Source organism: Paramormyrops kingsleyae, chromosome 17 (genome assembly GCF_048594095.1).
Source record: "Paramormyrops kingsleyae isolate MSU_618 chromosome 17, PKINGS_0.4, whole genome shotgun sequence".
Lineage (NCBI taxonomy): Eukaryota > Metazoa > Chordata > Actinopteri > Osteoglossiformes > Mormyridae > Paramormyrops > Paramormyrops kingsleyae.
Genome location: NC_132813.1, coordinates 7,519,833 through 7,648,727, shown reverse-complemented (window position 1 = coordinate 7,648,727; position 128,895 = coordinate 7,519,833). Strand labels below are relative to the sequence as shown.

Genomic DNA, 128,895 nt, shown 5'->3' with positions numbered 1-128,895 from the left:
TAATTAAAATACAAACGTCATGTGACGAAAACATACCGAAAGAATATGGACAGTTGGTTATTTTAATGTGTAATTCAGGATAACTATTTGTAAAATAGCCTACGACTCAAAAATGTGTATTATTTAAACTAGCTAAAAATATACTCTAGTATAATAAAGATATTATCAGTATGAACAATTAATATTCGTTAGTAGCTTCAATTGTATTACAAAGGTGCAGTACAGTTATAAATACCAGCAGATACATGTTCTTCACTTGAGAAATAACCTGTATGCCTAATATCCTCATTATCACACCAAGTAATACATAACATTAATGTATTAAATAATGAAAAGTCCTTTTTGACTCATAGAAAAACAAGTTATGGGGGAGCACGAATCAAAATTCCAGAAACAGAAAATACCGTTCTCTTTATATATATATATATAAAAAGTGTTTTCTGTTTCTTTTTAAAGTGGAATCATATAAATTTTAAATCATGTTAAGTTGTTAATCATTGGTCTAGGAATGAAGAGCTTGACTGATGGATGATATTTAGTGTGAATGCGTTGTTCAGTGATGAGATACTCTTGCCAAATGGCTATTGCAGTTTTGGAGTCGTTATTGCAATCACCAAACGTAAAGATAACTCTATGCTGAAAGTTTCCAATTACTGACTTTATATTGTGCTTGGTAATCCCTGGTTAACCTGCATATTATTACTGGTGATAACTTCACTCGTCACTTTGCAGAGGACAGAAAAGTATATAGCCTATTCTAATGCATGTGAAAACTACTGCATGCAACAAATAACAACATTTGTGTCTCTGTAAATAACACATGACATTTCTGTTCTGTGGTTGTGGAACACTTGTTGCTTTTTTGTATGCAACCTAAAAAGTACTTAAGTCCTAATCACCAAAACACCACCACTTAACATATATTATAACTATATAATAGATAGCATTGCAGTGAGGGAGCTCTATATAAAAACGGGACTACAACATGGATCAAGGATCACCCCAAGAAAACCTTGGAAAAGTAGCTCTGAAAAATGGAAGGATGGTTGGATGAGTGGATGGATGGATGACATTTTAAGATTACAGAGTATAATTTGATTAATTGCACCATACAGCTTTTGGCTGTGCAGGCTGATTAACATATTCTCAAATCAGACAGAAGGCGGATGAAAAAATAAATTTATTTGTGTTATGGAGGAACCTCTAGTCTTTCGTTACAAGGGGGAGGGGGGAGACGAGAGAGACACAGAAGAGAAAGACAACTTTCTGGGGGAAAGCTTTATTCTTAGGGCTGGGGCTGTAAAGGTGCGCCAGTGTCCCCTCAGGGTAAAGGGGACGGGGAGGGGGGGGGGGGGGTAATTTGGAGACTCTTGAATCTTGCTGGACCACAGAGATTCATTTCAGGGCTTCATTCCATCCCAGAATCCCCTCCACTGTCTTACAGACACATACTGTCATGCAATAATTAATACATATAATCACAATTAATTATTCGATTGCAGCATGAAAAGAATATCATTTGGCGTAATTGCTATCAGCTGTTGCTACATTGTTCCCTGCCTTGCGCCCGTTGCCACTGGGATAGGGTCCGGACCCCCTACGACCCTGAATGGGAAAAGCAGCTACAAAAGTTGGATGGATGGATAGGAATTGTAAATGAATGTGGGCCTATATACTCATCATTTTTAAAAAGAAAATTGTTTATGTATGCGATGCGGCATGGTTACTCAGCACTGGGACTTCTAAAATGCTAATGATTTAACAGCAAAGAAGAGTTAGAAATCCTACAGAAACTCCAGGGGCACAAATTTCAATGTTTTCACTGAAGTTGCGAATCCATAAGAAAGTTATTTCACGGCCATGTGGACTCGGCGAAAATGTGAATCTTGCAGGAAAAATGGTTAGACTTGGCAGGTCGGAGTTCTGCAGCAGTGAGAAGTGCATATTTTTCCTGGCACCGCCTGCGTCAAATCGTTCCAATTTCAGGTCAGGCTAAATGCACAGTGGTGCCGTGTTGGTCCAGGCAGCCATTTGTATCCCAAAATGCAGTGTCTCCTCCCTGCCAGGGGTGGTGCTGTCTAGGACAGAAATGTTCCAGTCCACAGGAGGGTCATTGCCAATGAGCAGTTCAGGAAACACAAGGTCTGCTCAGGCCACAGACCTCATTCCTAGAATCTAGGGATCTAGATTCTGGGAATATCTCTAGAAGAGCCCAGGATTAATGGATTCTGCTTCCATCAAATCATCAAAGGAAGCTAAATGCCATAATAGTGCTTATGCTTCCAATCCTACAAAATTCCAATAAAGAGAATAACTACAATGGCCATGCACAACAGCAAGAGTTATGGCATCAGGTCATAAAAAAATATAAATTAAATAGGGACGGGTTGGTTTAAAACTCATAAACAAGATCACTAATCTGTGACCCAGAGAAATATGCTTTCTCAGATGAGTAAGTCTTTAATAAGAAATGAAAATTTTCTTGGCAGCTGACTGTGTTACGTTACACTGTTAGTTATGCCGTATTACTGTTCTTTTCACTAGTAATATGGATAGGTAATAGTAATTTCTTACTCTAAAACAGCAGAAACAAATGAGGGAGTATGATGGAGAATTGTTAGGCAAAGTGAATTAACTTGATTTTACGTCTTTTACAAGATCATGCAACCCCAGTATTCGACTAATTGAAAAAAAAATGTTAAACCGAATTTTTTTTTATTGACATTATGCTTATTTGTATTCAATTTAGTTGACAATATTTAATATTTAAGTTTTTTTCTGAAATTAGGTGAGGAGCTTATGGTTCTCTTTTTAAAACATTTAACATATGTAACTAGACGCGTTTTTTTAAATCAATTTCTAAGCTGCAGGTGTACATTTCGCCGCTAGATGGAGACGTAAAGATTTAAATAACAATTTTTTATTATATGCGATAGGTATCGTGACACCTACGCTGCTTGTAGCAATAGCGGAGCCAAAAATCATAGCCGAGATCATAAAGTCAGGCGGGCCAGTCCTATAACAATTCACTTAGAGACAAAAATTACACTAGAGACTCAACTACATAGGCTATATTTTATCTATATTTAAATGACCCGTGGCTTTACTAAGACCAAATGAACAAAGAAAGAAAAATCTATTTGCCTCCCAGAAGCACGTTTCCTCCGATCTAACCGATTGAATTCCCCAGTAATGTGAAATGGTCATTGCTTATCCATAATTACTTATGAAGTTATCATTAACTATTATTCATGTATATAAAATCTTTATAGCCCTAAATGTGTGATCCAAAGTGATTGATATCTTTGATGTATTGCCACAGCCTGTATTTCCATGATAATTTATGGTTAATTATACAACATTTTACACGTTTTAACCGCTTACGTAGTAAATTCGTATTAAACCTATTCATTCGTGTAGTGTGGATATTCACTATCTCTGTAATTCCAAAATTGACTATGGAGGATGACGGTTTGGCATCCTGGTCCAGCGCTCACCATGAGACACCGCAGCGCTGCGTATCGGCCGCCGGCCGTGTCCAGGATCAACTGCGTCTTCCAATGCTTTGTGTGTTTGTCTGCTGAGGCCGCAATTTTGTCCTCTATTTCTGGCGCCAGTTCAAAGGTATCAAGGTGTAACGTTTAAGGAGCTCAACGGCTTAAAGGATATGGGTCAGCAGGAGATCTGAACCACGCATGAGCAATGCCCAGCGCTAATAATAATAATAATAATAATAATAATAAAACACCTGATGTATTGCGTTTCATGCTCACTGATTCAATAAAGGTACCTGCCCCTTAAAGTGGTCGGGCGATCAATAATCCGGAGCTATAGAAAAACGTTTCTCTTTTACTATGCAAAAACCAACTTTTTGATACCAATCAAAATAGCCTTACTGAAATTAAACGATCTATTTGTAATTATTTGCTGTTGTATACTGTTTTGTAGTCTTTTGAATGTTACCTGTTAACTTATTAAATGCTATAAAGAAGTAGCTGCGCATAGCAAGATGCATAACTCTCAAATAAATATATAGTTTTATATGTTTAATTTTCCAGTTGCATTTCCAAGTCGTGTCTTTTGAGGTTCATAACTAGGCCTCCTATTAGACCAAACGGTGGTCCTGTTACTGCACTAGCACCTAAGGCCATGTAACTTTAACACGTTTGTTTATCCTTAATATTCCTTGTTTATGGGCAATGAAAGACCTCTGCTTGAACCGCCTATGTAATTGCCTGAAATTGTTTTCTCATAACAAGGGAAAAAAACTGACGCGTGCAATTGTAGATGAACTCCAGGGACGTATCGGGGGGTAGCCGTTTAATTATTCCCACGCCGATTACCGTGCAATTCAATTAAACTCAGAGGCCCGTCACAATGATACAAACACATTAGTCCAATTACAGCCTCTTGCTTAGATGTGTTAATGTGCAGAGCTGTCGCCATGGTAAAAGTGCAGTTGTGCTCACTCTGTACATTTAGGTTGTGTAATTTTTAAATACGCCTGCATCCCATGCAGAAGCCAAACCCGTTTATAAAAATAGTCCTTACATAGCTTAATAATTAGTAGTACTTATAGTAGAATCTAGGTGATATTATTTCTGTGCATAATAACAGTCGACAAGTTAATTTTACATTATAAAGGGCATCTCTGAAAACCTAAAAGGTTAAATATGAATATAACATTGTAACCCGGGTTAGTATATTGTTGCATGTTTTAATTGATCTAGTTCCACGATCTTAATTAAATTCAGGATTCACTCAGCTTCCTGAACAAACGCATAAAAATACAATCACAACAGCAAAACCGGCATTTATTTTGAACAATTGAAATAAAACAACTAGCTTTAATTTTAAACATCAAAGTGTTTCTGAAACTCCGATGTCGAGTTGCAATCCTCTTAGAACAAGCACAGCAAACTGACAATGGATTATGTCTATGTGTAACTCTTACATGGTAGCTACAGGTTAGTTTGTAAAATCTTCGCTTCAAAAAATGTTACTTGTTCTGCCCCGAACATTTATTTCCGTCTGTTTATTGTGTGATTTATAAACAGACCTGGTTCTTACTTTATTATAATAGGTTAATGCGTTTATGCTAATATTGATTAAAATTCTGAGCTGACGTTTAAATATCGTACAGGTTTCAAAGGTAAAATCTAAAGAAAATATTTTTCTAACTTACTATTTCAAAATTAGTTCATCGTCATACAGGCGAAGGTACACAACCGTGCCCAGCGTGAACAGGAATAAGCAGCTCTCCAGAGTGCTGAAGGTGTCTGTCATCGCGGCATTAGGCACGCGACGCACATTTGCGTCCCTTTGGAAGGACCGATAAGAAGATGGATCGCTGTGTCCCGAAATGCAGCACTGAAGTTAAAATTTCTTTCATCCTGCTCGTTTTATTTTTTCTTTCACTTTGCACAGTTTAACTTAACTCTGTAGGCGACATACTGTACATGTATGTGTCTGTGGAAATGGACAGGTGAAAGTTTAACGTAAAAGCAGGAAAAGGGACAAAGGAGAGAGAAACGATCCGGCTTTTTGAGAAGATGAATTACACTAACCAATAAGAGCTACAAAGGGATGGTGAGTACCATATTTCTTCTTAAATATTTTTAAAACTAATACATTGTAGGCCTATACTTTTGTGAGAGTAACTTAAATATTATACCCCAGACTCAAATCAAAGTAGTTTTTGGTGAGAGAGTTGTGTCTGTATTTTAATTCTGACTCATTATATTTGTCCCGAATTACAAGGCTTTGTAGTTAACGTCAAATTCACGGCTTCCTTGGACCCAAGAAGGACAATGCAACAGACCCCCCTCAATTTCGGAGCCTTTCTATGGGATTTCTCCAATCATCCCTTTTGTCCCTATATCAGCGGAAGACACAGTTTAGTAACACTTCCATTCTGGAACTTTCTATGGCTGATGTTCGCTGTAATGATGTTTCCCTGCTGTGTCCAGTGTCAAGTCTTTAAAGTGGGCATCGTCGGGCCCTGGAACTGTGACCCCATCTATGCAAAAGCCCTACCGGGACTAGCAGCTCAGCTTGCAGTAAGCAGGGTAAAGAAAGACCTAAGCCTAGATTTAGGGTATGACCTTGACTCTGTGATTCTCCATGAGCCGTGCGAGACCGCAAAAGCGCTGACTGCGTTTGTACAGTACAACAGCGTCGTCCATGCGATCGCAGGGCCCACCAGCCCCGGCTATTGTGATGCGGCCGCACTTTTGGGTAAACACTGGAACAAGGCCATATTTTCTTGGGCTTGCATTAATTATGAGCTGGACCGGCTCCAAGTTTACCCGACGTTTGCTCGGACTTTACCGTCACCTACCCGGGTCCTTTTCGCCGTCCTGAAGCACTTCGGATGGGCCAACGTCGGAATCGTCTCAGCTGTGGACGACATGTGGGTGGACACCGCCAGTAAACTGGCCAGCTCTCTTAGAAGCCGGGGGCTTCCTGTTGGGATAGTGTCTGCAGTCGGAGACAACTCCACCGAGACCGAAATGGCCCTGAGGAAAATTCAAGCGGCCGGAGCGATCAAAGGTAAACTGCATGCGTTTCGTTCGCATTAACGTTAACTGCAGAACACTCAATAACTTAGTTTTGCTTTATGTTATGGAAATATTGTTTGCAAATAGGAATACATGTTCTGCAAAGTCATTTAAAAAACAACTTTCTTTGTTACTGGATAAACTTCTTGGTGTTTTGCGACACATTTTTACAGCACGCTCTACATTCCTTTCGATTTTTTTATGCTATAATAATAGAACGACAGTCAAGTAGCTTGTGATTAAGTGACAATATTACCAATTGCAGTAAATCCATCCACTTACTCAGTCCAGGGTCATTGAGACCAATTGTAATGTAGTGGTAAACAAATCCCACCTGTATCAAAATCTCTTGTGGTTTCTTGCATAGGTTTGTCTCCACTCCAGGGATCATAATAGTCAGCATGCAAGGGGGGGATTTTTAGTATCTCATGCTAAGCTAACAGGAGAGGCCTACTTCAAAGATGCTTTAGCAAATTAAAGCAGTAATAAAGGACAGATCTAACGTGGTGTATTAATTTTATTTCACTTTATGTGTCAGTACAGGGACACATTCTCCATTCAGTGCCACAATCACCCAATAAATACATTCCTTAATGCAGATTTGAGACTAGCATATATTCTGTATATTTCTGCTTATTGTCAATTTATTTGATATTTGTTTATATTCAGGTTTTAATGTTTTAGTGTTCATAGTCCTGCATTGTTCTCCTCAGTCCATTTAATAACACCCCCCCCCCCCCCAGATTATGTTTTTTCTCAACTGCTCTTTTACCTTTTTAGAGTTAATTGTTTTAAATAAAATTTCTGCCTTGTATAACTGTTTCTCCATTGCTCTTTTGAAAATGAACGCATTACATTACACAAACTTTGTAATTTTCTGTTAAATATTCAGCACTGAAGAGTTAATTAAGATTGTTTAGACAGCCTTGTTTATGTCAACGTGTGTATAAATTATTAGACATAAACGTCTCCATTCATCATCACCATGTAAGTTAAGCTCTCAGGGCCATTTGTGACTTTTGAAATATCAGTGTTATTACAGCATCAATGTCAAGTTTTAACTGTATATGTTTCTGTCTTCTCAAAGCTTAATATTTACATTTATTGACTTAGTGCCAAAGGTAAGAAGACAATAACAAACAGTCACAGCCTGCGTCTGCATTGCAGTTATTGTCATGCGCATCTGTGTCTGCATTGCAGTTATTGTCATGTGCATCTGCGTCTGCATTGCAGTCATTGTCATGCACATATGCGTCTGCATTGCAGTTATTGTCATGCGCATCTGCGTCTGCATTGCAGTTGTCATGTGCATCTGCATTGCAGTTGTTGTCATGTGCATCTGCGTCTGCATTGCAGTTGTTGTCATGTGCATGCACTCGGTGTTGATTGGCGGGGAGCTGCAGGCCTCGTTCTTGCTGAAGGCCCAGGAGATGGGTCTCACGAGGGGGAGGTACGTCTTTGTGCCGTACGACACCTTGCTGTACAGCCTCCCCTACAGCAACACCTCGTATGCGCCGCTGCAGAACAACACCAAGCTGCGTGAAGCCTACGACGCAGTGCTAACGGTCACTGTAGCGTCGGAGCTAATGTCCTTCAACGAGGCACTCCTGGTGGCCGGCCGCTTGGGCCAGGTCACCCTACCACAGCAGCCGCAGCAGGTGAGGGTGGCTTGTTCTTGAAATAATGTCCAACCACACCAGTAGAAAGATTTATCCATAAACATAAGTCTGACTCACCTTTGTCTTTGTCAATGCATCCAGATCCTGAAATTTGACCCTTCCATTATTTGTAGTTGTACCCTTATTCAGTGCCTGTTTCAGTGCTTGTTCCTCATCACTGCTTTTGTTACGCTCTACCATAAAAAAAAATCCCTGTTGCTTCCTACCATCCTCATGTCACAATGCTCTGATCACTATCCCACTAGAAGAAACCTTACACATACGTCATCCTAACAGATTACAGCCAGTTTACAAATGTCTGGCTTTTACGATCCGTGAGTCCTCTGTGACCTCCTGCCCACTCCTCTCCCAGCTCAGCCTTCTACTACAAAAATCATTTTTAAGACACAGTCAACAACTGAATGAATCCCCACGCATATTCTACCCTGCATTCATAAAGCAGCAATAAATCATTTTCCTAAAAGTTTTTATATGATCAGTTGATATCAAGTGTGTGTATAGTTCTTCTGTTTGGTTCTAGTAAATGGTTTCCAATGGTTCTAATTCAATTCAAACTGCATCTGTACAACATAAGATCAAGAAATAGTAGTTCAGTATGTGAAGAGTGTTGTCTCTGTCGACACACTCTTGACTATGGAGCTGCAAAGTGCAAAAGATACAGGAAATCACTCTTCTGGTTCCGTCCAGCCTGGTTGAATCACCTACGTTTACATTCCAGGTTTCCCCATTTTTCGGAACAATCTACAACAGTATTTACCTCATTGCCAAAGTCCTGCACAATGTCCGGAAAGCAGGGGAGTGGCTGTCCGGGACGAGCCTGGCCTTCTTCACTAGGAATATTACATTCATGGGCTTCAACCAGTACATTCAGATAGACAGCGATGGAGATGGGGTCACCGGCTACGTGGTCCTGGACACGGATGGGCAGAGCACTGAGCTCTACTCCACCTACCTGGTGGACCTGCGGGGAAACATGCTGACCTTTACTGGCAGAGCCATCAACTTCCCAGGAGGCTCCCCACCGTCTAAGGACTCCAGCTGCTGGTTTAACCCAGACACCATCTGCACAGCAGGTGAGAGCTTCAACCTCACTCTGAGCTCATGGGAGTTTCACTTACACAAAAATGTTCTGAGGGCAGAAGGAGAAATGATTGGTTCCGAGAGATAGCCAATCGGACTGTAGAGGAGATGGGTCCCAGAAAGTAGAGGAGGCGGGGCCAATGCATATGATTGGTTAGTCCCGCCTCCTCTAATTGCTTGGACCCACCTCCTTTACAAACTCTAACTCCACATAACACCTCATGGACATGCTTCTCATGTGCTAATCGTTAAATAGGCTACAGGAAGGGAAGGTGAGGATGTGAATGCGCATTTACAGAAAGGTGTCTTGTGGTCAGAAGAACGACATCGGTGTTGACTGTAATGTCCGAACAGCAGCATGATGGTATGATTGTAGTTACTTTACTCCACGGCCAAACCCACCCAAGTTACTTTACTTACACAGAGAAGAACATTACTCAATCACAATAGTTAAAAGATCTGCTTTGTAATTTCTAAATATATATGTTCAGGATTTAAACATTATCCATTTACTATTATAACCTCTTCATTATTGATTGCTGTATCACATGGGCCCTGTGACCCTGCAAAAGACAAGCAGGCATAGAGGATGGATGGATGGATGGATGGATGGAGTAATGCTTTTTCTCAGTCAAAATCATTGATGATCATGAGGGGATCAGATGGTAAATATTGTATTCCCATTGTCTTTATTGTCTCCTATTGTGTTCATCTACATGTGTTTCTGTCCCCTTTCCTGTCCCCAAGGTGTGGATATGACTTATGCCATTGTGGTCTCTGTGGCTGTCTTCATTCTCGCCATCGGCGGCATGGGCTTATCTTTATTTATAAGGTACTGTTACTTATTTGTGTTATATTTTGCAGTTTTCAAAACAATAGCCTTGCATTGGGGCAAAAAAAATAGAGAAGCGTATATTTAAACTACCGATATTACAAGTGAAAAATGACAAAAGAGCATGGATTCAAATGGAATTTCAAAAATTATATTTCCACTGTTCACTGTTGTGTAAAAGGTCAACAACCCCATTCCGATAGGCCAGAAGTGGCTGCTTGTGGCTGTAGTCGTTTTATTTTAATCCTGACATCTGTTGGATTGCATTATGACAGGAAACGAATACAGCAGATTCAGCTGGTGAAAGGGCCCAATCGAATCCTCCTGACAATAGAGGACCTTACCTTCATCAACCCCCAGCTCAGCAGCAAGGCAAGTGCTTCCATACGCCATAGACAGCAAGAAAACTCTTTGTCAGTCTCTAGTTTGCTATCAGATCTGTATGTTGATGATGTCAGATGTAAAATGGAGGTTAACTCCGCATGTCAACATTGTGAAATGCACTTTGTGTTTTATAGAAAGTAACACTAGAGGACCTGAGTGACTCAAAAAGTGTCATGGAGAGTATGAAGTCCGGGGACAGGTCTCATTCTGTACACAGCACGACAGCAGCAACTCACGAAACGACCAATGTCGCTGTGTATGAGGTATGTAGACCGTTCGTATAATTTGGTCACTAATATGTGTCAGGATATTAACTTTTTGTAATTTCAAATCCCCAGGGTGACTGGGTCTGGCTGAAAAAGTTTGAGGAGGGACAGTTCAAGGAAGTCAAGACAAGCACAACAAAGATCTTCAGAAAGGTATGTTCATATCAGCGTGCCGACATGTGGACAAGATAAAAGAAATTATATTGTAAAAGGACTGCGAAGGCATGCAGCTGCGATGATGGGATCTAGGTTAAACAGAAGATCCATTAGCCGTATCTGTCATGGTTCCGCTTGATGTTCTCATATGCCGAGATGATACTGGCCGCTTACACACTGCTAGAGACGTTCAGGAATGGTTTCATGAATGTCAGGAAGAATATCATAGAACCTTTATGAAAGACGCTAACACCAGATTGTCACATAGATTTCCACCTCATTTATTCTTCAAAGATCGGAAGGCTTTTCATTTTGAAGACTAAATCGCATTACATACAGTTCAGGACAATATTGCAAGGCAAAGGGTTGTCCTGCTCCAAATAGTACCTTTACTTTAATCCATCTATCCATTCATCTTCTAACCATGTGTCCAGGACAGGGGCACGGGGTCATATTACATTACTAGCTCATTGGAGTTTTATTTACACAAAGGAGGCGGGACCAGCCAATCATATGTCTTGGTCCTGCCTAATCTAGTTGCTTGGATCCACCTCCTCTACAATCTGATTGGTTATCTCTCTGAATCAATCATTTCTCCTTCTGCCCTCAGAACATTTTTGTATTAGTAAAACTCCCATGAGCCTCATGCTATATTGTTAGGGTTTTTCATAATTTTGCCCAACCCCTGTTATTCACATTCACACCTAATGTGTGCAAAATGTAAAGCTACAAAATATTGTCGATTCAGGTGGTTGACCAGCTAATGTTACTACCTAATATACCTTATTCTTCCAGATGAAGGATCTCCGCAATGAGAACGTTAACCCATTTCTGGGCTTCTTCGCGGACTGCAGCATGTTTGCCGTAGTGACAGAGCACTGTTCCCGCGGCAGTCTGCAGGACCTCCTTCGTAATGATGATGTCAAGCTGGACTGGATGTTCAAATCCTCTCTCCTCTTGGATCTCATTAAGGTTTGTTTCTTCCCTTTCCATTGAGTCTTTGATATCGACTGCATTCCATTCTTCAAAATAGACCCTGGACTGTACTTCTAAACTGATGGTCGGCCTTCTAATTCTAAATCAGTGTTTCCCAATCTGGTCCCGGACCCACAGACAGTTCATGGTGCCGGCTGGGAGGGAGCAAAAATGTGGACTGATTGTCAGGGAGCTGGGAGGGAGCAAAAACATGGTCCTTGAGGACTGGATTGGGAAAAACTCTTCTAAGTGATAGATATTGTTTTCTGATCATTAGGGCATGAAGTACCTGCACCACAGAGAGTTGGTCCATGGGAGGCTGAAATCGCGAAACTGTGTGGTGGACGGTCGTTTCGTGCTGAAAATTACAGACTATGGATATAATGAGCTCCTGGAGTCCCCAAAGGCCCCAAAGAAGGAGCCTGCAGCTGAAGGTACTAAAATCAAAGACAAGGTCACAAGCACCATGCCAACCAAACATTGACTTTGTTCCTTAATAATTATGTGCCATATTTTTACCATTGGGATTACATTTCAATTGGACAGATTTGTCATAGTTCCCTGAAGTTTTGGGACTTTAATAGCAAAGAAAAATATGCTACCCTGAGGAGTTATATCATTATTCAATATCTTGATCCTTTTTAAATACCGTGTATACCAAAGTGTCCAGATCTCATGCTTTAAACGCCGCCTTTGTAACAACGTAATACAACAAGTCATATGATGACAAGGGAATTTGTTCTTCAGATCTATTTTGGACCGCGCCGGAGCTCCTTAGAGACCTGGAAATGTCTCGGAAGGGGACGTACAAAGGGGACGTATATGCCTTTTCCATAATACTCCAGGAAGTTGTTGTTCGAGGAGCTCCTTACTGCATGTTGGGTCTGAGCCCCGAAGGTAAACCCTAAGGGTATATTTATTATTCTCTACAGACCTTTTGTGTTGCATCAGCGTGGTTACTGGTAGACACTATACTGTATATACTTAAATATATACATTACTCTAAAGGGATACAACAAAAACAGCTAACAAAATGTGGTGTGAAAAAGCTGGTAAAAAGGCTCATCAGTAAAAATGTATGCTATAGATTGGATTGAGGCAAAGTGTTCTTCAGAGTGTTCTTCGGAGTGTTCTTCGGAGTGTTCTTCGGAGTGTTCTTCAAAGTGTTTTTCAGAGTGTTTTTCAGAGTGTTCTTCCGAGTGTTCTTCAGAGTGTTCTTCAGAGTGTTCTTCCGAGTGTTCTTCAGAGTGTTCTTCAGAGTGTTCTTGGTGTCCCAACCCCTGTCAGAGATCATTAGGAAGGTGAAGAAACCACCCCCAATGTGTCGGCCGACCGTGTCCCCTGACCAGGCACCCCTAGAGTGCATCCAGTTGATGAAGCAGTGCTGGAGCGAGCAGCCTGACCGGAGGCCAGCATTTGAAGAAATATTCAACCAGGTGAATACCCCCAACCTGGGCCACACATGAGGCCCCCTAGTGGGTGTGGATTCTCACAGCTGAATGGCTCATTTTCATCTGATTGTATGTCCCAGTTCAAGATAATTAATAAGGGCAAGAAGACCAACATCATTGACTCTATGCTGCGCATGCTGGAGCAGTACTCCAGCAACCTAGAAGACTTAATCAGGGAGAGGACCGAGGAACTGGAGGTGGAGAAACATAGGACTGAGAAGCTTCTTGCTGAGATGCTACCACCGTGAGTTTGTCTCACAACACCCAGAAAGACATATTCCTTACTCTTATAGGAACTTCTATTATCTGTTTTAAGAGAAGACATTTTCCTACTTGGAGATAAAGGTGCAACCTTGGTGCAAAGAACCTATACATTGCATCTAAAGCCTGGATTTTCTGTTGAAGATCTGTTGCAGAAGCTTTGAAGACAGGGGGCACTGTGGAGCCTGAGTACTTTGACCAGGTCACCATTTACTTCAGCGACATTGTGGGCTTTACCACCATTTCCTCCCTCAGCGACCCGATTGAGGTGGTTGACCTCCTCAATGACTTATACACTCTATTTGATGCTGTGCTGTCCAACCATGACGTCTACAAGGCAAGCTGACCCATAGCGATGAGTGACAAACACTGGATGCATGTCTTATGGGCAGGGATTAATGTGATAGGAGGAAGGGTCACATAGGCTTTTCTTCTTCCAGGTGGAGACCATTGGCGATGCCTACATGGTGGCCTCAGGTCTGCCGAAGAAGAACGGCAACAAGCACGCAGCAGAGATCGCTAACATGTCCCTGAACATCCTGAGCTCTGTGGGCTCCTTTAAGATGCGCCACATGCCTGAGGTGCCCGTCAGGATACGCATTGGCATCCACTCAGGTGAGGCCAGCCCAGCCATCTCCACAGCACTGGATGATTGGGGCCCCCCGACAGGTAGCACTGAGGCTTGAAAACCCTCCATGGTCGTGATTAATAAGACTGGCAGCATTTGGTTGAATCCAGTGGGAAACAGGATTTGGAACTGACCAATAAAATCTAAGAGATCTGTTTGAATGGAGTCAGGGAACGGCAGAGTTTGGCAGCTCCATCACCTTAGACTTCCAAACCTCTCCTTCTCATCACTACCTGGCAGGATTTTACTGCTTCTGAGCAGTAGAATCCTCTAAGCAGCACTGGACTGGGTTAAGAACTGGCCCTGGACTTCTGCCCAGACAGGCTCACCACAGATACATGAAAATGTCTGGTGTCCAGTATGCCACATGACCAGCTCAGGCCTGTCTCCAAGCTCAACAGCGCCTCCAGTTTCCTCAACTGTTAACTTTTGTTTCTTAGTGTTTACAAGGACACACATCTTTTGTGTGTTTATAAGAGGAAGCTTTTGCTGTAGCAAATTGTGGCAGAAATCTTTGTTGATATCTTATCATCAGGACCTTCCCGGGACTTTTGGTCCCAATCCTTAACCAGAAGCCCTGTAGGTCCCACATGGTCAGCGAACGAATAAGTGACAAGTGTCTGTCGTTGTTCAGGTCCCTGCGTAGCTGGTGTGGTGGGCTTAACCATGCCTCGGTACTGCCTTTTCGGGGACACCGTGAACACTGCCTCTCGTATGGAATCCACCAGCTTGCGTGAGTCTCTGCCTCCCTTGAGTCACTACCATTAATTTTGACCAAATTCATGAAATCAGATCCCTCCCGAACTTTCGAACGAACGTTGATCCGAACAAAGGAGATTGTACACATAAATAATTATATTGTTGCTTGCAGTATTGAAATGTACCGTTTTTGATCCACATTGGCTAGAGTATTACTGTATTTACTATATATGTGTATCAGATTTATTTTTTGAATGTAACAAACTCACCTAATTCCTTGGACTAATCTGTAAAATAATATCATGTTGAAACATTATACTTTCCTTGCCAAAGTTTGTTTATATTATTGTTTTACAATAACGCATTACTGTAATATGATATCATTTGATTTTATGGTGTTATTTCCTGGTCTAGCTTACAGAATTCACGTAAATATAAGCACAGTGAATATTCTGCAAACTCTGAATGAGGGCTACAAGATAGAGCTCAGGGGAAAAACAGAGCTGAAGGTGAAAAATTCACATTTATCCCTTTCTTATGCTCAAATTTTCTGGATGAAATCAAATAACGTTCAGTATCTGACTGAGATGTTGTCTTTTTTTGTCTAGGGCAAAGGCATTGAAGAGACATACTGGCTTGTGGGAAAATCCAGCTTCTCAAAGCCACTGCCAAAACCACCAGAAATAAAACCAGGGTAAGACCTCCAAGGACTGACTGTGCCATAAGTAATGACTGTCTGCTCGAGTTACAGATATCATGTGGGCATCTAGACTTGCACTTATATACAAATATAAAATACGATGACAGTGCCAATGAGAGGCGGATAATTCAGGTCCAGAAAGTAGAAATCTGACCAGGTGAGTATTCTGTGACTGTGAGTCTTTATACTCAACTGGTTGGTTGAAACAAAATCTTGGTCTGGATTTTGACTTTCTGGACCTGAACAATCCACCTCCTGATGCCAGTAAACAGTAAAACATCTAAACAAAGAATTTACTACAGTACCGCTGGATTATATCTCAAAACAAGAATTGCTGATTTAAATTCAGTGTATACTAGTGGCCAAAGTTGTGGAAATGCTTACGATTTTTAGAGATTTCAGAACTTTGTTCAATTGTTGCTTCATTTGCTTGTTTAATCGTTCAATGTATATTTGTAAACATTCTTTGATTGTTTATAAACATTACTGCCAATATTCTTCCATCTCCATAAATAGTGCAGTATCACATGTTACAAATGATTTCGACAACAAAGTGGCTTAATGACATCATTGTTAGTCAACATTGCTGGAGGACGGTGGGGACCGTGGTCCTCTTTGAGGAGAGAGGACCTTGATGTCGCCTGTGCGTTCTGTCCGCAGGGAAAACAATCACGGCCTGCTGCCAGAGGATATAGCTAAGTACAAAGAAAGGAAAGCAGACCAAAAGCAGTGATGCTATGAGTGGGCAAAGACAGTGAGTTAGCCTTAGCATGCTGTGTTGTGTTGTGTGGGTATGTAGCTTACAGGTGTCGTGACGTGTGGAGATGGTGGTTCCACGGCTGGCTTTCACGGTGCTCTGAGCGCTGCGTTTCCACCCACGGGGGGGGGGAGCTTGTTTAGGTGTGAGACGCCCACCCTGGGGGAAATGGCAGAGGGGAGAACCTTCACCGATGACATGTGTCTCGTTCTGCACGTTTGCTCTGCAGGGACAACTGGCAGGAAATGGTGACAGAGGAAATCAAATCCCTGTTCCGGAAGGCCAACCGGCAAGTAGACAAGCCCAAAATTTGAGAGGGAGGAGCAGGGGGAAGGTGGAAAGCAGGAGGGCAGGTGACCACAGCATGTGAGAAGAGGACAGCTTACACAGAGCGCTTTAATAGGATTGGCTATTGGATCTTCTGTCTAATCATGTTGTAGCCTGCACTGCTAATACGGCAGGGTAATTATTTAAAAAATAAAACAACTGGGTCCTTTTAAATGTGATATAGGCAGAAAGCAAACATTTGTCCTTTTTAAGTTTACAAACTTGAGAAGTTTGTATATGTTCTTGTACAAAATTAGGTTCATTCGGCCACCATGTGGCCCATATTTTTAGTAAAAAAAATCTGGTATAGTTTCTTAGTCTTCAATATACCTAGTAGTAAAGTACATTTTTATTATTATTTATAAAAGTTATAATGATATTCCTTTAATCCTAGGTTCCATTTCATGAATTACATGCTAATTTCAGGTAGTAAATTCGCATCCAGATGTAACTACCCTCTGAAAGCAAACAAGAAACTTTTTCGTTCAAAGTACAATGAACTATTTATTACTTTGAGAAACTAAACGTACAAACATAAATATATCCCAAAAAGTTTAGTCTAAAAAGCTAATTTCCTTTAAAAACAGCAACTTTTTAAAGTCCTTTAAACCAGTGGGCAGGAGGGTAGGAAGAGGTTGCACGAGGTCGGGGATAAAAATTGTCATCTGCTCCCTGGGATTGTTATCCTCCCTGGGGAGGGTACCATGCTAGATCAGCTTCAGGGGCTGCTTATTTCATTAGCCAATTAGGTTTATGTAAACAGAGAAATTGAAAGCATATTACACTTGTATTAATTTTTACATCCACCCCTCCTGGATTTTCACCTGAATTCAGGTGTTTTCAAATTTTTGCCACACTCAGTCTTTCTGTCTGTACAGGATACTGGTTAATTGGTGGCAATCAGTAAGACCTGCACCAAATATGAAAGGGCAACGCATGTCTTTCTGAGGCTGCGCTGCCTTTCAACGGCAACAGAAGTCTAGGTTGGTCACATGACCCACTGACACTGCAGTCTGACCCACTGTTTACTGCAGGGGTAGCCAATCTTATCCGCAAAGGGCCGGTGTGTATGCAGGTTTTTGGGATAACCTGCAGGTCAGCTGTTCAAACCCTGGTGTGAGAACTCTTCAGCCAATTGGTCCTCTAATTAGTAATCTAATTAGGGAGTTGCAGCGAAAACCCGCATACACACCGGCCCTTTGTGGATAAGATTGGCCACCCCTGGTTTACTGGCTGTACCACTCACGGTTCCTGGAAAACTGTCTCAGTTTCTGTGTAGCTTATTTTTCTTAATTAATTCATGGATACATATGCGGGGGAATGTTTTGTTTACTTTAGAGTGGCTTGGGCTTAGATGATGGTAATTCTAAGACTTTGTGATGAGTTTTTCCTGAAAATACTTTTGAGAATATTGATTAATTAATGTTAATACTACCTTTTTGTGTTTAATACTGAAAACACCTAATTATGCTGTAAACTGCAAAGACAACAGCTGATGACAGTGGTATTACAAAATCTGCCAGATTTAACATTAATGGATATGTTAAGCTTGTACAGATACTGAGCAAAGGAGTGCCTTATCAACAATTTTAGCACAAAAAAAATAGCATAATGAATTTGCTCTGGTGGATAATGTTTCTAAAATTAGTTCCTGACAGGAAAGGAAATATTTTTAAAAACTTAGATGTCACTAATCCAAGTAAAGAGCAAATAAACCTGGTTGTTTAATTGAATGAAAAACATTGTCTAAATGATATTGAAAAGTAATGATGCGTATATATGCTTGTGTCATTATCATCCTTTTGTGACTGTTTATTATTTCTTTGTTTAAAGGTTGGGATCTGTTTCATTGTTTATCTTACAAAATTTCTGGATAGTGAGGCTGGAAACTATTTAAAGCAGGGTTCCCCAATTCTGGTCCTTGAGGCGGAGTCCACAGCACAGTCTGCAGAATTCCCTGCTCAGACACACCTTATTCATCTCAGCAGCCAATTGGCAGGTTTAGTAGGTGTGTCTAAGCAGGGAAATCTGCAAACTGTGTTACAGACTAGCCCTCCAGGACCGGACTTTAGGGAACCCTGCTTTAAAACATACCTGTCCCAGTTGAGTACTGTACAGCTTCAAATGTAAATACTAAAGAACAGATGCTGAATTGTCCCTTCCTGTCGAGTACTGAAGGAACGGGAAGTGGAATTTTGAACTACCTCTTATTAACTTAATGATAATACAAAAATAAGCTAATAAAACAGGTCACCAAACCAAACTCAAACTGTATGCTTTTAAATGAGGCATAAAAATTGCCATAGAATCACTGTGTCATTGGCTATAAGGACATAAGGTTCGGTTTCTTAGTGCAATACAGTTGCTTACTCTAACGTGTAACCTGGTGTGATGATGTTACGTTAATGTCAATCTCAGTGCATTTGAGAAATATCGACCAGCCCATCAAGGCTGGAATAGAGTTTCACAGGAAGTTAAAGACAATTTTGTGAAACTTTCTTTCAGTTTGCAGCCTGTTTTGAACAATACCTTTTTCCTATACCGTCTCATAAACGCCAATACCTTTTCATAAAATCAGGTTTCATTGCATAAAGTAAAATTAAGACCAAATAAAATCTTCTATTTTTAATACAATACTCCCTGTTATTGCAACGATACGAAAAATTCACACCAGATCACCATTACTTTGCAGTTTAATTTCCTAAGCTGATAAATGCTGTGGAGTACGCTGTAACTCGTGTTTCAAATTTAATAAAATTAACTGGGGTGTAGAGAACAAATTGCTCGTCACTTTGTTTTATCTGAAAGCAAGATGCAATAAATAAATATTTTGCAGTACCTTTATCTCCAGCAGGTGGCGCTTGAAGGACACGCAGAACTCGCATATCAGTTTTAAAGACACATTTTCATATTTCCCTGCTACCATGTGCTAGATAAGATGAGAAAGAGGATTTCCATGTATTCTAGGTACAAAAACCTTGATTTCCTTATTATTGGTATTTATTATAAAATTATGTTGCGTTCTATATATTTATTTCTAAATTAGGCCTACATATGTCTAAGTCATTGGTGGTTAAAATATCTATTAAAGACGGAAATTGTGTAAAATCCGATTTAGTAATTTTGTGATTGGGAATATCAGTGTCAAGATGTTAATGTACTGGCGAAACCGGGACGGCGATTTCCCATACTTGAGATTCAGCAGATTCAATTCCTAAAATGGGAAATAAGAAGCATCTCTGCGTGTCATGCTCTAAAAGAGGCGAAAGCAACTGGAAGCAGACTAAAGGCTGCACGTGTCATTGTAGTGCAATGACCTTCTTTTGTTGGGGGGGAAGTAAGAAAAACGACGGCACAAAAATGACTGAGTTACTATATTTACTGTTTCTCTCCGCGTTAACCCTGCACTGCTGCACCTCCAGTTTACATGGCGCCTGCTCATCCGAGGAGATCCCATGTAACCCAGGCAAGATTTAAGACTTTGCAATCACAGATAACAGGCCTGGAGTGACTATTTTGCATACGTGGCATTTTTCCGGTGAGCCGACGTGTTAATGGGTCGGACCCCCAACCCCGATCGGCGGAAATCATCCGTGGGCGTGGATGTGCGGAGGACTTGTCTGGGTAAAAGAGTCGATTTTTAATCCCAGTCTAGTACTGCCTCATAATATATCGTATAATTTAATAATCAGTGAGATCAGTATCAGGGATAATGTCCGGGGCATTAAGAACACTATATAGGCTACGTGTTCAAATGCTTCAGAAGGGGGCTTTGTGCGGTAAAACGGCTAATCGTGGGCGGTTTTTCGCGACCATCACGATCTTGTGTATTTGTTCTGTTCTCTATACAAGTAGGATACTTCTGAGTTTCAGCTACAGAATATTGCTGTTGTATTATACAGTCATATTGCGTTAGTGTCTCGTCTTGTTTAGCTATGTTTTATTTTCTTACTTGCACAAGTTTATCACTGTTACTGTGGGATTTCGCACAAAATTCACTTGTGCTTTACAAATCTCACGTGATGTGATGAAGTTGTCTTAATTTAGTAAATGTTACGTTATATACGTTAACATGCATCCTGGGGAGAATGCAATTGCTGTTTCATACGCTTTAGATGAGCACTCCATTGTCGTAAATGAAACCATATATTAAAAACTTGTACAACTGCAAAAGATGCTTGAATGAAGTAATACAGTACAAATTTTGTTTTTATGAGTTTTATTCAAAAAACAAAGGTGACAGTTTTCCAACATAAGTCACGTGGCAAGAACCCTGGGTAACAACACACTGATGATGGTTTAAAACAAATTACTGGGTTTCTTTGGCATGGGGAGGACTAAACAGCACCACATAATCTTTTGACATCAATGCAAAACTTTCGTCTTTTTTTTTTTTACTTTAAACATTAAAGATATCCTCACAAAACCTGCATGTTTCTTTTGGGTGGATTTTTGGATTGATTGGACAACGATGGCAAAACTCAGAGAGATCACACTTAATATAAGCATGCCGGTCACATGACTTGCCGAAACAGGCACGTGGTTGTTAAGACTCATCAAGCTAGAGAACTGTTCTTCAGTGGTGTATTTTAATGTGTTGGTGGGATTCACCATGCAGTCATGTGACATTTTGTTTACCTTTGAGCCCAGCAGATATAAAAGTATATTAGCTAAACTGACTGTCAGTGTGGGTGTTTCTCACATATACCTCAGGAGGGGCAGACCCAGATACTGGTCCATACCTAATATAGTGGAATGTGCTTATGAGGTAACTGATCTACCAAAAACATTTCCATTGCCTTTTCATACTCAATTCATACACAGTAAAGGTTGACATCCCTGGGAATCACTACAGCTCATCTCGCATCTTGTCACCCTTGGGTCGAACCAGCCTGCCAATGAAGAGGATAGATTTGGTCTTGTTGTCCTTCACCATGAAGATGAACGGATGGTCTGCGTAGAACAGCTTAGGGTTCTGGAGCTTCTCCGTGCCGAAGATGCTTGCGTCAAAGGGGTTCCCTTCGATGTCCCACTCCAGGGCTGAGGCATGGAAGACGTTGGACAGGTACAGGTCTTTCTTCCCAGAGATGTTGGACAGGTCGGCCTTGTTTTTATCCACTGCCTCAGTAAGACCAAGCTGACCAAGGTGTTTCTGGGAAAACATGAAAATTTGTGTTAAAATCCAGTGGAGATTAAATGTTTTAAAAACCGTTGACTATATCCAAACCCAGCTTTCTTTTTATTATTATATTTTTAGTTTTATTAGTGATAACTAAGGTGTCAGGCAGTCATATTTTGCGATGCTTCATACAGCTAAAGACATCAACGGACAATAAAAATTGTAACTCAAAGTGAGACTTCAAAGGACAGTAAGAATGAACCAACGTCGACTGGGACTAAGTCCAAGTCCAAAACACGATTCAAGTCCAAGCTATTGAGATCGCCAAGTGGTTGCCATGAGGATAGTAATGAAGTCTTCATGATAAAAGTGCAGTGATCTGAGTTGAATTGGAAGCCTTCTATTGCAGCGAGATCTTCAGATCACTTACCTGCAGGTTATGACTGACTTCCAGGCTCACTTTGGGCAGAGATACTGCCACCGCCTTCTCCTCCAGCTTGCTGAGCCAAGCGTCCACCTGCTTGCGGGTCAGCAGCTTTTCCAGCCTCTCCAGGGGCTCCAGGTGGTATGGCATAATGAACACCATGCTGGACATCTTGTGGGCCAGAGGCATCTCCAGTACAAACAACTTGTTTTCCGTGTCTTCATGAAATTTGTATAACCCTAAGGAATAGAGAGCAAAAATGAGACCTAAGCCTCCCATCTCTTCATACCCTTCCAAGCTCTTTCTAACACAACTTAGTCCATTCTAGAATGCTGCCATTGCAGTATTACTATTTGTTTAATTCTAAAGGTCAGCTAGTGACATAATTAAGGTACTTACCCGTGCGATGCATCATTGGAACGGAGACAGTAAACGAGCGAGATACCATAAAACCACGGTTGTCAACCATTTTGTGGTGGAACTTCTCATCCCAATGAGCTGTAGATAAATGTTAAAATTACAAAGGTAAGCAGATGAAATTGCATCTTGAACCCTCAATTATTTGAATGCTCATCAGCCTTTCAAAGGGCTACTTACTTTTAAAGAACATAGCGTTGACAATCATGGCTCCATCTGTCTTCTCCATGTCTTTGGTGATCTCCGGCAGTTTTCCACCAGTGGATTTGGATGCCCACTCGTTGATTGAGTTTATGGCGCTTCGCTTGTCCCTGAAGTTGATCTTAGAGTGCTCAACTTTGTAATGCTTTTTGCTGTTCTTGACAAAGTCGTCGGCGAAGGTGACGGAACTGGGGCCGTACAGCCTGTTGCTGATCTTCCAGGTGACATTGCGGGCTGTAGAATTGCTGACTTCGGTCAAGAGCTCGGCCAGGCCAGCATGCAGATGTTCATCTTGCACCTTGCTGGCACTGAGCACTTCCTTGACTTGGGAAGCCGTGGAAGACTTGCCCCCGAGAGCTACCAGGCCCAGAGAGGAGGCGACAACCACCGGGGAGATGAGGATGTTCTCGAGGTTCTTCTCCTTGGCCATGTTTTGGTATAGGTTGAAGGCCAGGTTAGCGCTGTTGTCTGCTAAGGTAGCGGCATGTTTGCTAAGCTTCTTCTCGGCAGTGGCTGACGCAACCATCAGGCACAGAGCTGCCACCTTTGTCACCCACATTCTTTCAGAATCAGAATCTTCAGTGATTGAGAGCAGTAATGAAGACCTGAAAATGGGGAGGAAAATATGAAATTTAACACAGTGTTCCCCAGCTCTATTATGACAAAATAATAATAATAATGAGGGTTCTGTTTTAGAATTTGAGCTTTGAGCTGTGAAACACCTTTGCCAACGTTTAGCCGTTCAGCTAGGGAATAACATGTAATTATTCCGCAAGCCAGTCACTGTGCAGCCACCGTTGGTCTGGCAAATTCCAAGCAGACGTTTTACATAACAGCCACATCAGCAGCTAAACAACTGCTAAAGCTAAACAATCAGGACAGTAAGACACGAGCACTGCCTTGCGAAGCAGAACTATGATCCACACTTACCTGCTAACATAACGTTACAATTTAGGCAAGCCTTAATATAATAAGTTAATCTAAAAAGGATTTTTAATTCTAACTGCTGGAGCTGGTGTTTAGTTAGTGTACTTCCCACGTTATCAGATTCCTCCCACTGCCTACAGTGCAGTGTCTTTAAATCCGTCTCTCCACACAATGCATTCATTCAGGATTTTCAGCTGGATTCCAGTTCACAGATTCATGTAAATCAGCATGTTCTTATGCTATATGAGGGTGTGTCTCTGCCACAAGAGACATGCGTATCTGCTGCAATCTCAGCTGCAATCTCAGGCGGCCAGACAGAGGCACAGATTGTGTAGCCTGAGGCTATCAGAAAGTCTTATCTCTTTCAGATTCTTTTCCCCCCCTCATGCTACCATTTGGGTTGACGACCCCGTTCCTTTCAGCATTGGAAACAAAGTGGGGACATGAAATAGTTACAATTGTCTGTTTTTGTGTGGTTTGTTTCAGATTTTATTTCAACAACATTGGATACCTTCAAAGGTTTTCATACTGATGTCAACTTTTGCGATTTTCATTCTGAAAGACAAGAGGTGCATAATATAATGGCCACAGGGCAAGTAGAAATACTTCAGATGGGGAAATTAATGATAACTTTTTCCTCTTTCATTCTCTTTCTGTATTGCCTCTAGTTACTTTTAAAAATCATTTACAGTCCCTGAGAATGCCACACCAATGCAGTACACATGTAGCGTTATACAGTCAGACACAGAAAAGACTCTCATTGGCCAGAAGAAATCTAATGCGACTTTCTGTCCAATCAGAACTTCCACAGTGGGGAGTCAGATTTCCTGTGAGAAGAGTCATGTTTCAGCGACATCTTTTTAACCACTCCCTGCACTAAAATGTAACGATACAGTTCACTGAAATTTCTACAGAAAAAAAAGTAATTTGTTCCTTTAAAGTGTTGATTCTGAAGAGCAAAATCCCTTCCCCACTTCTAGCAGAGCTTGATAACTTGAACATGCTGTCGCTTGTTTGCCAGATTTAATTATATTACAAGGCAAAAATGGACAGGATGACAGTATTTTTAAAGACTTTCATGTCACGCCTTTCACCCCCACATAACAAAAGAACAAAAAGTTGAAATACATCAATCAGAAAGAACACATAGACCTACTTGCAATATTTGCTTGCAACTTGACAAAATTCTCATATTAGATGAAAGCTCATCCCTGACATCATGGAATCACAATGTCTATGTAGATCTTACTGAACAAAAGCACATAATGTATGACATCCATTTACTAATCTATTGAAAAAGCCCCTTCCCTCTTAGTCCTATGGCAATTTCTTACCTTGATAAACCCTTCAGTCGTCTTCTGTCCCTGCGTGCTGGAATCTTGCAGAGTAACCAGTGCTTCTGCAGGCCTATATACCGCGGGAAAGAAGTTTCTGGAAGCTGGGAAAGGAATATTCAAATGAGAAACTCTCCACCAAACTTAGGTTGAGACCTCCCCCCGAAATTTGGGCTCCTCTAAGTGGACCTCAAGGTCCTAATGCCTACACTCTATGCCCCTGCACTCATAAATCTGCTCATTATACTTTTCTTGAAAATCATGTTTATTTTTAATTAGTTTTGAGGTGCAGAGGTGTTGGGACATCAAGGGCTTGTCTTGTGTGCACTGGTGACAGATGGATTGTTTTCTTCTGATGAGATCATATCGGGAATCGTGCACCAGCAGTGTAGAAGGATGACATCTTGCATGTTTTCTTTGACCATCGGAGTTTTGCATTATAGACAGACTCCCTCACAATGTCATGATCATGAAGAAAAAAAATTGTTTTCTTTAAACAATTCCCTTATTCCACAGATCCCCCATCCCCCCCCCCCCTCCCCAACCCACTGCCACGTCCGCAACCCGAGCAGATCCCAGCAGGCTGATGCTAGATCCAAAATGGGGGTGTCAAAATGGAAGCTATCAGTGCAGATGCTGTGGCCAGTTAATGTTCTTCCTGGGTGTTTGACATCTAAAACTCTGTTTAATAGCCACTAACTCTACATTTTTATATTCATATCATTCATATTCATTTGGTCCATTTTTGGTATTAGAGCTCCTTATTTATGTATGTAATGTATTCTATAATGTAAGTTACAAGTAACATAATCTACAATTATTTTAAAATATGAACGTATGCCTAGCTATCGGAGTTCCCCAATAAAAAACACACATAACACTAGTCTTCATCATTTAAATTTCATATTAGCTGATATCTAGAGTGACTAACGCAGCCCAGAATTATTGCCTGATTTTTCCTTACTAATCGGTGGTATAAATCATTGTCTGCAGTAGATTTTTACCTTCAAACAATGAATCCAAGGATAATCTTTCTGTTGCGTTAGGAATCTTATTAGCCGTACACTTCATAGAAAAATTACTTTCTTTTATATTAAACCATGGTCAACATGCTGCCAAAAATGATTTCTGTTAATGCAAAAATAAAGAAGACAAGAGTATTATAGAAGCGTTTAAATGTGTAATCAGCTGCTTTGCTGCTCGTTGGGGAAGATCCGTCGCCTGGCTTTATATGGCAGTTGAGGAATGCGCACCATTTTCTCTTGTGGGTCCGTGTCCCCTGAGGCTTCTACAAACATGGGTGTTTGAGAAGATCCATTAGATGCTGCCACCCCCTTCCTCCACCCCCCACACTCGCACCCTCAGGCTTGGCCTGGTCAACATCAAAGCAGGGTCTGGTCTCATTGTCAAAACGCTGATATTCCACTCATCCACTTCACAGCTACTGCAGAAGGTAAAGTAGCACCTATGTCATTGTTTCTGGAATACTCCAGGTATAGTCTTGTATCAGCAGTATTTAATTAAAGTTATTTGTTTTACGTATTTGAATAAAAGTTGGATGTAGATTGTCTTAACGTTTTAGTTTTATATTTTAGTTTTGTTTTCAGTCAGTTAATTTAAACTGTAGTTTCCCCAGACAATGCAGCCTTAAATCTGGGTTAAATGAGCTCTGAGCTGATTTGCCTCCTTTGATAACCAGAGGGGCACAACAACACCTTCCATGCTATGAGTATTCAGAGAAACCCGGAAATAGCCCTTTGCAGCTGCGAACATTCTTATTGCTTCTACCTAAATGCACCCTTTGTGACGTGGATCCAACCCCCACCCCCAGTGAAGTTGTTTTCTTTGGGCAACATTCGGTGACCTCTTAACCAAGCACAAGTTCCTCAGAAAGTCTAAAAAAATATGTTAGATTCCGTGTATGTGTTACATAGCTTTTGCAAACAGGCCCACGTGGCAGAAGAGATCCTTTGTTATTGGAATATCAATCTTCAAAAACTTAACGTATTAGGCCTTAATACGTCTGACATGAAGACATATACTGGACGTCTGCATGGTATTTCGACAAAGATGTATTCCATTCATGGGTTACATTAGCAAGGAAGGTTTATGATAAGCATTTGTTCTGTTAGAAGTCACAAGTATTTAGCAGAGCAGGGTGGAGACTTGCTAAAGACAAAGTTAATAGTAACTGCCCATTATAACCATCTGTTTTCAATCACTCGATCTCAGAATAACTCAGCCATGTATGTGGCATTCTTCTGAAAAGGGGGTTTCTGGTAAGTCGAAGTTTTTTTCATAGTACGATAAAATCAAGGTGATTTAGGTCTAGGTAAATCCTAGAACTTCTAGCGTTCCACTGGCAAAATCTGTCTGATTTTGTCAGATTGTCTGTGGCTCATTTATTTTATTATTTCAATTTTTTTTATTGAGTTTTACAACCAGCAACATAGTATCGACAAAAATATATAGAACAGATTCAGGCTTCAGCTGCTGTATTCAAATTCACCCACACAGAACCCCCCCTCCCCCCCCAGATATGGCCACACGGGAAACACCAATGAGGGAAAAAAAAAGGGGGGGGGGGGACACATCAACAGACAAATGAGCAACCAAATAGTGTTATGAAGTGAGGTAGTGTATATTAAAACATGATAAAACAAAAGAAAATCATTTGTTTTTTTTTATCCCAGTGTAAATGTAAAAGACACAAAACCCATGTGCACACTGGTCAAACTGGTGCTTACTTTCAGCGCACCCAGTCACCCAAGACAGATTCTCCAACTTTGGAATTTATGTTGGAAATTTCTACTGCTAGGAACCTGGTAAAGACAAGAGCCTTCAGTAATGGAGATGGCAGCTGTAGGCTCTACCCAATATGTGTTTGATGCAGTGATCCAGCAGAACGCCACTGCTGGGAATGTAAACAGGCACTTTGTTGAGTCTTCTCTATTATCATTGTCACATCTCCATTGGAGAAACTTCTTTTCTATACTTTTAGCTGGCATTGGTAACTATTCTAAAAGAATCATTTTGTAGAAGTTATTTCTACAATTTAAATTTGCTCTGAAAATTCGTCAGTATACATCATATGGATGTTTTTCTTCGTTACTTTAAGTGGCCTGCACTTTTTTATGATGTAAGAATCTACCGAAGTTACCAGCACTGATGTAACTTTCCGGGGCTCTTGCAAGCATTAGAATGTTCCAGCAAATTTAGCGTCCTCTGCAGAAATCCTACTGCGTTTTCACCAAGAAGTGATAGGGAAGAAATTCTAAGGATTAAAAGAAAAGAAAAACTATAAAGATCTCTTCAGTATGCTGTATCATTGAAAGCTGATTTTTTTTTAATTATACAAATTAAGCATAATAGTATTTTTGATACTAATAAAGTCCATCAGATCATCAGATTTTTTTTCACTAATGTAAGTATGTGTGTATTGGTTTCATTTCAGTTATAGCGGAAGTTTCTATGATTGTCCAATTTAAAATAAACGTGCGCTTTATATACCAGTTATTACTTAACGGTAAAATTGAAATATGTGTCAAAGAAAGAGGGCTATTACTTTTTTAAAGGCAAGAATACATCAAATTCGCTAGCTAGTTTTGGTAGCTTTTCATATCAGTCCACTTATGGTACCATGTTACTCTACGACAATTTTAGTAAAATAGATTCCATTAAAAGTAGCCTACTGCAATTTATTTTACAAAATGCTCCTTCCGTTTTCCATGTTGGCTTGTCCTTGCAGGGGAGTCTGGGGAAAAAAACTTTCGGTCGACTTTTCAAATTATTTTCCCTAGTTTAGTCACCTAGACCGTTTTAAAATGCACTTAATTTAAAATATGGTGCTGTAAGATAACCCATCTACCTCTGCGACCGCATTTACTACGGATGTTGTCCTCTTACGAGGAAAGGGAAATGTCCCACAGCACACCCTGGTGGACATTTTCTTTAACGCTTTACTAAAACTTCAAAATTCTTTTGCTGTAATTGAATTGAAAATGACACGTATCGATGTTTTTTGCCGTTTGTACAAGTAGGAGTTCAGGTACATAGGAATTCTTTAGATATAATAATCCCATCTTGCTCTCCCCCTAAACATATATTTATATATGTATAATATATATAATATATTTGGTCAGATGAAAAAAAACAAAACACAATTTAACATGAGTTAAACATGCAAATTAACCGTGACACAATTTAAAAATAATAATTTCTTCTGTTCTCCAAAAAGTTACCGATATCTTCTTGGGTGGCTACATGCACCGCTTTGGTTCCCAATCCTCTCCTCAGGGGCACGTCAGCCATTCCGTGTATTTATTAAATTTCACTACCAGGAAGTAGGCTAAAAGGAAAGATTAGCAGCTTGTAAACAGTCCATAAGAAATCAGATATTTTGGAGCATTTGGTGAGATCTTGGCATAAACATGTACGGATGTAAAAGTCACCTCCTTGGTGACGTTTATGTTCTGAAGGGGGCTCTTTAGTACCAGGTTTTGGTGTGAATTTCTGGGCCGTATGTTCAGGGTTTAAAGGAGGCTCATGGACAGTCTGCTTCCTCAGGCCTGAGCAGGAGATACCCGTCAGGCAGGTGGCCAGAGACTATAACGCACCCAGCAGGTCTGTTATTCAAGGTTCTGCAGTGAAAGGAGTGTGATATTTATGGTAGTGAGTTCCAAGTCACTAAGCTGTCAAAATGAAATATTTTCTGAAAAGTCATCTGTTGCCAAAGGGACACAATGTGAGCATGGCAGTAATGTGGCTTAGCATGCTAAAGCACTGTGTCTGTGATTGGAAGGTTGCCCGTTTAAGCCTGGCTTTGGTAAAATATCCATGTGGTCTTGAGCCCACGAGCAAGGCCCTTAAGCCCCAACTCCATGGGTGCAACAAATGGGAGACCCTTTGCTGCAATCTCCAAGCTTACTCTCACCTGCATGTGTGTCCCACGGAGAGCAAGATGGGGTAGGTGAAAAGAGAATTTCCCCATGGGGATCAGGCAAATATTATTATTAAAATCGTCTGTCAATATACTCAGCTGCATTCAGGTCAGGGGTGTGGGAACCTAGGGAGATGTGTATAACTATATAACTAAGGGAGATGTGCAATAACCAAGCTGCCATAGTAGAACTATTACAGTGGCAGGTTGCAGTTTCAGAGATCTTATCTGTGGCAAGATTCCAGTAATTATAGTTTTTGCCTACATTTTCTAGATGTCCTCTTGTGAACATGATTAACATGGTAGATGTATGACAGGTTCGATGTATGTTTTTCCATCACATCTAGAGGTTGCTGCAAACAGCAGTCAGACTGAAAGTGAGTGGGATCACATCACTGAGCGATGCTAAGGACAAGGTCAATTGCGATATTTTTAAATCTACCACTTACAAGAGATCACATTTGTTATCATAAATGAAAATCTGAATCTGACCAGAAGGATGCCTTTGTGTTGAGACCTAATAAATCAACCCATATACAGTTTAGTCTGATTATTTTTATTTCTACTGTGCGACTGTGAAAAATATGAGGCATATTTAATCAGTTATGCATATGCAATATATGACCACTAGATGGAGCCAAACACAAGGGTAAGTGCCCCGGAAAAGTCATGGGGTGTTCTTCGGATGTATTGTATGGGCACGCTTTCATTCAGAAACAGTTTTGTGAACACTGCAGGGCGAGCCTCCTTATCATCAGCGCTTCCTCCGGCAAAGCCTCCCCACCCCGATAGTGCGCCGGTCCCACCGGCGTTTCCCGTCCCGAACGCGCCGCTTGACATTTTTGAAGGCTGGGAATTAACAGGCCAGCTGGAGCTTCCTTTGAACGGGGAGGGGGGTCCCGGCTTAATCCCACTCCAAGCCTAAATGTCAGGGGAAGTTGTCTGGGCGGGATGTTTTTGTTTCCCCCTCCCTACTCAATTATTTGATACTGTTTGAAATGCAGATAACCTCCAAGCAAATGTATTATTAATCGCGATTATTCTTCTTTTCTTAAGCAGAGAAGTGGCAGATTTGTCTGTTTACGAGCTCCTTATTATAACACCAATATCAATGCTAACAGAGACAGCGGGTGACATATTTGATTATTTTAATACGATTTAAGTCAGGAAACCAAAACAGAACCAATGTTTTGATTTAAAAAGCCCAGTGAATGAAATTGATGTCCAAAACTTTCTTATGAAAATATACAAATTTGTACAAGATGTTATATATTTTAAAAACGTATTAAATTTCCACTTATATCGAGGATTTTTTTAATGATGGCAATATAAATTAGTTGACAGGACTGATAGCAGGGCCCTGATAGATGCAAAAGAATGATATGTAGCAAAAAGAGCTTCGACACTAAAATAAGACGTCATTCCTCTTCTCATTCGCCTGCCCCCAAACTGACGTAAAGCTTACAGGACCTGCTGCTCTTAAATGACGACTTCAGACTAAGAGTGATTCATGCTTCCTCGTTTACTTTTGCTACTCAGTTCATCCGGAATTGGAGCACATAAATCCAGGTTAAATAAGAGACTAATTTTATGGGCACCAAAGCACTACTACTGCTTAATTGCACATTGCTTTAAAAAGGGCATCCGTCTGGATTATGTCCAGACATCCATTTTTGCAACCTCTGGATTGTGTCGCATCCAAGTTGAGACAAGTCTATGACCTGGAGAACAACGATTCATTAGATAGGCCTACCAATAGCTTGAGTGGGTTTAAAATTAAATAACAACGTGATTAAAAGCTTTGGCTGATACCTACCGTAATATGGGCTCATGCTGCAATCATTTAATATTTACGATTATGAAAACCATCTTACGATCTCCAAAAATATACTTCATAAAGCAGAAAGTGCTTTAATATTAGCAATAGAGGACTGCCTGACATCTCTAACATACCCCCTTTTAACTTTTATTAAGAAAAAGGAACCATCCACCCATCCATCCATCCATCCATCTATCCATTTTCTACATACCAGCTTGCATGAGGGTCGCAGGGGTCCAGTTGTGCATAACAAACTAAGCTTAAGGTATGAAAATCTCAATAACATTAATGACTTATTAATCATGAAAAAATTATTGAAACAAAATATTGATTTAAATTATTATTGCTTGTTAATAAAATCTGTTCATAAAAACAATTGCTTCACTTGATGTCACTTTGGGCAAAAGCATTTTAATCATTATGGAAATTGATTTTTAAATAAATGGATCAACATTCCGAACTCTTTGGAAGAACACAGGAAGAATGCCAGGAGAGTCCTTGTGGTGACATCCATATTTCACCATAGGCTTTCTATATCTCATGCTCTTTCTACTTAGAAATAAGCCTTATGTCCTATAGCCGCTGCTCTGTCTTGTCCATATACTTCTTGCATGCATTTGAACTGCAAACCACTTTTAGATCTGTAATTTAGAAAATGCTGTCCTTCTCAAAATTTTTATCCATGACCCTAAATTTTGACCATTACAGGATTATAGCCATAAATCAGGGGTCACTAATTAGAGGACTGATTGGCTGAAGAGTCCTTACACCTGGGTTTGAACAGCTGACTTAAAGGTTACTCCACAAACCTGCATACACACCGGCCCTTTGTGGATAAGATTGGCCACCGCTGCCATAAATGGATGGTTTGAACTGACATCTTTCATTGTTTCTGAGATTTGCCGAATCCACACAACGAAACCAGTTACAGACCTGTTAAGTTGGTGACAGGCTAAACCTAAAAAAACAACAGAAGGAATAGGTGAAGTACATCAGGACAAGCATTTCAATGACTATCATATTCATATCATTATTCTACACTGTAGGCGAAGATAAAAATACCAGATTATTGCCAGTGAATGAGATCAATTTGAAATAATTTTCCATGTGATGTCAGCTGGGAGAAGAGCAGTTAGACTGAATTTAATTAACTTCTTCATTAGCAGATTTCAACCTCAGAACCCCTTTATTTTCCCAAAATGAGAACCATGAAGTGCTTACAGCATTAATCAACATTTACTGCTCTACTCTAAAGGGACCTAAAGAAACTAATCTGTAAAAATAACCCTAAACGGGGTCAATGAGACCCACAGTTTTCTCCAAGTCAAGGCTATACTGAATGTTTATTCTATATTTTGGATTACAGGTGCACTAGAAATATAGATTCACAAATTATTGGGTAGGCCTGCTACAAAGGCCACCCATCCAGATGCATAGACAGTGTGATATGGTTGCTTAGTCAAAGCATACTCTTACATGATGCTTTCAGGGAAGTCTTTGAAGAAGCATAAGCATTGTTTTTACACTAGTGGCCAAAATTGTGTAAATATGTAGCATTTTTGGTATTACATAAAAGTTACTGCATATATGTAATGTTCTATAATGTTTATAAACAGTCAAAGAAAGCTTAGAAATATACATTGCACAATTAAATTAGTAACTGGAGTAACCGGAATAAAGTTCTGCGACCTCTAATAATTGGAAGTGTTTCCACAATGTCACTAGTATAACTTTTAAATGTAGGAAGATGGGAATAAAATGGAATAAATTGCATAGGCTTAAGCATACCAAAACATCAAGCTATTTTCATGATGTGGCATCACAGCATAGTGTGGGAGGCATTTTGTGCAAAGGGAAACACGTGTTTATTGGTGACTACATGAAACACATAAGCAACGCGGATATCAGACAGTGCGGTTCACGCGGTTTACACGGAATGGCAGGGCGTATTAAGTTTGTCATGTTTTTTTCGAACAGTTTAGGCAACAAATATTCATTACGACCATTTAATCAGAGGTGCAGCGACAGGACAGGCAGGGCAGGTGATGGCCTGGGGCCCCCGAGCTGGGAGGGGGCCCCCGAGGGCGGCTGATTACACAGTACATTGCAACGACAAATCTGCTTTTTTGTGTACTCTGTTTTTCACACAAATGAAAATAAAGGTCTTGTGTTTATTAAATTGTCTTTGTTGATATTATAAATATATATTTCACAATAAAACAAAAGTAATAAATTTTACCATGCTGGATGAAGGGGGTGTTTTGGAGGCCCAGTGGAGTTCTCATGCCTAGGGCCCCCATAGTCCCTAGAATCGCCTCACCGTTTAATCCCTAACAAACGAATGCGTTACCGGAAGTGACGAGTCCTGCAGCTTTTACATGTAGGTCTACATTAATTTCATGACAAAAATAATTGCATTTCAGTGTGAGTGCAGATACTGTATTATACACTTAGAACCACATTTGTAGTCCTACTTACATTCTGAAAAGTTTTTTTCTGAGATTCCTTTTAGGCTGTTACCTTTATTAATTTTTTGAGGTAAATCCGAATGCATAATTTGCATACCAAAAAGTGGTTCCTTTTAAAAGTCATATACGTTGTTGTTCTGACTTAATTTTTGTTTCATCGGCTATATAAACAATCTGTTGTTTAAGCAAAATTAAAACTAATAATTCAAGTTAATGACCGACTGGTGAGTGTTTCTTTCCACAAATTCCTTATGTGACCGTCATATATTGTGTTGAAAGCATTAATAAAGAAATATAATCAAAACAGTGGTTCAGTGTCTAGTCATTTCAAATGATAGGCATCTCTTATTCAAATGTGAGTCTTGTGACTGGTTTGCACATTGTTGTCAAAACAAATTCGAGCAGCCAACAAATGCCTCACTTTACGAAAATAAAAGCGACGCAGGAGGTAAGAAGCGAATCGCGACGGGGCGACTAAGTCACGGCAACAGCTCGTCTCCCTCTTCTTCGTTGTTCTTACGCAATCAGATTAAATGAACACAATTGCAGTTCACAGTATCCGCTGCTGGCGTGCAGGCATGACATGACTCTTTGGGATATATCGTTTTTTTTTCCAGGAACGTATGTGTAATCTGCGACAATTGAATTATGCTGATTTATCTGATTTAAGTGGCTGAAATAATAAAAGTTGTTGTATTGTAGTCTTACACGTGTAGCTTAAAATGTTTGAACTTTCACACAGACTATAAATGACCATAGCCTATACTTATTACAAGAAAATTATTATTGCAAAAGACAAACAACAATCCCAACATTATCATGAACAACAGCAACAACAATAATAATAATAATTATAATAATAGTAATAATAATAATAATAAATTTCCAGTAGGTAAAGGGTGTCTCTTTCGCTTTAAATGCCTGGTACAATGGGGAGGCTGACAGCTCCGCCTTTATCCATTCTGCTGAGCTCCCTCATGCTGTTACGCTTCTTACTTTAACCTCTGCGGAAGCAGGGCTGCTAGATCATTGACTCCAATCACACAGAAAGGTGAAACCTTGTGCCGGGACACACACCCTTTAGACGTTCAAAGAGGATTCTGCGAGGGGTTCGACTTGAGTGACCCGCCGGTGCCTTTGCTCCTGTGCGTCCTCTGTATAGTGTTCGCCTGGTTAGCTTATCCTATCCACCATCCTCGGTGTAATACATTTATAAGACAGAGAAAGCCGTACCTTACTGACGCCTGCGAGGCTAGAATCTCTCCAGGAAGAAACAGACAACTGAAAGATTTCAGTAACAGGGGGGATAAGAACCGTCTGCCAAAGGTAAGTGTTTCTGCCTTTTATTGTTTGGTAACATAGTTAACACGGGGTGAGTGTATCGCAATTCACAGGACATCAGATAGTTCCGCTTGCTCTGAAAGACTCCACTTGAAGCCTTAACAGTTCTGCTGATGGCGAGGAAACGTATTGAACACCTCATTACACGTGGTTCTTTCTTTGCAATTTTACATTATTTAGAAAAATGGGATTGTGTGGAAACTGGGTGTCAGTAGAGAATGAACGAAACTGTTTTCCCTTCTGGCTATTGTGAAACGGATCAGTGTGCCTAGAATTCACAGGTAAGTATTCCGCCTTTTTGTTGTTCCAGTTCAGACTCTTGCTTGACGTCTGGTAAATAAATCATTAATCGCTCTTCCACAGAAACGCCGATGTCTCGGAGGCTATTTATGGCACGGTAGTGATCACAAAGTAGAGAATTACAGCTCTCTAATAAGCCTTCTGTTTTTCTGTAGTAGCATTAACTTCTCCGTCGTTCCCACCGGTGTCCCCAAGCGTCGCCGAATGTGAAAAATACCCCCGCCCTCCGAAGCAGTGCGGATTTCATTTTATTTCTTTAAAGCAGAGGAGTAACAGTTTTCATAACCTCGTTCAAGTAGCTTCTCATATTTAAAATATGACTATAACAGAAAAACATTTCAGTATTATTGGAATAGTTAATAATAAAATGCATGACACTACTCAGGATGGTAACATAGCATTTGCCACGAGATTAAATATATTGAAGTGTGTGTGTGTGTGTCTGTCTGTCTGTCTTCAACAGTGATAAGCATATAGTGTACATTTTGTTTTAATACTCTTTCCTGGTTGTTTTTCTCGTATGCTTACAAGGGTTCTGGCATATAAGTAACTAATTCATATTGATGGATTTGAGCTAGCTAGCTTCTCACAGTCTGTCTGGATAGAATTTTATTGATTACCTCTAAATAGACTGATAGATATTATATATTATTACCGTTGTGGAGGAGTTGGTGTCAAAGTCCAATCTTGTGATCTCACTAATGAAACTTCAGAGGCAGCGTGGAGCTCTGTTTACAGTCTCCACAGGTTGTCTGATAACATGTGACGACGTCCAATTCAAAGTTTATTTACACATGCATCTCCACTGCCACTGACCTACAAATATACAAATGCCTAAGTTCAAATTATTTACAGTTGTTTGTGGTTTCTGTAGAAATGGAGAACAAAACTTAAAATAATATTGACATATGAAATGGAATACACACAATAACTAACGATATAGTACTTAACAGATGAACAAGAACATCTAACAGCCCTTGTCATCATAACAAATATAACTACTTTGACAGCAATGCTATTTACATGATGAGCTATTCAAGAAATTAACACGCAGTTAAATGATTTACATAAAAGTTATGGTTCTCATAACTTCAAAATATTAAATTGAAATTGTCTAAGTATATAAACTACTGACCATGAAATATTACGCTAATTTGTATGTTAACAGAATGTTGAAACCTAGTTGTCAGGAATAAGAGAACTATATTGAAAATGTATGCTCACTTCTTCATGGGTTCACAAACTTAGAATCTGCTTTTGATGGAATTTCACTGCAGGTTGTACTGTGTAAAATGATGCATGTGACAAATAATTGGAAGTTTGATACTACTGACTGAACACCAATTGATTGTAGGGGCTGTTAATTGGATCGGCCAACTTCCTGCAGGATAATATGGTTGATTGGCAGATGAATGGGAATGGCCATTGGATGTTCAGTAATGGTGATATTGATTAAAACTTGGAATTCGTCCAGGCGGTTATGAGTGTGTAGGGGCTGAAGGGTTGCAAAGTACTAGGAATTTTCAAAGTTGGAAACTTTCCAAGGCATTTAACAGGAAAATATGGGAATTAATGGGAGCAAACTGGAAATTTGCAAAATTGTGGGTTAGCCTGTAACAGGGAACTTAAATGTAGTTTGGGGGGGAAAACATTTTGACATCACTAATAGTGATATCATTGCCACCAAGTGCTTGTGAGTAATTGTGTGTATAATTGCGTGTGTAAAATCACCCCAAAATAAACATCAGCATCAAAAAGCTATGCTTTTAAGTCATCTTCTGTATTGTATTATTCATACAGTTTGCTTTCTTTGCCATATCTCACAGCTCATGTGGCATTCCACACAGAGTTCAATATTTCCAAAATTCCCCTGCTTCCATGGAAAATTTCTGGAAAGTGTTCTGATTTTCTACCCTTTTGCAACCCTACTTCCCATGGAAAGTTTCTGGGAGATTTACTATAAATATTCAACTCCTTTGCAACCCTATGGGGCTCCCAAAAATTCAGAAATTGTAGAGTATATAAGTTGCTGACCATTCTAACCACTGCCCCCAACTTTGCAGAGCTCGTGGTGTCCTGTGGTAGTGCTGGAAGTCTGATAAGCGAGGAAACTGGTCTCGTGCATTTCCTGTCCTTGATTTGCCCTTCCCCATCAGCCCCAAAGATGACTGCTATGACTTTGCCAACAGGCCAAAGGGCCCATAGGAATTCGTTAAGCGTTATAAAGATGGTATCAGGAATTCATTTTAATTTGCCACCACTTGAAATGGGATGGAATCATAGGTAGGGGTTGATGCGTCAAGCCGCCCCATTAGTCTTGTATTACAGGTGAGTAGCTCTGCATCTGCCACATCAGATGAGACACATCAAAGGGGTTTTGAATTGATTATGCCCTGCACTTAAGTTCTCCAAAGCTCCTCGGTGACAGTGTGAGCTCCTAGGATGATGTAAATGGCAGACTTGATGAAGCATCTCTCTTCCAAGAACTGCCATAATGTGGAGCACTAGAAGCATCGAAGCAGAAGGGCATGGTGTACCTTCAGAATCTGTTCAAGGATCTCATTTGAAGTTTATGCCCTGATCTGATCGCAGGTCGAAGGGTTAACCCTTTTAGGAAGTAAAGCACCATCTGTGTCCATACTGGTCAACAAATTAAGATGTATTGCAGCAGAAGTCTGCCTTAGTTTAATGATAATTAGTGCAAAGCAATCCATCCTGGGTGAATAGATGTTGGATGATGTAAACTGGAGAGTGGTAGCTCAGTTATCTTAGGGTTGACTGGATTTCCTCACCATCTGCATCATTGAGTACAACCACCATGATATTTATGGGCAGCTTCTCTTTCCCGGAGGTTCCAGAATCTTCCATGCAATTCTGAGAAGACTTTTTCAAGCTTGGGGTGGCACAGTCAACTGTCAGTCTTGGATGAATAATTCCATCACAGCGTGATGGGAATCAAGTATCAGTGGATGTAGGACTTCCTGATTTGAGATGGTTGCACTTGTGCAGCCTCCCTCCTCCGACAGATTCATCAAATTAGTTTGAACTCAGGTGCTACGGTATGTATTCTGCTGCTTGGAGGGGACAGGTTTGTCCTCAAGAATAGACAGAATTTATGGAACGTCCCTATTAATATCACTTCTAGCAGCAATGGGATATTCCTGAAAGCAGAGTAGCACCCCTAATAAAGTGGATCGTAATATGGGGCCTGGATGGAGATCATTCAGTTTTTGACATTAATATACAAAGGAGCAGTTGAAGGCAATTTAATTATTAGCATGATGATTGACCATGTTGATAGTCCTGAGTCAGCCCCAGTAGGTCGAATTCCCTTACAGCACTATGGAGGAGCTTTGTGTGTTCTGGCCCATCAACTAAAAACGCACGCATCTCTAATTCTCTTTCACTACTATGATTTAGAACTTTCACCACTTTCAATAACATACATGCATGGTCAAGTGATGTCACTGGTTGACTGTCTTTTTGAGCTGACTTTATTTTTTTTACTGTTTTTTCACTTCCATGTGTATCTTACACCTCTGATGTTTGACTTTCAAGTAGCACTGTGCCTCTTGTTGATCTTTGTCACATCTCCAGCACCTCTTACCTGATCTGATCCAGTTATCTTTCTGTTCTTTAGAATTTGAAATTGGCACATTTTATTGAAATAATGTTGAACACTGCTACAGAAAGTACAATACCTGCCTTGGGCTTTTGACTTTAGGTTAGCATAAGCGGGTTCACCTCTCTTAAAAGGTGGATCACACCCAAAAAGAACAGTAGTAGCTCAAGTGGATGTCTCTGATTGACCGGACTGCTTTACTTTAGACTGTCTCATGGTTTTGGGGTTCCTTGTTTTGCCAGCAACCAGGAAATGCGATCTGCATTCAAGTTCTGTACAACCTTGTCTTCAAAGATGGTTGAGGATACCAAACAGTGAACTGACTTTCATAGTAAACAAACAGAATCCTCTGACATTGGTCTTAAAGGCAGGCTCAGACAGGACTTCAGTGGTGTGCGACTGGGCCAGTTTTTGAAGTTGCCTATAATGATCTGTTAGTTAATTCTCTGCACATATAATGGTCTGACCAAGAGACTGCTGTGGCGGGAAGGAAGCTTTAGGATCAGCACAACTGAGAAGGAAGCTCTATCATCACCTCCAACTTGTCTTCTTGGAATTACTCTTGTGGCGTGAGGGGAACCATTCCAGGGTTTTGGGCAGATTGCATGCTGTGAATGCACTGCAAATCTTGGCTGAACTGGTTGTTGTCCTCCTTAATCTCTCTAAGGATCAATAGGACTATAAGGAGTGGGACCAGGCTCCAAACTGAGGAGTGTTTATAGGATAACCATCTGGCAGAAGTATACTGATCTTCTCCTTCGTTGGAGTAACTATGGATTTTGTATGATGGCATTATAGATTGTAAACTTGACTTGCCTTGATAAATCTCACTACATTGTCATCAAAATCACATGGTGGATGGACTTTGTGGTGAAGGCAAACTCTACTATGTGAATCTCCAAGATTGGATGTCCTTACTATGGAAATTGCAATTCGGTTTTAGAGAAACTGAAATCTAGGAGTTTGCTGACCTTTGTAAAAGGTTCAAACTGCTGCCTTCGTTATAATCTATATTACGTCATTTGGGCTGTCATCCTCTAAAGCAGTGTTTCCCAACCCAGTCCTCGGGGAACCCAGGGCAGTCCACGTTTTTGCTTCCTCTCAGCTCCCAGCACACCTGTACCAGGCATTCGTTGTTCCTGATTGGTTGGGAGGGAGCAAAAACATGTACTGTCCGGGATTCCCCAAGGACTGGGTTGGGAAACACTGCTCTAAAGGGGTGTCTCCACAACCATGGCCTCAGGTTATTTTAATTCTGGTGTTTGTCCCGTATCTAGCTTTGCATGGGTATTTACCTGATCGTTTTGGGTGGTGAAATTCTCTGGATATGGGTTGGCTGACCTTGTCTCTACCCCGATTTCATCTTGTTGCCAACTCGGACAACTCTGTGGATTTCAAAGAGCAGTGGAGCAGACAGGAAGCTAAGGGTGCGAGCGGAAGCCGGGATGCTCCATGTGCAATGTGCTCATATATATATATATATATATATATATATATATAAACAAAAATTATGGTATTCAAGTGCTCTACGAATGAGCCCTTTGCTTAATGCCATGAACAAGAAATCGTCATCACAGATTTCTGGCTGAACTCAACAGTTATCACTCGAATACTGCTGCGAAAGTGATGATGCAGAAACTTTAACACTTTTTTTTTTATTTTTTTTTTTTTACTTAATTCAAAGTTAGGTTACTATAATATAAATTTAATACAATAATGGAATATAAACTATAACTGTTTTTCATGTTATTGTGGAAAGCTATTGATGTTTTTAATAGAATTTGGATACTAATATAACCTTTTCATTTTCACATTCAGAACAATTAATTTTAAATTAACCTGTCAGAAATCAACATGATTCCAAAGGAGATTTTGAGTCAGGATTCACTTCTATGATTCAGGGCAGTGGTGGTGTAGTGTAATAGAATTCTTCAGTTTTGATTTAATTAATGAAGACTTGGTCAATTCCCTATACCAATTCCCTATACCACTTGCTTATACTCAAGGAATTTCTTAGATTATATGGAAGAAAAAAGGCTGAAGAAACGATTTAGAAATCTTCAGATGAATGTGTTCCTCGCATTTCATAAAAAAGATGGAACAATGTACTGAGAGTTTTGTGTGCAAAGAGAATAGTTGTTTTCAAATGTAGGTCCTGTTTCCCTATGAGTCTGAGAATTTCATCACTTTTACTGAATTAATTGATGTTATATTAATACTTTTTCTTCTCATCTTCCGCAATGTTTGATTAGTCACAGGATGTAAACATGCTAGTCAAATTATGTAAGAGCTGATTGTTAGATCTTGATATATATTTTAATATAGGTCATATTGGACTGTGTGTGTGTGTGTGTGTGTGTGTGTGTGTGTGTGTGTGTGTGTGTGTTTTACTGCTAGACCGGAGTGCAGCTCCTCTGTGGATTGTCTATTCACAGGTTTAATGTTCACTCACCTAAAGGATTATTAGGAACACCTGTTCAATTTCTCATTAATGCAATTATCTAATCAACCAATCACATGGCAGTTGCTTCAATGCATTTAGGGGTGTGGTCCTGGTCAAGACAATCTCCTGAACTCCAAACTGAATGTCAGAATGGGAAAGAAAGGTGATTTAAGCAATTTTGAGCGTGGCATGGTTGTTGGTGCCAGACGGGCCAGTCTGAGTATTTCACAATCTGCTCAGTTACTGGGATTTTCACGCACAACCATTTCTAGGGTTTACAAAGAATGGGGTGCAAAGGGAAAAACATCCAGTATGCGGCAGTCCTGTGGGCGAAAATGCCTTGTTGATGCTAGAGGTCAGAGGAGAATGGGCCGACTGATTCAAGCTGATAGAAGAGCAACTTTGACTGAAATAACCACTCGTTACAACCGAGGTATGCAGCAAAGCATTTGTGAAGCCACAACATGCACAACCTTGAGGCGGATGGGTTACAACAGCAGAAGACCCCACCGGGTACCACTCATCTCCACTACAAATAGGAAAAAGAGGCTATAATTTGCACGAGCTCACCAAAATTGGACAGTTGAAGACTGGAAAAATGTTGCCTGGTATGATGAGTTTCGATTTCTGTTGAGACATTCAAATGGTAGAGTCAGAATTTGGTGTAAACAGAATGAGAACATGGATCCATCATGCCTTGTTACCACTGTGCAGGCTGGTGGTGGTGGTGTAATGGTGTGGGGGATGTTTTCTTGGCACACTTTAGGCCCCTTAGTGCCAATTGGGCATCGTTTAAATGCCACGGCCTACCTGAGCATTGTTTCTGACCATGTCCATCCCTTTATGACCACCATGTACCCATCCTCTGATGGCTACTTCCAGCAGGATAATGCACCATGTCACAAAGCTCGAATCATTTCAAATTGGTTTCTTGAACATGACAATGAGTTCACTGTACTAAAATGGCCCCCACAGTCACCAGATCTCAACCCAATAGAGCATCTTTGGGATGTGGTGGAACGGGAGCTTCGTGCCCTGGATGTGCATCCCACAAATCTCCATCAACTGCAAGATGCTATCCTATCAATATGGGCCAACATTTCTAAAGAATGCTTTCAGCACCTTGTTGAATCAATGCCACATAGAATTAAGGCAGTTCTGAAGGCGAAAGGGGGTCAAACACCGTATTAGTATGGTGTTCCTAAAAATCCTTTAGGTGAGTGTATTTATCCCTCTTTTCAATACCGTTAGCCCAAAGCATGGCATGAAGTCTGTCAGAGAGGTCACACTAGTGGAATGAATGTTCACATCGCTGACTCCGAGCACTATCACACAGTTCAGAAGAAAACAGGAAGGAAGCAACATGAGGAGAAAGCGTGACCCCTGAAGACCCCTGTTTAGTATTGTGGTGACGCATATTAATAGAGCACCTCGAACCTCTGATCCTGAATCCTTCTAACTGGACTCTGGCTTCCATGCAAAAACCCATGGGAACTAGAATGTTTTTAAGACAGGAAATCCATGTAATGCAAGTTGAAATCGCTATCAAATTGAGTTTAGGGAGTTTGATTACAGAGAGTGGCTCAGAGTGTGGTTCCGGGGTGGGCTTTGGAGGGACCGCCAGTGTTTTTGATGAAAGATTCTGTGTGTTGCATCCTTGTCCCGGCGTCAGTCTGGCCGTCAAGCTGTGGAGTCTTTGGACACTCTCTAGAGCGCGATACCTGATCTTGTCAATATCACTCCCAAAGAGGTAAACGGCAAGTCACCAACACTAGGATCTGTTTTTAGTACCGTGCTGAAGGCCGCAGCTGAAATGCCACACTTGTATGCCCCTAATCTACAATCCCGCAGAATTGTCCACCTTTTCTCTTTGCTTTGACTAGCAGAAGCACTTCCGCTGAAATCTTTTCAGTAAGAACTATTGCTACAGCGACCATGTAGCTCCCATAAAGCATAAATATCGCAGCTTGATATTCTAATTAGCATGTGCGACAAGCTGTATGTGCAAAACGACTCATTACTTTCTGTATCCCAAGGGGAGTCAAACGCGCCCCCTCCGTCGCGGTCTTCAAGGAAGACAAGGCATCCCTCCCCCTTGAAGAATTATGAGGAAGTTCAAGTGGCCAAGTCCCGCCCCCCGTATTTATTCCTGACCAACAAAGACCTCGGTGGGTGGCCGGTACCCCTGGCAGACACGGCCCATTGCCGCATGAAACCCACCAGGAATGCAGGTTATATGGTGGCCCATGTTGTGGTCTGCATTGTGCATTATTGCCTCAGTCATCTCATCTAGGTAGCCGGTGCTGTTTCCCCCAGGATTTTTTATAGCAAGAAGTCCCCCCCCCCCGATAAACGCATACAGTTAGATATATTACCAATGCTATTTAAGTTCCTCTCTCAAAAGCATAACGGCTAAGACATTCTTGGAACAGCCCGACTTGCTACTGGATTACACTTTTATTATTGGATATCCAAGAAAACAGATGAGCATCAGCTCAGTTATGCACATCTACAGGTATCTGTGATGGTGTGTTACGAAATGAGGTAAAGTAAAGGTTATCGTCCCAGACTGTTCTTTTTAAGGCTAGCTACAGGTGCTGCACATTGCCGAGTCATCAATCTGTGGTCGTGGTGAACCTGGGCTCCCTCTTGCATGTGTCCAGTGTTTTGCTCTGTGGCATTTTTTTCTGATCTCCTGATGAGTGAATAAAATTATATAATTAGAAAATCCACGGGGTCCCAAATCTGTTTGCGGAAGACCTGGAGAGAGGGGAGGGGCTGGGCATGGTCAGCAAAAGCCTGTGACGACGGGAAGATGGGCCACAGTCCAACGTTCAGGTCGCACCTGGCTGCTGCTGTGCTTTGGGCTTAAGGAGTCTCTGCAGTATGGACGTCTTTCTCCCGGTGCCGCATTCCTTAGATTCAGCTGTTTCCTGTCCAGGCTGCAGCCCATCCTCTTAATAGGCCTGAACCTCGGACTGTTTGCCTTTGGGCTGTCGGGCAGCTAGATGTTAAAGGAGATGGTGCACCAAGTTATTACTGGATAGACTGCTCTGAAACGTGTGGGTGGGGGTGGGGGATGGGGGGGGGGTGTCACTGTCCAGACAAACTACAGATTGCCGTAGGATCCTTCTCCGATGGAGAAGAAAAGCACAATGTGAGATTAGAGCGGGCAGGGGTGTTTAGGGGACTGGATTCTTAGAAGAAAAGAGCATGATTTCCTTTTCAAGTTTTTAAAAAAATACATTTTCTATACTTTACAAGTGTCTCTCACGTTCTGGGCTCCTGGCATGGGTGTTTCAGTGTTGCGTCAGACAAGTCCGATGGAACGACACTGCTTTTGTCTTTGGGGGACAAAGCCTCCCCCCCCCCTTTGGGTGACAGTTGCTTGTTAAGAGTTCTGCTCTTTTATTTTTGATGAAACAAGGGAAAACTGTTACCGTTTGTAGTCCTTGAAGGATTCAAAGGTTAGGGGAGCGTCGAGCTGCCAGCGTGTGAGGAGATAGCAGGGATCCCTCAATCACACCCATAGGGATGGAGACCCTCTGTTGACAGGAGAAGTCGACCAGCCGGAAGGTGTGACGCAAAAAATGTTTTCTGGGGAGAAGGAGATAGATAATTGAGAGAAATGATGAAACTTTGAAACTGATTGATCAATCAGGCAGCTGCAACGTACCCAAGGAAGAATGCAGTCTGAGATTGGTGCAGTATGTCTATCTTGATGCGCTATTTCAGTAGTGAAAGTAGTTTTTCTCACAGCTGGCCCAGAATCTTGTGGATCTTTATTTTTACCTAGTGCCTCAGAATATTTAAAGGTTTTTTTTTTTTGGTTGGCCAGAGTAAAGCTTAGTCACCCATCCCCCTGTAGAGATTCCTCAGCGTCCGGGTTTGGCAGTGTCAAGCCGGACTCGGATAGCAGAAGTGGCCGGAACCAGTATGAGACACCGACGGCATGGCTGTTGGATGTGGAGGCGGCCCAAGGACAGATTTGAGGGATGAAATAGAAGCTTGTGGCACTCCAGATGGCCAGGTCCGGCTCCTAGAGGAGTGGCAGGCCAAGAGAACTACGAAGGAACCAGGCTGACAGCCGGACTTTGTTTTGGAGCAAAATTGGCAGGTTGTGCCATATCCTACCTGATCGGCAGCACTGAGAGCCAGGCGGGGATTTGGACGATCAAAGCTGCTAGTCACAGTAGCTTTGGGCAGATTCACGAAGGAGGACCGACTCCTTAAGATGTCAGGCTTCAGATGAAGGTTTGGATTTTTGCCATTTCTGTGACCGTGTTTGTGAAAATCGGCATGCCAGGAGCAGGTGAGCAGCAAAGAAAAGATGAATCGGGGCTTCCTGAAGGAAGAAAGACTCTCCTGAGGCTTGACAAACAGCTGCATACCTGCTGACTTATACCAACACCTGACACAAACCACTGCACAGGTGTGACGAATTGGGTGAAATAGTTTCTGGGATTTTTCATATGGAATGTTTCACGTGACTGTTCACATGACATGTAGTCACATTGAAAAACATTGAAACAATGTCCCTCTGTATGATTCTTGCTCAATTTTAAACGGTATATTATTTGTACAGTAGCTTATGCTCAGCGACTTAACTTTTTTACAAATTCTCTTACTAGTTTGGTTTTCTAGATTCCTGCAGTGGTTCCTTGAAAGTGTGGAGAGAGAGAGGAGCTTGACCTACTGTGTTATGCACTTTGTGTAGAGAGTATGTAGGTGGAAAGTTGATGTCTCCCATAGCCCATGTTTGTAACGGCGCACCCCTCTGCTTTTAATTATCACTGTTCCACCAGCTACACGTCGCCCAAAGCCGTCTGTCATCATCTTGTTTACGTTACCTTCCCTGTTGTCTCAGCCCTTTTAAATTACAAACCTTATACGTCTGCCACTAGATTGGCTGCCAGCAAAACAAACGTGTCACATGATTTCCAGCCTACCAGCAGGGCGATGCCCAGTGTGGGATTATTAGGCTAAGCTGGGGGCAGTCTCTGTTTCAGCCTCACGTGAAAGGCAGCCCCTGATTTCTCGCATGTTTTATGACTGTTTGTTGACAGTTTAATAGCGGGTCTAATGGGAATGGGGAAGAAGTGATTGTGTCCGGGAACTGATGAGTTATGAGGCCGGGATTCAAAGAGCCATTGTTCTGCTTGGGAAAACAGTACTTTTTGTGTGTTAATCTGCATGAATCCGTCATCTGGTTCAGCCTTACTGCTGCACATGCAACCGTGTGTGTGTGTATGTGCGTACATATATAATTTTATTTATTTATTTTTTCCGGGCTAAGTACATGACACTGTCTGGAGTGTTTGCCATGGTCTGTGGTCCAGGATTAACATTTATGTAATATTAAAAATGTAAATTTATTCCTTTTTTTTGCGTTGGAGATGAGAAACGGAACAGATTGTGGACAGTCATCACCACAGTCGCTCCCATCATCCTCTCATGAGCTGATTCTGAGAAACATTGCAATTACAACGCATGATAGCTGTGTGACACCCAGTAAACCAGTGCATGTTCATACATTAATGTTCATAAATCTCTGCTTTCAATGGCCCGCATTGCATGTTAACAGACCATAAATGTGTTTCTCCCACTGACCAGCTGTTTTGTACCGTTCAGAAGTGTATTTAACATCTGGTAAATCCTCCCACTCAGTAAATAGGTAAATATTACCAGATGCTTTTGATATTCAATATATCAAATAGCATATTTTGTGAAGACATTTACTCAATTCACAATATTCATGATAAACCCCCCCCCCCCCCCCAAATTATTTTATGTACAGTATATGTTGCATTGTTGGGACCAAATGTCCCTACAATGTGAAAACTGTTATTTTACAGTTGTGGAGACCATTTTTTCAGTCTGCATAAGGGAAAACTCCGTTTTATAAATACTGTTGGGATTAGGGTTATGCCCATAGAAATGAGTGGACGGTCCCCATAAAGATATGAATATAAGTGTTTGTGTGTGTGTGTGTGTGTGTGTCTTTATACAACAACTTGTATAACATTCCCTGCTTCTGTGTTTCCAGACCCTGTATAGATTTTCTTTTGCCAGCCTATTGTCTTCCCGTCTTTACCTGCGTGCCCCAGCACGTCCTTAATCGTCATGTTTATATGAACCATACATACTTAAGGTTGTACGTGTTGTGCCAACAACAGAGCCACTTTCTTGTGCACTACCTCCTAACGTGCTTGGTACCGTGGATGACATTGGCTTGGCTGGCATTCAGGAAGCATTTGGAAAGGTCAGCCAAAGGAAGCTTTCTCCAGTTCCCTTGTCACTCATAGCTGAGACAGTTGTGAAGCATCGTCTGATGGGTTGGACAAGACGCTTTCTCCACCAAAGCTGCAAGATCTTTACCCTTGAAGGACTTACAGAATAACCAAACTCTCAGTGTGAGAGATGTCTTCATGACTCAGTGATGGTATCACTTGATACCTAACAAGTTCTTTTTTTTCCTTTTTTTTTTTAAACTTTCAGCCATCGCTGTGCTAATTCATCAGTAAGTAATCTTAAAATAATCCAACACTTCTATTTCCATTGCCTCTTCCATAGATCATACGTATTAATATTTGCACATTTGTAGACCCTAGACATTACTCATTAACAACCTAGTTAATATATCATGTCATGAATAAGATATGTGTTGAATTTTTTATTTTCAAGAAATACTTCTGAATGTGGGGTGGGGCAATGTTCAGCTGGAAAGATTTAGCGTTGAGGTTATTGAAAGTGTTGGGGGGGGGGGGGGCAGTGTGCAACTCAGTGGGTCAGGGTGCTGTGAACATCAACAGAAGGTCACCAGCTCAAATCCCCAGGTCAGCAGACCCTGAAGCAAGACCCTTAACAACCAGGTGCTTAAAGGATTGTATGACCCTGCTTTCTCAATTGTGAGTTAAATAAATCTGCTAACTTAAATGTTATGATGTTCTTGTCTTCGGCCTAAGCAGTGTGGAATGCTGGGTGGACCAAACGACCTCTGCATGGCTACATCTATATTTATCTGTTGTCTTTCCGTCAGTCATCCTGGGGTCGGCCTCCAAACTGATATGCGAGTGTTTCTGCAGCAACTAGCTGACTCAGGTGTTCCATCCTTTCAGCCTCCAGACCCACTTATTCCCTCCATCCTGACTGCCGGGTGTCATCCTTCATCCCACACGTTCGCCTGGCCCCTCTCTCTCTCTCTCTCTCTCATGGCCTCCTGCTGTGCTTTTTTTTTTTTGAGACGCGCGATTCTGTGAAGCCCTTCTGCGTCGCCTTGGCTCGGCCTGTCACCACGAGATTCGATGAGATGGCCCGATTTTTTTATTTTTCTTTTTTCTTTTTGGAGACCAAGGCACGGGCTCAATTCCTTTTACGATGACTCTGCAGCATTCTCTAATTGCGAATCGCAGCCCCAGCCGTACCCAGCAGAATAATTCCCATCTTTCTCCCCAATACAGAGTCACTATCGTTCGGGCAGAGGGTCATCAGATGCATCGCTGACAACACCCATCCTAGCAGCCCGCTGAGTGAGAGACTTAAAACTGGTTAAAAAAACATTATAATTCCGTGAAAACGATTCTCTTCATCTAAGAATTCCCAGTCTCCTAAATGTGAGAGACCACCATCGTTTGATACTCGTATTCTGCCTTCAAAAACACTGTTGTGGGACAAATGCAGAGAAAAGGTCAAATATCCGCTGGATCCAATTGTTTCATAAGCACTCATCATTGTGCCAACTTCTTGGGCTACACCTGGATTTACGATGGATTTATAATTAGGACTTGCACCTTCGGTACAGCATAGCGTGTACCCTGTGGTGTATGATGCATGCTTACTGACTGTGCACGGTCTGCGCAACAGTATAAATCAGTCACATTATTATCTTTCCATGCATCTAAAGATGACGACCGCATTTCTTGCCCATTGACGTCCTTCGAATATTATATCACATTTTGCAAAGCGTTGGCTTCAGTGTGAGCCCAGAGGACAATTCATGCAATTTCCAAAGAAAAAATGTTGTTCTCAAAGCAAGTTGGCATCCCTCTTCTTGAAGCGGCCACACCCTGTGGTCCAAAACAAATTGTGCTTTTTAAATCTCTGGAGGTAGCTTCCTGTTTGTCAGCAATTCTAGGTAATGCTGCAAATATTTTTCAGTTTGAGTTTAATCTCAACTGGGAGTGGAAGAGCTTTACATATTAACCGTTTTTAATAGCATGTTATTTGGGATAATGCCTTTCTTTGCATCGCGCTCAGAAACTAAATTGCAATTTAATCCTAAACTACATAACATCATAGAAGAGAATTTTCATAAAGGGTATGAGAAATGAAGGATAATTTCTATTATATGTAATTGTGCAATATCGTGGGCTTATATAATATAAATAGATGGATTTTTTTCTTCTTTTGCAGGGAACATCGCGTTTTGAATAAACTGTATGACTAATGCAAAATACTATTCAGAATGTATACTGTATGTATATACACTGTGTGTGTATAAGTAATTTTTCTGTGCCATTTTAATTTCTCATTTGATAGAGTCTGACAATGGGGGAGACGCCACTAAATAGTTTAATTACAAAGGTTTATTGGGGGGGGGGGGGGAGGGCAAATGAAGCCATATGAAATATTGGGGGGTACACATCCCCGGTTCATGTGCCTCAGGGTGGATATTTAATTTTTTTCCTATACACCTGTGCTTTTTTTTTTTTTCTCCCACGAGTATCAGTGTTTACAGGTTTCGTCGCCGTCCTCGCTGTAGAGATCAGAAGAACACGCACTGATAGCCTGTGTGTACATGTCTGCATGCGCCTCGGGGAGAGAGCAAGCTGATTGGCTGATAAACTCAGCCCATGCTTCAGCCTCGCTATCTCGGCTCGTCGTGCTTGTTCTCGCTCATGAGGCCTTCCCAGGACATGGGCTGGATCTGCTTCGTCTCGCGCGCTAACCACCACGGAGATGGTGGCTAAGAAGCTGGACCTGCGTTCTTCTCTGCTGTCGTCCTTCCGAGCAGCAGGTGGCAGGACGACGTGCCAGCAGAATGTCACTGTCCTGTGATTGAGATGCTCCCTCTTCAGATGTGCGTTTTATATGTGATTGGATATTTTTCCCTGAGGAATATTTCCCCCGCTGGTCATCGATCCTGTGTGTGTGTGTGTTTTTTTTTTTTTTTTTTTTAAACAAGATTATTTTCACACAGTAATGATGAGCAAGCAGCAATCTTTGCCCCCTGATGCTGGAAATGCACGGCGTGTGCATGCTAATATTTTGCCCAGCGTATTACGTAATCTTTTCACAGTGCTCTTGGCCTCGGGGCAGGCAAAAATATTCTTTTCAGACCGTTCGCTGCACATTTAAATCAATGGAAATATAAATGAAATGCTGAGATCTCGACTGCTTTGTCCGATCTTCATGCTTTTGAGTGTTTATTCGATGTTATGAAATGCCTCGATCTCAGTTCCTCGGAATGTTGAAGGCCGTTTAGTGAAAGCGTGGTCAGTTCATCTTCTCTCAGAGCTGGAGCAAAGCAAATGGCAAATTTAAGGCATCTCTGACCCTTTTGCTACCTACTGTAAATATCCAGCCCCATTGAACATCCTCAGATTCTTTGGGTTTCTCCAGAAGACACTCATGAGGCATGAATTGTGATTGAGGACTTAAACGGCCGTAGAATGTTAACAATGTCTGGCCCTGTTACGCCCCCCTCAGTGAGTGCTTTGTGATTCACCATGTAATCTTAGGAGTGTGACCTCTTTGCAGCGAGGGCCTGAGGACTAAGCTTGTGGGTTACTGTGACTTTTTTTGCTACTTTGTACTTCCTTTACGGAACTCTTGAGCTTGGGAACCGGTGCACTGTCAGTCCCTCAACCTCATTATGCGGAATCAAAAGGAGATGATTGCCGTGAAAGTTTTACATGAGTCTGGGTTTTACTGTCATTGGGAGGGGCAAGGGGCCTGTCTCCATGGTGTCTACAATGGACTAGGCTAGCTGTGAATGGTGGTTGTCAAACATGTCGTTAATGTAACCTTAAAGTAGTAGCTTCGAGTTTGAAAGTTTAGGGAGGAAAGCGATTCAGACTCATCTTAGGTTTATGAGGCTGGAGCCGCTGGGAATGAGAGCCCGAATTTGCCATGGAAACCGGAGAGCAGGCACCCAACGAAAACACGCCTGACCCTGTCATGCGTCTACAAACTTGCAAGGTGGGTGCTGCTTAGCCTTGCTTCTGCTTGGACTGACGGTTTGGAGATATGCAGCAGCCGGCATTTAATGACATTTCTCAGCAATACCTTCTGGAGCAATAGGTGGGTGAGGTGGGCTGTCCAGCCCCCACCCCAGGCCCATCTTGCCTGTTCCCCTGAACCGCCTGATCGGATAATGGCTGCCATTCCCCTCATCTAGACCACTCACGCCTGGAATTAGAAAGCACTCTGAAGCAGATCGGTCTCCAAATGAAGTCGGAAGATGAATGAGATGGTGGTCAGCAGTCTGGCCCGCGTGACTAATGGTGTGTGTGTGTGTGTGTGTGTGTGTGTGTGTGTGTGTGTGTGTGTGTGTGTGTGTGTGTGTGTGTGTGTGTGTGTGTGTGTGTGTGTGTGTGTGTGTGTGTGTGTGTGTGTGTGTGTGTGTGTGTGTGTGTGTGTGTGTGTGTTGGCCACCCAGCAGGCTGGCGAGGTGAGGACCTCTTCGTGTGGATGCGTGAACCATAACACTGAGACATCTCTCCTTGTGGGCCTTATACACTCCTAGCCTATTGGGCAAAGTCTTTTCACATCACATCGGTAGGATTGTGGTAGGATTTTGTGACAAGACCCAGCACTAGAGCCCAGTACGGGCCTGAAACACAAGCCTGAGCCCAGCCCAGGTCCGTGGCATTCAGGCTCGACTCGTATCCCGAATGTTAATGGAATTTGTCAACCTGAGCCAGGCACCAACTTTTACGACACGATGGTGTGTAAGACTCAACCACGCAGACCCACACACAGGCATGCTGACGGACATTTAGCCTCTGCTATTACTGTACGCTGACACTTGTATGAAATGCGCTCCATTCTCACCTGTATTCATCTGTTATGGTGTCCGCCTTAGCACGACAAATACAAAACACAGTTCTGATGCTACAACAAGCCCAACCTAAACCCGGCAGGTGCATGGGGAAAAAAACTGACAATCTGCCAGTGAGTTTGGGCCCCTTCGTGCTTGCAGACGTATACACCGAACTTGTGGAAGGCCGTCTAGAAAATTCCGAGGGTGGTCATCTGCGGGCATGCCCCTCTGACTTTTCTGTTCCTGTTAGTTTAAGTTCAGCTATGGTAGAACAAGTTTAAGGTGTGGTTTCCATAGGCCAATTGTTTTCCCAGATGCCTGTACAAGTCCTGTCTGTTTTTAGGTATTTCAAATTCTGCAGAATTTGACTTGTCACATTGCTACCCATAAGATTTATGTAAATCTATTGCTTTGTTTAGTGGAAAAACTATACTTGCGCTAGCATTTTGTGAGCCAACCGTTTTGTTAGTTACAAATAAATTAAACAAAGGTATTTGAAAAGCAATACATGTTTGAGGTCAATATTTGTATCTTCTCAAATTATTTAACCAGTTACCTACCAGAATATCTTGCTGAAGTTCAACAACAAATTATCTTTGTTTGATCTATTACAATTGAACTACTGAATTACTCTCATGTACTGCTGACATTACCTTCTTGCTGGTTGGTGTTTGTGGGTTTTTTAACATCTTTCGTTTGGTGCCATCTACTAAGCCAAATAGGAAATAAGTCTGTTAGTTTTGTTCATTTGCAGATTAAGTCCTGAGTGCTTTCTGATCTTTATCTTTATGCTCAGTGAGGTTTAACTGTACCAGAAATGAATTAACAATATAATACTTTTTGCACGTCTTATCTGATGTTGTTGCCTGACTTTGATTTAAATTAATTTCATTCTCCGCTGACGTAACGAGTCTGTCCAAAACGACACATCTGTTTTGTCTATGCGCAGACTTTATGCAACAAAAGGAGAATTAGCATTAAAAATGACCACTGAGACCATTTAATTCCATGACCAAGCATTACAGAACCGGCTGAAAACATCAGGTAAATCCCAGTTCATAAAGACCGTACTTAGCATGAGATTTGCATTTTTAATGTTGCGAGTCAATTTTGCTATATTTCGTAGCCTTCGCAAGTTCTCCTGGAGTATCAGAAATAATGTTGCTTTTTTTAATTTTACTTTGCATCCTAGATGAGTTTTGTTGGACCATTTACCTTGATTGCATTTGATGGTAAAAGCTGATGCATTCCTTAGTCCTGACACTCGTCTGAAAGGAAATGGAACTTTACTCCTACGCAGGGTGATAAAATGAAAACGGTCGACGAATGTGTGTATATGTTTACCTTTTGACATGCCTCCGTCTCTGGCTTCTCCTACAGAAGGAGTCACTTATGAGTCAGTCGAAAGGCAGTTGAGCAAAGAGTCGCTGCTTAGCTACTTACAGTACAACGCTGTATGCTATTTGAACTGTGCACAGGTAGCAGAGAGTGTTTTTAATCAAACGTGAGCCACAGCGAGTGGAATAACTCTGACAGAGGTCAGTCATTCAAAGAGAGCTCTGCGTATGGCAATTATTTTTCCCAGTTCAATTTTCGCTTATATATATATATATAATATAATATATTTTTTTGTTTTGTTTTATATTTTCATTATTTACTCACACTAACTGGAAGTAACTTTTTTTTTGGCAGAGCTTAATCATAAAACATGGAGAACCTCTTCTGGAATATTCTGTTTGTGGTAGCATGCCTGACTTCACCTGACAAAAATCCAGAGATAGATACTTGGGAGCCTGCCAGCAAAGTAGGAGTTCAGTTGGGGTGGGGGTGGGGGTGGGGGGGGGGACTGGCATGCAGGCTATGCGCCTACCTGCAGACACAGTGGTGGCGTACAGATTTTCGTTTGGGCAGCCCTGGGATCTGGCTTCCAAGGTCTTGGAATCAGGTTTGCCGTACAAAGCGGAGGTTTGTGGAGAGAAACTGCTGAACTATTTCCTCCCTAACCGGTGGCCTCACGCTGTCTCTTTGACAGGAGGAAATGAGGCTGCGGAATTGGGGCACTGTACATCAGGAGTTGAGAGATTTGTTAATGGGAGGCTATGAGGAACTTGTATGAACCAAAGCATTTCCCCCAGGGCTCCCAGTATTCCAGCAGGTTTGAAGTGGATGGTTTTGTGCCATCGATATTGGGCTTTGTTTACCAGCCCCTATTCTGCTGCTGTCAAAGGTCAAGATGGGGGGGGCATTACAACACTAGCCAGCATAGTGTCAAGGTTCAGTGGAAGCAGCTGACTTCCGGAAGCATCAGTTTATCCATCTTGCGCACACTTTTCCTAAGCATGGTCACCAGAGGGCTTGGATTTGGCTGGTCGTGAGGCTCAGAGGCACCCTGAATGGTACGGTATTCCAGTCCGTTACATGGCACGCTTACGCAATACAGAAAACTCTGAGATGCCAGCTCACCTACCTAATCCATTGGTTTCCTCCTGCAGTCCAAGGACAATGGGTGACAGCGCATGTAGGAAAGCTGTGTAACACAAGGAGGGCATGCATACTCGACTTGTTGAAGCTGACGTGTAATTGTCGTCCATCGTGATGTTGCTGTGCTGCCCTGAACAATATACTATTCATCACATAATACGCAGGGTACAGCTGCTCTTCACTGATCAGTAGTTCTTTAATGCATCCCGATGGAGGGGGACCTTTAGGTCATCTCATCTGTTAGGAGAATGTTTCTTCTGACGATCATGACGAGCGTATTCTTGAAGAAGTATTTAACGTGCTGAGTCGTCATTGGCAGCAGCAGAGTGTTCTGGCTGTTACTCTTGCATGTCCTAATGCCCTCAGGTCCTACCTGTAATGGCTGCTCTAGGGGATTAAGGCTGAACCTTCTGCTCATGATCTGAGTAAGTGGAGGAGCAGCCTCGTCTCATTACATATGTTTTTACCTGGAGCTGCTTAAAGCTGATTTAAAGACGGCGCTGGTTAATCGATAATCCCGCTAATACTGTACTGTACCTGCAGGAGTACAGTGAATTATGAAATCTGTCCTTGCTTTTTTAGATTATGAAGAAGAACGTTTTATTTTGCCTTTATGAAATTTTTGGCCCCGTATGAAAGCTTTGCCGATTAATGGGCGAATGTCCCCTCTTTGCCGTTTTTCCGAATGCCGTTTCGCTGCCCTGCCCTGCTGATTCTGCTCTGCGCAAAGGCACCAGGCTGTCCCGTTGCTGTGGTGACATACTTTGTTTGACATTGTGCCCTTTATTGGGGGGGGGGGGTATGAATGACGACTTTGCGTTCTGCCGTTTGTCAAGCACAGGCCAGTGTTTAGTTGCATGACTTCAGATTAGCTATTTCTGTTATTTTAATAAAACTTACTCATTAAGTTACATTACACATTCCTGATGCTGCATTCATCAACACTACAGTATATGCTACAATAACATAAAATGGATTGATTTTCTTTAAAAAGCCGGGCTTGTTTTAGTGCTTTTTATCTTTTCGTACTGAATCATTAAGTAAATGCATCATTTTACTATAAACACAAGCCAAATTCCCTTTTGGGTGTAATTTAGAAAATGTAATACAGCTCTTAACAACTGTGGTATCCAGTGTTAGGCCAATATATTTTTGAAAGGGTTTAAAAGTGTATAATTTGTGTTGTAAAGCCTGTTCTGCACAGAGACCCATTACCATCAATTTTTAATGTGGGTTTCTCATACAATTTCTGTCTCTTTATTAGAATGAAATTATACACCTTTAAGCTTCAAAAGCCAGCAAGCCGTGACACATCTCCCACTTGGCCAAGTCCCTCTGGCTCAGTCTCCCATTGATACTTTTGCAGAAAGGACGAACCACCATTTCCACCCTCATGGAATTCGGAAATCACACGTGAACTTGTCTTCCCCTTTTAATATTAATGCTATGGGTATGTGACTTAAGCAGGAAATATCTTGTGCCTTAAATGGCAGTGATTAATGCCAGTGCCCTAACCCAGTGCTTCTGAAACCAGTCCTCAGGGACACCCAGACAGTGTGTCTGCGCTCTCCCAGTTCCCGGAGAGATGGGAGGGAGCAAAAGACGTGGAGCTTCTGGGGGGTTCCCAAGGACTGGTTTGAGAAACACTGCTCTAAACAAAATTCCCCATTTAAGATTTATCAGATGTATAAAATGATCCTTTGTACTTATTGCTATTTTTGCCTAAATTGGTGGTGATTTGCAGTGTTGTGGTGATAAAGTAAAGCCGGTTTCCTGCTTTTCCCCAAACTAGGCCGTATTTGCGCCCTGGGTCCTGCGCACTCCCTCCCTGCCTGATTCCAGCTCGCTGCAGGCCGCCATCTCTCAGAGTGCCAGCGAGCTCCAAGCAGAGCAGGGTGTGGTTCCCTTTCCGTCCTCGCACTAATTGCAGGAAGTGCAGCCCCCTTAAAGATGCAAATTGGTGCTTGCAGTGGGCCAATGACAGCCCGCTGGCAGGCGGCTGATGGTGGTAATTAACGCTGGATGCCTGGTCCCAGTGACGTGCAGCATTTCTCAGCCGGGAGTGCACTCTCTCACACTGCTGCACCCCCCAAACGCAGCCCCAGTCTTCATAGTCGACGGCACCTTGAAACGGCGTTTCACACCCAGCTGTGTGCGGTTTCCTCAAAACCCAATTTAATCTAACAAAATTGCAACTCACTAAGTCTATAAACAAGGTGAATGTTTATTAAAAACTTGCCAGTTTGTTTTGCAGGTTGCACTCGCATGGAATAAACTCTGACATTATGGTCCATTAGTGGCAGGGAAGTACTGTACCGTTCTTTCTGCCGCGTGTTTTAATATAGCCTGAGAGTTCTGCGGCCCCTGCCTTATCCACGCCCTTCCCAAAGGGACCCGTGAGAAATGGGAAGGAGCGATAGCATGGCTGTTTGCTGCAGCTTAGCGTTTAGTGGTGGCCAACACCGGTGCCCAGCTTGAATCCAAACGGCCCTTTATGCTTCTCTGTGTACGACACCAAACAGCTTTCTGTTCCTTGCTTTGCCACGGAGTCTTACGCTGGACTTGAAGTTGGAGCTGCTTTTGTAATTCCTGTAATTAAGGGTGTATGTTAACTACCAGCAGTCAAATGATGTATGCGCATGAATTATAATTACTAATTCTGCACCACTTGTAGGAATACTGTGAATAAAAGTGGAATTTCTGTATGCAGACAGGTACCATGTCTCTTAATGGGGAAAAGGCTGATTTTATTGCACATATCTAAGAACAAATATCTTTTGAGAACTGAATAGTTAAAATCAGATCAAAGTGATATAAATCTGGCTTGGGTATTAAGTTAGCAAAATATGTTATTGTAAATAACAGCTGAAAGGGATGCTGCTGAGGAAGTTGGTGTCATATTTAACGTCAAATTCTAATATAGACATATATTTTCCATTTTTCAGATTTGATACTATTATGACACGTTTAAAACTCCATTAAGGTTTTTGCAGACGTACACTGCTACACTGTGTGCTATAGACACATTCGAATCTTATTTTGAAGCGATTCTGCATATGACGTTTTAAAATAAATTGTTTTAAATCACTTAGAATTTGGGGAAGGTGATTGAGTTCAGTTTTAACCCTGTTATGTAATGGTTCAGTTTTCATTTTCATTGCATTTTAACCTGAAATGTTTTTTTTTTATTTTCTCGTCTCTAGGGTCCCGTGTTCTCACTGGGATGCTAGTGGACTGGCGTGGTGCTGAGACTATCGGAGCATGGTGAAACACCAACCCTTGCAGGTCTACGAGAGGCAGCTGTGTTTGTCGTGTCTGACTGGGATTTATGGGTGTCGCTGGAAACGGTACCAGCGGTCACACGATGACACCACCAAGGTGAGTCTGCTTGTACTGCGATAGCTATACATCATGGCAGTATGTAGCTCAGAACATAAGTAGTACTCAACCTACATTAACGTTTAATTAACCGTGAGTATTTTTGTTTGTTTTTTTGCAAACGCACAGATATTGGGGGTGGGGGGGTGGGGTTGGGGCTGTTCGTATTCATGTTCTTGTTGATGTTTATTGGATATCAAATATAGTTTGTGGTATGGCACAGTTATACAACATATGTATTCATACTCCATTTGAAAACCAGAAAATTACCAGTTGAGGGTAACATCAGCAATTGATGTATGTATGCTGGGCATTATTGCAAATTCTCATGTCTTTTTATTTTAGTCTGGGAACTTCTTAGTGGGAGTTGCGTTTAGTAATTTGGCTAATTAAGTTTTGTTGAGGTTTGTCCAATAAAAATTTGGAACTTTTCTTTACGGTTTAATGGTACTTGTAATCAGCTGCACGCAGAATAATTTATGCACATGTTTTGCATGCATAAATATTTATAGCCTCTGAAATTTTGATTGCAGGTAGAACAAAAATGTACTGTGACCTTTGTTAACCTGCTAGATGAGGTATCTGTATTTTGCAGCAGTAATAAGTACCTGCCAATGATGCTGGGGACGGCAGGCAAAGGTTTGGAGCCCCACGGCTTACGTCCATGTTATGGTAAAGGCTAAATGTAATGAAAGATGGAGGATAAGCGGTGGTTTAGGCCGTGAGAAACACAGACTGACCCGTGTTACCGTGGGCTGGCTAGTTGGCTGGGTGCAGGATTACACATCACTACAACCGCTTATGCGGGCGGATTAATTAAAGAGGGGCTAATTATGCCTCCCTCTGCATCGTGACCAAGGTTAGTCTTATTCTGAACCTTTTGGAGGGGGGGGGGCACGTTCTTCAAATGTTCTCCTCAACTTGAATGTGCGCTAATGTAAATTTGGGCTAGCTGTTGTTTGGGTGCCTGTTTTGGTGCTTTCATTTTTGGAAATTCCCGTCTCTGTCGTCGCTTGACCGTTTCAGTGATGGTCTGGATTATCTGATCATCTGGCACACCTCTCTGGATCAGGGCGGAAGCTCGGCAGAAACGGCTGACGCTGGATTTTAAAAGAAACCCCTTTTTTTAAGTTGGGGACCCTCAATCTTGGGCATGCGGAGATGTGCATAGCCTTAGTTCCCTGCTGAGACTCAGAGGTTTTTTTTTCAGTCTTGAATGATATTTGTCATGTTTTTCTAAAAAAAAAGGAAATCAAGTGCTGAATATGTGGTTTTATAAGTGTTTTTGCTTGTACAGCAAAGGGATTCAAGTTCTTTTACCTAAATAATATTTCCTGTTTCGGAGGCAGCAACCTGAAAAAGTCAATACAGAGTAATTTGGTTTTGATGAATTATGGGATAGTGGATGTAAAAATATATCATTATATGAATTTTTAAAAAATAAAAAGGGAAATTGCATGCAGAGGGTTAGATCCTGATGCTGGAGCTGTTTACCTGGGGGATTTCTTGACGTCAGTGTTTTATTTCTGTATGGCTGCAGTCTGTGATTTTCTGTCTCGTTGACCCAGTTGTGAAGATTGTAGTCGGATCTGCCTGACTGTATCGAGCGCCGGACCTCATCGGAAATGACCACTTCTAGCTTTCCCACGCATGTCTTGGATTTAACAAAATGAAGTCGGTGAACTTGCATAGCGGGGGTGTACCAACCAAACCTGAACCGAACGTAACAAAATACGCCTGCAGAAAAGTGACACCCCCTATCCGCTCACAAAAGGAGCCCGATTCAAGTGAATTATTTAGTCTTTATTTATTTTTTACTTTACATGTTTTGTCTTTTTGTTTTGCTATCAGGAGCTCAGAAGCCCCAACAAATGTAGTTGCATTTGTTTACGGCAATGGAGCCTAGTAAATATATCAAATATCTGAACTATGACTTCATCGTATTAATCCATTCTGTTTGTAAGCATTATATTTATAGTCACTCTGTCACATTAGGCTCAGTTTTACAGTAGCTGGGGTTAAAACCTTTGTGCTCATAGGGTCACCGTTGAACTACTCAATGGATCAGTACAGTTCCACAATACCGCTGAACCCCATTCGTGCCACCGGATGACCTATTAGATAATTCATCAAGTGATTCACAGAAAGCAACAAGTACTCAGTGTTTCCTGTAATGGGGTTAAAAATGAACAGTGTTTTGTTTTTAGGTTTTTTTTTTTTTTAACACATTTTATATGTTTTATTTATATATAACACCTTTGGAAACCAGTTTCAGTGGATAACAGATATAACATAGTAACTTCACGCCTACGTTCATTATGCTTAGCTAAGTATCAAAAGTACCAGTGCTGGAGGTAGCTGGCTTAAATGGGGGGGAAAAAAAAGATTACACGACACAGACTGCCACCAACGTAGCTGACATAAGGTGAGATCCTTGTTGACCCAGACCTATCAGCTCGCATCTGCCAACTCCAAAATGTGTTCATCTCTACATCAAAGTGTGATTTTGCAGGAAGATTTCCAGATGGCCTTTTGGGGGAAAACTGCATGGTGGTTAGAAGCCCTTATCTAGATCCTCTCCTGCTGCTGTCAGCAAGAGTTCCTGAAAATATTGAGTTGCAGGTTTTGTTTCGAGAAGCTGAACCACAGCTAAAACCTGAGGGTTTGGATGGGAAGTTTGGGCTTAAATTGGTCAAATAATTAGTGCTAAGTGGTCTGTTCTCTGTAGTTTGACCATTCAGGTCCCAGAGACCCCTGCTTCAGATTTTCTTAAAATTTAGCTCTTTTGCTTTTCGTGACATCCATCTGGCAGTAAAGGGTTTGTTTTCCGCCTACACGGTGCCAAAATGAATGGATCTCTCTTCTCCCATTGTACCAAAATAACTGTTGCGTGCTCTGGCGAGTAGCTTGGGGGGGTATTTGCTCCGAAAGCGGATCCCACCTCACTAATAATTGAAGTTTTTTCTTTTCCACGCGCTCTGCTATCCCCTGACGCGTGACAGCACAAAAGCACGCCCAGACCGCTTTTTATGGGCCATGGAACCCCAATAAAAGGCAGCCGAACGACATATACAGTCAAAGCTTCACTTCATGCTCCTCCCCTTTGTCTGTTTAATTAGCTTTAAAGGCATGAGCTAAATCAAAAACGCATTTTAGTAATTAGTATATTGAAGTTTATTTATTACGCATGAGACCTTTTCAATAGTAGGTTCCAGATTTGGAAAGCTTCTCCCTAGTAATAATTGTTTATTCTCCAGCTAACGGCCTGCCGCTAGCCGCGCTCCAGCTAGCGGCCTGCCGCTAGCCGCTCTCCAGCTAGCGGCCTGCCGCTAGCCGCGCTCCAGCTAGCGGCCTGCCGCTAGCCGCTCTCCAGCTAGCGGCCTGCTGCTAGCCGCTCTCCAGCACGGCTTTGCCAGCTGCTAGCAACTTAGCAACCCCACGTTACACTTGTGCACAGAGTCACCTGTGACACCTTCCCCAATGGCTTTTCTTAAGGAGGGAACCAAAGGGCTGAGACAGAGAGACTAATATGGCTCCAAGTGTCTTGTATTACTGAAATTTCAGCTTTATTGTTGGGGTTTGTTATTCAGCCACCCTCTCTGCATTGAAATCGTATTATACTGAGTCCTGATTTGCACTCCATAGTTTGTAAGCTTGTGGTCATTCCCTTCGATTTAATGATTAACCTCCTTTAACATTTAAGTGGCCACATGCATAATATAATATTTCATAAGGGCACATTTGGTATCTGAAAGGTATCTGTATAAAATTGACTTTTTTTGTTGTAGTAACAGAGGCTTGTTAACATTTCCTGGACACATGCAGGTTACTTTTTTAATTCTAATCAAGCCACTCTGTCTAAAGGCAACAAACTGTTTTATCCATTTATGGATGAGGTACTTTACCTGAAGTATTATCTTAAGGGTGGTTAGTCTTAGTCTAGCTATTTCTATTCCTGCAATTTAAATCTGCGGCCTTAAATTCAGTTCATTAACGATTATGCCCCCTGCTGGTATTTGACCACAGATTGGCATATGTCTGCTCCAGTGAGGTTATTCCAAATGAGAGAGACTGTATTGTAGTGCTGTTTACAGGTGGTAATTGCCTGCTTTTCAAGCAAAGTTATCCTGTCAAGGCCTGTTATTAAAGTTTGTCTTAAAGTTATGTCTTCGTGCATTCAAAAATCACTAAAGCATATTTGCAGGACAGTTACTGTAATTATTTTCATGAGCCTTACTGTAAATGCCACCTTACTTCTGGTTTCGTGTTGAATGTTCTAGAAGCGAACGGCAAGAGACTAGCTTGGCATTACAAAGCCGAAGTCTTGGCTGTCAACAAAAAGCTGTGAAAACCCACTTTGATTATACGGGGAAAAATGTTTAATTTTTTATTTCCTTTCAATTTTAAATGAAAGCGTCTGAGCTCACATAATATGATGTTTACAGAAATAAACGTGCCAAGTAGAGCTGTTTTGCTGTTGGGTGTCTCTAATGAATGTGAGGTAAGTAAAAGGTTTGTGTTGCTGTAGCAGTCAGGTGCCAGCCTGCCCTGCTCCGTTTTGTGTCGCGTTCACGTCATTTTCGAGACGTTTTTGTCTTCAGGTCATGTGACATTTGTTTCACGTCAAGGCCACCAGTCAAACGGTTACTGCAGAGGGGCACGGTTCATAGGCCATCCGGAGGGCCTCCCAGTCCGACGTGATGTGGTTGGAGCGCAGTAGCTATGATGCGATGACAGCAAGACCAGAAGCTTGGGGAGCAGAATTGGGGAATCTGACAACACACATCGCAGCATCCTCTCTGATCCCGACATCGGCCAACCCCCTGATGAGCTACACACAGAGAAATATCTGCTGTCATCTCTGCCCATGAAACAAAGCAGCCAACTCCCGCAGGTCCATGAAAGTTCAGCTCTGATTTATGGCGGATGCCAGTTACGGTTGCGTCGACTGCTGTTAGCATGGCTTTGATTATCATCGCTGACTTGAACCTAGACCAGGACACCAAGGTCTGTGTGGTACAAAACGACTCATGGCAATCCCTGATCTGTACTTCCATGTGCTATTGATCTTCCATGATTTCCCAGATTTATTCAAGGGGACTTAATGCATAATGCTACTGCAGAGCTAGACAAGACGGCCCTAATCAGCAACCTCGTCAGGAATAAAACCAACTATTTATACAAGCTAATATGAGTGCAAAAAAGTGCTGTGCCTGTCTTAAGCCAAACCTGATGTATTTAATTCATATAGTACAAATATATACGATATTGGCAGTTGTTGCTCACTGCTGATGTAAAGTGTTCCTTCACGCATTCTTAGGTTCACGCACAGGTGGGTGTCCTGTGAAGGTGGCATCTGTATCACGTGAGGAAAGACGAGAAAGTTCTGACCCGGATGAGGAAAGGGAAGAAGAGCAGTTGTGTTAGAGGATATTTTGGACAGGAGTGGCTGGTGATGCGCAGTCTGCGGGCTTGATCCTGCGATCTGTCAGCGGTTAACGACTCTGTGTTTCGTCTGCGGTTCAGCCCCATGTAGCAGTAGGTGGGTAAATCAGGTCTGTCCATCACCCCTCAGCAGTACAGCCTTGTAACCCAAGTTGCAGTACGATGTTAAATCTCAGACCCAGTGCTGGTCAAATGTTTAACAGTAAACTTCCCAAGTAAACAGCAGTAACTGCATTTTGAGTTTGCAAATGCTAACAAGTAGAGGCAGGAATGTTTGTGTTTCGCCACCTGACACTGAAAGGAATTTTGAATGTAAAGCACGCTTGTGAGTGTGTGTGTAGGGGGGGGGGGGGGGGGGTTTCGTGGAGATGACTATGAGGGACCGCTCGTATCTGTGGAGGTGGTTCTCTCGTTTCTGTCTACTTTCCAGCAAACGTGGCCGGTAGCTTGAAAATGGCAATGAATCCGGTGTATGTTCCACCTCAGCATTCAGCACTGATCACATTAAACCTACACTGCATTTAGTTAGAGCAACAGACTTCTGTGACTGATTATAATTACCCATAATTCAAGCTGTACATAAAATCTTTAAGTGAATTAAAATAAAGATCTTCTGGAACGAATCCCATACTGCCCCCACAGTCCTGTCTATGGTGCTGTACCTCTAGAACGGTGTTTCCAAACTTAGTCCTTGGGGACCCCTAGACAGTTCATGTTTTTGCTCCCTCCCAGCTCTCTGCCATTTTTGCTTCCTCAAAAACTGGGAGGTCTGGGGGTCCCCAAGAACCGGGCTGGGAAACACTGCTGTAGTGTAAACCTAGACCCTGATACGCGACCCCACACCTGGGCTGAATCCATTCGCTTTCTTTTGTATTGCCGCTTGCGCTGATGCTTTCATTTCCTCCCAGCTGTTTTTGTTGATACCCTCTCTACTCCATTGTGCCCAAATTAAGTCTCTTTCCCTTTATCGCATCCCACTCCTACAATGCCCGGGACCACTGCCACTGTCCTGCGGTCGCTCTGGCGTGCCTGACTGGCTGTCGGCCGCGTCTGGGCCGAGTAGCGCCCCAGTGGATGGGGGCAGGTGGATTAGCTTTAAGCTGCTCAGGAAGATGAGCAGCTTTCTGTGGCACCTAGTGGCCTGAGCCGGAGTGGCATGGCTGACCGTCACCAGGGAAACTCCCAGTGGCCCCCGCACCATGGGAACTGCCATTTTTGGATAACTGGAGTAGCCCCCGTCTAGGAGTAGCATAGATGTACAGGCCCTAAGATCAGGTTCTGTGTTACGCATACATCTTGCCTTTTCTAGGAGTAATCTGTGCTCAAATGACTTCAGCCTAGAGCTGCTATGTACTGTGACCCTTTAAGAAAAGGCATCCTTGTTCCAGGATTGATGGCTTCCATTCTCCAGTTCTGCACTGGTTTCCCCCCAGGTGTTCCAAAGCTCGGGTGATATTTAGGTGAACTGGCATCTCTGAATTTCCCATAGTGTGATCAGGGGCACCGTTCAAGATTTTGGGCCCCATGAAAACGTATCAGATTGGGCCCCAAACCCTGACCAATACAATTACGTTGCTTCCCCTGAGTGCGACTGTGTGCCCTGCAGTGTCCTCTGTGCCTCATACCCTGCGATTACTGCCATAGGCTCCATTCTCCACATGACTTTATATTAGATAAGCAGCTATGGAACATGGAGAAAGGGTGCAAAAAAACAGCATTGTGTGGAAATGATTGTTTGTTCACGTCAGATTTTGCAGAGAATGTGCAGTAATGTGGGCTTTTCCCACAATGCCTTTCTGTTTCCATTTATAGTCTTGTGGCGGTCAGTGAAGCACAGCGTGTAATATACTACTCCTGTGCTCGCCGTCTTCCTGTCACTGAGCACACTATTCATGTGGCATGTGCAGGGGTCGGGGCTGGCGAGGGGGGGGTTGCTTATATCTGCTTCCATTTCGCCCATCCTCGTTCAGTGGTTTGATTTTTATGACACTTGGGCTCACCCCTGTCTAGTTGATGGGTCTTCATCCTCTCAGTCTGCTGTTTTTGTTTTTAATATTCTATCTTTACTGTTGAGGGAAGTGTGAGCTCTTCATCCTCATTATTTGGAGTCTGATTTGGCATTAAAAAAAAAAAGATGTTAAGGCTTTATAAAGTCGTTTTTAAATTGCAGGAAAAACTCCTGCAGGGTGTTCAGCCTGTTGGCTTATTTTTTTTACGGAAACTGAATCCTTGTACATGCAATTTACAGTTTTTGAAATCTCATACCTTAATAATACTCCATAAATCCTGTAAGGCTAAATAGCTAATTATAATTTTTGATGTAATCAAATATCACCCAAGCAGTGTCCCTTCGTCAGCCCAGGGTTGTGTCCTGTGCCGCTTGACGCCGTTTGGCATCGGTTGAGTCTGGCTGGTGGCCTCCAGTGCTGTGAAATGTTATGCAGGATGGTTATTAATAAAGTTAATTTAGGATTAACCTCGGGGGAGCGTCTCTGCAAAGGCAGCACTGCGTTAGTCTTGCAGGCAGCCATGCAATGTCAGCAAAAAAACAAAAAAAAGAAACAATGTATTGGTTCAGATCTTCCTTGTTCTTTCAAATATGATTAATTTCAGCAATGAGTGCAACCTCTTTTTGAGAAGATGCCTTTAATCCCTTTGGGGCCTGACTTCTAGCCGGTGCCTTTATTTGAGGAAACGGCACGATTTTGCTTCATTCTGCAGGCGGATAATTTATTGGGACCCTTTTTAAGTTATGCTGTCTTGTGGATTCATCAGCAGCTCTCCTCGTGTGACTGACAGGTTAGAAGCTCCGCCCATATTGTGCCGTGATAACTTGGTAACTTGACATGGCTTTTGTGCTGATGTCAGTCAAGCTCCACCCACTGACAGGTGGATTCATAGTGACCATTAATGTGTCACCCCCCCCCCCCCCCCCCCACACACACACACACACACACACACACACCTTCATTATGGCCAAAGATTGTCCCCTCTCACCTAAATGGTTCAGAGACACTGAATCCCCCATGTACGCTATCACAGGCCTAAAACTCTGGAATGCATATTAAATTTAGAATGTACATTACTTTTTCATATAAAGTCAGGTTGTTGCCACAGTGAAAGCTAATTAAACCTAAGTATGTTGTCATCTTACACTGCTTTTTGATAAGCATTGTGTTGGTATCATTGCGTAACCAAAATGGGTTTAATTTTGATGGCTGTTCTTAAGCCAGTTTCCATGGGGGAACAAAACCATCAGTAGGTATCAGATATATTATCTATCTCCTGTTGCCGTATCTGCACTCTTTATGAGAGAGGTTAGTTTATACAACAGTGTGGATTCTGTTCTGTTAATATGAACAATCAAAATAATTTCCTCTAAGCAAGTGGTTTCTTAATGTGGGTGAGGATGCTGAATGTCCAGTTTCCTTTTAAAGGCAGGAGTTTGAACAGTTTAAGATTGAAAGCATGAAGAAGGGTTACTTTCAGGACTTCATTTATGCTGTGATTTTTTTTCTCCTCTGAATTAGACCATTTTGACAGGGGAGAGATGCTTGTATCTTAACAATTAACTAAAGCAAGTGTCTGAGCACAATGAACCTTTACATTTTTGTGGAATGCTGAGGTGTTTTATCCTGTAATTGTGAGTTACTTTCATTTTCCTAGCAGTATTCTTGTATTAGCATTCATTTGTACTTCTCTAAAAAAAAAATAAAAATAATAATAATAATAAATTGTGAGGCTATTTAACGCACCCAGTTTTGGTGACAAGCTCTATGCTAACTTGAATGTACATATGAGTTTTCTACCTATCTACATAGGGCCAGCCCAGTGGTGCAGTGGTTCACGTCTCCACCAAGGCTCTATGTGTGTGGATGTTCTCCCCGTGTCGTCGTGGGGTTTCCTCTGGGTACTCCAGTTTCCCCCCCACAGTCCAAAAACATGCTGAGGTTAATTGGAGTTACAAAATTGCCTCTAGGTGTGTGTGTGTGTGTGTTGGCACCCAGTCCTGGATTGTTCCCTGCCTTGTGCCCATAGGCTCTGGACCCCCCCGTGACCCTTAATAAATATATATATATCCAGCTACCCTCACAAAGCACTCGTTTTCATCAGCGGTATCGGAAGTGGACATTGGACCATAGAACAGTTTTGGCGGAAGGGTCTGATTGTTTCATCCATAAGCGTTACTCAGTCCTATATGGGTCCAGAGTGAAAGAGTACAGAAGCCATACAGATGATTCCAATAGGGAAATATGACAGATAATACCTACAAACAAATATAGCAGCAGAGATGGTGTCGGCTATCAATCGATCTTCTGATCACTTATCCTGGATGGGGGCTCGTCCATCTCCAGGCACACACACACACACACACACACACACACACACACACACACACACACACACTCAATGGGAAATTTAGCTACACCAGCTAGCATAATACTGCATTCCATTTACCTCAGGGTTTGGAAATCGGAACTAGGAATGACGTTACACCCGAGTTAACCACGTTGCAGTACAACAAGTTGGAAAGCCATTTAGCAATATTAATTCTAGTCAGGTTTGTTAGCCATCGTTAGCAATGCCAGTTGAGAACAACACATCGCACGGTATTTTGCACATACAAACATCACAGCAACACGTCCACAGGTAGCGGATGGACGGTACTGAGTCTATGACCAATTTTAATGAGACACAAATAAGACGCAAGTGTCACGATACATAACTACAGCTTTCTGTTGATGAAGTGTGCAGCCGTCTTGAATTTTGAGGTTGGCATTGTAGAGGTTCCCGTGACATTGGGGGGCATTTCGATTGAAATTTCCAACTGGTAGCTCGGCAATTCTGACTTCCCAGTTCAAGTGGGACATAGTGCTAGTGTTGGTCCTTGGACTGTGGGAGAAACCCAGAGGTAACCCATGAAAATTCCATGCAGACAGTGTGGGGGCGGAATATGAGCTGCCAGCCTTGGGGGTGTGAAGCAACACTGCTACCCACTGAGCCACCGTGTCGTCCCCAGTGTCAGCCAGTAAATCTAAAATAGCCCCATCCTAGACTGGATTTGCATAGCGAGAACGAGGGGCTATTCTTGACAGCGGCTAGCTGATTCCACCATAGCTGAGGGCTTTACTGCTTACGGTTTTATTTAGTATAAGAATCTCTAGAAAACCTGCACATTATGACTGTAAGGTGTGAACCAGCTTGTACATATTAATGAGCTCGACTAAAATTAGTGAGGTCTCGGATATCTTGGAGCCTTACATGAAAGAAGGACTGTGCTAAATTTATTTGTAACTCAAGGAAAGACGTTGGGTAAAAAAAAATGCCAAATATTTGATGTAGTCTGTAATTGTTAGTTCTTACTGCAGTATTTGTTGCGGTGTTTTTGACTTTCTTGAGTCGTATAATCACTTATAGATAATATTGCTTTTCTGGGAAGTAAATAAATATTATGTAATATCTCTGAGCTTCAATAACTAGTTTGGAAAAGAATGAAAGATAAAACTTGTGTGAAATGTGATGCCAATATTAAGGGTTGATAATGTTATAATCTTATTCACATGATTAACTCACTATTAAAAAAGGTTTGCAAACTTAGTTGAAGCAATTTCCTGGGGTCAGGATAAGTCGTCATTTTTCTTATTGTAAACTGTTGTTTCCCATAACCTTAAGAATGAAGGCTTGTTCTGCTTTTGTGTGATATTTTCCAATGTTACCAAATATTTCAGAATAATATTGGTCCCAGTGTCAGACCCTGATGAACTCCAGGTTTAGAGCTTTGAATTTAACCAGTTGCTGCTGTTTGCTGTGGTCAACCCAGTGTGTCTGTCCGTCATTAACATGTGAAAGGCAGTGGGTCTGGGAGAGCGGAGTTTGCAGACCTTTCTTAATAATGTGAGTTAATGTTATACCCATTGTGCCGGTCCATGGGGTGACCTGTGTGCATTTCTGTTTCTCAGTGGGAGTGCATGTGGTTCCTCATCCTTATTGCCACCTTTTCCCTGCTGCTCATCTGGCTCTACTTCTGGGTGGAAGCACGCAATGACTTCAACGAGTTCAACTGGTGAGTGCGGACCTGTCCCTGGGGTTGTTTTGGGTTGGAGGGCAAAATGGGGCAGGGCCTGGAAGACCAAGGTCATTGGGGTGCCGCACACCAATAAGATCGATTGATGTCATTTTTGCAGGGGTGTATACAGGGGCGCGGCCACGGGGACACTGACCCAAGCTGAAAGCTGATTGGTCCTGGGACTGCCTCATCCCCTCTTACTCTCCAATTTTAAACATATCATTGGCTAATGATAAGGTTGCCCAGCCTTTCTGGACTATGGTCTAAGCCATAAAAAATCGTAGACTATCCCCTGTGTTTTTACAACTTGTATGCCGAAATAGCTAAACGAAAATCAAATATCAGTTCCTATGCCATCATTAGTCATTGATCATGTTCATTTTTTTTCCCACACGTGTACATGCAATGAAATTCTTGCTTGATTCAGACTATAGTGCCAATACATTATACATTGGGCAATGAGAACAACAATAAACAGCCTGAAGCCTGTCACACAAGACAGGTGACGTCCTGGGGGGAGAGGCTTGTTAAACAGGAATAACTCCATAGACATGCACTCAGTACATACATGCACATAGCACACACTGTATGTAGAAATGGGAAATCATGTTTGATATTGGTATGGATAACAAAGGCTACCAATTTCCTGTTAGTTATTCATCTGCTTACCTGATGTTTCTACAAAACACTTTGCTTTCCTTTTTGCATGCTGCTCTTTTTTTGTGGCAGAAATTCCCACGAGCGCAGCATCCGGCCGGATACAAGCTCGTTACGTGGAACCTGCTTGTTACGTTTTAAATCTGCTTCTCCTCTGATGCCTTCAGTGTTGCTGCCGGCGTTCTTGGCTGTATGGCGTTGGATAGACTCAGCTGTCAGCATAAACCGACACAGAATGAGGAAGAGCAGAGTCATTTCTGCTCATCAGCGTCTGAAAAATGCTGGCTAGAGGAAACACTCTGAGGCATCTTTCTTTCACGTTTGCTGCATCGTTTAATTGCATTAGCAAGATTTCACAAGGCACACTCTCCATTTTCATTAGCGTTTTTGGGTCTCTGCTGTTACTGTCTGCCATATTCCCAGAGATTTATGCAACTTTAGCTTTGCAGTGCAGTACTACACCTGGTGTAAGATTCTCAATTAGTGCTGAATAGTTTTCCTTACCTAGTTGTCTTGTAACTAGTTTTCTAATATATGGTCCTTGGTCATGAGACCATCAAACCACCTCTCTTCAGAAATGGAAAGAACAGACTCAAAAAAATAGTTTTTTTTGTATATTTTGACATGTGCTGTGTCGGTTGTTTCATAGAAATTATGTGGCAGTAATAATAATTAAAATGTCTTCGCCTGCCAAAGTTCTGACACATTTACTTATTTCTTTCTTTTTTTGTGGTTCTGCTGTTTATGGATTTTCCATTCACTTCAGCTTGCCTGCTCTTTATATAGATTTTTCAGAATGTCTCCTGAAAACATCAGTGTGAGCTTCCTTGTTATTAGTTATTTATGTCTTTTGAAACCTGACAGCATGCAGCCGCCTGCTCCCTGAACCCCCCCCCCCCCCCCCCCCCGATTTGATATCCCAACCAGGTTCCTCTGTCAGCCTATTGCCACTATAATCACAACACGGGCAGGATTTGGAAAGCCCCCCTTGGACCGGCATCTGTAGAAGAAACTCTAACCCAGTTAGATGACATTTTGTGGTCCTTGCTCTCCTCCTGGTCTCTCTTCATTAAAATCTCTTGACCTGTTCCTTTAATCCTCCTTCATTAGAACATGCCAGTTACTCAGCTGTCACCTGGACATGTGTGTGTAACAATACATGCGTCTGTCTCGTCTGCATCGTCCTCTCCAGCCAGGTGTTTCTGAAACTCTCCCTCATTCATCTACAGCTGTGGTCGTGATGTTAGCGAAAGGATCCTTGGCTGACTAGACTATTTGAAACTCTTTGTATCTCTGTGTACTTCCATAAGAACATAAGAAGAACATAAGAAATCTACAAGCGAGAGGAGGCCATTCAGCCCATCAAGCTCGTTTGGGGAGAACTCAACTAATAGCTCAGAGAACTTTGTTAAAATCTTATCTAGCTCTGATTTAAAGGAACCCAGGGTTTTAACTTGCACTACACTAACAAGAAGACTGTTTCATACTCTAACTCAGGGGTCTCCAGCTCCGGTCCTGGAGAGCTACCGTCCAGTAACAGGTAAATACCAGGAACAGGTGTGGCTCATCAGAAGCCAAGTGAGACAGAAAACCTACTGGATAGTAGCTCTCCAGGACCGGAGTTGGAGACCCCTGCTCTAACTACACATTGTGTAAAGAAGTGCTTTCTCAAATTCATTTTAAAAAGTTCTTCCGCTAAGTTCCACCTATGCTCACGAGTTCTAGTATTTAAACTAATATTGAAGTAGCTGTTTCCTCCCCAATGGACTTTCTGAAGCTAGCAGGACATCTGTGATGGCGTGTGGTTTCTTGCCATACATTGTCTCTGCCTCTATGGATCTTGTCACCTAATGCCAGTTGTGGACCATTCAGGTCATGCAGGTCCCCAGGGGGCAGTGACGACTTCAATCCTGGGGATGTAAACTGACAGCACTAATAACCCCCCTCCCCATCCACAGGTCTAAACCACTGCTTCACACATTTATAACTCAAGTATAATGACTTAACTGAAATTAATGTTTCCCAAGGGGATGAATATTGGATCAGTGTGATATTATTACCAGCATCGTGGACAGGCAGTGGAGGTGCTGATGTCTTCCCTGCTTTTTAAGGTCCCTATACAATAGATCAGGGGTGTGGAACGACGGCACCGTCACCGTCCTGGCGATGACAGCAGCGGGCTTTACCTACACTGCATTTTTAATGGTGAGTCGTCACCTCGTCAGGCACGCAAAGCCAGCCGCTCCTAACACACAATCTGGTCCACTACCGAATGAGTGACTTATCACGGACGACCTCGCCGAACTAAAGGGGGGGGGGGGGCTCTCAGAACTGCACAAAGACGTGGCTGGGCCCCTGAAGAATGCTACCAAATGGCCCCCCTTTTTCAACCAAAGCTAATATTATCCATGATCACATACTTATGGGCGCCCCCTAGTGTCTGCTCCCCTGAAAATCTTCCACTTTCTCCCCCCTAACAGGTGGCCCTGAGTGTTCATTTCATACAAATGATTTGTAATGATAGATTGGGGGGGGGGGGGTCAGTTTCAACACTGAGGATTATTATTGTCTGCTCTCTCTTAGGTTCTCGCCCTCGGTCACATAGCTCTGGGACAGCAGCTGAACCTTCACTGGATCCACAAGGTATCCACACGACGTCCTGCCGGCTCTCGGGCCTTCATAGGCCTGAACGTGGGGACTCTGGATGGCTACCAACCTAATTAGCTCTTATGCAGTCGCGTGTGTGGGTGTGTCTGGCTTCTGATGGGTTGTTTTTGAGGGGGTGTAGTTATTCACAATGCATCACAAATAAGGCCACACTGGAGAGGACCACGCTGACAGTGCCCCCTCCCTCCGTGGCGCCCCCTACAGATCGGTGTCACCGCAGCTCTGCTCGGCACCGTCGTCGGGATGATCTCAGTCAGCCAGACGTGGGGGGAGGAATGGGATATCATTGCCATCTCTCTCCAGGTACGAGCCCCACCCAAAATAATGAATACAGATCTGCCAGCATCCATCAATTATTCAAGGCTGGTTCATACTGGCGAGTGGCTGAAGCAGTGGCCTTGTCTACTGACTGCTTTTAAAGGAACTGAGAGCTAGCTGGCAGTCCATAGGAAGCAAGGCATTTAATATCAGTGCTTGCTAAAAATACAGCTTGTTTCCATCTCATGGAAGTCAAGTCATAACTCAGACCATTGTATAGTAAATCATGCCATTGTTTCCTATAGAGACAGCGTTATAAATGAGGATTGTGTTCCTGGTTTTGGTAAAGTATGGTCAGAGAGATTTAGTCATCTGAAAGCTCGGATAGACCAATATTGATACAAAACCCTACCACTTAAAGCCTGAATAAAACGTCAACACAGTTAATTTACATTAGTTATTGTAGTTAAATATACTGCCCTACAAAGGCAAACACAATATAATATATTATTAAAGTGGAGTCTCTTAGGCTCTTGTAACAAAATATCTTGTTTTAGCTATGCTCAGTTTTGAAGAAAACAGTGTAAAAGTTACTGCAACCACAAAATCCACTCTAAAAGCAAGGCAAAACATCACTTTTCTCAGTTTCAGTATCTGCATAATTATTGTTTTGTTTTTGTAGGGCAGTATAATGGTTGATTACATTCTGCTGCACATGAATTGTATTATGAGCTGCTCTGATCGATGCCTGTTATTTCCCTGTAAGTTATGGTCACTTTGAGGGTATAAGAAGGAGATGAATCCAGGTGTTTGTGTCCATTTCCAGGCCACTGGTCCCTTTCTTCACATCGGAGCAGTGATCGCCGTCACGGCGCTGGCGTGGCTGATTGCAGGCCAGGTGGCCCGTGCTGAGAGAATGTGTAAGCCCCGCCTCCCACACACCGGCGGCAGACTACACGCTACCCAGCGGGGATCCGGTGATGATTCATTTTGTGGACTCCAGCCCTAGATGCACCGAGGTGGCGATGGCGGCCCTGTCCTGTCACCAGAGATGCTGCCGCTGTGCGCTCTCTTGCTCGCTCGCGTGCCGGTGGGTTAGATTTGTGCGTCACCACGCGACCGCCTGTCAGCGGGCCCCGCCGAGCATCGCGAGATGATTCAATGCTCTCCCCCCCCCACCCCCAGTCTGACGCCTCCAGATTGGCGTCATGCAAATGCAATTTCTACCCCCACATGACAAAATGTTTCATCATCGTCTGTGTCTCTCATGCCCGCCATCGGAGGCTGTTCCCCACCAGAAATCGACTTCCGTTGTCCAGAGGGCTAACGTGATCTGAGCTCAGACGCGGGGGTTTGTTAAACAGTGACATTTCGGAAGAACGCCAATGAAACACCAGTGGTGAATTTCCCCACCTCTTACACCTGTAACTAGAGCCCTTCTGGAACATTCCAGTCTTGCACTGACCCCCAGTCTTGACCCGATATGTCCCCCTTGCTCATGTGACCTCCTCCTGTGCAGCGAAATGGATAAGCCAAGAGAATCCTTAAAATCCCTCTTAGCGATTGGTGTTGACATTCTGTAACCTTGGCGATGGGAAAAGAATCTGTGACAAATGTTATCTTTTTTTTTCTTTGTTTTTTCTCCTCTGAAGTTAGGGTAGACGCTGGACGTCGCTACGGTTTTGTTTTATTGCCTTTCCTTTTTATTAGAGCGTAAAATGTTTAAATTGTATATTTTATGTATGTACTGTTTATGCGCTTCTATATTTTTATTGCATTAAGTGACTGACCCCAAATGTAACATGCAGAGTGCTTCTTAAAATCCTCGCTCTGTCTACTGCCCAGTTGATGCCTTTGCAGACATCTGGCACTGCTGTAAGGTGGCAGTTTGTTTGCCCCCCCAGGGTTCCAGGCGGCCCTCCTGCTGTTCTACGCCGGCACCCTGCTGATGCTGTACCTGGTGCCACTCGCCATCAAGTCACCGTGCATCATGAACCGAGGCGATCTCAAGACAAGGCCGGACATCATTGGACACCAGGGGGCGCCAATGGTGAGTTGGCCTGGCGTGGCCCTGCCAAGCACGGGGAAGTGCGTTATGCTGTGCTGTCTTCAGGAAGTGTTCTAAGTAGTGTCGCGCAATGCTACTCTCTGCGAGACTTCTCAGCACCCTATCCAGAGAGGCCCGCTATCCAGGGCCGGATTAATAGTGTTAAGTGCTGGAACGCAGCTCACAAAATTCAAATATGGATTAAATGCAGAGAAAACTTTACATAGGCTTTTTAGTGAATGCCATATTAAAAGAACGATGGATGGGGGGGGGGCGGGGGGGCTTATGGGGGATTGCCCTGCTTGGTGCCCCACATGCCAAAATGCCCATTTGGCTAATCGGGGCCGGCCACTGGGCTGTGGGCATCTCAAGGGTGGGAGTGATCAGCACCTGAAGGACACCTAGACTCTAAACATTCTGGAAGTCCAAGACATTCCATGAGAGTTTTCATTTTAGTGGCACCTTGGCTATAGTGTATATATTGACATTTTTATGCCACAAAATGATATAAAACTATCTGTGCTAATATACTAATGAAAGCTGTCTCCGTTTTCCCTGTCAGCTGGCTCCGGAGAACACAATGATGGCCTTCCAAAAAGCCATTCAGCTGAAGGTCAGCGGCCTGGAGACGGACGTGACTATCAGGTAGCCCAACCAGTATAAACCAGTCAGTCCAGTAGAAACCTGAGGCCCCTGCTTGCTCCCACTGGGCCTCTTGGGCAGGAAAGTGAACTGAATGTTCAGTCATGAGAGATTAAGCACTCTTAGGCCTCTAATCACAATTCATTCATTTATAAGCAGACCACGCATAGTTTTGCTGCGATGTGCAATATTAATGCAGAGCTGTGCAATGAGCAAAGGGCATTTTTTTGAATGATATACACACACACACACACTTGAAATAATAATAATAATAATAATAATAATAATAATTAATAATAATAAACAAATGTTACTAAAATCCCTCCAGACAAGAGATATGTAGCTGAAGCAGTGTGGAACAGTTTGATGCTAAGTAGGTTCCATGTTACGGGCGAATGCAGCATTTCAGACATTTTCATTCTTACCGATTTGGTTGAATTCAGTCTTTGTTAAAATCTTGGGTGCTACTGGCTTCCGAAATGACACCCTGGCTCCCGGGGTCTTGTGGACGAGCTGTCAGACTGGAACCTGCTACAGGGATTCGCCCCCTCCCCCCCGCCCGACCAGCATTAATGACCCCTGACGACAGGCAGGTCTGACGATGTCGTCCCAGAGGCTACGCTGAATAATTAAACAAGACGACAGACGCGGCCTGGCCGAGGTCCGGGCCACCGGGGCACCTGCAGACTGGGCTATTTAGGCCACTTTTTAAATAGTCGCATGACCTGCACACTCTACAAATTTCTTGACATACTTATGACTTTAAAATGCTGAGCTGCAAATGACGTAGTGACTTTTCTTTTGCTTTTGTAGAGCTTGATAGGTTTACTTGGCTATTTCTCATTGCTAATGCTGTCATCCAAACATTTTCTGCAACCTTTTTGTACTGTTGGATGCTTATATGGAGCAAGTCAATTTAGTTACTTTTCTTAAGTGTAATACACGAGGGCATCTCCTTGAACTTGGGCCTGTAACCTTTAGTTGACAAGTCTGTGTCCTTAATCACTATGCTACCTGCTGCTCCCCCTGCAGTGAGCCAGAATGGGCAGGCATGTGTGCATGGAATCAGAAATCAGAACAGTTGGGGGGCTAGCGGGCCCCCCTAGGGGTTATGTTAAGCGTCACGCTGTGTAAAAACCAGAGATAATGTTTCACTACACAGCGTGGATGGGGTCCCCTTCCTTTTACGTGACCGCACCTTGAGAAGGACGACCAACGTCAACCAGGTGTTCCCTGACAGGCAGTTTGATGTTGCTTCTATGTTCAACTGGACCGACCTGCAGGCTCTCAATGCAGGACAATGGTTTATCAAGGTATCTCCCCGTCCAACAACCATCATTCCTGTTTTTTGTTCTTGATTGTCCTGATCTAGTCGCCTTCTACATCGCTTGCTTCCTCGTTTTTTTTAGTGACAAAACAGGCACTTTTGTTAAGTTGAATCAAATTGATGATTCAACTTGAATGGATAAAGGTTCGCCACAGCCAAGTGCAACATTAGATATGTGGATGGACGGAGATGAGTGTGTCTAACTTGAGGGGCTGCATCCTTCAAAGGATGCTACTGTATCTACGTAGCTTTTATAGGCTGCATCCTTCAAAAGTCCAGGTGATGAATCTTGGGAAATGTTGGCCGGCGATCGGGTGGATCCTTCACAACTTGGCAAAAGGGACGCATTCCTAGACCACATTTGAGCCTTTGAAATGGGACAGCCTTGTGACTGTGTTGCACTCGGTCTTTGAATGCAGCCTTAGAAGGATGCAGCGCCTGGATTTGGACACCGCCCAAGAGGAGTGCATCCATAGATCCAAAGAGATGCATACAAGTATAGCTGTTATCAAATCATTGGTCACTGACTTCCTGTATCAGGCTGCTGATTGGCCACCTTACTTTGGCAAGTTGTGATTTGTCATTCTACTGGCCTCTTGTCCCACCCACCCTCAATCCTGGCCTACAGGATAATCCCTTCTGGACAGTGGGGTCCCTGTCCAAAGGAGACTTGGTGCGGGCGGAGAACCAGTCCCTGTGCAGCCTGGAGGACTTCCTGCAGCTGGCAGCTGTCTCCAACTGCTCGGTGGTCTTCCGACTGCGGCGGCCCCCACCTGGCCACCCCCACCACATGAGCTGGATAAACGACACCCTGGAGACGGTGCTGAGTTCGGGGATCCAGCAGAAGCTGGTGAGGAGTTTCCCTCCAGCGACGTTAAAGCAAGAGGATGATGCATCTTATATAACCGGGGTCCTGTCATTCTGATAAAGACATGAGCCTTTGCCAGGAAAAATCGAGTCTGCGGTAGAATGAAATATAGACGGGAATCACAAAAAACATTTTTACGCTGGAGGCACCTTAAAATATATCTGATATTAGGGGAAGCTAATCAATTCTGTGCGTAAAATAGAAATATATACTCACAGGTTTATGTGCTTATGCATACAGGCTACTAGCAGATGTCTGTCTTTCTAAGCTAGCTTGAGTATGTAAGGAATATTAAATCAAGTGGGGCTTCATTGTCGCACCAACCGTATACAGTCACACAGTATACAGTGGCACAGAATGGCGTTCTGCCATGCTGCACTTGTGCTAACTGCTGCAGCTTTATGCAAAAAAAATCAAGGTATGACGTACAATGTAAATATAACGTTACAATGCTTAGAATTTAGTATGATGGAAGCAGCAGAGTTGCACGTAAATAGTATGAATGAGTCAATAAATATCAGAGCAATAAGTAACAAATAACGTGGCGCTGCGATGCTGGAGTTTTGCCCACCTCAAGTGGCCGCTATGCTGGGTGTCGTCCCCCCCCCTCCCCCCAGGTGATGTGGACCCCGGACACGGACAGGAAGTTGGTACGGGAGGTGGCCCCGGGCTTCCAGCAGACCTCCACGCAGAAACAGTCCCCAGCCGCTGCGCGACAGAGGGGCGTTTCCAGGCTCCTCTTACGCTACAACAGGGCCAGCGCTCCGGATGTCCGGTACGTGTCCGGCATGTTCCGCTGAGCCGAGCCATTAACCGCACGCCTGGCTGTGCAGAAGCGAGATCTGTCAAACTCGTTGCCTTGTTTACGCCTTGTAGCGGAGGAAATCGTCACTGGCTTAAAAGAGGAGGGCGAGTATGTAAAAACAACACAAAGCAGTTTTTCTTGTTGGAAGGAAAAATACTTTAAGATTTTGCAGTGCTGTACTCAACTGCTGTATATAATATTATTTGGTGTGGGTGAGTGACGTGTGTGTCCACACGACCTACAGGGCGCTCTTCACGCACAACGTGAGTCTCACCCTCTACACTGTGAATAAGCCATGGCTGTACTCCGTGCTCTGGTGCAGTGGGGTGCCGTCAGTGTCCTCTGATGCCCCCCATATCCTGAATAAGGTGCCTTACCCCATCTGGCTCATGGTAAGCCTTCCCAGTAAACCCACCCACCCCCAACGCCCTGTTTCCAGCAGCGAAACCATACGTACTGGGAAGAGAGCTCAGCCCCCACCTGGCACCGCCCATCTGTCCTTCCATTTTGACCTTCACTCACCCCCTCCCCTCCCAACAGGGGCCAAGCAGGAAAATCGCCCCTTCCTTTGTTTTTGTTTACAGTCACTTTATATAACTGCCCTTGAGTCAGTTTTTGTTCATGTGTGAAACAGGAAGTTCTTATATGCTATAAATAATTGCTTCTGAATTGCTGATGAGATTCATGATTGTTTTAGATGCCTAAATATTTCAGTTCTTGTTCCCAATCCCTCTAATTTTGGGGGATTATTTATGGTATTAAACTATTGAAAGAAAATTGCATGAATGATTGCTGGAAATTGTGGCTGGGAGCGGAACTAAATTAGCTGCTGTTTGGTGCCCTCTAGAGGTTCATCTTGCATCAGCAGTTTGTGTTTCTTTTCAGACTCCAGATGAATACTGCCTAAGCTGGGTCATAACGGATCTCGTCTCCATCATAACAGTAGTAGGAATTTTTGTATTCCAGAAGTAAGTACTGCTCTCGAATTTGGCTGCGTTCATCAGTTCATGTCACTCCACAGGAAGTGGTTACGCTCACAGCAGTGAAGTCCTTCAGTGATCAGTCACCCATTGTATCAGTGTTTCCGGTGTTTCATATTCTGTGTTTGCTCCATCTCATTAGCTAACGTGTGTTTCTAAAAACACTGTTGTCAAGATTCATTAAGGATGAAATGTTTAGTCTGGTGTGGAGCATATGCTGCATTACTGTCTTACTCTGCTGTACTCTCATAAATCTATTATTTATGACACACAATTTCAAAATATGGGCAATAGGACCAAGCCGTGTTGTAAATGGTTCTGTAAAATATGATGCATGGGTTCTGACCACAGTTGCAGTGGCTGAACCAGCATGTTAGAAATCTCATCTTTCACACCCCGAATTGCCTCTGTGTCGGGGTTACCTCAAATGATACTGAGCTTCCCCTGCTTTCCCAGCTGTGGCCGTCCCGCCAACCCCCCCGCCCCCCACCCTACCCCAGCGCTTGAGCTTTGGCTGTGCATTTGTTTTTTGAAGGACCGGCAGCCGCTGCCCAAATCACCCAGTACCAGCACTGCTCCCCAAGCCCCGCCCCCGAGCCTCACCAACAAGCCCCGCCCACAAATCCCACTCCCAAACTCCACCCCCAAGCCCCACCCACAGCAGCAGCCATGCGAGTCGCTCTTATTGCCAATAGCCTACATTTGCGTCTCGCTAAGCCTTAATTAGAGCCATTGCCGTCACGCTGACGAGCTCTCCCACTGGCCTTCCTGTGTGACTCAGAAATGTCACCCTCCTCATCGATAAATAGACATGAATATTAAAAAGAAATGATTCTGTTTACTGGAGCGATTCAAGAGTGAAACGTTCCTTGACCTTTGTGGTTGACCTTTGGTTTCGACCTTTGCTGAGCACGGTTCCGTGTGATTTCTGTGCAATCACTCGCCGCTGTCCCCTTTCGAGTCCTCAGCAACGTGAATGATGGGCCAGTGGTCAATAATGCTTATTATTCACGCTGACATGACATGAAATACAGCGCAACCCTGCGAATGGATGAATGGATGTCGTCCTGCATTCAGACGCGAGACCGGTGTGGTGGCCCAGAAGCTGATCTCGCATCTCTCGCCTCACTCCATTGTCAACGGCAAGACTGGGAACTTGTGAGGTCTTCACACTGATAAGCAGGACTTATCATTTATCGGCAGATAGAGGCTGGAGCCACTCTTTGCTTTGTGTGGGAACTCTGCCGCTAATGGGCTCCCCCTCCCTGTGTACGCTTGGCTCACAAATGTCATACAGTACCTACCAGGCCCTTACGCCAATAAGAGCCTGATATCTGCCCCCTGCTGGTCAGGTGCTGCATTTGAAGCTCACCTGTCCCTATTTAATGTGTTATTGAAGGGAACGCCTTCCACTGGCACCCCCCCCCCCCCCCCAGTGCCCTACAATGAGGTGCGGGGAAGGAGGGGAGCGATGTGGGACTCCTCACTCCCAAACTGACCTTTTGATTCTCTTTCCTCCTGCTTTTTCTCCTTTTCCCTTCCCTCTCCACTCTGCCTGACGCGCATACCCTTCCTCTCTGCTGCATTCTGGCATCTCTCAGCTATCACATGATCAGGTAACTGGGACGACACATGGTCCCCCCCCCGACCCCCCCCCCCCCAAATCCTCCTGATGGCTCTTACTCCTCACTGATACTTACTGTCATATTTACATCTTTTCTACATATCTGCTCTTCCATAAATACCTTTCTCCCACTCATCCCACTCTTTGTACATGTTTAGTATCAGCTCAGTCTGTCCATCTATTAATATCTGATCATTCTAGCTGTCAATTTGCCCCTATCAGCGCCTGCCCCCCCCCCCATCCTAATCACCTCTTTGCTGTTTTGTTCTATTTTTGTGCCTCTTAACTCCAGCCCTGCAGCTTCCTGTCTGTTGTTCTGCTGTAATCCTTGCAAAAAAAAAAAAAAAGGATCTCTGTACAGTAATCAGAAGTCGAGCTGCTTAGAAGTGCCGCGTTGGTGTCTCAGCTTGCTCTGTAAAGTAAAGCTAGATGTCAGTCGCACTTGTGAATAGAGTCATTGTGGGTCCAATGTCAGAGACGCGCCGTGCTGAGCGGGAAGGACACGGAATGTCGTCCTCGCTCACGCCGCTGGATCTGTGGGCTGCTGCTCGCCTAAGCCCCCGCTCCGGGCACCACGCGTGAGCCGGTTTACGGGAACCGAGATACGGGGAATTCTGTCCCACGTTCTGGGGCTGATAAGAAAGTGGCTCAAACAAGCTAAAGGTCTTTGCAACGTGGCGACCAAGACGAGCTGTGGGGTCAGGGCTCTAATCAAGGGCTGGGGCCACAAGCCCCAGCTGAAAGCTGATAGGCCCTCGAAATACATGGTTAATGATACGGTTGGCCCCACTTAAGCCCCCCCACCATAAAAACATCTTAGACTCATCCCAGGTTAGAGCTGACTTCCTGTCATGTTAATATCCCAAATATGATTAAGTTTCTGATATTCTGGTCCTTGTTTACTGTTAGGGTTGCAAATGGGTGGAAAATTTCCAGAAACTTTCCAGGGAAAGTTAAGCTAGGGAATCTTGGAAAGCTGTCAGATAGGGCTAAGGAAGCAAACTGTATGAATAATGTAATATAGAGTACGACTTATAAGCAGGTTGTTTTGATGCAGATGCTTATTTTGTGGTGTTTTTCCACACATACACACCCTTACTCCCAAGCACTTGGTTACACAATGATATCACTATCAGTGCTGTCAAGATGTCTCCCCCCCACCAATTACATTTAAGTTCCCTGTTACAGGCTAACCTGCAATTTTATTCCCATATTTTCTTGTTAATTCCCATGGAAAGTTTCCAACTTTGAAAACCCCAAGAATTTTGCAGCCCAATTCACTGTGTTGTGGGTAAAATTAAGGCTTTTATAGTTTATATTACATTTATATTACATTTGACCTACTTAGCAAAGGCTTTTAACAAACGAGTCTATATATAATATTTGTGATCGCAGGGTCAGACAGTCCCTGGATTCCCTGAAGATTTCTCTCTTTCTCTAATCTATATGTATAAACAATTTACATCATGTTTGTTATATTGTAGCAGCAGAAATAGGTGGGCAATACTGGTCTGAGCATGCTTTACAAAAGTCTCACATGGGATAAATTAAAATGAATAATGTCTTCCTGTTAAAAAAACGTGCTGGCATACTACAGCAGCATAAGTGCTGTTAAACCATTCAGTGATGAGTAATATAAAATTATACAGCTCTTCATGTGCTGGATGTCACTGTGTAATACTATATTATTACAAGATGTTACATTATTATAAGATTTGCTATAGCGCCCCCATGTGGCTTTTCAGATGGCGCATGAGCGGGATCCGCAGCTACAACCCGGAGCAGATCATGCTGAGTGCGGCCGTCCGGCGGAGCAGCCGAGATGTTAACATCATGAAGGAGAAGCTCATCTTCTCAGGTGACGAGGGCTGGCCAGACTAGGGGCACTCCGACTCCCGGAGCCGGCGGGGGTTTAGCCCGCTGCCTGCCGCCTGTGTGCGCACGCGTGTGCGTGTGCGTGTGCGTGTGCGTGTGTGTGTAAGCCCTGCATGCTTTCTGAGTGTTTGTACATCTCCCAAAGGTGCCCAGACTTCGCCGCCAGAAGCCCTTTCCACATTCCAGTGCTTGAAGTCCCCCCATCCCATTCCACCAACCCCGCCCCACCCGAGCGTTTAACTACCCGCTGCTACCATTCCTGTGCACCTCCTCGCCCCCTCCCCCCACCCCCCACCCTTCTGCCCGCTGGAGACTTGCATGGCCATTCATAGAGCTCACACTTGTGGTTTGCCCACCACTAATGGCAGCCAATAAGAGGTGAGTTCAGAGTGCTGAGGTTTCCCAGTCAGTGTGCCATTCTAATGTGTTGCATATTCTTAATGCATTCGTCTATTGGTAGCAATAATATGGTGGCTAGCTAAAGTTAAAAACAGAACGGGTTTAATGGGAAGACTGTCCAAATTTAACATTCTGAAACCGTTTGTGTTTAATGCATAGATGACGATGAGGAAAATGTAGCTAATATTTAGAATACATCGTAAATAATTAGCTGTTTTCGGATTGGGGCGAGATATAAATCTAGAAGCTTTGCATGTTTTTTTGCATTAATTATTATTGTAAATAATGCTTGCGCGTCTCATGCTGTGCCGTCATCCCCTGAACCCCCGCCCCACAGAGGTGAGCAACGGAGTGGGCAGCATGGACGAGCTGTATGCGGGGAACGGGTACGATCCCTACACCAACGACGGCGTGGCCCACTGACCCGGGCCTGCTTGCTGGGAACACCTCCCCATGACAGACTGTCAGCTGAGTGGGCGGGTAAACAAAAAACAAAAAAAAAAAACTAAAATAAAATTTAAAAAGGGACGCACAAAGGAAACGTGGAGAGTAATTCTTTTTTTAAATTTTATTATTTTTGTTCCACTCGGTGTGCCTGGCGCTACGGATAGACATACTGTAGTGCCGAAACACACAATGCTCTGTACATGGCTCTCAATGTCACTTTCATTGTCCTTGCTCTCCTCGTAGGGTGGCGTTCAAGTGGAGTGTGGCAGTTTACATTGCACTTTTTTTAAACGGACTGACTTTCAAAGTCTACGGCCGCCTTTCCGTTTACAGTGTTTGCCGAATAACTAACTCTTTGCCCTTAGGCAGGCTGTGTATTTGCATGCTGGATTTTATACAGCCATCTTTGTTATTTTAAATATAGTTTTCTATATTTAAGACCGTTCTCCGGTGATATATTTGGATAGTTTGCCGTGAAATTGATCTTTGCGATTCTGCCTCATTTATTTTTAGACCACGGCAATGCTTTTACACGTGTATTTGGCATCTGTGTATTCCTCAAAATGAATGTCCCTAGAATGTTTAGAAGTGGTGAATTGGATTTAGTCTTTTAACATTTGAATGGTTGTGCATGCTGGCTGTTCCGGAAAAAAGGAGCATTTGAAAGTATGTATTTTGTAATGTGTAGCAGTGTCCTAAGGAATCTAAAATTCGTTCCTGGTGGTGTTGCTCTCTTGATCCGTATGTTGTGCGCTATATAGACGCCGTGATGAGCCTAGTGTTGGAATCAAGGGTCGATACTTATATACAGTAATGTTGTAATACATGTAGACTAGAGAAAAAAACGACCAAAATTAGGCTCATGATGTTCTTGACATTTGTTCTTTTCTTCATCTGGGTAGAATGTCACTCTGACACGTTGTTGTTCGGGATGCATAGATGAGTGGAATGTGTCCAGTAAAGAAAGGAAGATGAGAATTGCAAATCAGTAGTGTAATGTAGTGTAATACAGATCAAAATTCATTGCACATATCTTTGTGTTATAATGATTATAATACCAAAGCATTTTTTAAATTAAGCAGCACATAGTCATTATTCCCTGCGTATATTTTACTATGAAGTGCATGACCTGGCAACCACACAGATTTTTCCTTTTTTTTTTTTTTTTTTACCCATAGATGATGTGAAAATTCCTAGGTCACTAAGAAACTCCGAAACACCAGATCTGAGTAAATATAGCTTTCTAATAGCTGACAATCGCAGTGTTGCGCATTCACGGTGTGAATCTGGGAGATGTAAAGCTTCGAAAGGCGCTCATTGGCTTAGGCCAGGCTGCAGCTGAGGATTTGAAGCAGTTTTCTGCACCCATAGTTTTCTTGGCTGTGACGTCCCACGTTACCAGAAAAGCTACTGAATCTGCTGACAACTGGAGTACTATGCGATAAACTACTGTAGGTTTGTATTCTGATAGTTTAGATGTGCTGGAAACATCAAATCGTTTGCATGTTTTTTTTTTTTTTGTGTTTTGTAAGTTTTTAATGCCATTTTTGATGTGTATATATGAAATCCTCTTCACCCCATGAAGAAGTCTAATTTAATGCTGATAACGGATCATTTGAATTTACTTCTCAATACCCGTGTTGTCTCTATATGTTCTTCTCTCTGTCACATACGTGAGCATGCATTTTTTTTCCACTGAATTATTTTATTTTCCTGTCACATATTAAGTCATTGACTGCTAAGCTACAATTATTTGTAAGACTTCACCACCAAATTGGCCACAGTAACAGTATCTGCATTTAACAGTATATTATGTTACTGTATAGGAGAGTGCATGCAAGTCAGTGTCACACAGAACCATGGATTAAACAGGGTGTGTATCATTTTTAATGGCAGAATCAAATTTAGAATGACATTTATGTGAAATGACAAAAACTATCTGGACAGAAGGAATCAAAAGCGCCGTTAACAATTTTCACAGCAGACTTTTTTTTCCCCCATCCAAAATGGCACACTGGTACAAAAAATGTTCTTTAGTATTAATGCGCAATAGGAAATGGACTAAAGAAAAAATACTCAGTAATTCTGTCTGGTAAAACGGCAAAGTAATTTGAGCTCTGAGTTAATTTGTATGGTGAACTGCATTTCCTCGGATACTTTTTAAATACATATTTGTACCTTATGCGCTGTTTCAGTTTGTTATATTTCATGTGTGCAATAAAAAGTCTCCGTTTTGAAAGTGCAATTGTACAAATTTCTTACACCTGTGCCGTTTCTTCCATGCACTTTTACCAGTTGGCCACAAGAGGGAGCCAAGAATTTCTATGGAAACAAAACAGGAGGGTTACCGGCAACCGTGAAATCGCATGTTAAGATTTAGTGAAGGTGCAGATTTGCATGTGCAAGTTTGCACATAAAACAGGTTGGGAAAGTACACATCTGTGTATCCATGTACACACAGAAATGTCATACTGCACCAAGCATGAAGTTCATGGAATCATTTTTCTGAATTAGCTTGTAAAATTCATAGATTTATAAATATTACTTATGGAATGCAACAAGTGAATTTTTGTGCAGTATGCAGTAGTATCAGCTTCTGTGTTTGCCAATTGGAAACACCACTGTAACATTAATTAGCTGATCAGTAACAAACTAACTTTCGCAATAACGCAGTCCCTTTACGCTTTGCAAACAGCACAATAGTTTATCATCCAGTGTTCAGTCTTCAGAGCTCATTGTTTAACACACAATGCTTTGTCACAATGTGTCTGTGTCGGAGTGGAATTCTTATTTCCCATTTTCAGAGAAGAGAGTATAACGACACACAACTGCATTATACGGGTTCACAGTGAACATGGAACCAACACAGGAACGAGGAAACAAGCAACTAAAAAATCCCAGGTGAGATGTAACTACAGATGCAGCCACTTCCACACCATAAGTCATCCTGTACCCAGACCTCAATTCTTATAAATGGACAATAAATAAATAAATACCGCAAAGCGGATATTATGCTCTCGGTTCTGAGAAAAACACAGTACCACTTATGACACCGTGCAAGGGTCTTTCCAAACGGTTTCGTACCTCTGTGAACTTGGGCGAGCTGTACATGCTGTGAGACAATGCTTTTTGCAAAGGTCCCCACTGAGGCAGTCCATTGTCTCTCATACATGTATAATTGTGTGTGTGGGTGTACGTACAGAGACACTCGATATTGTGTCACATTCAGCAAAGGGAGTCTGAAAGTCTTAAATGGGGTAAGAAAAATATATATTCCTCTACATTTACTTAAGTAACTTCAGGCTGACTGCAAAGCTCTTGCTTGTCATTACACCTGTTTTATGAAAGGTACGAGATGATATGAGACACCATTTAATAACTCAGTCATGTGGCCAGACGATCAGATGAAAACTCTTGCTCATTTAGGGGGGGAATCAGCTGAAGTTCGTCTTGCGCAGGTGCTTGTTCGGGACCTCAATGGCGCTGACTTGCAAAGGCCAAGAGCCTCCCATAATTCCAGCCTGGATGGCCACGCCTGTGACCACTGCCAGGTCTGGGTCCACAGAGGTATTGGGGTCCTTGCTGAAGTACTCGCTGATGAGCTGCCGAACACGGGGGATGCGGGTCGAGCCTCCAACCAGCACTATCTCATCCACCTCCTCCTTGTCGAGATGACCCTCTGCCAACACCCTCTCCACTGGCACAAGTATCTTCTGGAAAAGGTCAGCGTTGAGCTCCTCAAAAAGCTCCCTGGTAATTCGCTCCTCAAATACCACCGGCTTGCTGGGTTCCGGGTCCTCCCCGGTCTCCAGGTGCAAGGGGATCCTCAGCATGACGCTTGGCTCGAAGGTGAGGTTGAGCTTGGCAGCCTCCACAGCTTGCCGTAAGCGGTGGATGTCCTCTTTTCTCGTGGGTGGAGTGCCGTGCTCCTGCTGGATCCTCTCCATGGTATGTCTCAACAGCCTCTGACTGAAGTCCTGTCCCCCAAGCTTGTTGTTGCCTTGGCAAACACAAACAGAAGCATTAATGGTCCCTCCTACCACCATTTGATCATATATGGTGCTTTTCCACTGCATAGTACGGCACAGCACGGTTCAGTACAGCTCACCTTGGTTTGGCTCAGTTCGGCTCGGTTTGTGTTTCGACTGCAGTTTAGTGCCGCTTTAGAGTGGGCGGGATTATTCACGTGTCGTTATAGTTGCGCCGCCTCTACTGCCGTGACATCATCGTAAACGCGCCACAAACAAACACACAACAATGGAGCATATCGACGGAATGGTGTTCTTCATTCTCGGCATGTGGATGTTTTTAACAGCAAGACGAAGGAGTTTGTTTCAAAAGAGGCTGATGGTGCGTCCGAACCTTCGCTGGCTGTGCTAAAAATCTAGCGGGTCTGTTGTGTCTCGTGTCGCAAGTTCAGTGACGCAGTAATGACGATTTTCTCTGGCCAATCAGTGACCAGTAGAGTTTACACGTCACGTTTTGGTAACGGTTCGGCGCGCTTGGAACCTCGGCTGAGGTGGTACTAAAAAAAGGACCAGGTACCAGGTACTGTTCCCAGTGGAAAACCCCCCAAAAGTGAGCTGAACTGAACCGTGTCGTGCCGTACTATGCAGTGGAAAAGCACCAAAAGTGACAAGTGGCCTCTCAACCTACCTGCCATGGCCCTGGTGAGAAACATCCCCCCTTGCTTGTTCAGCAAAGATACATCCAGCGTCCCTCCCCCCAGGTCCACCACCAGCACGTTAGACACGTCCACCTTGTGCAGACCATATGCCATGGCTGCTGCAGTCGGCTCATTGATCACCCGCAGGATCTCCAGCCCTGGATTTGACCAGGAAAAGGTGACATACGCAAATTAAAACATAAACGATTCACAAAGACTGCGGTAAACCCGACTGTCTGAAAGCCGATGCCGAACCAGCCGGCAACCGAGAGACCCACCAGCCAAACGGGCAGCCTTGATGGTGTAGTTCCTTTGCCGCTCGTCAAACTCTGCTGGCACAGAGATGACTGCCTTCTCAACGACCACACCGAGGTGTTTCTCTGCCATCTTCTTCATCTTCCGCAAGAGCTGGAAACTGATGAACTCTGGGCTCACTGTGAACGTGCGATTGGTCGACACTAAAAATTCTGCACTTCCGTTGTTGTACAACACCTGGGGCGTGGGGGATAAAACTCCCATGAGCTTAAAATTTAATTATTTGTACATACAAGTTTTGTGTAATTAATAAAACAACGGACTTTCCAGTTAACTACCTTGAATTGATAACGGGAACTTTCTTCTTCCAAGCCCTCGGGCTCAAAAATTTTCCCAATGAAGCGCTTGGCATCATAAATGGTGTTGTGGGGATTGCTGTCCGCCAGCTCCTGCCCCTCGTAGCCTGCGTGGATGTCTGTGGCGGTGAACGATACCACACTGGGAATGCTCTTCCGGCCCTCCTGGTCGCCGATGACCTCCACGTCGCCGGTCCCTGCGTGGAAAACCCCCACGGAGCAGAACGTGGTCCCCAAGTCCAAACCGATCACCTTGGGCTTTGGGGGAGGCAGGTACTGCTGACCAAAGTAACCGGCGAGGAGAAGCGCTAGAATAGCTGATCCTGTTGGTTATTTACACAAACCGTTACATGTCTGTATAATATTTCCACTCGCTCCACGGTCTACTAAATCAGAAGCAACAATTATTACGCATTACAAGACAGAAATAGCAATTTACCTGATACATTAATACGCTTATTACAGTCATAAATCCTTGTTGACTAGCTAGATAGGCAAGGCGCACTATCGCACGATTTTCTTAGTATTTCTTTAATAGGCTACAAAAGTTGACATTTACCCAGTATTGACATTTCTCCTGCCATCCCGAATATCTGATACAGCTGTACACTTGCGAACCATAAGATGTGGCGAAAAATCTACAAAAATAATTCACAGGCGAACAGTTACCGGTAACTTGCAGCGATACCGAAACTGTAAACCACACGTCAGCTTTTCAGTGGTGAACATATTTCTGGATAATGTAGTGCTTCTAGTGACCATCTTCATAGTATTTTATGTGTGATCATCGCTTATGAACACAATTTCCCATAATTCTTTGCAGGCATACACGTAATGATTGAACCAGGAAAAGGTAAGAGAACACGTGAACACCGAGAAAGGCGAAGTTCTGGTCCTTGTGATGTGTCATCGACATTTTGCAGAAAGCTGAGTTTTTCAGGCGGCGTGTTGCTTTGAAACGAATAGATGTGGCCAGGTAGCTGCTAGTTTGGCTATTAGGATGTTTTAAAATAAATTACTGAAAAATCCCCAAGTAGCTCTAGCAACAGGTGTTTTTTTCTGTCTGATATTATAGTATGATTCAGGGAACGATCTGTGGACAAATTTAAATAACTAATAAGGACTGCTTCATGCTTAGCATCTATAATTATTCTGTTTATAATATGCATGTATCAAGCCGTAGATTGTGCGAATGTGTTAATCGAATGAATTAAAATGTTAATTTAAAAATAAAATTAGTCCATATCGGTTGTTCAGTTCAGTATTTTGAAAATATGTTCTATTTACAAAATACAAATACATTAAACGTATGTGGAAATACAACCACGGTGCCAAGAGTAATTTACTCTTGGGATCTAAGCCGGGCCAAATAAAATGGGCAGAGACAAACAAAATGGAAAATTACAACAGGAGATAAGAATAAGTACTTATTGAATTTAAAAACAAAATTTGTAATTGGACATCTCAAACTGAGTTAAAAGCAAAGGAATAAAACCATGTTTCGAGCTGAGATTTATAAGATGACAACGTAGACGCCTGTCTAACAGAGAGGAGTAATTCATTTGAAAGCTTGGGAGCAATGATTGCAAACGCCCAATCATCTCTTTGCTTTAATCTAGATCTCAGAACTGCTGGGAGCAGGTGGTCTACTGATCTCAGTGGTCTGCATGGATGATAAGGTTGCAAACAGTCAGATTCAAGAAGGAGCTTGAACATTCAGTGATTTAAAAAAAATAATAATAAAATTTAAAATTTATCTTGAACCGCACAGGGAGCCAGTGAAGGGAGGCCAGTACAGGAGCGATGTGCTCACGTTTACGTGTGCCTTTAAAGATACGTATGGCAACTTTTCTGGATATCGGCAGGCGTGAAGGCGAAGCTTGATTTTCCTGCATAAAGGGAATTACAATAACCCAGATGAGATTAAATGAATCCACGTGTAACCTTCTCCAGATCAGTGTAAGATAAAAAGGGTTTACCCTTAGCTAGAGGCCTCAATTTGAAAAAGCTAACTTTAACTACAGAGTTTATCTGTATGTCAAGCTTAAGCTAACAATCCATTATTGCACCTAAGATTCTAATCATAGGTTTCAAAAAGGCCTTCATTGTTAGATAATCAGAATTCAGTCTTTTCTTTTGTTCAGTGGCTCAGTGGGTAACACCGGTGCCTTACACCTCTAATGCTAGTGGTTTGAATCCCAACACTAGTGTAGGCCGGGGGCCGCTATTCAAAGGGAAACCGCAATCTTTATATTCCTCCAAACACCAGTGATGTTTAGCACACTAGTATGACTTTAAATGAAAACAAAATGGATGTAATTTCTTTTTTATGAAAATGAAAAAAAAATAACAGTTGTCCCCAGTCTCCTTGTTGTGTATGGAATTGCTATGTTCTCCTTGTATTCTATCCCACAGATAAAAAATATGCACTTAGCTGATTTGGGTATATTAAGTTTCCCATGACGTGTGAGTGTGTCGTCTCTGATGGACTGCTGTCCCATCCAGGGTGTCCTCAGCCTTGTTGTGTCCTGTGTTTCTTGGGATAGACTCTGGACTCCCTGTGACCTGCACCTAGATACATAGTTCTGGAAGACACAAACCTTTCCGTTTGGTTTGATCTAATTGTCTTTCTTTTTATTAATTAGGAGCATGCAAAATGAAAATGTACGAAGAAAACTGAAAATCATACCTCGTAACTTTATATCAGGAAGTGGTGACATTTCCTTCCCTCAGTCATTTAGTCACTGCTTATTTTCCAAAACAGATCGATATCTAGTGTGGTCGTCTTTTTAATAACCCTCACATATTTGGTTTTTGATTACGACGATCTGTGTAAATTCAAATGAATTAGTGGAATGAACATCCTGTTTTTGTTTATGAAAATACTGGTATAATACTCGGTATAAATTTAAATTTTCAAATTTACAAACGAGAGGAGGCCATTCGGCCCATCAAGCTCCTTGAGAACTTAACTAATAGCTCAGAGTTGTTAAAATCATATCTAGCTCTGATTTAAAGGAACCAAGGGTTTTAGCTTGCACTACACTAACAGGAAGAATATTCCATACTCTAACTACACGCTGTATAAAGAAGTGTTTTCTCAAATTCAGTTTAAAATGTTCTCCCACTAATTTCCACCTATGGCCACGAGTTCTAGTATTTACACTAATATTAAAGTAGCCATTTGGCTGAACAGCATCCAGACCTGTTAGAATCCTATAGACCTGGATCATGTCCCCCCTCAGTCTCCTTTGCTCGCGGCTAAACAGATTCAGCTCAGCTAGCCTCTCCTCATAAGACATTCCTCTAAGACCAGGAATCATTCTTGTAGCCCTATGTTCCAAGGCAGCAATGTCCTCCTTAAGGTATGGTGACCAAACCTACACACAATATTCTAGGTGGGGTCTTACCAAGAAATTGTATAATCGTAGCATCACCTCCCTTGACTTAAACTCCACACACCAAGAGATGGAACCCAACATCCTATTGGCCTTTTTAATTGCTTCCCCACACTGGCAAGAGTCGGACATGGAAGCATCAACTTACACACCGAGGTCTTTCTCATAATCAGCTACCTTTATTTCAGTGGAACCCATAAAATATCTGTACTGTATATTTCTGCTCCCTGCATGGATTACCTTACATTTATCTACGTTAAAGTCCATCTGACAGGTATCAGCCCAGTCGCTAATTAAATCAAGATCCTGTTTGTAGTCTCTGTGCTGCTAATTTAGTATCTGCTACACCAAATCTAAATGCATGGTACTGGTAAAGGAATCAGTGCATAATGGTTAAAATACTTTATTTGAAAAACAATGTATATACAATTTCAGTAGAAATGCACAAAAAATTATTGGTTGAAGTACACAAGATTACATATAAAGAGTATTAATAAATAATTTTCTATTGTTTGTCTTATTTCTGGTTTTACAAACCCTTAACTGCTACAATAAATTTAATACTGGTTTTGAAATATACGTACAACTGTGTACCGTGTTGTAGATTTAAATAAAAATTCAGCATGTACCCTAATTCATTTATAAGCAATTTTGTTAAAGTGTCCTGCAAACTCAAATATTTCAACTTCAAATATTTACAATATATTCCTTTTTTACAGTTATAAATGAGGGGTGAAATGCAGCACAACACAAGGAAAAATACACAAGACAAATACACTGACATATTATAACATCAAATGCTCAAAGCATGTAAGTGAAATGAATCTGGCCGTAAAGAGTGATTCATACGAAGTACTATGAAAGCACATGAAAAGATATATCAGTTTAATGAATAAATAAAGGCGGGGTACACTTATGACAAAGACACTGGAAGCTCTGTACAGTCAAATACAGACAGACATGGTTTTTGGAGACAGCAGGGAGAGGATTAAGTGTCACATAGAGGCTTATATGATGACTCATATCGTGAGTCATATCGTGAGTCATATCATGACTCATATCGTGAGTCATATCATGACTCATATCGTGAGTCATATCATGACTCATATCGTGAGTCATATCATGATTGCTGGCTGTCACAGTCCTCTTTCCCATTATCCGAGCACTCCGACGACACATAGCAGCCCGAATCCCGCGGATACTCGCTCGGCTCCGGCTTCTGGCAGTCCGATGGGGCGTCTTCACTTTCCAGGTGATTGTCGTCTGCAGATAGAGCAATCGGTTAATCGTATAGCACACTCCAAAACACCACCTGTGCTAAGGGCTGAACAGGGATTAAAGGTCGACCCTAGACATCCATCCAATGAATGTTAATACATTTCAGACCCCTTTGCACGTCAGAGCCTCCTAATTCATTCATTTCTACTCATATTCACTGCCACTGGACTTATGTATGTTTGTTTGTGGTTTTCTGCTGCGAAATCTTATTTCATAAACAAATCATAATATCAGTGAATTAGTTAAATGGCTTGTTGTGTCCTAACAAAGTCCATATAGTAATCTCAGAATCAGCTTGTGTGTTCTTTAGGCCTGCTGTTGAGCTAACAACATCCTGTCTTAATAAACTTTAATTTTCAATTCAATGTCATCCTGTACCCAGACCTCAATTTCTATAAATGGACATGCATAAAACACATTAATAGTGTTTTAAAAGATTTTTCTAATCACATGTATATCATAGCATACATCATCTTATTTAAAAAAAACCTTTCCCCAGCCTTGCCCAAATACTAGCTTTTCTTTACATTTATGGACCAATGTATCTGTACATTTTTCAGCTCAGTGTCTTGGTTTATTTGACTCCTGAGTTATATTTCATTTGCATATTTTATTGTTCTGGAGCTCAATGTGTCCTTTTGGTTCATATGTAACATATTAATTTCGATAAATGTATTATGCATTTTAAAGAATGAAGTTAAAAAAAAAATGGAGGGTCATATCTCGGCTTGCTAAGATCTTAGGCAACAACCGCTGCCTGGGCCTCACTGTGGTTAAACACGGTTTCAACCACTAAGCTAGAGAACAGAACACTTATGCTGCAGACTATGTAGGCTACAGAAAACAATAACATGTTTTACTTCAAAGCTGCGCTTTGGACATTGACATCCAACCTAGAAAATGCTTCCTCTGTGCATTGTCTGCAGTTCTGTCTTTGTGAGGCCACTTAATTATGCTAAGTTAGCAATTTTAAGCATCAGGACAAATGATTCACAAATTTCCTAATTTAAACAGCTGCTCTCCTTCCTTTTTATGCTCATATTCCTCTTTTTGTGCCTCAGCAGATCCGCATCGACGGTGCTTACTCTCTGAGTATTGCAGACACTCAGCTGCAGCCAGAAGCTTCTGTCTGTGTTCTGGATCTGTCACATTCAGCTCTATCAAGTGTTTCTCCTTCAAATCCTTGAGGTCCTCTACTGTCTGGTAGCCATTGAGTAGTAACGATGAGGCGTACTCCTGTGAGATTTTCATAAAAAATATATTTTTAAAAAACAGAAGTTGTCTAAATTGCTGCAACTGGCATTTTTTCCCAGAGAGGTTTGTGGGTGGATGATATTATTAGATATTGCAAAAGGGGGGGAGGGGGCAAGTTATCTTACATTTTATCTATTTTTTCCAATTGTAAAATGTGAGATTTTAATCAAACCTTACTCCTACTATAAGTGGTACGTGGGTGTAAATCCCACTTGCTTTGGGTTTGAGGGGGCAGTGTGGTTGATTTGGTTATGAGCGTAATGTTTATGTCGCAACTCCACCTCCAAGTTGAGACGTTCCAGCAGCTCCAGTAGTGTCTTCGGCCTCGGTCGCTTGCTCCGCCTGTTGCGCCTGATCTTTGGTTCTTCGGTGACCTTCTCAGCGATGAGATCAACGTAGATGAACTTGAATGTACCGACTTTATTGTTCAGCATGCCCGTCCATATCCCCATGGGTGTTTTGCTGATGATGTCAATTATGTCACCCTCCTAAGGGGAAGTAAAAAAAGCCCATTATTAGAACTAGAATATAATTACAATAGAACAGCTCTTTTTATTGTCAATGTTTTTTAAAAACCGCGAAAGACCATTTAGCAGCTCTAGGATAGTAGGCAACGAAATGTAATCATAAATGTGAAACATAAATAACATAACACAGTGAGGTAGTGTGTACAGAAGTACTGGTGCAAATTGACGATAACATAAAGTGCAAGTGAAAAATAAAAGTGACAGGGAGTAAAGAGCTTCCAGTTCTTGGGGTGGAGGTTCATTGCATCTCAGCCAAGACGTTGTCGCGCTCACACGCAGCGACCCAGTGCTCTTCAAGGTTTGGTAGCTATTACGACTACACCACTGCTGTTATCCTACCACACAATAATACTTGTCAAACGATCTTTTTCTCTACCTTGCAAAGTGCTTTGACCCTGATATCAACAGGAAATCAAAGTCTATCGGGATGTTTGCTTCATTTTGGTTATTAATGACATTAAAGCAGGGCACCGTAATGGTACAGAGAATCTGACTACCTTCAGTTTCAGGGAGTCGGTGTCGTAGGGGCTGGGAACAAAGTTGGTGTGGACTCTGGCTCTTCCGCAAAAACTCCCCGTGTAGGGGCCGTCATGCTCGTGTCTTAGGCTGTCTCTGTTACTGGAAGGATTGGATCCACTGGTAACACCCCCTGAGCGTCAGCCATAGACACAAGAACAGTCAGGAGATGAATCGCTGTACGATGTTAATAAACTTTATTTGTTCTCTTGTGAAATTGTGTGATTACTCACTGGACGAGCTCTGCTCACCGTTGAGGCTCTCCACAGAGTTGGTCTTCAGATGTTCCTCCTCTGAGTGATGATGGCTGCCCACTTCATCCTCGTGGTCTCCTTCTACGTCTTCACTCTGTATCAGAATCCATGTAAGTTGACGGCTACAGGAAAGAGACCACCAAAGCCGGTGGAACCCAGACCTGCCTCTGTTCTCTGTGTGTGTGCAATCTGCATGTTCTCCCTATAAAACATGGGGTTCTTCCCACAGACCAGCATTCCATCCAGGGTGAACCTCAGGCTTCTAATAATATAAAAGTGGTACTTTATTTATCTCTGTAGGGAAATTCTCTTTTTGACTATCCCGTCTAGCTCCCAGTGTGACACATAGGCAGGTGAGAGCAAGCTTGGAGGTCATAACATGCAATATCCCTGAAGCTGGGGGGGTAAGGGCTTTGCATGGGGGCCAACAGACACGTGACTGTTTTGCCGAGGCCAGTGCTTGAGCAGGCGACCTTCTGATCACAGGCACAGAGGCTAAGCCCCTCCCCCGTGACCCTGTATAGAATAAGGGGTTGGAAGGTGGATGGATGAATCATTCAGTCTATAGGGAATTTAGCCCTTTAATTAAGTGCTTTGACCTTTCAGAATGTATCTGAAGGGTTTGGAGACAACAACAATCTCATGTTACTTAAGGTAATACACGGGTTTGAAATTCACAGTAAACGTTGACTCATTGTTCTGTTTAGACAGCATTTAATGCAACATTTTTTGTGACTTTAATGGTACATTTATCAATACATGTTCCTCTTCCGTGCCTAATTTAGCTGTTTCAAAAGGCTGTATGTTGACATAGGATTCTTGAGAAATTTAAGTAGAGGCCGTTTCTGCAAGAGCTTTTGAGGGAATCAAGCTTTTCTATTGGTCTCTAACTCACCGTCACATCTGCGGCCTTGGGGTGCTTTTTGTGCATCTTCATGCGCATAGTTAGAGAGATGGCCCTCATCTTCTTTCCCAGGCTCCCGGCTTTTGATTGGTCACTCTCATCACCTGACTTTTCATCATGCTCCTATGTAAACGTGCACATGGCCAGGGACACAAGCATCAACCAGGATGTAAGAATTTTGATATATAAAAAGTGCAAGGAGATCAGACTTCTTATAAACGTCACAGAGATGACATGGTACTGTGCAATACCGTTTTACTCTGATACCTACCAAGATGCTGAAGTCTCAGATCATCTTAAGTCTTTATGCATTTTCAACATGATGACTGAGGATAATAGCCTGATCTGAATGAATGTTTTATACAAGTAGGCAGAGGTGGACATTTCAGGTCCAGAAAGTAAAAATCCAAACCAAGATTTTGTTTCAACCAACCAGTTGATTACTCTGTAACTATGACTCTTTATACTCAATTGGTTGGTTGAAACAAAATCTTGGTTTGGATTTTTACTTTCTGGACCTGAAATGTCCACCTCTGCAAGTAGGGCATTTTTGATGGTTTTCTATAATGCGTGCATAAGTGTTTTGGTCTTGCATATGACTAACGGGGAAAAGGCATTAAAAATAATTCATGAACGTACCCCTGTGCCTCCTTCTTCTGTCTTCACTGGGGATGGATGGTGTTTGAAGGCTTCAAACTTTCCAAAGCTGGTGGAGCGCTGAGAAAAGATCAGCGCGATCAGCATTTTGCAGATGGAAATGCTAAAACTGTGTAATGCTGACATAAAAATGTGGATGTTGTACGTCAATTCAGGAAAGCCCCTTTAAAAATGCACATTGCAAATTTACTAGCAAAAAGTCCTCTTCTAGGTGACTTGTGATATGACACTAGAGACATTTAATAGCAATGAGTTTCTTTACACTGTAGCATGTCTGTAAGATCAAGAATTCCATTGGGTTCTTTCTGCTGTTGTGAATTCATTCCCAAATTTGTCCATAAACATAAATTTGCCTTAAATGGACACTGACATAATTATATCTTGCAATAATATAATCCCCTTTATATTGTGGTCAGACTCGCAATGAAAAAAATAGTAAAACTTTTTAGCTCGTTTTTTTTTAAAACTAATTTTCCACAGTCTTATCTAACTTAAAACTGACATTTCTGCATCATCTTTCAGTTTAAGTCCATGAATTACAAATGCTGATCCCATCTACCTGGCCAGATACTCTTAATCTTTATTAAAAGTTGAAATATATAAAACCACTGTTCAGTTCAGAGTATGAGTGCTTGCAAAGGCATTAAACCACACTCTGCCTTAGTGAGATCTCCCATTCGCTGAAAAATAACAGCTCCTAAATCCTCGAAAGCCTGCATTTCTGTAATGCCATGTATAATGAAATCCGCAGAGTCGGTAAAGTTTAGAAGGTATGACCTGAACACTTCAACCTGAAATCGTGCAACAGGATTGACAAACTCTAATTACAAGCTAATTATAACACCAGATATAATCACAAAAGCGCCATACTTTGACTAATATGTGAATAATGTGCTCCTGCAATTCCCTACCTTTGGTTTGCTGGATTTTGCTTTGTCTGAGACGTTGGATGGTTTCCTTTGAAGCATGGCCACCAATTTTATTGTCAAAATATCAAGCGGCGTCTGACTGAAATGGAACCCTACTGCACTAGACACTGATCAGCCACCAGCGAGTGCTTAAAGCAGCTGTAGGTGGAAACAGTTCCATCTTGCCACTTCCTCAAATCGGACAGGATGTGCGCAAAGCAGTATTCTACCTATCTCAGAGCACTGTGAATCAGTGGGGGAAAACCAGACTCCAACTGCTTAAATCAGCATTCTGTCATCTGCCACTGGGCTGCAACACAAAATCAAATGCATTACTTTTGCTGAGCCCAAAATTACCAATGAACGACCTATCTGGGAGGTAATATTACTGACTAAAATCATGCTATGTATCAACAATATTATAGGCCCTGTGTTACGTTGCTCTAGCCTGGTATGTTTGCACACTGCTCTGTAACATTATTTGTGACATTAAAGTTTTTTTTTCACTATAACTAACTATACTGCCCTATAAAGACAAGACACAGTAACAGCTCACGTTATAAGAATTGATTTGTGACTGAAATAGAGTCTCTTAGACTCTGTTGTATCTCGTGGCAAAATATCTACAATTATGCTTGATCTTTAAGAAAACAGAGTGTGACAGTTTCAGTGACTACAAAATCCACACTAAAAGCAAGGAGAAACGCCACTTTTGTCAGTTTCAGTATCGGCGTATCTACTTTTTTTCTCCTTCGTGGGGCAGTGTACCTTGTCATGAAATAATTATTGAGAAAAGTGGTTTCATAACTAGAACTTTTAACATTCATCACTTCTAGTCTTTCAAAACCCCGGAGAAGCTTGTTCAGGAAGTCCAATGCCTCAACGGTGCTTACAGGAAGAGACGATGGTGGTAAATTACAGTGTTGCAAAAATTTCCTCCTCGATTACCTCACTCTCAGTGCACTCAGTGACTTCAGAAGCCTTGGTGTACAAGGCTTCAGTGACAACGTCACACCTGGTCAAATCTGACTTCTGCTGATTACTTACTATAAGGCATAAATGCTGTCTGATTCCATGGAGTGTTGAAAACATTACAATAAGGAAACCACATTAATTCTACTAGACTTTGGGACATTTGTCTTATTAAAAAAGCATTTATAAATTCAAGGCCTTATTCTCACTCAGTCATTTTCTAGCTATATTAATGGGACTATTGTGTATGAATTCAGTGTAATATCCCTAAAACAGCACCACTGTAAAACAACAGTTTGCATCTTCTGATATTTCTTTACAGTCTTTTTATGTTTGTTCCTTTAAATAATCCTAAAGTAAAAATATCCATTGATATAACATTTAATATAAAAAAAATTGTACAGCTCCTTTATATATACTCAGCAAAAAAAGAAACGTCCCTTTTTCAGGACTGTGTATTTCAACAATAATGTTGTAAAAATCCAAATAACTTTACAGATCTTCATTGAAAAGGGTTTAAACAATGTTTTCCATGCATGTTCAATTAACAATAATCAATTAATTAACATGCACATCCGAATATCACACCTACGTGACAGGTACAGGATGGCCACAACAACTGCCCGAGTCACACCAGGAACACACAAGCCCTCAGTCCAGCCTCTCTCAGCCTATTGCGGACAGTCTGAGCACTGATGGAGGGATTGTGTGTTCCTGGTGTGACTCGGGCAGTTGTTGTGGCCATGCTGTACCTGTCACGCAGGTGTGATATTCGGATGTACCAATCCTGTGCAGGTGTTGTTACACGTGGTCTTCCACTGCGAGGATGATCAGCTGTCCTTCCTGTCTCCCTGTAGCGCTGTCTTAGGCGTCTCACAGTGCGGACATGGCAATTTATTGCCCTAGCCACATCAGCAGTCCTCATGCCTCCCTGCAGCATGCCTAATGCACGTTCACGCAGATGAGCAGGGACCCTGGGCATCTTTCTTTGGGTGTTTTTCACAGTCGGTAGACAAGTCTCTTTAGTGTCCTGCGTTTTTAGAACTGTGACCTTAAATGCCTACTTTCTGTAAGCTGTTAAGGTCTTAACGACCATTCCACAGGTGCATGTTAATTAATTGATTATGGTTAATTGAACATGCATGGAAAACATTGTTTAAACCCTTTACAATGAAGATCTGTAAAGTTATTTGGATTTTTACAACATTATTGTTGAAAAACACAGTCCTGAAAAAGGGACGTTTCTTTTTTTGCTGAGTATATATATTAAACACTGGATATTTACTGTTTTTCATGATCTTCTATTTTTAATTAGAAAATTTCTGCAGACAGCAATGCTTAAAAAAATCACCATTTGTATGCCAGTTTATGTCCCAGTTTTTGACTACAGTATATGGTTTTACATACAACCTTTATTTATTTGAAGTCGGTACTCAGGGTCACTCACAGCTGAGTGGGTTTGTGGCGTCCCTATGGTTATGTTAGTTTCCTCTGGGTCCTTGTGTTTCCACTTACAGGCCGAAGGCAAGCAGTTTTGCAATTTGTTATTTCCAAGTTGCCTTTAGTGTGAGATTGTGGGTGGACATTTCAGGTCCAGAAAATAAAAATCCAGACCAGGATTTTCTTTCAACCAACCAGTTGAGTGCTCTGTGACTGTGACTCTTAATGCTCAACTGGTTGGTTGAAACAAAATCCTGGTCTGGACTTTTACTTTCTGAACCTGAACTGTCCATCTGTGGTATGAGTTTGCCTGGTGATGGACTGAGATTCTCGCCTGCATCACACCCTCTGCCTCCTCAGATGGGCCCCAGGCTTTACCACAAGCATGTACTGGATAAGCAGTTATAGAAGATGAGTAGAGTGGTGCAGTGGTTAGCCTCACACCTCTGGAACCTGGGTTGTAGTCTCAGCCCAGGTTCCCTGTGTGAAGTTTGAACGTTCTCCCTTTGTCATCGTGGGGTAGATATGTGAGTGAATGGTGTGTGAGAGTGAATGGTGTGTGAGTGTGCCCTGAGATGGGTTGGTGCCCCGTCCTGGGTTGTTCCCTGCTTTGTGCCCATAGGCTCTGGACCCCCCCACGACCCTTAATAGGACAAGCGGTTACAGAAAATGGGTGGATGGATTTTCTCCAACAAGAATTCACAATCTCACAGGCTGATTCAAGACTTGTGTGCTCATTGGCTGTCCCTTCACAAAAAGGAATATCATCTGTTCAGTTGCACCAATGAGGTCACAGTGATGTTCCAGATGAGCATGACCTTCTCCAAAGTAAATGCTGCCTAATCCAGTCAGCATTCAATCAGGCAGGATAAAATCTCCGCTTAGGATTGTAATTCATTTATGTTAAGGTTGTGTTTAAGACCAGCCTTTTCAGTTGTATTGGAGAGGTTTGGATTAATAAGACCTCAGATCAGAGCTATTCAAATCATGGTCCTCAAGGTCTGAGCTCTGCTGATTTTACCCGTGAGCCAGGTGTGAAGCCTCCAGCCAATCAGAATCAGTAATTATTAAACTAACTACCGGGGAGGACTGAAAACATGGCCTGGATTTGGAATCGAGGGCCAGATTTGAAGTGCCCTGCCTTAAAGCATCCCGAGCTCAAGCCGAGCCCTAACCCTGGTTTCACTTACGCTGGAGTCGTACAAATCCAGGTCGGTGATGGACCGCATGACGCGGGGGGGCGGATGCTCGGCGGAACATATCCAGTGGCAGTCCTTGCGGGGGAGAATGAAGTCACTGGCATACACTCGGCATTCTGTGAGAGGCCGACGGCAGGTGTGGTAGCTGGCACTCCAAGGGAGGAGCCCCTCAATTGGGTTGCTCCAGCGCTGCTGGCCAGGGGGGGGCGCTGTATTCCACCACAGGTCCAAGGCCAGGAAGGGCTGCTCTTGGGCCTGCTCTGAGGCTTCTGTGTATGGCTTCTTCTCTGGTCTTTTGGCCATGCTGATGCAAGACGCCACAAGGTTCTCACTCATAGGCTTACAGGCCTGAACATGAGCTACAGTTGGAGAAATTTGATCAAAGTTAATTCCTTGTTATGGCTTCCAAGACTTGCTAAATTGAACTGCTAGTTAATGTTTTTGTAGCTTTAGGAGAAAGGTTGATCCTTAGTTAATGTGCTACTTGCTCCAGAAAAGGAGATTTCTTTGTAATTACCATTATTTTCAATGATGCTTTTGTTCTTCCTAGGACTTTTATGCCCCCCCTTCTTCACACGTGGTGCATTGTGGGCCGTCTTGGTTTTACCTCTTGAGTTGGCCATTTCTCCAAAGACATGGTCAGCCTGGAATTCATGAAGAATCGTCTGTTTCAGAGATAAACATATACGTTTATTTTTTCCCTCCAGAAAGAACATACCTTACTCTCAGCTCATGGAAGATGTTTTCTGTCGGGCAGGATTTAATTCAATTGTGGGTGTCAATATTTTTCAGCAGCCGGGAGTCACTTTTAAAACAGATGTGAAAATGGCAGCCGCACAACACCACGGTTTAATGCCAACAGAGATGTTCGCCCAAGTGCACATAGGCGATTATACTCAAGAGCCAGCTGATTGTAGCTGGTAGGCCAAAGTTTGGCCCTCAACTGAAGAACACTTGTATACTTGTATAGTTACTTCTGATTCACATGATAGATGGGACATTGCTCTCCACATAGGCTAGTCAGCATGTTCTACAAATTTCCCACTGCTCCACCTTCACCGGGACTAAGCAGCACATTCACAGCTGTGTGGCAAAGGATTTGCCCCTCAACCCCCCCAGGCCTTCTGCTCAGCATTACAGAATGGCCACATTACGGAATTTAAATGATGCCCCCCCCCCCCGCCCCCGGAATGCCCCTTCTGTCTCCACCATCATTTTGTGCCAGAATTGTAGACTAACCAGTATGGTTCTAATTACGGGGGTTACTGTACCCCCCGATCAAGACCCAGACACCCCCAAAGAGACAAAAATTGCAGTTTGAGGGGGTGTCTTAACATTTTTCTTTTGTTGTAAAAAAAAAAAAAAAAAGAACCTCACCTTGTAGGAAAATTTAATGTAAAACAATTTCAGACACCCCTAATGTGGACTGTACCATTTTAACCACCTCGGCGCTAGAAGTAGCCAGTCGGTTGCGTCATTCATTCTCATTGAGTGACCTGTTCATTGTGTTCGTCTGTTATGCTACTGTTTGTCGTGCATTGGTAAATGTAAGTAGCCAGCAGAAGTCTAGCCTGTTGAAAATGTGCTGTTTTACAACCTTCATTTTTTCGTTTAAGTGTTTCATCTACTAATGCAAGCTGACGTCTTTATAAGTTTAATTACTTACCATTGTCCTTCTGAGGCAGATGTTCTGTCGAGTTGAGCTACTTTGTCGAGGTAAGCTACCATAGTGCTAATTGATAGCCCTAACCATAGCTTAACTCGACAAAGTAGCTCAACTCAACAGAACACCGGTACAGTCAACTTTAGTTACGTTAACTAGCAAGATAAGCTAAGTTCTCTATTTAAACCAGGCTTATTTGGTGAGATAAAATCGATCATGGTCATTTTCCAAGGAGATGAACTCCATATGTTTTCATTCTCATTTTATCATGAATAAATTGTGTCTTTCTGAAATTGATTTGCCACTTAGCCTGTGTGGTTTGTTATTAGGCTAATGTTAATGCATAAGAAGGTCTAACGTTATGCTCTGAAAAAACATTACTATAAGTGAAACCTATAGGGGCAACGTAAAAAACTAGCTAGCAAATAATAAGCCCTATTATTTGAATTTTCGTGGTATTGATTCTGCATTCCACAATTTCATATTTATGGACATTTTTAGAAGCTTCATCTGATAGCCCAGATACTGTTTTGTTAAATATAGATTAGATTTTATTCGCAGACACATTATGAGGAAAAGGAAAGATGGAGACATCAGACACTTTTTTGGTGGTAAAAGAAGAGTAAGTAGGAAATATTAGTGTTGAGCTACAGAACATTACACTAAAAGTATAGGTGCAGTTTTGCAAACTGTTAATATGTATGAAGGAAAGTGGTGGTCAGCAGAAGGCAGGAGAGACACAGGAACAGGAAGATGGCAGGATGAGGACAGTGCAGGCAGCAGGAAGATGGCAGGATGAGGACAGTGTGCAGGACAGTGAGCAGGCAGCAGGGAGATGGCAGGATGAGGACAGTGAGCAGGCAGCAGGAAGATGGCAGGATGAGGACAGTGAGCAGGCAGCAGGGAGATGGCAGGATGAGGACAGTGTGCAGGACAGTGAGCAGGCAGCAGGGAGATGGCAGGATGAGGACAGTGTGCAGGCAGCAGGAAGATGGCAGGATGAGGACAGTGTGCAGGACAGTGAGCAGGCAGCAGGGAGATGGCAGGATGAGGACAGTGTGCAGGCAGCAGGAAGATGGCAGGATGAGGACAGTGTGCAGGACAGTGTGCAGGCAGCAGGAAGATGGCAGGATGAGGACAGTGAGCAGGAAGATGGCAGGATGAGGACAGTGTGCAGGCAGCAGGAAGATGGCAGGATGAGGACAGTGTGCAGGCAGCAGGAAGATGGCAGGATGAGGACAGTGTGCAGGACAGTGTGCAGGCAGCAGGAAGATGGCAGGATGAGGACAGTGAGCAGGAAGATGGCAGGATGAGGACAGTGTGCAGGCAGCAGGGAGATGGCAGGATGAGGACAGTGTGCAGGCAGCAGGAAGATGGCAGGATGAGGACAGTGTGCAGGACAGTGTGCAGGCAGCAGGAAGATGGCAGGATGAGGACAGTGAGCAGGCAGCAGGGAGATGGCAGGATGAGGACAGTGAGCAGGCAGCAGGGAGATGGCAGGATGAGGACAGTGTGCAGGCAGCAGGGAGATGGCAGGATGAGGACAGTGTGCAGGCAGCAGGAAGATGGCAGGATGAGGACAGTGTGCAGGCAGCAGGGAGATGGCAGGATGAGGACAGTGAGCAGGCAGCAGGAAGATGGCAGGATGAGGACAGTGAGCAGGCAGCAGGGAGATGGCAGGATGAGGACAGTGTGCAGGCAGCAGGAAGATGGCAGGATGAGGACAGTGAGCAGGCAGCAGGAAGATGGCAGGATGAGGACAGTGAGCAGGCAGCAGGGAGATGGCAGGATGAGGACAGTGAGCAGGAAGATGGCAGGATGAGGACAGTGAGCAGGCAGCAGGGAGATGGCAGGATGAGGACAGTGTGCAGGCAGCAGGGAGATGGCAGGATGAGGACAGTGTGCAGGCAGCAGGGAGATGGCAGGATGAGGACAGTGAGCAGGCAGCAGGGAGATGGCAGGATGAGGACAGTGAGCAGGAAGATGGCAGGATGAGGACAGTGAGCAGGCAGCAGGGAGATGGCAGGATGAGGACAGTGTGCAGGCAGCAGGAAGATGGCAGGATGAGGACAGTGTGCAGGCAGCAGGGAGATGGCAGGATGAGGACAGTGTGCAGGCAGCAGGGAGATGGCAGGATGAGGACAGTGAGCAGGCAGCAGGGAGATGGCAGGATGAGGACAGTGTGCAGGCAGCAGGGAGATGGCAGGATGAGGACAGTGTGCAGGCAGCAGGGAGATGGCAGGATGAGGACAGTGAGCAGGCAGCAGGAAGATGGCAGGATGAGGACAGTGAGCAGGCAGCAGGGAGATGGCAGGATGAGGACAGTGTGCAGGCAGCAGGAAGATGGCAGGATGAGGACAGTGTGCAGGCAGCAGGGAGATGGCAGGATGAGGACAGTGAGCAGGCAGCAGGGAGATGGCAGGATGAGGACAGTGAGCAGGCAGCAGGGAGATGGCAGGATGAGGACAGTGTGCAGGCAGCAGGATGATGACAGTGAGCAGGCAGCAGGGAGATGGCAGGATGAGGACAGTGTGCAGGCAGCAGGGAGATGGCAGGATGAGGACAGCGTGCAGGCAGCAGGAAGATGGCAGGATGAGGACAGTGTGCAGGCAGCAGGGAGATGGCAGGATGAGGACAGTGTGCAGGCAGCAGGGAGATGGCAGGATGAGAACAGTGAGCAGGCAGCAGGGAGATGGCAGGATGAGGACAGTGAGCAGGCAGCAGGAAGATGGCAGGATGAGGACAGTGAGCAGGAAGATGGCAGGATGAGGACAGTGTGCAGGCAGCAGGGAGATGGCAGGATGAGGACAGTGTGCAGGCAGCAGGGAGATGGCAGGATGAGGACAGTGAGCAGGCAGCAGGGAGATGGCAGGATGAGGACAGTGAGCAGGAAGATGGCAGGATGAGGACAGTGTGCAGGCAGCAGGAAGATGGCAGGATGAGGACAGTGTGCAGGCAGCAGGGAGATGGCAGGATGAGGACAGTGAGCAGGCAGCAGGGAGATGGCAGGATGAGGACAGTGAGCAGGAAGATGGCAGGATGAGGACAGTGAGCAGGCAGCAGGGAGATGGCAGGATGAGGACAGTGAGCAGGCAGCAGGGAGATGGCAGGATGATGACAGTGTGCAGGAAGATGGCAGGATGAGGACAGTGAGCAGGAAGATGGCAGGATGAGGACAGTGAGCAGGCAGCAGGAAGATGGCAGGATGAGGACAGTGTGCAGGCAGCAGGAAGATGGCAGGATGAGGACAGTGAGCAGGCAGCAGGGAGATGGCAGGATGAGGACAGTGAGCAGGCAGCAGGAAGATGGCAGGATGAGGACAGTGAGCAGGAAGATGGCAGGATGAGGACAGTGAGCAGGCAGCAGGAAGATGGCAGGATGAGGACAGTGAGCAGGCAGCAGGGAGATGGCAGGATGAGGACAGTGAGCAGGCAGCAGGAAGATGGCAGGATGAGGACAGTGAGCAGGCAGCAGGAAGATGGCAGGATGAGGACAGTGTGCAGGCAGCAGGAAGATGGCAGGATGAGGATAGTGAGCAGGCAGCAGGAAGATGGCAGGATGAGGACAGTGAGCAGGCAGCAGGAAGATGGCAGGATGAGGACAGTGTGCAGGCAGCAGGAAGATGGCAGGATGAGGACAGTGAGCAGGCAGCAGGAAGATGGCAGGATGAGGACAGTGTGCAGGCAGCAGGGAGATGGCAGGATGAGGACAGTGAGCAGGCAGCAGGGAGATGGCAGGATGAGGACAGTGAGCAGGACCAAGAGGTGGGTTAGAAATTAGGCTGCACTTTAAGATCTACTGTATCATCAAGACAGATATTAGCCTAATAGGTAAATATGTATTTCTGAAGGCTGTTGGAGCTGGGGGGACTGAGAGGGCAGGAATAACAGCAGACTGCTGGACCAGACCAGGCTGTTTGTAACTGTATAGGCTTATTACTTTTACTAGTATACTTCTTCTAGGATAATTCCTGGGAGTTATCAAAACCAAATTCTTTTGGATAGGGATAAGGATAATGAGATCTTCTGCATTGATTCTCATTTTGCCGCATGTCCAGACCATGACCGTGTGTTACATACATGTTAGTAAACACCCCTGGCGCATCTTGCAGTCTTAACATTGATCCTGGTGGCGACTATTCGTATTGACGCGGTAGCGGACCATAATGGTCACAGAAGTGTTATGAAGGCAGTACCCCCCAATTATGGAGGCGTAATTCGCACTCTGCCTTGTAGAGATATGGGGCGTAAGTTTGGTCTTATCATTGATAGGAACCGAATCAGCCCCCAACCCCCCACCCACTAAATACACCCAATCCTCCCACAGTATTGGTAAGATCATGTCCCTACTGCCCATACCTAAATATACGCCCTTGGCGTAGATCATTTGCCAAAGACGCTTCATTATGCTACACGCAGCACCATCCAGTCAGCGTACTGTAGCGAGTTTGCAAACCCGCGTGTTTATCTTGACAGGTCTGCCCTTCATCTGTGTGGTATCACTAGAGATTTGTTCGTGAGAAGCTTTAAAATGCCATACTACATGGATTAAGAAGGCAGCATGAAATCTGTTTGTCCCCAAAGGACAAGCTGCTTGTTAATTCTAAGGAGATTTTTTGTGTGCCTGTTAACATACTGATATGAGACAGTAGATAATGTCTGGTTAGGGGAAGAGTTATCATCTCGATGATAGACCATTTTTGCTCACTAACACCACGAGTGCCCTCTGGCCATAAGATTTATTTCTGAATCATTGCAGATAGTTATATCTTTAAATGAAACATTTACTTCCTCTACCTCGACAACCAGTTCCTTCTTCCCCCTTCTGGAAGTCAGCTGGCCAACCCTTTTCTCTTCTATCTTGGGCTCAGTCTGTGGTGCGTCCTTCCACATTTCTGAAACGTTACATTATTTCTGTCAAATAAGTGTCATAACTGCCCCAGACGCTGTAATTTGTTATTTAATAATTTCAGTAATCATACCCCAGATGCACTGCTGTGTCGGGCTACACTTTCAGACCTTATACAAATTAGAACAAATTCCAAACGATTTTTTATTGTAGCATAAAGGTGAATATTAATGTCATATACCACCTGGTCAGCATTGTAATCCTGTTTTGTTTATTGTATTTATGTCTTTTAATGAATGAGAGTTGGCTTTAATTCATTCGATTTTCAGTGAGTAAAGTGGTTTCTGGGAAATCTCACAACATCTACAGAACAGAAAAGCCATGACATTCTACCTCCTTCTTGATTGCCTCTGATGAGAACTAAATCCTCTCCCTTCTTGGGTGTTTGCCAGGAAATGTTATGGCAGCAGGAGATGTCATCTGCAACAGGGGACCCAAACCAAACTCCACTAAGGATTTATTTGTCAAGGGGGTTGCATAAATTAAATGGATTCCGAAAATCGAACGACCTCAAAGTGGGTCACAGTGTGCAGCAGTCATCATGTTTACAACAGTTTATTTTCCATATTAAATTCTTGGGTATAAACAAAGGAATGAATAACGAATGCTGACATTTTCAAATGACACTTGTCATTTCTAAAATGTTTCCCGACGTTTTCGCTTGCTAGGCTGGATTTTTTTAATGAAGTCCACACCTTGCCTGTTAGCCCGTTAGCACCTCCTCGGCTAGTTTAACCAGATGTCACATAACATAATAATTCTTCTCTTGATTAAATTCACTGAGTAATCAAGGCTTTATTCAAAAAGAAAAAAAAACAATGACGTTATTTATACGCACCTATTGTAGCCAATGTTGATTTTGGCGTTAAGCTCCTAAAGCAAGACAGAGATTAATAGAACTGGCATTATGTTCATATTTAAAATATATTCAGGTACCACAGTGTCTTATTGTTAGATCCAGCTGGGCCAGCAGGTTTTTTTTGTCAAATAAAAGAGACGCCTTTATTAGAAAAGTAATGTAAATTATCGCATTTTGTGAATTTATAGTCTGTGATAATTCATTTATGGCATTTACGTTACTAAGACATGACATCAATGAGTTGATAGATTAACTACATTTTATGACTTTATGACAGTAACCAAAATGCATATAACAGTGTTATGTATACTGCAATGAGTCCATACTTTTACTCATTTTCTTGGTAGTGATAAGAACTCTGATGGGCTCTGTACCGTTAGCAGTCCTAATATGAGTGAAACAGACTTTCATTATTCATTTCAGATGAAAACTTACTAAGGTCAATTGAAAGTTTATCTTATGAGCCATCACAGTGCACAAATATTTAAAAAAAAAAACCTTCACATTAAATATTAATGTGCCCAGCTGGCATACTTACAATGCAAAGTGCACAAACATCAGATTAAGTCGCTTATACGGAATTGTTCTTTAATTGTCATGATCCAGTAGAAAATGGTTCAGGATTTGTAGGAAATGTGTGAATGGGGCGGCTTTGGCTTTGAATGCCAAATGTCCACCATCTAAAAAACATCTAAAAACACTGCATAATAAAACCTGTGAAACCTGAATGGGAATTAAGCGACTCGGTTGTTGTGGTTGCACAGCTGTATAATGGCATAAGATGCATCAGGCAAGCAGTATTATTGTGAGGTAGATCTTACACCTTTGAGGGAGAAATTACCAGCCCACCTGCAGATCAATTTTCTTTCACAGATTAACTAAAAGGAAAGTTTCATTTTGAAATTTCTTTTTCTTACTGTAAACCAAACGTTTTTTTCATATAGAAGGGGTCTAGGTACCAGGCCTGGCTGACTAACAAGCTTTCACAGAACCGGGAAAAAATTCCAGTATAACTGCGTGTCTTTGGTTCTGTGAATGCCGCGAAAAGAATTTTCGGTAAAACTTTTCTTGATAGGGCACAAATACTTAGTAGTGACTACTGAAGTACAAATAATGAATATATGAAGTACTGTATAGTATACTTGAGTACTGATCACATGTTTGTTCATCATTGAGATAAAAAGTGCGTCATACTGATCGTGTTTAATTTCACTTGTGTTACTCATGACTTCTTCAGTAGTTCCCTAGTAGTTCCTTCAGTAGTTCACAAAGATTTATAGTATTAATATATATAGTAACAAATATAGTAACTCATCATGATGCTTCATGATTCATTAATGAACAAATATAAGATTTCACATGTGGTATTCATTACTTGTTCCTTAAGTAGTTCCTACTTATAAGAAACAAAACTGAACAAGAACAGAAACAAAACTGACTTTGCCTTCTTCTTTTTGGCACTGTCATGGTGAAATCGGGAGCGCTCCTGAGGGAAGTAAGAGGGACACATTTAATTGTATTTATTTCCTGCATCTGTCTGCATCTGCATATATAAGGTAAATATTTAAATGGCAATCAGATGCTGTGAAGAAAAACGTGCAAAAAAGTGAAGCTCCGATTCACACCAGCGTTGGTTGTGGGTTTGATTGTGGCATCAGCTCCGTGGGAAAAGAGTTTATATGCCCCCACTGTGTGTGTTTCCTGTTGCAGCTGAGGAGGAGTAGTGGCTCTCAGTTTGTCTAATGAGCATCCTGCAAAGGCCGGATGTGCTGTCTAGGACACAGGCTCACTCAGTCCACGTCTTAAACCGGCTAGACTCCTATTATCTGTTAGCGTAGAAATATCCATCATACAGACCAGCACCAGGTTACATTTTCGTATCTTTTTATTTAGCAGAAGTATAGGTGGAAGTTGGACAATAATGCGTTAACTTTCTAGTGTTCATTGTGGAAAAACCGAATGGAAGACCCAGGGGAAACTTGTTGATGCGCTTAAAGACGTATCTTTATCATAACTCGGATTTGCGTAAAAATATGACACAGTTCAACCACTTGTGTTACTAGAAGCTAGCCATGTGCATGGTAATGAATGTAAATACCATATTAATATTGTATGATTGCTATGAAGTAACAATGTGTGGTTTAAGAAGGCAAATCTGACTGTAATATATAATCCAAACGGCATTTTTTCTGTTTTAGTGGAGGTATGGTGCTCTGTGAATGTTGAGGTTATGGCCGACTTATTAAGCACCGTGCAATGAAATGAAGCTCAGTCGTGTGTAACTGTGACCACAGCAGAAGTGATGGTGCTCACCATGGAGGCAGATTTTGCTGAACCATGCCACTTGGTGTCCTCGTCCAGCAGGACCTCCCTGCTACAAGGTCTGCTGGGGACGGAGTAGACCTGTGTGTCGTCGCCTTCCTTGACTGGCTCATACAGACTCTCCATAGAGCCTTCCTGCAAAACACAGTAAGGAAATTGCACAATAAGTAACATTGCACAATTGTTTAGTGTTTCCCAACCCGGTCCTTGGCTACCCCAGACAGTCCACGTTTTTGTTCCCTCCCAGCTCCCTGACAAACAGTCCACGTTTTTGCTCCCTCCCAGCTCCCTGACAAACAGTCCAAGTTTTTGCTCCCTCCCTGCTGTCGGACCAAAAACGTGGACTGGGAAACACTGGCCTAGAGCAGCGCTTCACCATCCTGGTCTTGGGGGGCCTCTGGGTGGTCAGTTTCTTCAACCATGAAAAGTAACGTCTTCTCCAGTACTGAGAAAATGGCTAATGTGGTTCATTAAGCCTAATTACTACTTTGAGTATGTACCTCTCAGTCTTACCAAGCAGGAAATGTTGTTTCCGTAGCATTTCTTAGCGTTGTTTGTCATATTTTCTACCCTGAAATAACCAACAGTAATTTGTTGGGTGAGGCAGGCCTCCCGTCCAGTAATTTGTTGGGTGAGGCAGGCCTCCCATCCAGTAAAACACAGTCTTTTCAGGAATCGGTAATCTGGCCACATAAGCTGTCGCCGCTCAGAATTACTGATTGTCACCGTCCTTCAGTGCCCTACAGTTTACCCAGATTATGGGTTCCCATGCAAGTCATCTACCAACGAACTTGAAATCAAATACTTTCAGACAATGGCTCTGAAACGAGACTCATCTATACCTCTGCAAACCTCATGCTTCGGGATCTCCTATGGTGAATTTTCATTTTTCTAAAAGTAACATATTCCTTCACATCTGTCTAAGAATCTGCCCCTTTCATTCCCCTTTCAGCCTTTGTTGAGTTTTTTCATCTTTTGCCATTGATTGATTGATAATTAATTAAAGCAATATCTGCTCATCCTTCCTTCTTTGAAGAACAATGACAGCTTGATGCAGGTAGAATGCAAAACAGAGACACCGAGGTCATCTTACCTCTATACCAGTGGTCTCCAACCTTTTTTACAGTGAGTTACTTTTACAAATAAAATAATCTGGCGAGCTACCTAATTGTGACAGTATTTTTTGCAATGGGGTGTGGGAATGCTGCGTCAGTGGACTTTGCCAATGGGGGAAGCCAGTCTGATTGTCACAATCGACTACCAACAACCTGGTGATCACGATCGATTGGTTGGTGATCATTGCTCTACATGTTTGCTACCAGAAGACTTTAGACCACTTGACTAAAAATTAACCGAGCCTGCCAGTTTGTACCACGGTCCAGATACGGGACATCCTCAAGTCTCATTAAAGGCCATGGAAACAGATTGACCTGCTGATGCAGGGAACACATCTTCAGCACAGCACAATGATATTCGAAAGACAGAACCCCCTCCACTGCACCCACATTAGAACTAAGACAGCTACCCCTTGACTACCTTACCAGGGAGAAGCAGAAGAGGTTCATTTTGCTGAGTCGTTTCGTTGTCCCAAGATCCCAGTGCAGCGTATAATGTAACAGTCTGCAGCTCCAGTGCAGGTAAGCTGCCCCTTCTCTGGTCAGCTGCCTTCTGTCACCCAGATTAGCACTGGCTGAAATCCTGCCCATAATCCTCTATATACAGGAAGCCACTGCTTCACTGGGCCATCTTCACAGCAGCTGTTCCGTGACCCCACCCCCTCCTACCCCACGCAGGACAGGATCAGAACCCGAGCAGCAAACAAACAACTCCCGGACCGTGGCAACTGGTTTTGCTGGAGGTCATGATCTTGTACCAATTAATATTCACTGTAGGTTCTTACATTATTATTTTTTTCGTAACATGTTTAACTGCATTCACTAAATATAGATAGTTTTTAAAAATCTGGTGAACGTGAGCAAATGTTTTTCTCTATTACTTTGTTTTCCAGAACTGGAGATGGTTTTTTTCCAATAAAAGCTTGGAATTAAAAAAAGAAAGTGTTTTATTTATTAAGTGCAAACATCTACATGCAATTGCAATTAAATTGCTATAGTTATATAACATATATTGCTTGCTCTTGTTTTAAGTAGGATTGCAGGTGTATGACTGAAAGGGGGTTTTAATTTTCAAAAAGCATACTATAGTGTAACGCATAAGGTATAAGAAGTCACAAACACGTTACTCTTAGGAAATGTCAGTTTAATTAAATTCATTAATCAGATTATGCAGGTCGATACATTTGTTTATCAATTTATCTGACCTTAGTGGGTTTCGGTGTAGATGTGAATGCAGAGATTAAATGCAAATTAAAGGGGAGTGGAATCTTTTAGCATTACTGTTTGCTACATTATTTATTCACTTTGTAACATTATTTCCTGTATATTGAATTACTGAAATTACAGGCATTGTAATATAATATTTGCTTTATAGTCCATTGCATAAATGTCTCATTTTGCACCAAGTGTTGGATTACGGAGCCAGTGATGTCAACGAAGGGTATTTGGAAACGGAAGATCTTTACACAACGTTACACATTATAGGGATTGCCAAAGCTATGATTCAGTCCTGAACCCCTGCGCGTGTATACTTGCTGCATTGTTGCGTGGACGGCTTACGTTTATGGGCTGCATTAGCGCATGCACCACTCTGAGCAAGCTTTTCGCGTTTGCGCAGCAAGCATTTAGGGAGGCCAGAAATCGCCGGGCAAACTGCAGGCTCGACTTGCGTTTAAGTCGCCATCGACTGCTTTAGATAAGCTTTCATCCGGGGTGCCATATTATGGTCCATCAACCGCCGGGTTTGTTTGGTACGTCCCACGCAGGACAGAAAGTAGAGGCCTAAGCTCCAGATAAGCACCAGAAGGCGGCAGACACAGCTACTGACCCCTATTGTGTCTTGTACAGAAGTAGGTCAAACCCCAGATGCTGAAGATAGTGGGTGGATTGTCACATCAAATGCGCAGGGCAATGGTCAGGGTGTTGCAACACGGCACTGTTGCAGAGAGGGACGCGCTTGAGGACCGACGGCTGCAGAATAATGGTATTCCATCTTTTCCCCCACTTTTGTACTTATGACTTTTTCTTCACATGTTACTTGTTATTATTTACTATTTCTTTTGTTCAACTCCCCATTATTCTTCATATAAGTTGTCTAATGAATACACGCATTTGCATGTAACAGTTTTAATACCTTGTAAATACAGTAGTCTGTAGGGTTTGCAGACTGCCCCAGCGCTTTTGATTGAGCTAATTTTAGGTTTATAATGGAATAATATAGATTTGCTGTAACATTTCTTGTGTGAGAATGAGAGTCAGAAAGTGTGAATATTACGCCAGATGCTTGAGAGCTGGCAACCCTGTATGGCTTTACTGAGTAATGGGTTTATTGAAAATGCCAAGGCGGCCAAATCTCCCATCGTTTGGAGGAGCGCTCTTCTGCGTTATTTATCACCATTTTTAATCAACTGATAAACCAAAGAAATAAATATTGCCTGGGAAAGATTTGCGGGACTTTCCCCGCCGCTTCCTGCGGGAGAAAGTGCCCCGCACGTTCGGGACTCTTCGTGCTTTTTTGTTTCTTTCCGCCGCCGAACGTGAGCGGCTCCGGGTTTCCGAAACGTGGGCGGGTTATGGTTAAAGTTTGGGGCTGAGGCAGTATTTTTAACGTCGAACGGACGTCCTTTACAAATACCGAAAGGTAATGGAAAAGGAAATTAAGACTGAGAGATTAAAACGCATCTGACCCATATTCAGCTTGATTAAGTCTATGAACAGCAGGCGGGATTACTTATATGCAGACGAAAGTGATTTATAAAATTGCATATCTACGCCCTCGATTTTTCGTAAGAGAACATGGCTATAATTTTGAATGTTGCTTTGAAATAGCCTGTTTCGCCCACTTGTATAATTTTAGACGGTTTAAATATTTATTTAATATACATCTAAAACTATAGTAACGCGCCTATACACCACACTCCACGTGTATCTGTTACGTCCAGTGCTAATAGCTTACAAACACATTTTTGAGCAATTACTTTCTATATTTAGCTATTATGTAGGCCTACTGTGCTTAACCTATGCATATAATCCTTTTTTATTTTTTTTTATATAATGATCTAAGCATTTATCTCTCGAAAGTGTTGAGGTTATTTGTAGGAGTTTGTGACGGTAACAGTAGTAGCGATTTCAGATAATCAAACTTATTTATTTATTTTTTTTTTTTTGTTTTGTTTTTTGCTCTTCTTGTCTAATTATACAGCTGTGCATTCAAATGGAGCAAAACCGATTAAGTACTGCGGCAGTGCAGCTGGGATTCTCCTGGAAACTGAGCTAGCAGCCTTAAGTTAAGCATCGCCAACCGCAGTGGCATCTGCCGCTCCCGTGCCTGTCACATTCCACTCTTATTTGAGTATTTACAGCTGCTAGTCAGATCAATCAGGAAATAAATAATCCGTTTCCCCAGCTTGCTGTGATGAAGTGTATAAAGGACAGACATCCAGCACTCATGCCTGATTCCCATATAGAATGAGAAGAGTATATTCTTCATCGGCACTATGATCATCATCATCTTCTTAATATTCTTTCTCTTGTTGTTGATTTTGTTGTCGTCAGTTACCTTGCTCATATTAACGTTAGAAAAAAAAAATTAAAGAAATACCAAGGGATGGAATTGTCGAATGTTTCTGCAGGCATTTGGTGATGTGTTGAGATGTCGCTTCAATATGTCTGCATAATTTTCCTTCCTCGTGATACTTTGAAAGTTGTGGCAAAATGGCTTAAGGACATCAAAGTCAAGGTACCGGGGTGGCCTTCACGAAACCTCGACCTCAACCTGATACAAGAAATTTGTGGTCAGAACTGAAAAAGCATGTGCAGACAAGGAGGCCTGCAAACCTGACACAGTTGCTATACATCAGTGCTGTCAGGAATAGCGGGCCAAAATTCCAGCAACTTATTGTGAGAAGCATGAGGAAGTCTACCCAAAACAATTTATAGCGGCAATGTCAGTACCTGTTGTGACATTTCTGGTAACTGTTGATCAGTCCTGCACAGTGGCTTAGTGTAATTTTAGCCCAGTCCTTCATAAAGAACAGGGACATTGGTGGTAACTCAGAGACATTGGTGGGCTTCCCCGCATTAATTGCTTGCTTCAGTTTCCTCTCCAGCATTTCAAAACATGACTGGCGCTTTTCCACTGCCACCAAGAACCAAGAAATTTCCATCCTGTACCAAGAACTGGCAGTTTTCCATTGCAGAGTATGCAAGCCGTACCTGAGCCACGCCCGAGCTGTGACCACGCTAACATGGCCAAAAGCGTGACCAATCCCAGCTGGTTGTGTCATGACCATATGATTGGTCAAAATGCACAGAGATACCAGTGTTCTGCACATGGATGGAAAGGAAAAAGCCTATATTCCATATATTTTACATGATTAGTAGTTTGACACATCATGGTGTATTCCCAATAACTCAGAATTTGAAAATGTCCAACCAGCTACTCAAAGAAGTACTACAGAACAGCTATATGGAATGGATTTGTAATGCAAATTTGCGCAAGCAAATGCTAATTCTGTTAGCATTTGGTGCTTGCATAACACGGCGATTTTTCACAGACATGCTACACAGTAAAAAATATATATAATAATTGCACCTAGTGAATACGACACTGTCATTCTCCAAATTCAGCAGCACCTTTGCTGAGCCGATGCTTCTGCAGCTGAAAGCCAAAGCAAACTGGACCCGCTCAGTAACTAGTGTCTCTTAACGGCGCGGTTTGGATACGGGTCGGCTCCTGTATGCCGGTGGAAAAGCAAGAGAAGTTTCTTCTGTTTTTACCATTCTTTGGTAGAAACGCGTGTCTCTTTTGGGTTGTTGTCTTTCTGCATGACCCACTTTCTCGCGAGCTTCAGTTCACGGATGGTTACGCTGACATTTTCCTGTAGAATCGGCTGGCACAATTCACAATGCATAGTTCCATCAATGATGGCAAGCTGTCCGGAGGTGGCAGTGCAGGCCCCAAATGTCACCGCCACTACCATATTTCACAGAAGAAGAGAGAAGATTTGTATACTGGAATGCAATCTTTTCTTCCCACCAAACATGATGCTTCCCGTTCAAGCCTAAAGGGTGTGTTTTGGACTGGCTCATCCACATGGTGTTTAGTAGGCATATAACAATTCACTCAATTCACAATTCTGTTTGATTCTTGATATGGCGTTCATGATAAAATTTTCCCACAATATTAAAAAATAATAATAGTAAATGAAGAAAAATTTATAACCAAAAAAACCATTGATTTTCCCATTCTTTAGAAATTTGAATAATTCTTTTGTTAAATTAAAAACAGAATACATTTGTTTCATTTTCTTAATAACCAACAATAGTAATTTACAAACATTTAAGGTTGGAGTGAAATATTGTAGCCCATTAACTAGAATATTACTTTTGAAATGAAAAAAAGTTCATAACAAATAGGCCTTTTCTTAAAAACCATTTTGCCATTCTGTAGTGTTACTTCTACAGGTTGCATTAGTTGGTTACTGGTAGGGGGCCACGGCAAGCTATTGCGCCTTCTGCTGTCTAAACAATGTAATTACAGCTAGGAAAAACGCGATTGCGCAGCCTAAGAATAATTTGAGCTATTTTGCAGTGCATTTTTTATTTCTGCAATTCGAGTTGTTAGAATTTTGTATCATGATTTATTGACGCACGATATATTGTTATATGCCTAGTGTTTAGCAGACTTTAGATAGGCAGCAATGTTCTTGGAGAATAATGTCTTTCTCAGTTTCTTAGAAATGGTTTTGTAACCTTTTCCAGCCTGATGACCATCAGCAACTTTTCTCTGAGGTCCTCAGAAATCTTCAGTCTAACCATGATCAAGCTGCGTTGTGAAGATCAGATAATGATCAGATAATGTATGTGCTATAAACTAGCAAAGGCTTCCGCATTCAAACTTGATTGTCATCCCATTGACTGTAACTGATTCCCCTTCTAATGAATTGAAAATCCTTGCAGTTCACATACTTTTTCCCACACATAAATATCTTACATTGGATTATTTTCCTCAATAACCTTTAAATATCGTCAGTGAACAGGCTGTAATATTTTGCTAATAATAATAATATTCGCAAATAAAATAAATTTAAAAATTGCTGAATGTAATCTTGCTTCCTAAACTAGGTACCTGTAGCTGTGTATACCAATATGATTCCAGTTTCATTTTCTCTACAATAAATCTGCATTTTTTTTTTTAAGTAATGTAATGTTAACATAACAGACTCAGCTGGCCTAGAATGTGTTGATTTGAAGCGATTTTATGTAGCACTGGGTATACTGTGTCTGGTTTACCGTAAATATCTAACCTAAATCTCTATCAAGGGTGTAAACACCATGATCATTATGTGGCTTATGTTGTGCAACTTTGAGGGCAATATTTTTTTAAAGTGTAAAATGCGAGTCCTACTTTGAGAGGTAAAGTAGACACGTTATTGTGTGGAAAGTTATGCGTATGACATGTTATAACGGATATCAGCACAAGTATCTCTTAAAGTTTGAATGTGTTTGTTTTCTTTTGCATATGAGCAGATAATCATCTGAGATCCAGAATTAGAACAGGGCCAGTGAGTAATTTTTGTTTTTGGATTTAATCAATAGCCAGAGCGCACAGTAATGGTGTAAGCAGGTGAGATGCCAGTCCGGTTTAAATTTCTTGCTTTTTTGCCCAGTGATGTAGGAGATACAAAAGATTTCATGTTGAAACATCTCTGAATTTTATTGTGTTTCTATGTAATTATAAATAAAAAGAAACCAAAGGGCGTGATGATGTAATTATGTATTAATTCTTTTAAAGAACATATGACCATATATGTATAACACACACACACACACATGCATAAAAAATGTAATAAATCTTGCATTGTGTTTGGTTAGTTATGCTTAAGGTTAGGGTTGGGAAGGGATAAGGTTGTCACTGTTAGGATTAGGGTTACGCCCATATAAATGAGTGGATGGTTCCCACAAAGCTATGAATACAAACGTTTGTGTGTGTTTTAAAATGGAGCAAGATGGGCTTTGAGAAAATGAGTAACTGGATTGTGCCTGTACTTCCATATGTGCAAATGGCAAATAAAGGATTGTTCCGTTTCATTTAAAAACATTAACAAAAGACTATTAATCTGCAGAGAATCATTAGCTGCACTGTCATAACCGAGTACCTGAATCGGTAACTTGGTTGAGGAGACATTGTGGTGCATCACTAACCAAAGGTGCAAATCAATAGTACTGCTTCGCATGTACAGTGGCTACTATGCAGTTATTCTGAAAAAAAGTTCATATTTATCAAATATCAGGTGGGAGTTATAAAATGGGTGGGGGTTATAAAATCGTCACGTTAAAATCAAGAATAAAAAATCTGCAGTTTATGAAATAAATGGAAAAGTGGTAAAAACCTGTGGTGGGGAAACACTTTTGATTGGTCGTGTACTTTTGGCCATATAGTGTATGCATGTTACTTATTGACTGTGGTGTAGCTAGCTGTCTTTGGCTTTTATCCTGATGTGGGTTGGAGGGGAATCCGAGTCGGGGTTACACCTGAGCGAACTGCCACCCTGTCTCCAGGCAGCCCCCCACAATCATGAGCTATGGGCAATTTAGTGCTGGGATTAACTTAACCATGTGCCTCTGGACTGTGAGAGGAAGCCCATGCGATGGGCACGGGAGGGAACATACAATATAAACAGAGTGGGATTCAACCCCCCCACCCTGGAAGTGTGATAGAACAGTGCCACCTACTGAGTCACGGTCCCCCCTTATTACTCTGTTTGGATTTAAATTACTGAAATGCCTTAATTACATAGATAATAATAACCGGAGGGTGGGGGGGAATCGCATTACATACAGGTATCCTGTGATGGTCTGGAATTCCATCCAGGGTGTTCCCAGCCTCGGTCCCTGTGTTTGCTGGGATAGGCTCCAGGATGCTGTAAGCGGTGAAGGAAAAGCCGTGGTTGGATTGATCAGTTTTACTTAAGGAATAACCGTTCATTTTGGCATCAGAGCAAAAACTGATTATTGTTCTTTGTGTTCAGTGATTTCTGGGGTAATGCAGTTAGCATTCAGTGCACGATTATTATTGATGCAACTGTTATGCTAAAGGCCTGTTTCCTGGGTTAATGAGACGAACAGCTTGCTCAAATTTACCAGCAATATTTAATAGATGTATATCGGCATACATATCCTGTAATGGGCCAGTTCAGCAGAATATATGGAGAGATATTAAAGCCAGAAACGCCATGGCCTTCCTCCTCTGGATCACAAATGAGAATTGAGTCATCATTTCTCATCCCGTCCACCAGATGTCACCGTTGTAGTTTTTGTCCTTTATAGGGGCTGCATCTTAATTAAAGGTTGTGAAATTCTATGACACCTACAAATCCAAACAGCGACAATCATTCAAGTGACACAAATCATAGTAGAGAAATCTACCTATAATCTACCAACCGTTATGTGTTTCTTCTTAGTGTCTTGTAAATATACTGCGTTAATTTGAAGCAAATGTTTTATGTTTCTCCCCCATGTGTTTTGCTTTTCTTTATTTGCCCATTTCCGGCAGATTCCTGAACTCACCATAAGCAGAATATGTGGCAGAGGGTTTTAATTTGTTATAGACACTTCATTACCAACATTGTCCACTTTGTCATAGGCTTATTAGTCACGTGTCACTTAATGCCAACAAATCGATTGTCTGGCGGTGGACCTGTCTGAGCAGAGGGAAAAGAGAGTTCTGAAAAGACAGCAGCGAAGCACCAAGTAGCCATGTGACTCCGTTCAGAGGGCTGCCATGGGTGGCTGGAGAGGCGCGGAGGTCAGAGAGAGGGAAAGAAACGTTTCAAACAGGATGATTTCTGCTCAGCCATAACCCTGTGTTGACTCGGCCAAGCCATAAAACCATTGATTCCCTGTCCCCTCGCCCAGGCTCTGTAAATTGCCTAAACAGGCTTTTGCATTTCACATCATAAATTTGCCACGGTGTGACTGAAGGTAATGAAGCAGTTTGCTAATCTTTCGGCCTCCAGCTTGCTGGTGCATTGCAAACGGAATGCGAATGGGTGTGTGTGTGGGGGGGGGGGGGGGGGGGCTAAATTAACAGCTTAGTGACCACTACTGACAGGAGGCCCCCAGGCTGAATGATCATACTGCCACCTACCCAGGAATGTTCCAGGTTTTTTCATTTGGCCCTAAACACATTTCTTCTTATCGTGTGTTAATCACGAGCGCAGGTTTGACTGGGTCTCCAAACAAAAATGCAGGCCGTGGTAAATGGGTTCTATGTAGAAGGAACTATTCAAAAAGCGAAATATCTCCATTTCTACCAGAGGAGATAAAACCTGTCTTTTCCTTTTCATTTTCTCAGAGTTGCAGAGGTTTGACGGTGTCTTCTGAATAACACGTTAACATGTTATAATTAAGCATCAGGTGCAAACATAGGGGCTTCAACCATAGACATGCGATCAAAAAGATTGCTGGTTTTTGGCCAATAATGGTTCTACAATGATACGCCACCTAAAACTCTGCCCTGTGCTGAGCGGCGTTTCCCGATTTAAAAGTGTTTGAGCTGAATTGGCTGCTGCGTACTTCAGTTATCGGTCCTGAGCGAGCTCTCAGTTTCGCTAATGAAATAGCCGCGCGAGTTTGACGATGCTCCGTTCGCCCTGCGTATCTCGCAGCGTCTGAGCCAGAATCAAATGGGGCATTTAGATGAAGTGACTGTGGGGTGGGAATGCCCACACTGCTCTAATTTAGTGTGAAGCACCGCTTTGCTCCACGAAAAGTCCGCAGATCTGCTGATGCCGGATCTTTCGCTGCGCCTTCCTACAGTTTCAGCTGCTCGCTAAAACACTGTGGGGGAAGTGGATTGGGCAGCTGGTCGGTGTTAATTTCCTTTGGCTAATAACTGGAACAGATGTCAGTTTGATAATACAAAGGAGAGATTCACACTATCAATTGGGAATGTAGACTTAATATGTCTGGAAAAAAATGTATTGATATCTGCCTACCTATAATGTCTATACCTATATAAGGTTATTTATATCTGTTTGTGTTCTCAGCAGCTAATATTAATAATTATTGAATCAGCTGATGAAAATTCTCTCTAAGTCTTTAATACCTCCACTGGAAAATATGCTGCCTACTGTACGCAAGTTTATCAGACAGCGATTAACGAAAAATGCACGCAGGATGGATACACGGTATTCTCTCCTGTGTACCAGGACCCCGCATACCTTTCCCGACTTTTGACCTGATATGGGTACACCCAGGGGTTTGAACTTTGACCTCTCCTGCGACCCTTTGTGCACTTGCACCCCCGTGTCAGAGAGTGAAACATTTTGCCCCTCCGACGGTGACCCAGCATCCCCTTGTACTCAGAGAGGTATGCGAAAGTGTCGACCTCCTGTAACCTTTCGTTAGCCTGTCCTTTTATGGCGCGGCTTCCCCCCAGCTGCCTTGTCAGCACATCGGGGAGGGGTGTTGGGACCAGGCGCCGAGGCCCCAGCGGACTCTGGGTTCCTCTGGCCGAGCCAAGCCTCTCGCTCCAGCGCACACCAGAGACGGCGCCTTTCCGTGTTCCGCTCGCCCGTCCTTAGCACGCCTGACCTGACCGGAGGTCGCTCTGTACTCCTGTGTCACCCTGATCCTTTTACAGAGAGTTTCCAATGGTTTTACCAGAGATCCTCAGGATTCACGTTTTATGAAGAGGGACACAGATGAAATATTTTTCAGACACATTGTGAAGGTGGATAAATAACATTATTGGCATTACTATACTCCACTATTACTGCTTTACTGGGTTTTCCTGTGGCAAGGTTAAGATCCCCTTAGGTCTTACCTAATGAAGTCTACAACAGGGGGTGCCAGTGCAGAAAGCTGCCTCACCAGGTGCCAGATACTCACTCCGGGGGCCCCAAGTGCTGTAACTCCCCTCCACCCCCCTCTCCCGCAGTTTTTTTTTTTTTTTTTTGTCCCTCTTGTTTAGGAAGCTCAAGGCTTCTCCAGCTGCATCCTCTCTCCTCTGCTGTTTATTCAAAGGGCCCCCATCTCAGAACAGAGGCCTTCCTGTTCGCGTAAACAGGGGCAGCGCGCTGATCTCACCGGCCTCGGTGTCCTGCCGCCAGACCCCAGCACGGGCCGCAGGATCAGTGCAGTGCACCACCGAATGCTTGCCGGCGAAAGTCGCACGTCGAGAGCCGGGATTTTCCTGTTTGCCGTAAACATCAGTTCATTATGGCTGCAAATTAAAAGGTGAAACAAAGAGTTCAAAATGCCTCTGAAATAAATCTTTTTTTCTTTTTTTTTTTTTTACAAAACATCCCATAATTAAACTAATTTAAAAATCACTTACAAAGGAGTTAAAAGGAAGCTTTTAAAGAGCAGTATAAAGGGTGTGTTCTGTGAATTTTGATAGGTCTCGATTATTTATTGTCAAACAGTAGGGGGAATGGGGCCTCTGTGATAATGACTAGTGAAGGTCATCGTGTAGACTCAGAAAAACAACAGTAATTTGCTTCCCTCAAATGAACATGGTGGGTAGCTCCACTGCAAAACACTAGTTTGGTGATGATAAATCTCATCCCCAAGGGAGTCCCCAAAAACACTCTAAAAACTCGACTGTTATGAGGCACACAGAATTTACTGCTGCATCTATTTGGTGGCATTCTTAAGGTAATATTGACTCAATTTCTGTACATACTCTGTTTTGCAATATGAATGATAATTTGTTGACTTATATTCAACACATTATTACAATATTCAACACATTATAAACGTGTCAAATACAGCTAGAAGCACAAAAAAAAAGATTATTCCTGTATTTTAATTTGTTCAACAAAATTAGCTCAAATAATGCTCCAATAATCTGTATGTCCTGCTTGGTGAAGTTTTAGCGTCTATCTGGATCTGATTTTAATAGGCTAGTGACAATTTCAACTGCAGCAAAGCCTCCCAGTCATAGAAATATATTTTAAAAAAGAAAAAAATTGAAATATGTAAAAAATATTGAAGAATGAAAAAAGACACGATACAGGTGTATTATTATGCAATCATTTGAAACTGAAATGTGAACGAATTTCAGCTGTAAGCAAACCCTCCTTCCTGCTCTACAGAGAAACAATGGAAGATGTGTCAATATAGCATATCACTGTAAGAGGACTGAACATTTTACGTTCCAACATGCATACACACCGTCTGTGTTTTCAGAGTCAAGCCCTTCACAACAGTGGTTCATTATAAGTAATTTTCAGTCAGTTCATTTGTGAATAAAACCTAACAAATCGAAGCATTTCAGCAATAAAACAACATATATGTAAGAGTCAGAAAGGGAAACTCTTGTTTTGCTTATTTGTATATACAAGTGTGTAACTTTGCATTGAGCATTGTCTGGGTTGAGGGCCCCTCCGATTCATCTTCACAATATGATTATTTGGGGGAGTTGTATTGGCTGGTTCTAATTATTTGGGGGGGGGGGGGGGGTGCAACCTGTACTGGTGTCTATCTCATTTTATTTTTGTAATTATGTTGTACTTTCTGAATAAAGTTGAGGGATCTTGAATCTGTAGCCATGTCCCGGGAAACACTGAGCTTATTTGTTTCATGATGTATGCATTTATTAAAAATATATATTTTTATAAAATAGGAGGGAGTCCTTGGTGGGTGGCGTTTGTGGGGAGACACGCACTGGCTTTTTTTGGAGGAACATAGTCCGTGAAGGCCCCCTCAAGACGCTAACTCTCGATAAAGATAAAGAGGACGATGTGGAAGCTTGGGTTGAAATTCAGTGGGTGGGGCACTCTGAGAAAGAAGACCAGAAAGGTGCAAGGCCTGCTCGTCAAAAACGCGGCCACCCGTTATTCCCCTGGCTTCGGTGTTGATGTCGACGTGAGGACAGGGAGTTCTTCTCCTTCAGATCGTGTAGTGTGACATTTCGCGTACACCTTTGTGTGACACCGAATGATCCACTTCTCACTACCGACCAGCGTATGAGAACTGCCCGACTTAGCTGAATTTACGTTGCGCTGCATTATCTCTGAGTGAAACCGTTTTTCTAAACATAGAAATTAAAGGAAAAGTTGTGTCTGATAAGATTAACGTTCGATGTGTGTTTGAAAAAGGAATGAGTTATTCCTCTTTGAAAGTACCGCAGTCTGCCTTGTGTTATTTTCACTTTGATAAATGAGACATGGTAAGTCACCAAAGAGGGGTCTACACGAGGTTTCATTTTGGTTATTTAAACAAGGTTACCGGCTGTTAATGTAGCATTTGCCATTGCATATTTCCTGATTCCTGACTGTCTATGTATATCTGTCAAGATGTGCCTGTTTCTCAATGTGTAGTTTGCAGAGAAATGATGACGTGTACAAATGCCCTGTATAGGGTTAGAAAAACCTTATTGAAAATGTTTTTTTTTTTCAGGGAGAAGGTACCTCCGCAGGTTAGGATACTGTACCTGCGATCAGAATGTTGTAGGTTTGTATCCCAGGATTTGCAAAGTGATGACACTGTTGGGTCCTTGAGCGAGACCCTTAATCTCCAGTTGCTCCAGGGACTGTCTGACCCTGGTTACACAAAAATGTATGCAGCTTTGGATAAAAGCATCTCCTGAATAAATAAAATCTAATTGAGAACTCATAGCGTGTTGTGTCTCGAGTTCTAGTGCACAGCTTTCAATATATCTAGCCCAGGATTCCCCATCTTTTTTAATAAACATCCTCTCTGCAATGATATACATGGGACTGATCATAGATTTTCAGTTGATTAAGATGACAAGCCGATGGGATTAAATCCATTTCCCACAGCGGGACAATTTAACATTTCAGCTGTAGCTTAATTGGGAATTTTCAGTAGGAACAGCTAAATTAAAATCGTCCTTAATGGATTCTGTCATAGATTAAGTAATTATGTGGCAAGTGAGTGGACTTCAGTCATTAATGCCTTCTATAGCAATTATCAGAATATTAATAGGCTTACTATGTATCTTTATATCAGATATATTTATTACTAATTTAGTAAATAAAATGTCAGAGGTAAATGTGTATGTCTCCCCAATCTTTTAATGCCAGTCTTGCCATTTGTCACTTGATGGCCGACACAACGTACAGCCTGAAGTAAGCATTTCACATTTGAGGCGATGACTCCGACCACTCAGAGTAAACTGTTCCCCCCCCCACACACGTAACACAGCAGCTGCGAAAAGCAGCATCAATCACTAATGGTTTATCGTGGTTGGCAGTCATGTGTCTGCAGCCCCCTCCCCCCGCACCCCCACCCCCCAGGCTCAGCGGGCCTTGGTGCGGTGCAGACGTGACGCGGACTTGCCGCCTCGCACG

General features: G+C 42.6%; 6 protein-coding genes across 14 annotated transcripts; 2 read left to right on the top strand and 4 right to left on the bottom strand.

Moving 5' to 3' along the window:
- Positions 1-5,717: 5,717 nt before the first annotated feature.
- Positions 5,718-16,743, top strand: gucy2f (guanylate cyclase 2F, retinal). Its single transcript, XM_023801102.2, has 19 exons — positions 5,718-6,552; positions 7,917-8,218; positions 8,958-9,312; positions 10,067-10,151; positions 10,427-10,564; positions 10,693-10,798; positions 10,874-10,954; positions 11,753-11,929; positions 12,210-12,366; positions 12,680-12,829; positions 13,220-13,368; positions 13,464-13,627; positions 13,789-13,981; positions 14,085-14,259; positions 14,907-15,005; positions 15,386-15,480; positions 15,580-15,665; positions 16,332-16,425; positions 16,658-16,743. Exons 1-18 carry the CDS (start codon positions 5,811-5,813, stop codon positions 16,402-16,404), a joined length of 3,327 nt encoding a protein of 1,108 aa, XP_023656870.2. The 5' UTR covers positions 5,718-5,810; the 3' UTR covers positions 16,405-16,425; positions 16,658-16,743.
- Positions 16,744-20,957: 4,214 nt separating this feature from the next.
- Positions 20,958-25,333, bottom strand: serpinh1b (serpin peptidase inhibitor, clade H (heat shock protein 47), member 1b). 2 transcript variants are annotated; one of them, XM_023801104.2, is made up of 6 exons: positions 25,178-25,304; positions 24,355-24,398; positions 22,896-23,521; positions 22,698-22,796; positions 22,305-22,537; positions 20,958-21,907 (listed from the first exon to the last, which is right to left on the bottom strand). In XM_023801104.2, the coding sequence occupies exons 3-6, from the start codon at positions 23,473-23,475 to the stop codon at positions 21,605-21,607; spliced, it is 1,215 nt and encodes a 404-aa protein (XP_023656872.2). In that variant the 5' UTR covers positions 23,476-23,521; positions 24,355-24,398; positions 25,178-25,304; the 3' UTR covers positions 20,958-21,604. The 2 variants fall into 2 exon arrangements, with proteins under 2 accessions (XP_023656872.2, XP_023656871.2); XM_023801103.2 differs by lacking the exon at positions 24,355-24,398 and having other exon boundaries at positions 25,178-25,333.
- A 10,021-nt stretch (positions 25,334-35,354) lies between these two features.
- On the top strand, positions 35,355-87,365 carry gdpd5b (glycerophosphodiester phosphodiesterase domain containing 5b). 6 transcript variants are annotated; one of them, XR_002836848.2, is made up of 17 exons: positions 35,355-35,729; positions 58,838-59,012; positions 70,418-70,521; positions 73,293-73,386; positions 73,765-73,824; positions 74,053-74,151; positions 74,933-75,026; positions 76,011-76,156; positions 76,716-76,798; positions 77,958-78,108; positions 78,751-78,972; positions 79,608-79,765; positions 80,040-80,187; positions 80,681-80,763; positions 84,145-84,257; positions 84,420-84,652; positions 85,011-86,440. XR_002836848.2 is itself a non-coding variant. In XM_023801097.2 (16 exons), the coding sequence occupies exons 2-16, from the start codon at positions 58,896-58,898 to the stop codon at positions 86,460-86,462; spliced, it is 1,836 nt and encodes a 611-aa protein (XP_023656865.2). In that variant the 5' UTR covers positions 35,355-35,729; positions 58,838-58,895; the 3' UTR covers positions 86,463-87,365. The 6 variants fall into 6 exon arrangements, 5 of the variants coding, with proteins under 5 accessions (XP_023656865.2, XP_023656868.2, XP_072557773.1 ...); XM_023801097.2 differs by lacking the exon at positions 84,420-84,652 and having other exon boundaries at positions 86,299-87,365; XM_023801100.2 differs by lacking the exon at positions 84,420-84,652 and having other exon boundaries at positions 35,356-35,729.
- Positions 86,985-91,142, bottom strand: hspa13 (heat shock protein 70 family, member 13). The gene is made up of 5 exons (XM_023801094.2): positions 90,957-91,142; positions 90,380-90,720; positions 90,065-90,278; positions 89,777-89,944; positions 86,985-89,120 (listed from the first exon to the last, which is right to left on the bottom strand). The coding sequence occupies exons 1-5, from the start codon at positions 90,979-90,981 to the stop codon at positions 88,555-88,557; spliced, it is 1,314 nt and encodes a 437-aa protein (XP_023656862.1). The 5' UTR covers positions 90,982-91,142; the 3' UTR covers positions 86,985-88,554.
- Positions 91,143-94,182: 3,040 nt separating this feature from the next.
- LOC111838268 (SAM domain-containing protein SAMSN-1) lies at positions 94,183-100,289 on the bottom strand. Of its 3 annotated transcripts, XM_072701476.1 has the most exons (9): positions 100,097-100,289; positions 99,168-99,245; positions 98,520-98,651; positions 97,604-97,718; positions 97,352-97,503; positions 96,609-96,815; positions 96,159-96,309; positions 94,922-95,058; positions 94,183-94,873 (listed from the first exon to the last, which is right to left on the bottom strand). In XM_072701476.1, exons 1-9 carry the CDS (start codon positions 100,151-100,153, stop codon positions 94,868-94,870), a joined length of 1,035 nt encoding a protein of 344 aa, XP_072557577.1. In that variant the 5' UTR covers positions 100,154-100,289; the 3' UTR covers positions 94,183-94,867. The 3 variants fall into 3 exon arrangements, with proteins under 3 accessions (XP_072557577.1, XP_023656860.1, XP_023656861.1); XM_023801092.2 differs by having other exon boundaries at positions 94,183-95,058; positions 100,097-100,288; XM_023801093.2 differs by having other exon boundaries at positions 94,183-95,058; positions 97,622-97,718; positions 100,097-100,286.
- On the bottom strand, positions 100,207-116,583 carry LOC140579206 (uncharacterized). Its single transcript, XM_072701604.1, has 9 exons — positions 116,400-116,583; positions 113,448-113,591; positions 112,574-112,620; positions 111,114-111,148; positions 110,609-110,695; positions 110,164-110,261; positions 104,222-104,348; positions 103,696-104,063; positions 100,207-100,323 (listed from the first exon to the last, which is right to left on the bottom strand). Exons 2-9 carry the CDS (start codon positions 113,580-113,582, stop codon positions 100,207-100,209), a joined length of 1,014 nt encoding a protein of 337 aa, XP_072557705.1. The 5' UTR covers positions 113,583-113,591; positions 116,400-116,583.
- Positions 116,584-128,895: the final 12,312 nt, after the last annotated feature.

What these genes read in the sequence shown, in the direction of transcription:
- gucy2f (XM_023801102.2), top strand. Translation starts at nt 5,811, where the DNA reads ATGCAACAGACCCCCCTCAATTTCGGAGCCTTTCTATGGGATTTCTCC. An exon ending in GTTGGGTCTGAGCCCCGAAG is followed by an intron (nt 12,830 to 13,219) that starts GTAAACCCTAAG and finishes AACCCCTGTCAG; the next exon opens with AGATCATTAGGAAGGTGAAG. An exon ending in CTTGCTGAGATGCTACCACC is followed by an intron (nt 13,628 to 13,788) that starts GTGAGTTTGTCT and finishes TTTCTGTTGAAG; the next exon opens with ATCTGTTGCAGAAGCTTTGA.
- serpinh1b (XM_023801103.2), bottom strand. Translation starts at nt 23,475, where the DNA reads ATGTGGGTGACAAAGGTGGCAGCTCTGTGCCTGATGGTTGCGTCAGCC. An exon ending in CAACGCTATGTTCTTTAAAA is followed by an intron (nt 22,797 to 22,895) that starts GTAAGTAGCCCT and finishes ATTTATCTACAG; the next exon opens with CTCATTGGGATGAGAAGTTC. An exon ending in AAGTCAGTCATAACCTGCAG is followed by an intron (nt 21,908 to 22,304) that starts GTAAGTGATCTG and finishes ATGTTTTCCCAG; the next exon opens with AAACACCTTGGTCAGCTTGG.
- gdpd5b (XM_023801097.2), top strand. Translation starts at nt 58,896, where the DNA reads ATGGTGAAACACCAACCCTTGCAGGTCTACGAGAGGCAGCTGTGTTTG. An exon ending in GACTTCAACGAGTTCAACTG is followed by an intron (nt 70,522 to 73,292) that starts GTGAGTGCGGAC and finishes CTGCTTTTTAAG; the next exon opens with GTCCCTATACAATAGATCAG. An exon ending in CCTACACTGCATTTTTAATG is followed by an intron (nt 73,387 to 73,764) that starts GTGAGTCGTCAC and finishes GCTCTCTCTTAG; the next exon opens with GTTCTCGCCCTCGGTCACAT.
- hspa13 (XM_023801094.2), bottom strand. Translation starts at nt 90,981, where the DNA reads ATGGCAGGAGAAATGTCAATACTGG. An exon ending in GTTCCCGTTATCAATTCAAG is followed by an intron (nt 90,279 to 90,379) that starts GTAGTTAACTGG and finishes CCCACGCCCCAG; the next exon opens with GTGTTGTACAACAACGGAAG. An exon ending in TCTCACCAGGGCCATGGCAG is followed by an intron (nt 89,121 to 89,776) that starts GTAGGTTGAGAG and finishes GTGTTTGCCAAG; the next exon opens with GCAACAACAAGCTTGGGGGA.
- LOC111838268 (XM_072701476.1), bottom strand. Translation starts at nt 100,153, where the DNA reads ATGCTTCAAAGGAAACCATCCAACGTCTCAGACAAAGCAAAATCCAGC. An exon ending in CAAAATCCAGCAAACCAAAG is followed by an intron (nt 99,246 to 100,096) that starts GTAGGGAATTGC and finishes ATCTTTTCTCAG; the next exon opens with CGCTCCACCAGCTTTGGAAA. An exon ending in CCAAGGCCGCAGATGTGACG is followed by an intron (nt 97,719 to 98,519) that starts GTGAGTTAGAGA and finishes ATTCTGATACAG; the next exon opens with AGTGAAGACGTAGAAGGAGA.
- LOC140579206 (XM_072701604.1), bottom strand. Translation starts at nt 113,582, where the DNA reads ATGGAGAGTCTGTATGAGCCAGTCAAGGAAGGCGACGACACACAGGTC. An exon ending in GCCAAAAAGAAGAAGGCAAA is followed by an intron (nt 111,149 to 112,573) that starts GTCAGTTTTGTT and finishes GTCTTGCTTTAG; the next exon opens with GAGCTTAACGCCAAAATCAA. An exon ending in ATCAACATTGGCTACAATAG is followed by an intron (nt 110,696 to 111,113) that starts GTGCGTATAAAT and finishes CCCCTGTTGCAG; the next exon opens with ATGACATCTCCTGCTGCCAT.